The sequence below is a fragment of the Eriocheir sinensis genome, chromosome 56 (assembly GCF_024679095.1).
Source record: "Eriocheir sinensis breed Jianghai 21 chromosome 56, ASM2467909v1, whole genome shotgun sequence".
Classification (NCBI taxonomy): Eukaryota; Metazoa; Arthropoda; class Malacostraca; order Decapoda; family Varunidae; genus Eriocheir; species Eriocheir sinensis.
This window is the reverse complement of record NC_066564.1, coordinates 9639446-9780591: the sequence shown is the minus strand read 5'-3', so window position 1 is coordinate 9780591 and position 141146 is coordinate 9639446. Positions and strand designations below refer to the sequence as shown.

Genomic DNA, 141146 nt, shown 5'->3' with positions numbered 1-141146 from the left:
AGAGAGAGAGAGAGAGAGAGAGAGAATGGTTATTGCTACATGCTGGTAAAAACAAGAAGAAAAAAAATGGCTCGTGCTGTCCAGCGTAAAACATTGGCAAAGTTTCCCCCTTTTATAAATAGTGTCCAAAAAATCTATATATTGTAACCGTTTAAGCTTTTTTTTTATTTTATTATGCCGCTTGTTTCTTCACACATGGATCCTCCCTTGTCGTTCTGCTTACGACATGAACACTTTCAGGAGAGGAGTATTAAAGGCTTCCTTCAATCAAATCTGACCCCCCTCCTTTGGTTACCCTCATTGTCCTCTGTTTTCAGGAACGGTGCCAAAGGGCTTCTTGTATCTCTTATATTTAACAGGCCTCCTTTACTCTCTCTCTCTCTCTCTCTCTTCCATTTACCTATCTATGTATCCCTCATATATTTCTTTTGGTATATTTCAAGCATCCCTTCCTTACCTTTCTTCATTAGAATTTGTATTTACGTGCTATTTAGGATCGTCTACCTAATATAGTGTTCCGCTATCACACACACAAATTGTTGAAGAAACACATAAATTCATCACATAAAAACAGAAGACACAGAACAGTACAAAACAAGAATATAAAGCTTCCCCTACACCGCATCCCTTTGGAACAAATAGGACAGCAACTTGTCAAATGAAAAAAATAAATGAAGCAAACTAACCGAAATACTTCAAGGAAATGGAAATAACAAGGAGGGAGCGAGGCTTCAATCATAAATCAGACCAGGGTTATCCACCTCCACCACCACCACCACCACCATCCCAACCACCACCCGCACACCACATCCACCACCACCACCACCACCATCCCAGCCACCACCCGCACACCACCTCCACCACGATAACCTCAGACTCCCAGCATAGTGTGGAAGGAAGTGTGGAAGGCAAGGACAGGAAATTAAGACTGATGAGTGTTGATGGAAGGAGGGGACGGGCCAAGCGTTCTCTCCTGAGACTCTCCTGACGAAGGGAAACTGAGGGGAAAGTGAGGGGAGTGAGAGACGCAAGGAGAGAGGGCGAATATTATCCAAGGGGAGAGCAAGACGGAAGGGGAAAAAGAGAGAGAGAGAGAGAGAGAGAGAGAGAGAGAGAGAGAGAGAGAGAGAGAGAGAGAGAGAGAGAGAGAGAGAGAGAGAGAGAGAGAGAGAGAGAGAGAGAGAGAGAGAGAGAGAGAGAGAGAGAGAGAGAGAGAGAGAGAGAGAGAGAGAGAGAGAGAGAGAGAGAGAGAGAGAGAGAGAATATAAAAAAGAATGAGAAGGAAGTAGGAAGGAAGGAGGAACAGAGAGGAGCTAATTGGAGGGGAGGAAAGAGGGATGAAGGAAAAATGTGGGAAAAGTTGCTGCAGTGGAAAGAATATCAAGTAGTCAATGGAAAAGTGCATAGCGGCTAAAAATTGCACCAAAAAAAAATGAGAACAAAAATAGAAAATGTTTGAGGAATGACAACAGCGGGAAATTACTTAATAGCATCACTGAAAACGGGCAACGTCGAAATAACACGAAACACAAAGTAGTGGAAAGAGAAAAAAATATGTGACAAGATTATAGAGTAATGACACAGTGGAAGGAAAAAAATAAATGGAGGAGGAGGAGGAGGAGAGGAAGGAACAGGAGCAGGGTAGGGAGAAAGAAGAGTGGGATGGGAAAATCTGCCTTGATTAAAAAGTAGAGGGAAGGGCAGCGGCCAAGGCAAAGGAAACTCACCTGGGAAATCTCTTCTATTTACAGGTAATTAATTATCATCAAGGGGAACAACTCGACATTGACGCTGAGAGAGAGAGAGAGAGAGAGAGAGAGAGAGAGAGAGAGAGAGAGAGAGAGAGAGAGAGAGAGAGAGAGAGAGAGAGAGAGAGAGAGAGAGAGAGAGAGAGAGAGAGAGAGAGAGAGAGAGAGAGAGAGAGAGAGAGAGAGAGAGAGAGAGAGAGAGAGAGAGAGAGAGAGAGAGAGAGAGAGAGAGAGAGAGAGAGAGAGAGAGAGAGAGAGAAAAACACACACACACACACACACTCACTCACTCACACACACACACACTCACCCACACACACACCCACACACCCACACCCACACGAAAGTCTCGACGGCTGAGGCAGATAAACTGAAGTAAACTCTTTAAAAAAAAAAAAAGTAATGAAGACGGAAAAATAAAAATGATGCAAATTAAGTCAGAGAGGGAAGAGGGTGAGAATCATGAGACTTAACATTCCAAAAGATATATTAAAAGACACTCAGTAATACACTCTTGGTTTCCCTCTTCATCGTCATTCTTTTACTGTTTTTCTTTTTAATCTTTCTTCCTACTTCCCCTTCCTTACCCTTCTTTCTTCTCCTCCTTCCAATTATATCGCTTCCTTTGGCTCCTCTCTCCCCTTTGCTCCCTCCTGTTTTCCATTTGTCTTTCTCTTCAAATGATTTTCTTCCTTTTCCTCTTCCTCTTTCTTCTGGTTTTCTGACTTATCTTTCAACGTTTTTTTTGTCCTCTTCCTCACTATCCTTTCCTTCTCTTGATCTTCTTCCTCCTTCCCAATCACGTTTTCTTTCCTTTTCCTCCTTACTACTTTAATTACATTCTCTTTTCCTCCTTTTCTTTACTCTTCCTCTTCCTCTTCCTTCCTCTTCCTTACTCTTACTCTTCCTCTTCCTCTTCAGCAGAACACATTCGTCCCCTTGTGCGAGAAGCGAATTAACACTAATAAAAGCCCACCGTGGTTTAATAGCGAGATTAAACAATCAGTCAGTGAGAGAAAATTGTTTTACAGGTTAAAGAAAGAACAAAGCTCGCCCGAAAACATTAGACTTTATAATGATGCCAGGCGACGAGTAAAAAGACTAGTAGGTCAGGCAAAGCGTAGATATGAAGAAAATATTGCAGCCAACTGTAAAAATAATCCGAAATCTTTCTTCAGTTACATATACAACAGAAAGGCGATCAAAAGTGGTATTGGACCTTTAACAAACAGCGACGGTGCACTCGCTACCACCAACACCAGTACTATTGTAAATCTCGAGCATGCATTGCCTAATTTTGAAATAACAACCGATGAAGTCCTTAAAGCTCTCCATTCACTTAAAACAAATAGAAGTCCCGGACCTGACAAAGTATATCCTATACTGCTTAAAGAAACAAAGAGCGAAATACTCTCCTCCCTCACTACCGTATTCAATATGTCCTTGCGACAAGGCATCGTCCCTTCGGATTGGAAAAAGGCTAACATGACACCGATTTTTAAGAAAGGAGACAAAAAAATACCAGGTAACTACCAACCCATTAGTCTAACTTCAATTGTAGGTAAGCTACTCGATAGCATAATTAGAGACAAAATTGTGAGTTACCTCGAAAGCCACTCATTAATTGGGGATTCACAACATGGTTTCGGTAACAAAAGATCCTGCCTGTCAAACCTACTGACCTTTTATAACGATCTCGTCTCAATTTATGACGTAACCAAATCAGTGGACGTAGTCTATCTTGATTTCCAGAAAGCGTTTGATAAAGTCCCACATCATAAATTACTTTATAAATTAAAGCAAATAGGCATTGACGGTCAAATAAACCAATGGATCGCGAATTGGTTGAGCAACAGACAACAAAGAGTTGTGATTGACGGATTTAACTCAGAGTGGGCGCCGGTCACTAGTGGCGTCCCTCAGGGCTCGGTTCTTGGCCCAGTGCTCTTCATTATTTACATCAACGACGTGGATGTTGGACTCAATAATCGCATTAGTAAATTTGCAGACGACACAAAGATTGGTAACTCGGTTCTCACTGACGAAGACAGGAAAAGCCTCCAAGAGGATTTGCACAAAATTTCAGCTTGGTCGGATAGATGGGAGATGCCCTTTAACGTAGACAAGTGCCAGGTCCTTCAAGTTGGAACAAAAAATAAGAAGTTCGATTACGAGATACGCGGCGTTAAACTCACAAGTGTTCAATGCGTTAAGGACCTGTGGATTAAAATCGTGTCAAACCTCAAATTCTCACATCAATGCATCGATGCAGCAAATAAAGCGAACAGAATGTTGGGCCTCATTAAAAGAAACTTTTTATTCAAGAATAAAGATGTAATACTTCCGCTCTACAATAGTTTAGTCAGACCCCACTTGGAATATGCGGTACAGTTTTGGTCTCCCCACCATGCAAAGGACATTGCTAAACTAGAAGGTGTTCAACGTCGAGCAACAAAAATGATCCCTTCCTTGCGCAACAAATCCTACGAAGAAAGGCTTTCCACCCTTAACATGTTCTCTCTTGAGAAACGTCGCCTCCGAGGAAAACTGATCGAATGTTTTAAAATACTTAATGGTTTTACGAATGTAGACAGAACAAAATTGTTTATGATCGATGACACTTTGCAAACGAGGAACAATGGCACAAAACTCAAATGTAGACAAGTAAATTCAGACTGCACCAAATTTTTCTTCACCAACGTTGTAGTGCAAGAATGGAATAAGCTCCCACCATCAGTGGTCCAGTGTAACACGATTGACTCCTTTAAAAACAAGCTCGACCGTCACTTCCTTGAACTTAATATTAACTAGAGTAGAAAAGCAACGTTTTGGAGCCATCTGATTAATGTAAAATCACTTAGGTTTAAGGACAGACCACCTAGTCTGGACCATGGGGTCTGTGTGGTCTGATTTTCTATGTAAATCTATGTAAATATTTTTCCTCTTCCAACTCCCTCTGACCCCCTTCCTTCTCTCCCTTCTCTTCCTCCCTCTGTTCACTTCTTTTCATTTCCACGTTCGTCCTCAATCCCTTTTTCTTCCTCTTTTTCCTCCCTCTGATCTTCCTCCTCCTCCCTTCTTATTTCCTCATTTTCATTATCAATTATTTTTTTTCTTTTGCTTCCCTTTGCTTCTCCCCATTTTTTTTCTATTTTTCTCATCACTTCCCTTTTCTTAATCCTCTTCCTCTCTGTTTTTTCTTTTTCTCCTTTTTTAGTCTTATTTCCCTGGGCATCATCCTCTTCTTCCTTTTGGTCTTCTTCCTCCTCCTCTCTCCTGCTTTTACTTTCCTCTTCTTCCTTTCCTAATACTATACTCATACCTCTCCCGCTGGTTTTCCTCCTCCTGATCCTTCCCATTTTTCTTCATCTCTTCTTCCTCACTTTTATCTTCCTTCTCCTTCTCCTTTCCGTCTTTTTTTCTACTATTTCCCATCACATTTTCTTCCCCTTCCTTCACTCCTGAGTCTTTCTCGTCCTACTTCCTCCTCTCGATTCCGCGCCACACCGCAGCATTCTTCCTTTTTCTTATCCCAAAATTCTGTGAGTCATATTTTGGGTGTTAATTAGACCTGGGCAGGTGGAGAAATGAAGGAGGGAGGGGGGGGGAGGGAGGTTTGTTATCCAAGAGGCCACACCACTCCCTCCCTCCCACCCTCCTTCTCTCCCTCCCTCCCACTCTCCTTCCCTCCCTATGCGCCCGTCAGAGCTAAATTGATTTATGTTCCTGTTGTTAAGGTTGGTGGGGAGAAATAATTAAGAGGCGCGTGAGGAGAGCCTACCACAGCCTGGCTTCCTTTCGGCATTTAACGTGTTTATAAACCTTTTAAAGTCGGTAGTGCTCAGAGAGGAGTTTCTGGTCTAAAAGCATAAGAAGGAGGCCACACTAAAGTCTTAGGTCCTGAATTTTTTTTACCTAAGCCAGCATCCATTTACCTGCAGTTCATAAATAAGCTGAGTTCAGTGACTTAAATGTAATGTGAAAGTATGAGTCGATAGTATTGAAAGCCAGGGACGGAATTCTCCGACGCCTCCACCTATCATGTCAACATTTCCAAAAGCCAAAATGGAGATAGATTGGGCTTTCATGGGTGTTTTTCACGTTCATGGCACGGAAGAGGTGTGAAACTCTACCTGGTCATAAAAGTACCTCTGGAAATGCCCAAAACCTCTACGAAAACCCTGTCAAATGTGAGTGTGAAAGCGGGGAAGTGTTTGAGAATATGCTCCCAGGTTTCTAGTGGTAAGGCAGCGGAAGAGGACCTATTAGTGCCTCGGGTCCTAAAACTCAACGTGAGGAAGCGTGAATTCGCTTCTCGTTTATAGTTAAGCAGCATCGATCCACCTGCAATTTATACTGATGTCGATAATGTTGAAGGAAGGGTTTCTTGTATTAATGCAATAACTAAGACGCTGAAAAGCCTCAGATCCTTAAAAAAATATCGGAAGGTATAATGGTCAAAGGCAAGTGTAAATGTCTTTCTGTCTGTTTGTCTGCGTCTGTCTGGGGAGGAGGACAAGGAGGAGGAAGACCAGAGGGAGGAGAATGAGGAAGAAAAGGGATTGAGGATGAACATGAAAAGATAACCAAAAGTGAACAGATGGACGATGATGATGATGATGATGATGATGATTAGGAGGAGGAGGGTTAAAGGGAGGTGGAAGAGGAAGGAGAGGAAGGTGAGGAAGAAAATCCCCCAGCAGGAATGAGGAAAAAGGAGGAGAAAAGAATGTAATGGCAGTAAGGAGGAGAAGGAAAGAAAACTCTCTCTCTCTCTCTCTCTCTCTCTCTCTTGTAGCGATGGTCGGCCAGTGGATATTCTTTAATGCATTCTCCTGCCAGCAACTCCCTACTTAACCTTTTACAGTCACATTTTTACCTTTCCCCTCGCCCACGCATTCCATTTCCCTCTCTTATACCTCTTCCAGCGTCTCATATTCTCATAGTTTTCTTTTTCTCAGCTCGAATTTCCTTTTTCGTTCCTCGTTTTACTTTTTCATCCCTCTCTCCATCCATCCCTCTTCTCTCTCTCTGTCTCTCTCTCTCTCTCTCTCTCTCTCTCTCTCTCTCTCTCTCTCTCTCTCTCTCTCTCTCTCTCTCTCTCTCTCTCTCTCTCTCTCTCTCTCTCTCTCTCTCTCTCTCTCTCTCTCTGCCCGTAACCATCCTCCATTCTTGCTCTCGCTTCTTATATAAATTCCTACATGTTTTTAATAAGTTCCTGTTTCGGGTTGCATTCGTCTCCTCTTCCCTCCTTTCATTCCGTTATTACTTTCTATTCTACCAGTAAGCCTAGTCTTTCTCATCCTCTCCCATCTATTCTCTTCCTTTTTTCCACTTTTATATCATTATGTATGTTTTTCTCAGTTCGACTTGTCTTCATTCTCTTTCCCTTTCCTTCTTCTATCCTACCACCCGTCTCTGCCTCTCATCCTTTCCATCCTTTCTTCATCCTCACGCTTCTTAAACTCCCACAGTGTTCCTTCACTTTTTTTCTTCCCTCATCTATCTCCCTTCTTCCAACCACCCATCCTCTTACCCTCTCCCTGCTTCCATCCTCCCATCTTTCCGCTTCATATAGCCCCGCAGTTTCCTTCTCCCAGCTGGAATTTCCCTTTCTTTCCTCCTTGCACCGTCCTTCTTCCACCCCTCCAGCCGTCTCTACCTCACATCATCTTCACGCCATTGTCCACCATCCCATCCTTCCTTCCCTGCTGAAACTCCTCCATCCCCACGTGGCGGAGACAACCGACGCTTCCTAACTTTCTGGTCTCCTCAAAGACTGGCGGCGCCTCGCAACGGAGTGTCCTCGAGTTTGTGGCGGAAGTTGTCTCTTTGGTCAGTGACTACCTCGGGGGAAGAGAAAGTTGTAATACACAGACAAAACAACTCACCGCCGACTTAACATGGTAAATATGCCTTCAGGGATGCCACTCGAGGATCCAAGACTGCGAGAGAGAGAGAGAGAGAAGGGGAAGGAGGAGGCAAGTTTTAGCCGGATAAAGTAACGTGTCGGAGACACGTTACTTTATATAAACATATGTTACGCTCAATGTGGATAATTGCCTAATGTGAACATATATATATATATATATATATATATATATATATATATATATATATATATATATATATATATATATATATATATATATATATATATATATATATATATATATATATATATATATATATATATATATATATATATATATATATATATATATATTTTTTTTTTTTTTTTACAGCTAAGGAGACAGCTCAAGGGCGCAAAGAAAAAAAAAGAAAAAAGGCCCGCTACTCACTGCTCCCGAACAGAGGTTAAAGGAGTGTCCAAAATCAGAGGTTAATTTCGGGAGGAGAGGTGTCCTGATACCCTCCTCTTGAAAGAGTTCAAGTCGTAGGCAGGAGGAAATACAGATAACATAAGAACATAAGAACATAAGAACGCAGGAGTCTGCAAGAGGCCGGTAGGCCTGTACGAGGCAGCTCCTTTAACCCTAAGCTCCCGTGTATCTAACCCCACCTAATGTCGCTGTCCATGAATTTATCTAGTCTATTTTTGAATGTGACAATTGTATTGGCACTCACCACATGACTGCTAAGCCTATTCCACTCATCCACCACCCTATTAGTAAACCAATTTTTGCCTATGTCCCTGTTGAATCTGAATTTATCCAGTTTAAACCCGTTACTTCGTGTCCTACCCGGTTCTCTTACCAACAAAACCTTATGAATGTCTCCCTTATTAAAGCCCTTCATCCATTTATAAACCTCGATCATGTCTCCACGCACCCTTCGCCTTTCTAGAGAATGCAAGTTTAACTGTTTGAGTCTTTCCTCGTATGGCAAGTTTCTCAACCCCTGAATCATCTTAGTCATCCTCCTCTGCACCGATTCTAACATTTTGATATCCATTCTATAGTAGGGTGACCAGAACTGAACCGCATAGTCAAGATGAGGTCTAACTAATGCTAAATATAGTTTGAGGAAGACTTCGGGGCTTCTGTTGCTTACGCTCCTTGAAATAAATCCCAGTACCCTATTAGCTCGATTTCTAGCTTGAATGCATTGTGCCCTTGGACGGAGATCAGAGCTCACTAAGACCCTAAATCCCTCTCGCACCCAGACCTACTTATGAGAGTGTCATTTAAGCAATAGTTATGTGAGGGGTTGTTCCTACCTACACTCAGAATACTGCACTTCCCTACATTGAACTCCATCTGCCATTTATCCGCCCAGTCATATAATCTGTTGAGTTCACCTTGGAGAATACTAGCGTCCTGATCCGACTCAATTACTCTACCGATCTTGGTATCATCTGCAAATTTACTAACATCACTACTAATTCCTGTGTCTAAGTCATTGATATAAATAATAAACAAAAGTGGACCTAATACCGAACCTTGTGGGACCCCACTCGTAACACATCCCCAGTCAGATCTTTTACCATTGATTTGCACTCTTTGCTTCCTATTGCTAAGCCACGCCTTGACCCAGTTCAAAACTTTACCCTCTACTCCGTGAGCCTGTAATTTAAGCAACAGTCGTTGGTGAGGAACTTTGTCAAACGCTTTACTAAAATCAAGATAGATTACATCATAATTTTCATCTCTGTCAACCGCCTCAAATACTTTATTGTAGAAGGACAAGAGATTGGTGAGGCATGACCTACCTTTTGTGAACCCATGCTGCGAGTCGTGAATTAAGCTATGTTTCTCTAAATGCTCCCGAATGTTCCTGGCTATTATGGACTCCAGCATCTTCCCTATAACCGATGTTAAGCTAATTGGGCGATAGTTTGAAGCAACTGACCTGTCCCCCTTTTTAAAAATCGGCGTCACATTAGCTACTTTCCATAGGCTCGGCACATAGCCAGTATTTACCGACATCTTAAAGATGTCGGTTAGTGGGTCACTGATTATATCACCTAGCTCCTTTAATACCCTCGGAAATATCCCGTCAGGACCTGGCGACTTGTTCTTCTTAAGCTTATCTATCTCATCCTGAACTACTTGCCTGGTAATGATTATATCCCTCAATTTATCGCCATCCCCGCCCTCGTACACCTGAACTCTTTCCGGTATAGTCGTTCGATCCTCCTGTGTGAATACTGAAAGGAAGTAGTCGTTCAACAATGTGCTCATATTTTCGTAATTTTCTACTAGCTCCCCTGTGTTTGATTTCAGCGGTCCAATTTTCTCCCGTGTTTTTGTTCTATACATCTGAAAGAAGCCCTTAGGATTACTTTTCGCCTCATTTGCTACTTTGATCTCATAGTTCTTTTTTGCTATCCTGGTGTTTTTCTTAACTAATCTAGATAGTTCGACGTACCGGCCCCTGAGATGTGTTTCCCCATTCTTTATTTTCTGATAAATTCCCTTCTTTAACCCAATCTCGTGTTTTAGTCCACGAGTCATCCACTTAGGATCATTGTTTTGATGAAGGAAGATTGTTCCAGAGTTTACCTGCGTGAGGGATGAAAGAGTGAAGATGCTGGTTAACTCTTGCATATATATATATTATGTATATCATATATATTATATATATATATATATATATATATATATATATATATATATATATATATATATATATATATATAAACTTTCTTTCAGACGCGAAAGGAAGATCATTCATAACGTTGCTGGGAGCGCCTCGCCCCCACGTCTCGCAGGCCGTTAAAGGGGAGAGCCGAGTGATGGCGGCCGGGCCTCAAGCCTCTTATACAATGTAAAAGGAGTAATAACATGGAGAAAGGAAAAGCAAACGAGAAATGACCTGAATATAAACACAATATGGAGGATGGTATGTTAGTAGGTTCAAAGTCCTCGATAGAGTAAAATGCCCATGAATGTCACCAGTACCTTATATAGGATTACAGAACATTTGATTAAATATTGCTTTTGTAATTCAGGAATAAACTGAAACGAAGACGATCGCAGAGTGGCATTGTGTAGCTGTTGCGCTGCTCTGATTGCTGAAGGCACTCACGTAAACCTGTGAACATGCAATTCAAATGCATCCTCACGGGGCGGCACCGCATATGCAACACTGGACAGATTTCTTCATTACATTCTCCGATTGACTGCAGGTGGAAGTACATTTGCTATTTCGGGACACCCAACTGTTCGTCTGTTTCTCTGATTATCTGTCTGTCTCTTGCTGCCAATATTCCCTTGTCTGCTTTTGTCTGACTGTATGTCTGGCCTCCCCCTTCATACTTTGCCTATTTATTTCTCACCTTGTCTGGTTTTCTTTCTGTTGGTCTGTCTCTCAATTTGTCCATATGTATTTGTGATCGTCAGCCAGTACCTTCCCGGAGAGAGCTCTCTTTTGAACCCGGAGGATCTATGGGCACTGCTGAGACCTCATCCACGATAACCCACATACGCCTTGCCTCAAACACACACACACACACACACACACACACACACACACACAGGCGGTGGCTGAGTGATCAGTGGGTAATATAAGGGATCTGTTATAGCTTTGTAAAATACACTGTTGCAGCGAGCGGGTGAGGGCGTGGAGCGGCGCTGCGGGGCATCACTTTTCCCGGATAATAAACAGGCGGGTTGGTCTCCATTCGGCCGCCATTGTTGCCAGAGCTCGGCGGCGCCACTCAAGCTCGACTCCCTTATTAATTACATTTCATCAGCAGCCTGCATTCTCGCGGGGAGGAAGAACATTAATTATTGTCATTAGCATAAATTATCCCAGCGAGGTGAGGCGTACCTGCCTAACCCATCAGGAGTAATCAGGACCGGCGGGGCAACAGAGATGTAACCCACAGTGACACCCGGGCCTCCGCTCTCTCCCTCCCCTCAGCCACACGCCACAGCCATGCCTAACCTCCTCTCCCTTTCTCCTCCCCACGTAGCTTTCCCTTCCTACTTCCTCTCCTTTCCTTCGTCAGCCGTTCAAATGTCTCCCTTCCTCCCCATACGCGCCTTCTTTTTTTTCTCCCTCTTCGGCCCAAATCTCCAACCCCCCCACCCCCCCACTGCCCCCGCCGCCCCCCTCCCAGCAGGTGTTGTTGATGGGGCCGGGCACGGAACGCTCATGATTTTCAACTTAGAAATTAGTGAAGCGAAATTTATTAACATTTAATGCTCTTTTGATATGGGTAAAAAAATATTAAGGTTTTCATGAATAATGATTGGAAATTAACATTTGCAATACATGTGCAATGCAAGAGAATATTTAGAATAATATACTCTCCATATAAGATGAGAATTTAAAAAGAAAAATTCGTAAAAAAAAAAAAAATGTACCACGGTATAAAACAAAATCATGAAAATATCGAAGAGCTAAATCATCGGACCAAGCGAACACCTGAGAAGCTTATACGTAGATACGAACACACACACACACACACACACACACACACACACACACACACACACACACACACACACACACACACTCTCTCTCTCTCTCTCTCTCTCTCTCTCTCTCTCTCTCTCTCTCCCACCACAACCACCACAACCTGTACCCACCACCACAACACAGTCTGTCTATTACGGTAACGCAATATTGTGGTCCCACTTCTATTTGCATTGGGGAATAGCATTGTAATTCTCCCTCCCACCACCACTCGCGTCAATAAAGCCTGATTGGATTACACATAAGCACTGAGAGAGCGGGGCTGGAGGCCGAATCATCTCGAGGCTTCTTTGTGATCTCCTCTGAGAAAACTAAAGAGGATCAAAACCCGAGAACAAGGATCCTATAGGACGCCTTGAAGACACACACACACACACACACACACACACACACACACACACACACACACACACACACTGACACTAGCACAAAACCTAAAATAATCTAACGCTGTCTAACAATATTAAAACCACAATATCCAATTTATGAGTACAATTTGATGAAGGTCAATTGAAGCTCTACAAAAGTAAAGTGGATTCTAAAGCGTGGAAATAAAGCCAAATTCCTTTTAAACTTCCGCAGGCAACCTCATTTGCGTGAGTTATCTTCTATGGGACTTTGACGGTGGCAGTGAAGAGGATTCTCTCTCTCTCTCTCTCTCTCTCTCTCTCTCTCTCTCTCTCTCTCTCTCTCTCTCTCTCTCTCTCTCTCTCTCTCTCTCTCTCTCTCTCTCTCTCTCTCTCTCTCTCTCTCTCTCTCTGGGTCACGGAGTGTTTGCCATGTGCAATAAACAGATCAGGAGAAAAAGAAAAAAAAAAGTTCTTGCTGTGCGTGTTTTTTATGCGTGTGTACACGTGTGTGTGTGTGTGTGTGTGTGTGTGTGTGTGTGTGTGTGTGTGTGTGTGTGTGTGTGTTTTCTTCGCGTCTCATCCCCGTGCTGGAGGTACAGGCTGCAGCTACTCCATTTGGCGGCGTCCCCGGGCACAATGCAGTCATCGCGGGGGAGCACAGGGATAATACGCCCTCATTTGCCGAGGAGCGCACGGCCTCGAGCACCGTCAAGGCACCAAATAGACGAAAACGCCAACGAACCTTCATTGCGCCAACTGGGGGAATGTGCGAATCAGATGTACAGTTGCGATGCTGATTTTATCTCCTTTCGTTAAGTTGCTTGCAGGAAAAGATGACTGACAAGAAATTTTTCAAGTTATTTTGTTTGTTAAAAGAGGTGGTGGCCGAGTGATAAGCGTGCGGGCGTGGTGACCTCAAGGTTCGAGTCCCACCGATGCACGCTGACAGTTTTCAACCATCGCCGAGATCACCCGCATGCTGCGAATATCTTCAATCAACTCTAATTTCAGCGAATCCGTTCATGTGGAGCACCGGGCGGCAGGAACGGCCAAGCAAAAGTCGTATATCACGGCAGCAACTTTAAATAAAATTCGCCTGCGCCAGTAACGGGCTGGGGTCGCCCATGAACCCCTCAAGAGAGCCTACCGGCGGTATAGGCAGCACTAATATAAAAAGTGCGTTTATTATGCAATCAATTGTTATTATGGGGTTTCCTTCTTTCCTTAAGTCCAGTCGCGCACAGCCCACCAAGCTGTTCATCCTCACTTTCGGGCTGGTCGATAAACGGTACCTGGAGAAACCTGGGAAAGGTAAACTGTGGTAACCCGGGTGTCACACTGGCCCTTTGTCCCGGGGAAATGGATTCCTACTCACTACAGACTCCAGGGCCACTGCGACGGAAATGTGCACCAAGGCCACGCGCAGCTATAGTGTATGCCTCCAACTTTACGTTTAAGTAAATATGACAAAACCGGGCCAGAAAACAATTCTTCGGGTACTGAATTCTAGGAAATGCGTGCATAATATGTTGCTGCTCCGCGTCTTTATTTTCCGCTTATATCTCGCCGCTGGAGGTAGATTAATGATACGAGTCTGCCTCACGCTAATTATTTGGACGAATCTTATACTGGATATAAATTGATCTCGTTAGCAATAATTAACTATAAATTTTCATCTTTCATAAAATAAATGGTTCAATACAAGGTTGAATGTTTCCTAAAACCTGAAAAGCATGTCGCCACCAATTCATTTTCTTTATTAATTGCTAAAAGATCCAAAAGTCTCAGAATAACCACACCTGCCTCTCCTAGCTCTCAACCTCCCTCACTCTATCATCATCGCACCCTTCTCCACCCTTCCTCTCCCCATCACCCTATCCTCACCCTCAGTCATTCCTATCCTCCACCCAATAATACTCTCCTCCTCCTCTGTACCAAGCTATGCCTCCTCCCATCCCGTCACTCTCCGCCTCCATCTCTTTCCTCTCCCACCTTTCCTCCCGCCACTTCAAGTCTCGTGGCTTGAATCCTCATTATCCTTCTATTCTTCGCCTGAATATACTCCTCCGGGCGCCGCGCTGGGCCGTCGTCACAGGCCTTGAAAATGCTTATTGTGGAGTGGTGCTGAGGGGCCAAAGAGGTTTTCTTGGGACTGTGAGAGGTACTGGTTGACTGGGAGAAATGTTGGTTGATTGTGAGGCACCAGGGACGCGGCAGGAACTTGGAGATTGTGAGAGTTGCCAGGGTTGCGTGTGCTGGGCTGCTGGGTGATGGTGATGGTGGAGTGTGGGTGGTACTGGTGGGTGGCAGGAAAGGGGCGTGTGACAGATTAGGGTTGTGTGAGTTGTTGCGGGTTGTGAGGGGTAGGGTGAGGCTATTGTTGTGTCGTGTGTGTGTGTGTGTGTACATATTTTGTCTGATTCAGCTTACAAAGGGATGCATCCTTTTTTTTTCATCCGGAAGAGGTGTTTACACAAATCCTTCCCTTGAATCAATATGTGAAAGCTAAAGCCTCTTGTGTTATCTTCCTCCTTTCATTCCCTCGTTCATCTCACAAAAACAAGAAAGGGAGAAAGAGAGAAAAATAAAAATAAGATACGTTGTTTGGTACCATTGCACTGACAGCCTTTCAAAACAAGAGCGGATTGAAGGACGGACGCAAGGAAAGGCAAAACAGATAGAGACGAAATAGCGAAGTGGAGAAAGAGAGAGCCGAGAGAAAAGTGGTTGAGAATGAGGGTGGTGCGAGGAGCTGGGGAAAGAGACGAGTGGGAGGTAAGGGAATGAGGAAGGGAGGAAGGGAGAGAGGGAGGGAGGGAAGGGCAGGGAAAGTTGTAGAAACGGAAAGTGAGGAATATTGGGTGACAGAAATGGAAACAAAACAAGCAAATGTATATGTGAGGCTTTCCATCGTGCCGCATCGCTCTGTCTGCTATAGTGTGACGAGACAGGGTAAGGGCATGTAGGGGGGGGAGGGGGGGGGGGTAGGAAAGGCGAGGTATGGTGATGGGAGTGAACATAACCTTGACAGGGAAAATATCGTGGCCCTGAAAGAATAGGAAGGATAGTAAGATCATTATATGGTGATTAGGAGACAGGGCGGGGTGATGACAGGGAAAGTAACGTGGTTGAGGGCGGACCAGGGCAAGGAGAGGGTAGGATAAGTTGATGAGGGCGTGGCAGGGTGAGGGGAATAGGGCAAGGTTACTATAGGGCAGGGTGATGTGATGGAAGGGGAGATTCAGTTGTTGGCGGGGAGATCAGAGAGAAGGGAGGACAGGGTAGGGAAGCATGATCAAAGCAGGGAGAGGGAGATAGGGCAAGGATACTATAGAGCAGGGTGAGGAATGGAAATGGAGATTCAGTTGTTGGCGGGGAGATCAGAGAGAAGGGAGGACAGGGTAAGGACGTATGAACAAAGCAGGGTGAGGGAAATAGAGCAGGGGGAGGGTAGGAGAGTTTGATAAGGGCATGGCAGGGTAAGGAAATTAGGGCAAGGTTACTATAGGGCAGGGTGATGGGATGGAAAGGGAGATTCAGTTGTTGCTGGGGAGATCAGAGAGAAGGGAGGACAGGGTAAGGCATTCTGAACAAAGCAGGGTGAAGGAAACAGAGCAGGGGGACAGGGACCTGCTTTCCTCCTCTCCTTCCTGGCTCTCTTTGTGAACGTGGTCTGAGGGCGTGGGAAGCACCGCCGGACTTGTCGAGAGAAAAGACTAAATTTTCAGGCTGGAGGAGATAAATGGGCGTGCAAAGCTTTGCTCCAATACACTCCGGCTCAGAGAATTTCGTTGTTGTCTGGGCTCTGAGGATTAAGTGTACTTGATTGCGGGGCTTAATTTGAAGTTTTTGGATTATCTTGAGTCAAGTCATTACTTTGCTTACTTTTTGTTCAATTCCGAGTATATCTTTACAAGAGAATGATAAGACTAGACTGAGAGCATAATATCCAGGAGTAAGTTTAATTCATTCCAAAAACACCTGTTATTGCTGATTCGTTTATCTTATGGGAAGGATGTGTTTTCAATAATTAACCTCCCCAAAGTTCGCACAACTTCCACTATGAACTCTATTCACCGTTGCGTCTCGTGAAGAACATCGATTGATTTCTTTGTTTACTGCCAAAGTTTCTGAAGCCTGGAATGAATTTAGGGGCACTAATTTATACTCTACAGTTTATCTTCGTCTTTGTGAGTCTGGAGAGGAAGGGAGGACGGCTGCTGGTAGTATTCAGGGGCAAAGGCGTAATTTAGAATAAAGGGAATAAATAAAGGGACGAAGAATTGTAAGTTATGTTGTGACAGCAGAAATTGAACAGGGAAGGGAAGCATGGAGACAGACTGGAGATGTCGGCACAGGAGGGCAAATGAAAGAAATAACAAAGGAAAAGATAACAAGGAGGTTCATGCAGGTGCTAGAGAGATAGGAGAGCATAAGAAAGATACAGGTGACGGAAACGAGGGTGCTGATGATGATGTAGTTGGCAGAGGGGAAACAAGTGAGCACACGGGAAGGAGGTGGGACAGGAGTTTATGGCGCTGGTTAAGGAAAGAGACAGGAACACTGGGTGCGGGAGAGAGGCCGACAAGCGATGGTGATGCAGGGGATAGGGATGGAGGCCAGAGGGTGCACGCCAGGCATGTACACAAACAGGAAGAAACTTTCGTACAAAACAGAAAATTATACTGATCAAAAACCACTGGATTAACCAAGACAAAAGTTAAAGAAAAAAATAGTCAAGCTGTGAGTGATATGGAAGTCTTAAAAGCGATATCCGTGCAATAATTTAAGCTCCTCCAAGTCCTCTAACACTACATACCAACCATGTTTTCATAATTGATACTAAAGTTTGTATGCATCTGTGTAGTAGGGCATACCAAACCTCCGCAGTAATTTTACCTATATGGGGAAGAATAAATATATGCTGCCTATCCCTCTCATCGAGCTAAAGACCAACCCTTCCTGTGTGAAGAAACAATACTCCTTGGAACGAGCTGGCTATAGAGTGCTTAATTTCAACGCTTCCTGATCTGCGAAAGCCGTAGTTGTAGATATTCATCAAACTGCAAGCATTCATTGCCGCAAGGAAAATGAAACGGACATCGATCATAAATTCCTCGAATGTGGCAGATTAAAAGTATTGAACACAGATAGTCAGGGATGCCAAAGAATAGTGCTGAAAATTGTTAAGTCTGTAGCAAAAATGTAAGATATCCAAGTGCATTATTCATGTGTACGTAATTTATACATTTAGGAATATAAAAAAAATATATATAAATGACGAACGAGGGTGGTGGTAAACGAAACGGAAGGGGAAGCATTTTTATTTTGGCCAACAGGCGATTGAGAGTAGGATAGGAGTTAGGGAGAGGGAGGGTGTAAGGAGCAGTGATAGAATAAATGGAGGGAGAGGGAAGGGGGAGGGTACAGGAAGGGGGAAAGGGAAACTGGAGGGAGTGGTGCTCATGGGAAGGAGTAAGAGAGGGGGAGTAAAGTGCAGTAGGAGTAACGGACGGAGAAGAGGGAGTAGTTTTTTTAGTTTTTTTAACGTGAACACCTATACCGCCGGCAGGCTCTCTTGGGGGTCTGGATGGTACTCGGCTCCAGCCCGTCATGGCGCAGGCAAATGTTTATAGTGGCGCGGGGTAAGGAGAAATAGGACAAAAAGAAAAGTGCAATGGGAAGCAAATAGGAAGAGGGAAGGGAGGAAGGGGGAAAGCTTGGTATATGGGAAGGAATAAAGAAGAGAGAGGAAGAAGTAACGGAGAGGGAAGAGAGGTCAGGGTGGGAAAAGAGGAATAGGGCAAAAAAGGAAGGGCGCTGTAAAAAATAGGGAGTGGGAAGGGAGGACGGGGGAAAGCTTGGTATATTGGAAGGAATAAGGAAGGGAGAGGGAAGGCGGAGAGTGCAGAGAAGTAGTGTGTAGGGGCTGAGGGTGACGGGGAACAGCTGGGAAGGGAGACTGGACGGCCACAAACATAGGCTGGAGAGTTATTTGTCTTGTAGGGCATCACGCTAGGATAAACACGGCCTCCCTCTCTGTCAGCGGCCCCATGCCCTTTGTGTCTGTTCTCAGTCTTGTTAGAATCCCTATGATCCTTTACTTCTCCGCCTTCATTTGTTTTCTTGCTTCGCGGCCCGTACCATGCCTGTCCTTCTTATCAGACAGTTTCCTTGGACTGTAATTTTAGGATTTATTTCGCTCGCATTTCATAGCTCCCTCTCGCTCGTGTCTCCTCGATGGCAAGACAAACAGAATCCCATTGTGACCATTCCTCCGCCCCAGAGTGCAAATGGCAACCTTCCTTCACCGGGGAGGCACGAGAGGGGTCGCAGAAGCACCAGGAAGCACCGCGGCCAAGCACCAGCATGACAGGGAGCCGGAACACAAGCGCGGTTGGTTAAATCTCATAAAGGAGAGGTTGTTTGTCTGTGCGGCGGGGAGGAGCGAGCATCAACAGCCGACAAAAAAGGGTGGACGCTGGAAAACGACTCCAAACGTATGCAAGAGAAGTCAACCCTACACACACACACACACACACACACACACACACACACACACACACACACACACACACACACACACACACACACACACACACACACACACACACACACACACACACACACACACACACACACACACACACACCGAGACCCTTGCTCTATTTTTGTTCCCGTGTTGTTTTATTCTCAAAACAGAAACTTAAATTGCACTACTTGTTCTTTAACCGGCGTCATCAAGTGAGCGGCACACGCTGCGTCCAAACATTTCTTGGTTCAGTTTGAAAAGACCAGCGGAGACAGGGCGCCCTAACAGTCGGAACTTTAACACACACAATTCCGTCAACATCTTCGAGAATATACTGTTATCTATCTATACCTGACAGTGTCGCTACTGACTTACGTATGCCGGTAGAACGGCACGAACAGCGAGAAAACGAGCCACGCAGAAAGGTAGGTCGTTTGTGAGCCGCGAGTGGTGGGGGCCGGAGCCCCGAGGCCAAATTTCATATGCAAGTGTGTGACACACGACAGGTTTTGTGGCCCGACCCACGTCAGCTGCCGGCGCGAGGCCATTACGTTTTTTACCCTTGCGACCACGACCACCGCCTCTGCCGAACGTTGTAGCTCAGAGAATACTTTAGTCCCGCCACAGTGACTTTTCATTTCTTCGTTACAGCACCGCCGCAGCCGCTGCAACAGGACCAGCCCCTGCCCCATGTTCCAACAAGGCGGGCACCCCATGCGAGTATGACAAACCCGGCAAAACTATTTTTCGGAGGTACCAACACCATATCAACCATCACCACCACCAGTCAGAAGTCCTGTTTTGACTTTCCAAAACAACCTTCGTCTCTCGACTGTCCCTCAGTTTTGGTCATGTATACAGGCGTCTCTCAATGGTCCAAGTCTTGCATCTGCCGCTGGACAAAGCATTTCACATTTATCATCAGAGAATAAATTCTAAAATTAGTAATACCAGATGTGATATTTTTTTTATCAACATTGACATTTGTTTAATTTATCTGCAATTATACATTAGGCAATCTGGTAGTTTTAAACCAAATGTTTCTTTTAAAAGTCATATTAAGGTTTTCTCCATGCCGAGTGAGTCCTACGCTTCCAGCCTCCATCCATGATCTCTTTCTACAACTTTTCCTTTTCCTTTCGTTGTCAGCGTCTGTTTCTCCATTTCATTCTGGCTTCTTATCTTCCTTCTACTCAGTGCCCTTCCCCCGCTCCTCCAGTATTCTTTACCCTCTCCCCTTGCCCCCGAGCCTCCTTGTCTCTCTCGGTCAAGATTTTTCCTTCAAGGCTCGTTTCTTCTCCTCCCCAAGCGTTCTCCTTGCTCTCCCCAAAGCTTCCTCTCTTCCCTCTCCAAAACCTCTCTCCCCTCTCCCCGAGTTCTTTCCCCGTCGTCGACTCCTCTCACGGACTGCCTCTCTAACCTGATGAGCGACGGCGCTTTCATCTCTGTTTTCTCGCGCTCCTCATCACCTGTGAGTGCTCTGCTAACTGTGCCTTCAAAAGAAACACAACCCTCAGCTAATTCCTGGACCCCAAAAGATGTAGTGCGGAGGAAAGTTTAAGCTGCGTCGACTCAAAACTCCCAGTACTCTTCCGCCTCGCCGCTTTGTGTTCCAGTGTCGGCAACTCACCGCAAAGGAAGAAACAAATCTCCGCCGCGGTGCAAAGCCGAGGCGCCTCGAGGTAACTAAATGTTTGTCTTCCGCGGCAACATAACATGAAGGAGCGTCAACATTTCCGTCTTTCCCTCTCTTTCGTGCTGGCTACACTTTCCGCAAAAGAAAGAAAATGTAGACGAACGAAATACGTAGTGAACCCGGAGCTCAGATTTCCCAGCGGGGGCCGTGGAAATAGTGCGGCCGTGTGAGCGAGGTGGCGGGTGGGAACATTTAGCGAGGCATGCACAGTCCCCCTCATGGACGTTTGAAATAAGAAAGTGATGATAAAAGTACCCGACCAGAACGTATACGTCCTATCCTGTCCCCTATCGCTATCGAGGGATTGACTCAAGGACATGTACATATGTACGTGTCCCCAGGCATTTCTTTGTCAATATCAGTGAAGATGACAAGTTTGTGACGGACACAAACACTCTCTCTCTCTCTCTCTCTCTCTCTCTCTCTTTCGTAACACGGGTCTCTGGCTCTGTGTCGGCAGCGGGTAACATCTGCCGGCCTTGGGCGAGGGACAGAGTCAACACGAGCCTCAGACGCCTTGCATATGCAGCTTGCAATTGATGTTTGTCGAGTAAATCTCGCAATATGTGGGATGTCAACATTAACAATGCTTCATCAGTATGTGTTGTGATCATGGCAAAACATTTTGAGAACAACGTGAGCTTTTCAAGAAAAGAAATGTGCCAAAAGAGAGAGGCGCGAGGGGAAGCAAAGGGGCAGCAGGTGAACTAATTAACAACGTCGGCGCCAACACCCGGATGCACCGCCGCGGGGGAAAAGAAGAACAGGTGCGCGTTGCCAGGATTCTCGCTCCTTCGTCCGGGTGAGTCCAGGGCCATGACAGTGCCGGTGTTGGCTGCGAGGGGCGCGGGCGTTTGAGCGAGGAAAAAAATATGATAAGAGTAAGAGAATTATGAATGTAACGCAGCACCCTCCAAGGCACACACACACACACACACACACACACACACACACACACACACACACACACACACACACACACACACACACACACGTAAGGTAAAATGGGTAAGAGGGCAAGGGTGAGGACAGATGGAGGTGAGGAAAACTGTGTGTGGATGGGTAATGTTGGTAGGAGGGCAAGCGTTAGGACAGATGGATGGAGTTGGTTGGGTAAATTGGGTAGGAGGGCAAAATTGAGGACGATGGGGGTGAGGAAAACTGTGTCGTTGGGTAGGGGTGTGTGGGTGGGTAAGGCGGGTAGGAGGGCAAGCGTGAGGGCAGAGGGATGGAAGTGGTTAGATAAGGGGGGGAGGAGGGCAAGCGAGAGGGCAGATGGACGTGGGAAAAACAGTGCCGGCCTTCATCACCGCTTTCCCGCTGAGCTCCCGGGGCAAGAAATATCGGACAGGCAATTAGTACTCGCGTCGGCCGGGCGTCGGGGCACTAAAAAAAAAATCATGAACACGGAGCAGGTGACATGACGCGTCTTGTATGATTTTCTTTTTTAATTTCCTCTCGTTGTAAAACATGAACAAAAAATCTCGGAGCAGGACGATTCCACAACTAGGTCAAGAGAGCTGGGAATTATGGGCCTGAGTCCTCGTTGTAGCAAACTCTCTAAAGCTAATACCTGAGCTCCCTGCCCCCTTCTCATCTCTCTCTCTCTCTCTCTCTCTCTCTCTCTCTCTCTCTCTCTCTCTCTCTCTCTCTCTCTCTCTCTCTCTCTCTCTCTCTCTCTCTCATCGATACCCCCTCCATCATGTTTCTTTCGCCTTCACAGTCCTCGTCTCCAGTGTTCCTGACATATCATTTATAGTACTTTCCTGCTCCACCTCTCTCGTCTTCTTCGCTTCCTCATTCGTTACCTTTTTTTTCCCAGTCTTATTTTGCTTTCTCTTCATGCATTCCTCTCTTCTAATTTCCTCTTCTCTTCCTCCCACTTTTCATTCCTCTTATTCTTCCGTCTCCTACTCCTTTTTCGCTTAATCCTTTTTATTTTCCTTCTCTTCATTTTTCCTCCTCCACCTCCTCCTCCTCCTCTTTCTCTTTTTATTTCTCTTTGTCCTCCTCTTCCTCTTCCTCCTCCTCCTCCCTCACTTCCTACCCACTTTCCTCCGGAACCACCTTCTCCCAAAGTCATGTTTCTTCCCTCCACTTCGTCATCCTCTTTTTTCTTTACTCAAAACACGGACGATGTGACATGAATAAAGGTTAGCGTGTGAGAGGGGTGGAGGAGGTCACCCCGCTGCTCCTCCCCTCCCCTCCTCCACCGCCTCTTCTTACCCCGCCCCCTCACCCCAGACCGCCACCACCCTTGCAATGGCTGATAAAAGAAGCCGAGGACTGGATAATTACGGAAATTCAAATAACCTGAAGGGGAGAGGAAGAAAGAAGGATGGGAATGCTCGCGATTACAAGGAGTTAATTATAACCAGGAAAGGAAGGGAGGGAGAGGGTGAAGTAGGCGATGGAAACGGCGGTGGCACACGGCAGGAGGCCGGGGAGTGACGATGCCGGGCCGGGGGAGAGTCACTGTTGTGGAGGAAGAAAGGGAGGAAAAACATGAGCAACAACAGGAGAATCAACAGTAGCAAGACAGAGGGGAAAGATTGAAAATATTACATAAAAAAAAAAGATGATAAAAGTTCGTAACGCAAACAGGAATGAGAAGAACTAACACACACACACACACACACACACACACACACACACACACACACACTAAAAAGAAGCACCGGAAGCCACACACGGCTGTCGTCATGCACATCAGCGTTTCCATAATACAGGAGCGCGTCTGAGACATCTGGTGGCCTGCTCAGCGAGGAGAGGGGGGGAGGGGGGGGCATCGGCTGGGGGAGGCGTCAGGAGTGATGTAGAGCAGCCTTAATTAAACACTCAGCAGAGCCAGTGCCCCCCCGCCTGCCGCTAGGCCAGGACCGGGCAGTCCAGCACTAGAGAAAGGCGGCGCTGAACAAAAGCTTGAACGACTCGCTGAGGAAGGCTCGACAAACGAATGCACGAGCGGTGTAACAGGCTGCAATAATTGTCACACGCTGCTGCTGTTGTCGCTGCTACCACTACTATACTGCTGCTGCAACCACGACACTGCTTCTTCTACTATTATTAACGCCATTGGTGATAATATTGTCATTAATAAAAGTGATTATAGTAACAACACCAGAAGTATCAATAAAAATAATAAAGGAATAATAATAATAGTAGTAGTAGTAGTAGTAGTAGTAGTAGTAGTAGTTTTAATAGTAGTATTTCTACTTCAACTATTACTACTACTACTTTTTTTTTTTTTTTTTTTTTTTTTTTACATTGCAGCCTATTGCGCCGGTAGGCTTCTTCCAGGTGGATCCTGATGGTCGGCCCAGCCCGTTCTGGCGCAGGCAAGTGTTTATAGTGGCGCCATCTTGCATTGGCTCATGCTGCCCTCCCAGAGCTCATCTTTGATCCTAGAATCTAGAGTCCGGGTTGATAGGTGGTCTTCTGGACAGCCACTCGGCGGCGGCTGAAAAATCCCAGCTTGGTGGCACCGGGCGGGGATTGAACTCGCGTCCTCCTGAACACGAGGCCGTTACTTTGACGACTCAGCCACCGCCTCCCTACTACTACTACTACTACTAAAAATCGTGAAAGTTAAATTAACAGAATAATTAACTGATAATAATAAAAATATTAATGATGATGATAATAATAATAATAATAATAATAATAATAATAATAATAATAATAATAATAATAATAATAATAATAATGAAAATAAAAAAAAAACGATGAAAATACTAATAATAGGAAAAACAATGCTATACACAATAGCAATATTATTGATATTTTAACTGTTATTAATAATAAGATTAATGATAATAATGATAACAATCTGGCACAAAGCCCACCATTACATAGGCCGCCTACGCCTCCACGGGTCAAGGTACCCTCCCTCCCTGTCTCCCTCCCTCCCGGTTGTCCCTCACGATACTCTCTCTCTCACCTTTCCCGACCGTTCAGTTTCGGGTTTAATTAAGCTTCGGGGCGACACCTTCAACTGCACACACCACCTTACCTGCCCAACACAAGCCACCTCCCCCCCACCACTCTCTCTCTCTCTCTCTCTCTCTCTCTCTCTCTGTGTGTGTGTGTGTGTGTGTGTGTGTGTGTGTGTGCGTGTGTGTGTGTGTGTGTGTGTAAAGGGAGCATGATGCCATGATAGGTAAGGCACAGGTGAGCAAGGCAGACAGGCAGGTGCCGGGGCCTCGGGAATAGTGTGCTGGTGTGAGTAATGAGGGAGAGGGTGTGGCGCTGGCGTGTGGCAATGCCCGATAACGTAATGTATGCTTGCAGCTGAACAACCCAAGGGAGAGAGAGAGAGAGAGAGAGAGAGCGAGAGAGAGAGAGAGAGAGAGAGAGAGAGAGAGGCGGAGGAGGGGGAGCAGAGAAGTTAGCAGCCAGACTGACGTGATTGCTTAATAAACAGGAAAATATCGCATCAAATCAAATTCTGAAGCATTTGCCACACCCACACCCACACAGACATTCTCTCTCTCTCTCTCTCTCTCTCTCTCTCTCTCTCTCTCTCTCTCTCTCTCTCTCTCTCTCTCTCTCTCCACCATAATTATGCAACAGTGGGCAAATGATTCGTCGTGATAATCTGCCGAGGGAAAAATGATAAGGAGAACAGGAGCTACCGAGGAAGGGAAGAGAGGGGCGAGGGAAGGACGGAAGAGGACATGAATAAGAGATAGAGAGGGGAAAATATTATGAGTGGGAAAATGGGATGGATGGAGAGATACTAAATGTGTAGAGACGATAAGAGCGAAGGACAGAATGAGGTCAAACTGGAGGGAGAAGAGAAAGAAATAAAAAAAAAGGATGGATATGTGATAGTAACATGACATAGGACAAAGGTGGTGGAGGGAAAGGTGTAGAAATAGAAAAAAAAATTGTAAAGACGATAGAAATATGAGACCGGGATCAGTATTCTTAAACGTATATTGGGAACCCAGTACGACTATTTCCCGAGGTCACAGGGAAGATTAACCGGGTTTTAATGGGTGACTTTCCCGTTCAAGATGCAGAGGTCGTGTAAAACTATCAATGGGGTCACAAAACAGTCCATGAAAAGCCCAGCAAGACGATAGAAATATGAGACCGGGATCAGTATTCTTAAACGTATATCGGGAACCCAGTACGACTATTTTCCAAGGCCACAGGGAAGATTAACCGGGTTTTGATGGGTGACTTTCCCGTTCAAGATGCAGAGGTCGTGTAAAACTATCAATGGGATCACAGAACAGTCCATGAAAAGCCCAGCAAGATGATAGAAATAATACCTATATCGGGAACCCAGTACGACTATTTTTCAAGGGCACAGGGAAGATTAACCGGGTTTTAATGGGTGACTTTCCCGTTCAAGATGCAGAGGTCGTGTAAAACTATCAATGGGATCACAGAACAGTCCATGAAAAGCCCAGCAACTTCCACGAGAGGCTTTTCAAACACGCGAACTGAGGCGCCGAGACGTTTAAAAATACGGGTCAGGATGTAATGATGGAAGGAAGGAAGGGAGAATGGAGATAAATGACGAAGAGATGCTGTAACATGATATAGAAGGTGAAAATTAAGAAAAAACATGGAGGGTGAAGGGGTGGGGAGATAGAGACACGGCGAGAGACTATTAAAGTGTGGAAAAAGGTCAAATGAGAAGAACAGGTGAGATGGACAGCTAGAGAGAGGAGAAGGGGGCTTAAACTGTATAATGGAGGTGGGAAATAGAAGGATATCGGGAGGGAAAGAGACTGAGTGTCGTATTATGAAACATTTCGGCGCCATTACACCAAGACAGTACTACTAATAAAGTCCCTCACCAGCCTCATCAAAGACCAATCCAAACACTCATGGAATTTACTGATATGCGCCCAGGCAACACATATTTGACAAGGCTTTCGTAGGCGTTTTGTGGATTTCCAGGGATAGTATAATGACCCTAGTGGTAGTTTGACCCTTCTTCTGTACCCTGAACCCAAAGAGCACTCGTGAGAACCCAACTTATCTTCTTTTCGATCTTTGGAAGTAGTTGGTGTTAGAGGCGGAGGCGTCTGAGAATATCGACCTGAGAGGATATGAATGTGAGAGTTAATGATAGAAAGACAAAGAGGGATGGACGGATAATGCGATGGTAGGAGAGCGCGAGAACGTAGCAGTAGGAGATGAAAGTAGAGAAATATTGAAGAGAATATTAAGGGAGGAAAGGAGGAAAACTGCGATGGTGAGAAAGCGCGAGAACGTAGGAGTAGGAGATGGAAGTAGAGAAACATTGAGGAAAATATGAAGGGAGGAAAGGAGGAAAACTGCGATGATGAGAGAGCGCGAGAACGTAGGAGTAGAAAATGAAAGTAGAGAAATATTGAGGAAAATATGAAGGGAGGAAAGGAGGAAAACTGCGATGGTGAGAGAGCGAAAGAACGTAGGAGGAGATGAAAGTAGAGATATACTGAGGAAAAAATGAAGGGAGGAGAGGAGGAAAATGGAGAGGCAAGGATAAGCCGTGCATGGCGGGCGGCTGTAGCTCACGTGCGCCATCTAACGTCAGCATGAGGAAAGAGGCGTGGGGAGGGCGTGGCAGAGGGGCGAGAGGGAGAGAAGAGAAATATGTTGAGGGTGGAAGGAGGAATAAGATAAATATACAGAGGAGATAACTCAAACCCCATCTCTCTCTCTCTCTCTCTCTCTCTCTCTCTCTCTCTCTCTCTCTCTCTCTCTCTCTCTCTCTCTCTCTCTCTCTGTTTGTCTACTTAATCATAGTATTGTTCGTAATTTCTCTTTGGGGATCTGTTGCTCGTGTATTTTATCAGAAGCTAGAAATAAAATAATTCATGTAGCTGTTCACGTTAGCTTATCATTTTAGAGGAGTAGGAGTAGCAGAGGAGGAGGAGGAGGAGGAGGAGGAGGTGGAGGGAAAGGTCAGTGCACCGGGGTCACAACATCCTGATGCTTTACAAAAACGAACACTTTTGTTTATTCTTACCGGATGGATCCAATTCACTATATGAACACACACACACACACACACACACACACACACACACACACACACACACACACGCACGCACGCCCGCCCGCAGACACACATACACACACACACACAAAAAAAAAAAAAACACACTCACACCCAGTTTTTCAAATTTCCATGTCACGTTTCCCACCGTTCCACGCATGTTCTGCATCCCTCCCACTCATCTGTTTCCTCCTTCAGACGGGCCATCTTTTTACCTCTATGAACACATTAATTCTTTCCTTTTCCTTTTCCCCCCAAAAGTCTCCACGTTAGGTTTTTACTGTCCTTTATTTTATTTTACTTGTCCGCAAGTCTAGCTCCTCATACTTTTTTTCTCATATGTTGGTTCCTCCTCCCTGTTAGACTTTTCGTTTTAAAAATAACGTAAAGAGGAAGCCCAAGGGTGTCGAAACGTTACGCGAAAATACACGAAACAAAAGCACAAAGCATGAGGTGAGGCGGTCTGTTTTCTTTCGGTTGCTGACAAGAGAACGGCTGCTGTGGTGGTGTGGTGGTGGTGGTGGTGGTGACTTCAGAGGGGTGCCGCAGCATAAACAGCGGTGGGTAATTTCATGTGCATCAACCCCGAATACAAAGAGATAAATGACGCTCTGATCACGAAGAACAAACAAGGTAAATGCACCAAATTAGGACAGAATACAACACGCGATTAAATTCCAATGTAATTTTGTCACCATTCAGTTGGGAGCTTCGTCGGGAGTGGTGGTGGTGTTTATAGTGGCGGTGGTGGTGGTGTTGTTGGTGTTGTCGGTGTTTGGTGAGGTGTTAATGTTGGTATCAGGGTTGGTGTCGGTGATTGGGGTGGTGGTGGTGGTGGTTTGGTGTTTGTGGTGTTTGTATTCTGGGTAGTGTTAATGGTGGCGGCGGTGTTTGTTTTGACATTATTTATTCTATTAAACTTGTAAAACACTCACAGTTTCATACGTGCGCGAGCATACACACACACACACACACACACACACACACACAAGAACAGACGACTGGGAGCATGAAAAAAAAGTCCATGCTAGTTGTGTGTGTGTGTGTGTGTGTGTGTGTGTGTGTGTGTAATAATAGATACGTACACCGGCTAATGTACACATTCAGGTCACGTCATCACAAATTATGGCGCATTATCTGCTTATGTGCACGAAGGTTAATGTGTACATGAGCATCTTGGGAGCGTGTGTGTGTGTGTGTGTGTGTGTGTGTGTGTGTGTGTGTGTGTGTGTGTGTGTGTGTGTGTGTGTGTGTGTGTGTGTGTGTGTGTGTGTGTGAGGAAGGGATGCGGGGTAGACCTCAGCAGGGGTGCGGTGTCTGGTGTCTGGCTGACCGGACTTGTATGTCGGTAACACCCGCCAATTATACCGCAGGTCTGTCTGTCCGTTTTCTTTGTCTGTTTGCTTGTCTGTCTGTCTGTTTGTACGTCTAATACTGTCTGTTTATTTCGGTGTTTTTTTAAGTCTCTGTCTGTCTGTATCTGTCCATCTGTGTCTGTGCTTGTCTGTCGTTTTTGTATATTTTTTTGTCTGTGTATGCTCTCTCTCTCTCTCTCTCTCTCTCTCTCTCTCTCTCTCTCTCTCTCTCTCTCTCTCTCTCTCTCTCTCTCTCTCTCTCTCTCTCTTATCCCTACACCTACTCTCCTCGTTAACATCCACTCGTTATTTTTTCACCTCTTCCCAACACTCGCCCCTTTCCTGCTCCCTCAACCTCTGCAGTGGCGTGCGCTGCATTGTGAGAACAAACAAAAGTGAGGCACTAAACATTTACGGACGCAGAATACAGGTCAGTGGAACAATTTTCCCCTTATTTTCCGCAATTTGATATTCCGACAATAGTTCTTCGGTAAGCAGGCCAGCAGCAGAGAGGCTCCATTAGGTTTTGGGTAAATGGATAAGGTTTACCTTTCGAGAGAAAGTATTGTGGTAAAACAACTATTATCCGCAAGAATTTTATACTACGTAGAGAAAAATGGCCCTTACACATCTTGGGAATTGGCTTTAATTTTGCATTTATAGCCGGATCCTTGAAAATAGTTGAAAATACTTTGAGAACATGTAGTTAAATCAAGTTATAGTTCTAAGCAATTGTGTGGGTTCTGTTCCCTGACCGCACAGTGCGTACAATATGATAAAAGTTCATTATATTTGAACAAATGAGTTTGATTTGTTATACTGTTTGGCATCACTTACATATTATCAGTAATATGCATATCATTATAAATGAATATGATAACAAATAAAATTGAATCATTCATTTAGCACTATAAAACGTTTCATCACGGACACAAATAAATAATCAAGTACAAGAAGGAAATTACTGCATTTAGTTAGAAATACAGTTTGTGTAATAGATGAGTAATTCTGAATTTATACTTGAATCACGAGTTTATTGTAAAAAAAGATAAGTCTGCTGCTGGCAAGTACACCTGGCGAGGCGCGCGACAGAAGGCGCTACAATGACCTTTCAGACACTAAAATGTTGGCAGTTTTTACGTTTGGTCCTTCCTCCACTCTCTCCCTCTGTGTCTTCCCTCCCCCACTCTGTTGCCCCTGCAATAGGTCATCTCCCTTATCGTCAAGCCCTTTCTAATAATCCCTTTATCATCAGATATCCATCCCCTTACTATCCAATTAGCCGAGGAAGCATAACATCCATCCCCATTACCATCACACTTCACCCTCATCGCCACGCACGCCACGGGGCGCACCTACCGCTATCACCCTCGCCACCACCGCACAATTCATTTCTCATCACCTCGGGACAGTTAATTTCCTTAGTTCCCTTTCACGTAAACTCTCTCTCCCTTCACACCGTACCGCCTCCCAACGCCAAGCTATTCTCTGTTCTAATTTGTGGCCGCCCTCCTCGCCCCTCCATACCTGTACTACGCCTCCCGGCCACCCGCCAGCCATCAAGGCCTCGCATCACAGGTAGTATACTGGGACGCGTCTGCCCGCCGCCACAACGCCGCACTATCGATCCCCAGCGCGGCTAATCGCTGTACGGACCCGGCGTGTCCTGAGAAGCGTGTCAATGACGGGCCGGGTGCTTGCCTGCCTATGAATAAATTGCATGTTATGAATACAAATCCACGAGAGAAAGACTCAATGCACCGTGCCTCATCTGCCTCTCTGTCCTCCTCCTGTCGCCCATTCCGCCCCCCTCCCTATATTCCCTCCATTTTTAGCCCCTCACTCCGTCTCTTCCCTCCCCTTCCCTCCGTCTTTTCTTCCCTTTTCTTCCTCCACCCTTCCTCCTTTTTTACTCCTTCCCTCCGTCTTTTCTTCCCTTTTCTTCCACTAACCCGTCTTACTTTTCTACCTATTGCCCTCATTCTTTCTTCGTTCCCTTCCTTTACCTCCTCTTCTCTCTCTCTCTCTCTCTCTCTCTCTCTCTCTCTCTCTCTCTCTCTCTCTCTCTTCCACCCCTTTTTCTTCTCCTCCTTCTTGTCCCTAACGTCCTCACTCCTCCCCCATCCCTCTCCCCTGCACTGAGCTTCCTCGCGCTGTCGCTGCTGACGTTGCTGGGGTGAGGCGAGGTGAGGCGAGGTGAGGAAAAAATGATGAAAAATGATAAACAGAATGATGCTAGAGGGAGAGTATATTATAGCCATTTTCCCCTCCTTTGTAGGGTAGCGGGGAGACGTGTCTTGTTTTCTTCATTTTTATCTTGACCTGTGCCTGTCTAGATACACTGTGCAGAGGACGAGTAGCTCAGTAACGGTTTTCATCGTGTTCACTTTCCCTTCCCAAATATCACGAGCCCCATTTATTCATTAAGCTCCCCGCCTTTCATTCTCTCCTTTCATCAACGCACCCTCGACTCCCTTGCCCGGGCCGCCACCAACCTAACTAGGCCATCCCACTTCTTTTTAACTTATTCTCCAGTGTCTTTACCGCCCCCTTGTCTTCCCTCTCCTGCCCTAACCACTACTCCATTTACCTTCCCCTCACCATTCACGTTTTCAGACTTGTCACAAAAGCATGAAAAGAAAATACCGGATTGCTCGCGGCGGGACAAAAAAATCAAAGGGAATATCTTGAATGCGAAGGAAAGATAATGAGGATCCGAAAGCCACTTCTAGCTAGCCGTGTCTGTAAAGCATAAAGTACGGTAAACCTTTTTATGTCTTGGTTTACATCTTTTAAGACACTTGAGTCCACGCGAGGATCCAAGGCAGGCGGGAGAAAAAACGCGCCGCTACTCCTCCGCCCTAAGGTCACGCGGTACCTGCGACGGTGCACGACAGCAGGCCATTACACCCGGACCATAAAAAAAGGTGTATGGGGATGAAGAGGATGGTGATAACAACGATACTACTGCTACTACTACTACTATTACCACCACCACCACCACTACTACAACTACTACTATTACTTCTACTACTACTACTACTACTCTCTTCCTCCTCCTCCTCCTCTTCATTATCATCATCATCATACTTTTTCTTGTGTTCTTCCTCAACTATATTTTCTATTACCTTTTACTTTTCTTCTTTTTTCTTTCCTCTTCCTTTCACTGCAAAATAAACAACTAAGGGAAGAACCAAGTGGGGCGACGTAATACAGACATTGGCATATTAATTGTGGAGTCAAGTCAACTGGCAATACCTCCCGTCAACAGTATTATGCACTAAATCGATCAATTAATTTATTCTGCAATTACTCGAGAGTATCGATATCACACCTCTGCTGAAGACGGAGAATTCACACCAAGTAATTAGAAGGTCCAAACTAACGAAATGAATAGATATATCGATCTACCGATTCGAACAGAGCGATGTAGGTCAGACCTTTGTAGAAGCTTTCACTCGAATCGTGTCATCCGTCACTGGAACGATCTTCCTGTAGATTTAGCGCGAAAACAATCAACTCCTTTAAAAATGATATTGATACTTTTTCTCGGCATTGGTGAAGTGAATGCACCTGTGCCTGTATACAGTATACAGGTTATTCACTATGTCCCGCACGGAGCCTCATTGTGAGATAAGTTTTCCGTTGCCTGCTACTCTATATTTTCCTTTCTTTTCTTTTTGTTTCATTTTCTTTTCCTCTTTTCTTCTTCTTTTTCTTTTTCTTCTTCTTTGTCTCCTCCTCCTCCTCCTCCTCTTCATTCTCATCCTTCCTCGTGATGTTCCTCTCCTGAGGACCTGTTTTCGGGAGTTACGAGGCCTGCGTCGCTGTTACGCAGAGAAAAGCAGTGCGGCCTCCCCATCCAAGGCTGCAGGGCAAGAGTTTCTTCCTCCCCCTCCTCCTCCTCCTCCTCTTTCCCCCCTCTTCCTCCTCGAATTTCGCTTCTTAGCCTCTAACCCATCTTCTTCCACGTTCCTCCAGTTCCTTTTTCTTCCAATGCAAGGCTTCCTCTTCTTCATTCTCTAACTTGCAAGAGTGTTCTCTGCTAAACATGGAATTCAATTTATCCCCATTTATACGCTCATATTTTTACCTTCCCTATACAGCACACCCTATTCCCACTCCCATTCTGTCTGTCTTCCTTTATGTCTGTCTGTCTGTCTGCCTCTATGTATCTGTCTGTCTATCTCTCTCTCCCTCGATGGCAATCACTCCATTTGATTTCCTAGCTCACGGGATGCAGTCTTAGCTTAAACTTTGCCAAACTGAAACCTGCTAACTCTCTTGCTTCGATTTCTGAATTGCAACCCTTCAATAAACTTTGTCAAAGCGAAACCTTATAACTCCCGTATTTTCTCTCTCCTCTTTGTTCTTCTCCCTTCCTCCTGTTTTTTTTCCTCCTTCTCTATCTACGATTTCTACAAATGTACTTTCTTCTTCTTCTTCTTCTTTTTCGTCTTCATCTTTTCTTCTTCTATCTTTTTCTTCTTCTTCCTCTTCTTCATTTTTTTTGTTCTTGTTTTCTTCATTCTACAATTCCCCTTCCTCTCCTCTTCCTCCTCCTCCTCCTCCTCCTCCTCCTTCGATATTGAGATAACTTGCAGAAGTACTTCAGTGAAAACATTCATCATCACAACGACCGATACTTATTTTCCAAAGAAGTACATCGATCGCCTCCGCACGGATTACAGACAGTGCTTCAGTAATGTCTGCTTGTAACTGAAGTGACGACTGAATATGTTAAATTCATAAAACAACAAACTTTGTCAAAAGTCAGGAGACTCTCTTGCCGAGTCTTCCATGTTTCCGTGTTTTCTATTTTGCCTCCTGTGTACCTCCCACTCTTGCCGGGCTTCACTGTAGTATTGCAGCGTTGCCATGTTTCCAGTAGCCACTGAAACTTTACACAGCTTGAAGACAGTCCAATGTCATGTTTAAAAGCTGCATGATCCTCTGCTCCAGGCCCAAGCACGGTGGACATCAAACCATTTACCGTGGGATCATTTATCAATGCTGACTTGGTCTTTGTTTAAACACTTCTTCTCTCTATTTATTTTCATCCTTATTCCAGTGTTAGTAATATGAGATATTACTGTAACACTAGGCCTTGGAGGAAATATAGTAAACAAATAATTAAATACATCAAATGCAATGTATCAAAGAAATTGTTTTTTGTTGTTTTGTTTCCAGAACCACGTAAAAAATAGTTCTATAAACACACACACACACACACACACACACACACACACACACACACACACACACACACACACACACACAAGCACACATACCAGCCCCCCAAGGGTCGTATACATACCCAAAACCAATGACCCAGTGGCCTTCAAAACCCCTCCCTTCCCTTCTACCTTTCCTCCTCCTCTCCCTTCCCTCATCACTCCCTCCTTCCCCGTCTCATCATACCAATGCACCTCACCTTTAACGTCCATTCCACCTGTTCCTCCACTTTCCCTCTTATCTCTTGTCCAATAGACTTTCTCTCTCTCTCTCTCTCTCTCTCATTGAAGTTATATATTCCCTCATTATTGATTAGTCGGCGGTCGTTGCGAAGTTAATAGTCTGGAAAACACGTTGATCTGTGTAATTGAATTGTGGAACGAATAATTTTAGAAAGGAGTGGGTCTGTGGATGACGGAAGAGAGAGAGAGAGAGAGAGAGAGAGAGAGAGAGAGAGAGAGAGAGAGAGAGAGAGAGAGAGAGAGAGAGAGAGAGAGAGAGAGAGAGAGAGAGAGAGAGAGAGAGAAACTGACAGAAACAGACAGAAATAAAATATAAAATGTGTGGAGACAGAAGTGGAAAAAGGTGACTATTGATTAACAAATGAAAAAAAAAAACTAATGAAAAAAATAAGACGACTGAACGAAACAGAACACAGTGAAAAATTGTGATAAAAACATATGAAAAAAATGTAATGGAAGAGTAGTGAGCCGGAAGAGGAGAGGAGATAAAAGAAAAAGGAGGAAGAGGAGGAGGAGGAGGAGGAAGAGGAGGAGGAGGAGGAAGAAGAGGAGGAGGAGGACGACAACGACGACGGGAGGGACAAGGAAGCGGAGGAGAAGGAGAACGAGGAGGAGGATGAAGAAAAGGAGGGAGAACAGTCGATGGTCGGTCAATAAAAAAAGGACATGTTAAATGAAACAGAGTAAAAAAAAAAAAAAAAAAAAAGGAGCGTGTATTGATGTATAGAGTAATAGTAGCAGTAGTAGCAGCAGCAGTAGTAGTAGTAGTAGTAGTAGTAGTAGTAGTAGTAGTAGTAGTAGGTATTGTATTATTATTGTTATCATTATTATTATTATTACTATTATTATCACTATAACACACACACACACACACACACACACACACACACACACACACACACACACACACACACACATTTCTCCACCCTCCACCCCTGTGTACACACCTGCCCGGGGTAATTAAGACGAGGGAGCGCGGCAGTAAGCGGATAATAGCCTAATTAGACTATAATGACAACGGGCTCATTATTTTTTCACTTTATGCTAAGGAAAACACTATCATTCCCCTTCCTGTACTTTATCCTCCGTGATCCAGCCTGGTAATGAGCGCCGTGTTAGTTTCAGGGTTACTCGGGCCGGTGATGTGCTCATGATTTGCGGCTGATGGAAATACGAGGCACAATGTATAAGGGCTTGTGGTGTACTTGTAGCTCTTTTTAGGCATGAATTTGATTCTGCGTTCGTCGTAGAAGTTTAAAAGTCTCTGAATAGGAAATGAATCCCAGTTTTCATTATTTTTGTCGGAGAACGAACGAGAACGGGAGATAACATTTCCATGTGAAAAATCTGAAAGTTGTTGGAAGGCTTCTGAGTGTTTAATTTAATTTCTAAATGTCAGGCTATCCTACGAAAAAAAAAAACCGTACTTTTCTTGTTTCTTTTTCTAAGATGCGGGAAGTGGGGGAAGCTGCTGCATATATTTTTTCCACTTAAATCTTTCAAAATTCATTTTCCTGCCAGAGTAAAGAAGAAAATTAGTTTAGGCTGTATTAACCTAAATTAGCCCAAATGGAGGCTGATGAAGGATTTTAAGCACTTGAGGAGCCTTGAGTCCTGCATTGCCAGGATCAGAGACGCTGCGGGTCGGGCAGGGCTCGGGGCGGGGACGTCTTCTGCCATCAACTCAGGTCTGTCACAGTCACGGGACGGTGTCTTTATGCCACGATGGCCTTTGTTTCATCCACAAGATGGTATTTTGCTACTTTCTTATTTTTCTATGCCCAAAAGATATGTTTTCACATGTAGGCCTCCGACTCAGTCATAAAAGACAAGTTTTTATGCAAGCCATTGTTTCAGCTAATAAAGTTCTCGTTTTTCCCAAGCTATCTACTCGATTCTCCGAAAAAGATACTTAAACTACTGAAGTTGAACACCAGCCTCACTTTACATTATCTTTCTACATTACCTTGTGATCTTTTCATAAAAAAGACGTTGTTTTCTGCAGATTAGGTGGACAGCGAGAGCAAGGCAGAGAAAAGATCACCGAGACATTGTATTCTTATTGAGTAAAGTTATTATGAGATCAAAGAAAGGAATATAGCAAGCAAAATGTTTACGCGTGTTTTCTTATTCACCACGGCATGATCACGTACTGGCCTCGTGATCGCAAGCCAGTACCCTCCGGGGGAGAGATATGAAGCTCGTTAGCCGACACACACACACACACACACACACACACGAAAAAAACAACCTCCACCAATACCATCGTGTCGCAAAAGGTAGAAAATTCCCACCACAACACGCCCCCCTCAATATACTGCTAACAGCAACAACAACAGCTCAATATAGTCGACCATCACTGTATCTTGCACGACTTTCTTTCATCTCCCCTCCGCCGGATAATTACCACCGCCACCCCTGGCCCGCACCTCATCCACTACCACTGTGCTCCACCATTATCATTACGGTAACTTCGCCACCACCTGTCACTTTGCTTACCAATTCCAACCACCACAAACACCACGAAAGAAAAACAAATCTGCCACCACAATAATGATCAACCAAATCTACCAATAAACTTACTGTGCATTACTAATTTACCATCATCACCACCACCACCATCATCACCACAACTTGTCGTATATCACACCCACTGCAATAGTCCTCCTCCATCCATCAAATCATTATATCCACTACAACCATCTTCATAATCCACCTCAATCACCACCTCCTCCACTTACAATTACTATTAACATCATATTACTATCTCGACCATCATCGTCATTATCACCTCCACTTCCACCATTTCTGCGATATCCGAGTAGCAGGGTCTACAAGCAGGTCTCGTGTGCCATCAGGTCGGGGTGGTGGGCTTCAGGGTTGGCTCGCTAAATCCATGGCGCTGCCCGTCGCCGATAGCTATAGCATAAGCATTATCGCGAGACGGGAGGAGGTGACGGAGGCCGGCTGCCATTAGGAATTTCATTAGCATAGGCACCAATTAGGCAGTATCTAGCCCACTAATTACCCAATCTCCGACGATAATTGTCAGCTGGCAGCACACACAGATTGGCCAAGCACGTGACGGAAATCGATCTGCGCCGGCGGTGGAGGCGGGGCAAAGCGGCGGCGGGGCAGCGGGGTGGCGGGGCAAAGCAGCAAGGGAGGGCAGCGGGGCAAGTCGGGGTATCATTTATCCCACGTTAAATGAGACAAAAAAGCAAAAATAAATCACCATGCTGCTCAAAAGAAAAGAGAAATAAAAACAGACGCCAAAATGAATGCTCAAGTTACATTGGTGTCTTGATATTCTCCTCTTAGAAGGTGTTGAAGTCGTAGGAAGGAGGCAATACCGCAAAAGAAAGTCTGACAACATACAACCTAAGAGATTTCAGGACCCCGAGGCACAGGTGTTGTTGCAAACTTTGCGAATAGAAAAAAAAAGTAAATTCAAGGCCAAGTGGTGGTGGAAATAGTGATGCAAATTGTAGTGGAAGTGGTGGTAGTAGTGGTTGTGATGATGGTGGTGGTAGTGGTGGTGATGGTAGTGGTTGTAGACTTGATGGGGAGGTGGTAGGGGTGGTGACAGTAGCGGCTAGTGGTGGTCGTAGTGGCAGTGGTGGCGGCGGTAGTGGTGGTAGTTGTGGTGATAGTAGTGGCGATGGTGTGGTGAATTAGTGGTGTTGGTGGTGGTGGCGTTGTCAGTGCTGGCGGTGGAAGTGGAGATGGTGATACCAATGGAAATGGTGGTGTTTGTGGTGATGGTGGTGGTGATGATAATGATGGATATAGTGTTGTGGTGATGCTTCTGATTAAAGTGGTGTTGATGGAGGTGGTGGAGGTGATGATGGAAGTGTTGTTGGTGGTGGTGGAGATGGTGATGACGGTGGAAGTGGTGGTGGTGGAGAATCTCGCCTCCTCTGCCGTGGCCAAGACGATCAATATCGGAGGTTCGTGTCTTGCCTTGACGATGATGACTGACCTCCGCTGACGCCGCCTCGTCAGAGACGCGACGCTCAAAGATGAGAACGCCGAGTGTGCATTACACACATCCCTTGCATACTAAGATATTGACGTTTTAAATAAACAAGCATGATAATACGATATAGTTTGCATTATGAACAAAAAAATCATTTTTCTATACGAACACTGCGTGTGCATTATAAAATTTCTTTTGAAATAAAGAACATGCACGAACACTACGTATGTAATATTTTTTTTTCTCCAGATTGGCAGACCAAAGAAAATGCATCCTTCTTGAGGACAAAACTGACATGGGGCGCACGTTTGTATATCAGGTCACGTTTTGTTTACAGTAGGTGATGAAAAAAACATAGTCTTTGTTTTCTCGTCGAAGCTAAACCGGCGTGATGCGAGCAGAACACATTTTGGTTATGGAGGGAACAATATTAATTGAAAACCGAGCACACAAAAAAGAACCTCAAATTACATTTAGGTAAAATTATCTTACTCTTTCAGTTACTTAAATTCTCCCTCTACTAACAGCGCAAAAATATGTAAACTAAAATCGAACTCCATTTAAGAAAAAAAAATAACACACTGATAATAATGTTCAGAAAGATAACGTCAAAATATGGTATTTAGAAAAAAAAGGAGCAAATACAATAGATAAAAATGGAACACGTAAGAACACCGTCTCTTCAATAATCTATATACTGCTGAGCGCCTGCAGATCCTCACTGCCTGCAGGCAGACACACGTGTCTACTTTCATGATTGTCAAGAACATTTCCACAGTATCTGTTTTCAACAATAAGAATTTTCAGCGAGACGTATGCAGTGATCACTGAGAGGAAAGGAAGAGCAAATTTCTTAAGGAATACAGAAAGAGTCGGAAGAACGACTAAAAACAATACAGCCCTTTGGAAAATTACCAGTCCTCCTCCCTCTGTTACCCACTCCTCTTCCTCTTTAGGACGCTCATAAAAAAGCGTGGCAGATCTTCTTAAGTACAGACACAGTGGTGGAATTCTCCATTAGGGGGAAGAGGTAATTAAATAGAAAAAAAATAGACGGAAAAAAACGAAGCGTGCGCACGAGAGAGAGAGAGAGAGAGAGAGAGAGAGAGAGAGAGAGAGAGAGAGAGAGAGAGAGAGAGAGAGAGAGAGAGAGAGAGAGAGAGAGAGAGAGAGAGAGAGAGAGAGAGAGAGAGAGAGAGAGAGAGAGAGAGAGAGAGAGAGAGAGAGAGAGAGAGAGAGAGAGAGAGAGAGAGAGAGAGAGAGAGAGAGAGAGAGAGAGAGAGAGAGAGAGAGAGAGAGAGAGAGAGAGAGAGAGAGAGAGAGAGAGAGAGAGAGAGAGAGAGAGAGAGAGAGAGAGAGAGAGAGAGAGAGAGAGAGAGAGAGAGAGAGAGAGAGAGAGAGAGAGAGAGAGAGATTGAGGGGGAGGGGGGTGCGCAGCATCTGGTATCCTTTCCCAATCTCCCGCGGCTCCTCTCCATCTCTGTGTCTGTAAGTCTCGTTCGCTCTTCCAATCCTTCAGGGATAAAGCGAGGAGCAAACGGCAAGAACTGGCGCAGAGGAAGACCAAAATATTTAAGGAAAAGAGCGAAGATGTTTTACAAAAAATATATAAAAAGGCAAAGTTGTAATAAGAAATAGGACAAAACTTCAAGAAATGTATAACAAAGCAGACCATAAAAACGAGGCACTGATGAATGAGCTACTCCACACAGGTGTTGAAACTTTTGTAATTAACGTGCGTCGTATAAAAGTATAGTACGTAGAACAAACTTAACGAGGAGGAAATGTACTGCACAAACAATCACAAAATTTGGTAACGGTGAAGTAAAGCAGAATGAATGGTATGCATGACTGGAAATTCAACAAGCATAAATGAAACAGATAAAAAAAGGTGCCTAGAAAATAGACTTAAAAAAATAAGAAAAAAATGCAGAGTTGAGGTCACGATCACATGGGGGAGATATACGGAGCAAGATGGATGCATGAAAGAGGCGAGGAAAGAGAAGATTGAGGTGGTGAAAAGAAAAATGCACTTGAGGAAAGCGGTAGAGAAGGTAGAGCTGAGGTCAGGGGGAAGCAGAGAGGGAGCGGGGAGGGGAGGCTAAGATATATTTTGAGCAGGAAATTAAATTAAATGCTTCTGCAACACCTTGGCATGTGAGTGAAATAGATTGCATACACTATATCCTTCACCCTCTGCACTTTGCTTCTCCGTCTCTACCTTAATTTCCTCCTCCTCCTCCTCCTCCTCCTGTTCCTCCTGCGTCTATTTCGTTTTCTCATTCTCTTTTTCCTCCTTTTCTTTCTCCTGCTACTTCTCATCCATGCATCTTTTCTTCCTGTTTTGCCATAGCAAATATAATAAAAAGTCAAGCAGAGAGAATTTAGAGAGTATTACTTTCAAACGTAAACCTAACAGAGAGAAAACCCCTTTTTTTTTCTCCAGAGACATTAATAAGAAATATAATTTTGTGGAATTATCTGTATGAAAAAAACACTAATTCCCATTTACGCCTAGGTTAAAGGGGATCAAGAAGGGGGAGGAGGAGGAGGAGGAGGCAAGAGGCGGAGGCGAGGGTTGGCGGTGTTTGGGGGGGGGGGGAGAGAGAGAGAGAGAGAGAGAGAGAGAGAGAGAGAGAGAGAGAGAGAGAGAGAGAGAGAGAGAGAGAGAGAGAGAGAGAGAGAGAGAGAGAGAGAGAGAGAGAGAGAGAGAGAGAGACCCACTGGATGGTGACGCAATACGTGTAGTCCATTGGGAAATCTACTAGCAGTTTCTCTTGCCTCTGAACTCTCGAAATCTTGGTAATCCCTTATTATGTTACCGCACGACCGGCTCTCCTCCATCGCCGCCAATCAGTTCCCTTCGCACCAGCAGCGCACATCCTTCCATGACTCACACGCGTTCACTATCATGCCTCACAACCAGTTCCCTGAAGCCCTCTCGGATGTCCTTAATTTCTGGTAGTAGTGAGCTCCCTTTGCTCTGTCATGTTATATCCTTTTGATGCCTCAGTAAATTACCCTTTCCTCCGCTAAGTCACTAAATCCAGCCTTTTTGCTACCCTTTGCTACACGATCTCTTTCCCTCAAGGCCCTCAGTTACTATATGCCAGCCTCTCATATTAGTCGGGTGGTCTCTGCACAGTACTCAACAACCCAACAACCACTAACTTAACCACCACTAATTCAACTACCACTAACTCAACCACACCTAACTCAACCACTACTAACTTAACCACCACTTACTAAAATTCCACTAACTTAACCCCCACTACCTTAACCCCCACTAACTTAACCCACACTAACTTAACCCACACTAACTTAATCCACACTAACTTAACACACTCTAACTTAAACACCACTAACCTAACCACCAATAGCTTAACCCACACTGACTTAACCTAGCCTAACCTAACCTAACCTAACGTAAACTTAACCCAAATACTCAACCACTGGTAACTTAACCCTCACTAGCATGACCCCATTAGCTTAACTCCCGCTAACTTAACCCCAACTAACCACCACTAACTTAAACTCAGCATTTTTTTCTCCCTTCTTCTTAGCTGAATACTGAATATATTCCGGGGTTCCAGATTTTTGAACCGTATGTCAGTACTGGAACGATGCAGTGATTGCAAGCTAAACACACACACACACACACACACACACACACACACACACACACACACACACACACACACACACACACACACATCGCAACAGCCCTCTCATCGCTCTTCTCCGTGAACACGTAATGGCTTTGAGGAAAACAGTTATTGCGATGTGGGTAATTCGGGCAATTTAGGGGCACAAAAAGAACCTGATTACCTCAATATTCAAGAGATTAGATGATAAAAGGAAGGCGGAATGACGCGGGATATCTCATTTGCGGTGACAAGGAATACGGTGGCCAGGCGAGATGTCGTGTGGGTGTTGGCGGGGACGGGGTGGGGGGAAGACCGAGGGGCGGCTGAATAGATGGGGAGAATGGAGGGATAGGGAGCAGGCAGGGGTTTTGCCGCAAGGATGTGGGTCTGGGATGCTCTGGAGGAAGGCAGAACGGACTCGGCGAGGTTGAGACGGAAAGGGTGTAGGAAGGGGCCATCCAGGTAGAGGTGGTATGGTGGGACACTGTCAGGTGTTAGAAAGGAAGGGGGGCAGGAGGGAGGCGCCTTGGAAATAAGGAAGATTGAAGAAGTATGTAATGGATGGATGGAAGGGAGGGTAGCAGGGAGGTGAGCTGGCAGTGAGTGGAATAACAGGCACCTCATTCTAACGATTCAGGGCTTTTATGGTGTACGTCTCTCTCTCAGGGGTACTCATGCCGTCCAGGTGTTTTTAATTTAATCATGTCTATTTCATTTTTTTTTTTTTTTTTTTTTTTTTACGTCGCTGCCTGTTGCGCCGGTAGGCTTCTTCCAGGTGGGGCCTGATGGTCGGCCCAGCCCGTTCTGGCGCAGGCGAGTGTTTATAGTGGCGCCATCTTGCATTGGCTCATGCTGCCCCCCGGAACTCGTTCTTGATTCGGATTGCTCGGCTTCCTTGATCTGTCTTCAGGACAGCATGTGGGTAGTTTTAGCCACCGGCGGACTGAAAAAAAAAAGGAGAGCGTCCATCACGCGGTGAATGTCTATCTTTCATTGCCATACCCTGAATACGATACTTACAAAATAGTCATATAAAAGATATTCTCCTACTTTATGGATGAAAAGAAATAAGTTAAAGTAATTTGCTTTCATAACAGATAATATATTTTCTAGTGTCCTGACACAATTCGTGACTTAATTTTTCTTTTACCGAGTGTAAGAGATTGTCTCAAGAAACATCAAGCCTCACAGGAAGCTAAACAAATGCCAGGCTCACGGGAGAGTGTGTGAGCGGAGAAAGGGAGGCAGGGACGGTGTGGGAGGAAGAAAGGCGTGGGAGGCAGAGAAGAAAGGGGACCCAGGAGTAAGAGGCGTGCAACAATAATGGAGTGAAAGAGTACAAGAAAGAGCGACAAAGAGCACTATGACAACGGGTGTGTGTGTGTGTATGTATATGTGTGTGTGTGTGAGAGAGAGAGAGAGAGAGAGAGAGAGAGAGAGAGAGAGAGAGAGAGAGAGAGAGAGAGAGAGAGAGAGAGAGAGAGAGAGAGAGAGAGAGAGAGAGAGAGAGAGAGAGAGAGAGAGAGAGAGAGAGAGAGAGAGAGAGAGAGAGAGAGAGAGAGAGAGAGAGAGAGAGAGAGAGAGAGAGAGAGAGAGAGAGAGAGAGTTACATCATACAACAAAAACCATGGTGCTGAATTTCTCCAGGACATAAAAAAATGAAATAAAAACATAAGAAATATTCATCAGACATTACTCCACAAAATAAATGCTCGTGAGAAAAAAGAGCCATCATACCAAATATAAGAGGACAGCGTACAGACAAAAACATGCATATAGATGAAAAGATAAAATGTAGCGGGGCGGAGGGTGTTTTGGCGCGGCTTGCCACCTTGTCACACACCTTAATGAATACGGAATGTGGGCGGCGGCGGGAGGGCCATTATGAGGTTTTCTGGAGGCGTGAGAGACGGGACGGAGGAAGAGTCTCCGGTGTTATTTTCAATTTTCTCCGTGTTATTGGTCTACTTTTTGTTACGACGTGAGGAGAAAACATTTTTTTACAGAAAAAGGAGAAACTCAAAGGCAAAATAAAATAAAACAATCAAATCAAAAAAGCCAGGTGAGCACCGTTTCTATATAAAAAAAGAAAGAAATGAGTGGCCAGAAGAGAGGTCAGTTTCGGATGGAGAGGTGACGAAACCCCCCTCTTGAAAGAGTAAGACCGATATTCCGTTTCCGGCTTCACGCTTAGGGACCAGTTGGCAGAGTGCTACCCTCTACTTCCACGGGGTTTTGCAAATTCCCCATTGGAAACACCCTGACATGATAAGGGAGAGGCTTCTGATAAGAAAACAACCAGGAGGAATGAAAATGGTTAAAGGAGGAATAAAGGAAAAGGGAAGAAACATGGGTGACCAAAGAGAGAGTGAGGGTGAGGGGTGAGGAAGGGGGAGTGATGGAGTTGACACAAGCGGCGCGTACAGCGCATTAGAGAAGAGGAAGAGGAAAAGTTGAGAGGTGCAACAAAGTGAGAGGTTGAGCTATAGTGCGAGTTGGTGATGGCGGCAGGGAGGGAGGTAAACACAGGAAGATAAAAAAGGAAAGAGAGAGAGAGAGAGAGAGAGAGAGAGAGAGAGAGAGAGAGAGAGAGAGAGAGAGAGAGAGAGAGATAGATAGAGAGAGAGAGAGAGAGAGAGAGAGAGAGAGAGAGAGAGAGAGAGAGAGAGAGAGAGAGAGAGAGAGAGAGAGAGAGAGAGAGAGAGAGAGAGAGAGAGAGAGAGAGAGAGAGAGAGAGAGAGAGAGAGAGAGAGAGAGAGAGAGAGAGAGAGAGAGAGAGAGAGGAAAAAAGAAAGCAAATTGACTTCTTTAGACATGGGATGAAAAATGATGAACTGTAAGAGTGCAAAATATGATGCAAAATGCTGGAAAGGAATGAAAATGCAGAACAAATAACGCCGACAAATGAAAGGAGATAGCAACCACTAAAGAGTGCAAGGAAATAAAACATTGAAATAATACGAGACGAAGGAACGAAAAAAAAGTGACAAGAAAAACGCTTCCGTGGATACTAAAAAAGTTACGTTGGCTCGTAATTTATAGACAACTGAGGCTTTGAAATATTTAAAACTCGAGGAAATTTGAATACCAAAATAGCCGAGTAGAAAGATAGCGTTAGGATATAAATAACACACACACACACACACACACACACACACACACACACACACACACACACACACACACACACATGCGATGGGAATGTCCTTCAGTGGGTCTCAATCGTTCGTTCATCGTTATCAGAGTAATCCTCCCATTCCGTCTTCCTTACTCCACAAATTAAGTAAGTGAAGGAAAGCCTAATGTGACTTACGAGGCATTGGTTGCTGGGCGCTGGCTGGACGGACCAGTGGCCAGAGGGGCGGGTGAGACACACCTGGAACTACACACTTGATTAAGCACCTAGTTTCGATAAATTTAGGACGTGCTCGTGGGTGAAAATGATCCATTGTACACGAAAAGAATGGTGACGGCAATAACCATAATTCTCGGGCGCCAGTGGTGCAGTACAGAGAAGCAGCAGCGCGCTTGAGGGCGCCTGAAGGCGTCGCCGCGGAGCAGCAGACGGCGTCAGGCGGTGAGGCGGACGGTAAATCATCCCTTATGGAGCACTAATTTCCCAGGTGAGTTACACGGGCGACGCGAGCCAACATATATTTCGGGCGCCGTGATAGCCCATCGGAACCTCTTTGATATATGCAAGGATAACTCATTTTATTACACTCGTATTCCAGTTCTGGGTGACCCTGGTCCTCTGAGGTAGTGCGCGGCCCACCGGCAGGCGGGCGGCGCTCTGTTTATCTCCCGAGAAAAATGATTATGCCTGTTATTGCCTCCTCCACGGCGGACTGTTTGCCTCACGCCGCAAGGGACGGCTCCATCGTTTGTCTCTCGGATGAATCCTCGCCCCGCCGCGGCACCTGCGTCCCGTGAGTGTCAGTGGACGTGAACATCTTAACACATCTTCGTACTCTCGGCCTTCAAGACGCAGTGGGAGCAGCACGACAAAAACAACCTAAGTACCCAAACTGGGTGTTAAAAAAACACGATTTGACTAGCGATATAACGCAACGAGGATACTAAACTTGCAAGTCTGGCGTGCTGAGCCCTGGGTGGATTTCTTTGGTCATTAAAAAGAAAACAGGGTTATTTGGTTTCTTTGCATATTCCTCATCTTCATGTCTTTAATTTATCAAATCTAACATCTGATATGTCTTGCGCGCATCTAATTCTGTCACTTTAAATGTTTAAAGACTAGGTCATATGACCGCGGGCGTGGAGGGACATTTAAACAGCCTGTGTTCAGATATTCTTTCTCCCCTACTTGTGCGTGTCCCGCCCTCCGCTAAAGCAAGCTGGCAATTTTCCAGTCATCGTCGTGTGGCCTAAGACTAACCAAATGCTGTTCTGAAGACACCCTATCAACCTGAACTCTAGATTCTCTATATAAGAGGATTAAAGATGAGCTCCGGGGGGGCAGCATGAGTCAAGTAAGATGGCGCCACTAAAAACATTTGCCTGCGCCATAACGGACTGGGGCCGACCACCAGGCCACACCAAGAAAACTTACCGGCGCCATTGGCGAAATGTAAAAAAAATACTGCATGTTTTCCAGGAGAAAACCCCCTCGTTTTACTGGCCTGTATACACTAAGCCTTTTCTTAAGGCAGAGAGAACCCTCGAGGCTCATAAGGAGCGTGGGTTATCAGGCGGCGGGGGAGAACTTGGCCTAAACGCCCCGGCAGCTGCGGCCCCGTGATGGATGGTTCCTTACGGCGTCGTCCTTGCCCTCGCTAGGCCCCACAAAACTTTTTTTTAATTGAACAAAAGCTACATGAAGGTCTGTATGTTTGTTGGGAAATACACACACACACACACACACACACACACACACACACACACACACACACACACACACACACACACACACACACACACACACACACACACACACACACACACACACACACACACACACACACACACACACACACACACACACACACACACACACACACACACACACACACACACACACACACACACACACACACACACACACACACACACATGAAAATACTATGCTGCATCAACGCCGCCCTTTCTTCTTCCCCCCTTCCATCTTTGTAAGGCCACCAACCAACATTCCATTGCAGGTAACGACATGGTTCATTCTCGGAAGCATTCTCGCGTTCTGGAGAAATACAGCAGAAGCAATTTCTGTCGACTGACGGCCAGCAAGAAACATTAGCATGGTTATTAACGGACTCGATACGGCCGTCTCGACGCCAGCTCATTGAAATGCACCCACGGCTTACTATCTTTTTGTCAAGCCTTTTTAAGGTAGAGACTCACAAGATCTGAGGAAAACTGGACAATATTGCTCTCAGCGAGGAGAAATATCTGGATGCAGCCACTGGGAATATGTGAAGCGTGAGAGTGAGCCAAGCTACCAATATTGTTGCTACTAATACTATTGCTTCTAGTTGTACAATTACTACCACTATTGTTGATGCTGATACTACTATTACTACTACTACAACTACCAATAATAATAATAATAATAATAATAATAATAATAATAATAATAATAATAATAATAATAATAATAATAAAATAATAATAATATACTACTACTACAACTACTACTGCCAACAACAGCATAAGTGTCACTATATCTGCTACTACTACTGTTTCATTACTAACACCACGGTTACCTCCAATTCCTCCCTTCCTTTATTATTTTCTCTCTCCCCAATTTTTATATCTCTCCATCACACATTCTTGCTCCATGCCTCTCTTTCTCCAGTCTTTCGTTCCTGCTTTCCTTCTTTCCGCACTTCATCTTTCCCTCCCTTCTCTTTTCCTTTCTTCCTCTTCACTCTCCCTCTGCCCTCCTTTATCTGTTCTTCCTTCCATCTTTTCCGCTCTACCTTTCCTCCTCGTTCCCTTTCTCCTCTTTTCCTTCTCCCTCCTCCCTCCCTCCCTCGGCCCTTCCACACCTCGTCGCCAGCTGGAGGTTCCCACATTACCGGGACACTCTGAAGCCATTGTCTGGACGATGTTTGCGGCTCAAGGTTATTCAGCAATGGAGAAGAATCAACGTAATCCCGTTTATGTGGCCCTCTTTATATCCAAATTCTTGATTCCCCCCACGTGCCACGTTACTTGCTCCCTCTTCTTTTCTTCTCCTCCATTTCCTCCTCCTCCTCCTGCTTCTAATCCCCCTCCTTCTCCTTACAATGCCCTTCATTTCTCATTCCTACTTTTCCTCCTACTTTCCTCTTTTTCCTTTTTCTTTTAGTTTCATTTTATGGGCAATCGGCGTGAAGCCCACCAAACTGTTCCTCCTCCATTTAGGGCTGTTGGGAAATGGGTAGCTGGAGAAACCGTCATCCAACACACCGCTACATTCTCCTCCATCTCTCAGCCATACCTGCCCTCGCCTCTCATACACACACGACCCTTTTACCTCTCACTTTCAAAACCCTAAACACATGCCTTTCTAAATCGTTTGAGCTACACTCTGCCGTCGCCAGAGCTACACGGCCCATCCCTCGCCGCTGTTACACTTTCCCAACTCACTCAATTCTTGCCTATCGGCTCCAGACATGGCCTCCCAGAACTTCTACAGCTACACAGTTATCAATACCTCCACCCCTCAGTGGCCTTTACCTGCACACGCCCACTCACCTTTCACTCCCACACGCCACCCGACTATCCTTCCTTCACCTTCCTCTATTTCGCTGCATGTATTGTATATCCACGTCACATCTACCACTTCAAAGCGTCTGTCACGCACGCCACATGTCTACCACGCTCATTACATAACCTGATTCTACATACCTGCTGTGACGTTAGCTCACTTCGCTACATGCAACCCTGCCTAAGCTGTGTTGTTACAAAACGACTGTCATGCACATCTCGCCTTGCCAGACTCAACCAGCAGAAGCACATGGTAAGACATCATCCTCAACTTTTACACGCCAGTTCACCCCACCTCAACAACTATAGTCATCATCATCATCATCATCACATCAACTTCATCATCATCATCATCATCATCTTCACCCATTACTTGCCTACTGCACAATTAGAGTCTTTCCCAGTGTTTTCCATCTCTGTGCAGAGTCAGTCTACTTCATCTTGCCCGGCAAATGCTTTAATTGAAACTTTCTACTTCATGCTAACCTTGCCAGTCGCCCTGCACGTCATGCTAGCCTGTCAGTCTCCTGGAGTTTCCCTCACGTAGCCTTTCGCGGCCTGCTTCGCCCCCGATGACTTCCCTTTATGTATTGCGGCTAAGTGAATTGTCTGTCATAGCTTATCGATGCCATTTCCTCCTCAAACATGACAATTGTCACTTTTGTGAGGAAATGTTGTGTTTGCACGAGAACCAAATTAGAAAGAATGCTGTTTAAAAGACGATGCGTTACTGCTTATCAGATTTTCGTGGCCAGGGAACGGTATTATGTTGTTAAATATGCTTTCGACAGCCTTTGAAACAAGAACGAATGGCTGCTGACGTGGTCACCTCGCGTGACTTCTCTACTTGGGAGGACGAGGTCGATAAAGACTGAGGAACTGTGCCGCCGCGAGACATTACAGCCGGATTACGTAGCGAATGACAACAACGCCATAGAAAGAGCATCAGGCGAAAATATATGAGAAAAACAGAGTCGATTCCTCCTTTCCACGACCTGAATAAGTAAATGGCAGCCTGAAAACGGAGAAATGTTTTTACTAAGCAGACAATAGCAATGACTGCAGGAAAACCATCAGGCGAGAATAAGTAAGAAAACAGACATGATAAATCTTCCCTTCACGATCTCATCAATAAATTGACTACCTGAGACACGGAAGACAATTAGCACATGATTGACTCACCAGTGGCCCGCCTGACTGATTCACGGAAGGGTTAATAACGGCAAATGACGATCAGCTGACTGACGAGTGACTAATGAACGTGTTTAAGGGAATAAGTAAATTGACTGGCGAATAATGAAGACATAAAATTTTGACGAAATGGAGAGAATAAATTTATGAGCTGCTAACGATGGATTTAAAGACAAAACATTAAAAAACTTAGCAACATACTGAAGACTATATTGCCTAGTCCTTTTCAAACTCTCTCATCCAATTCATAAAAACAAAACATCATCGCCTTCCTTAACCCGTCCGCTGCGATTGGCACGGATTTGGCCTTCCTCGGTAGCCTGGTAACATTATACTCCCAGGTCTTTCTCTGCCTCTGTAGTGGATAGTGGAGTGTTTCCCATGTGGTATTGGTATGCTGCATATCCCCTCCCATGGTGCAGGACTTTACATTTTTCTTCATTGAATTGTAACAGCCACTTTTAGCTCCATTCCAGTAGCTTGGTGAGGTATAACTGTAGGAAATCCGCATTCAAGGGGTTAAACGGGTAAGACGTACAAAACTCGTTCTACAAGTCCTCCGATTTACCACAACGAGTGCAAGAACTCATCGTGACTCCAGCTGATGAAGCGCACTCTAAATACAGCGACGGGTGAAAACAACGAGCGATGAGGAGAAGAAACTCGGGTCAGGAACATCGCTACCTAGATAACTTAAGCCATAGTTTAGCCCGATGGAAGAGGCCAACGAACATTAAGACGGAGATACATATTCCGGCGAGGGACCAACTCACAACCGGAGGCAAGCCACACTCAGGGAATAACGACAACGATCCCAGCCAGGTTCCACCATCCTAACTTCTGCTTGAGGCCATAATTTATCCTGTCTCACCGTCGGGACTTGAAGCCAACTTGTGAGCTAACTTTGACCTCAACTACCCTTACCTCTGCTCCGTCCCCCCCCCCCCCCTCTCTCTCTCTCTCTCTCTCTCTCCTTCCACACAGGCTATTACTTATTGCTGAAGAGGCACTTTTTCGGAAGTAACTAATCCGAAACTGCTGTCTGAAGCGCGGAACATGTATAGATCTAAGAAGCATGAAGATGACTTAGGCGGAAAGGGAAAGAGGAAGGAATGGAGGTAGAAAATTATCGAAAGAATGATTTATAGGATTAAGGAATGCAGGAGTATTGCGAGGAAAGATGGAAAAGAGGAGGGCAGGAATATAGGACGGAATGAGGCGTTAAAAGAGAGAAGTTGATGGAATAAAACAGTTAGGGGAGAGAGAGAGAGAGAGAGAGAGAGAGAGAGAGAGAGAGAGAGAGAGAGAGAGAGAGAGAGAGAGAGAGAGAGAGAGAGAGAGAGAGAGAATCTTACAAGAAAACGAACCAATGAATGAAGGACAGATAAAAGGAAAATAAGGAAAAAAGAAAGAAAGGAAGTTAATGAACGGAGGTAAGAAGAATGGATTAAAGATAAAAAAGGCAAGAGAATGAAAAAAAAAAAAGAAAACTACAAGCAAATAGACAAAAAAAAATAACGATGCAAAAAAATAAAAAAAATATGAAAAATGAGGTTAAGTGAAAAAGGAAGAAGAGACAGGTAATGAGATAAAGGAGTAAATGAGAGTACAACATCAGCAATACTCATATACTTTGAAAAGGAGGTCGAGGAGGGCGAATAGGAAAAAGTGGATTATACTTACAGGAACGACAAAGCCCGCGTGTGTGTGTGTGTGTGTGTGTGTGTGTGTGTGTGTGTGTGTGTGTGTGTGTGTGTGTGTGTGTGTGTGTGTGTGTGTGTGTGTGTGTGTGTGTGTGTGTGTGTGTGTGTGTGTGTGTGTGTTATTCTCTAAATTTTACTCCTTACACTCATCACACGTACATTTTTGCCCCCACTTTGTCTGTTCTTTCCTCCACCCTCATCTGTACCCCTTTCCTCACATTTAGTGCTATTTTTTTTATCTTTCTTTCCCTCCCACTTTTGTCATTACACTTAGTTCTACTTTGTTATTCTTACACCCTCAGTTTTGTCACCATTTTTAAGTTTGTTTTGTTAACCCAATTTTCTTTATTTCTTATTATTTTCTCTCCTCACTATGATGGCCTCCGCTCCTTATATTTCTGGACACTAATGCTGAACAAGCCCACCGCCATAACGTTTTCGCTTTGCATCTGTCACTTTGCTGCCACTCGACTCCCGTCAGCTGTCACGTTTTAAAAGGCTCAACCTTCAAAGTCTGAACTGATGATGATAACTAGAACGAGGACGTGATGGAGTTAGAAAATAAACGAATCAGTGATAAGCATACACACACACACACACACACACACACACACACACACACACACACACACTACAATATGTAATTCTCCAATAAAGTAGAAGGCTATCTGCAATGCATGGTTCCACAAGTTTCAGAGTCCCTTGGGGTCAAGAATATCTTCCCTCCCCTTTAATGACCCGTACAGAGGACAACTATCAATACAAACAATTCATCAATAAATAAAAAGGGAACCGCCATGAAAAACCGAGTAACATATACTGTACTTATATCTATTAATTCCTCACTTAACCCTATACACCTTTCACCTCGTCCACCTGTACTCCAATCATTCTTAGGCTTACCTGTCACCTGGTCACCTCCTCGCCACGCCGACGTCCTGGCCTTCACGACGATGAGGACGAGGATTGCGCAAGTCTATGACACTCAAAAAAAAGATAAAATAGATCACTGACGGCTGACACACATACTCCCACTCGCCGCTGTGTTTACATTCCGGGGCAGTGTTGCCATCGGAAAATTTTCAGTCCCGCTTGATTCACCCTAAGAATTTGCTAGACCAGGGCCCCAAATCGCTAGAATCTAAGTACTACTATAATTATACCCTCCAAAAATGCCTAATAAGACATTTTCACTATAATGTACATTATTTCATCGAAACAGACTAATTACGCATCATACGTCTCATACAAGTTAATAAAAACGCAGATAGAAGGGGCGAGGGAGGGAAGGGGCAGTATTACCCGGTGCCGGTCTATTATCTTCTGCAGTTTTGCCAATAGAATATCTTGAGATTCAAGAAATTTTTTTTAGATAATTTTCTTATATATATATATATTATGAGACAGAATCTCTAGAAATTCGCCAAGGAGCTTTTTGAACCCCCGGGCCAAGCCACAGGGCTCAAGTTAGATTCGATATGGCGGGAAAATCTCAAGAATGGCACCACTGCTTCGCTCAGTGATGCCTCAACCACGTCACAGTTCACGTCAGCTCTCGACCAATCACGAGCCATCTTTTCGTCCCAAGTCCGCCCTTGTGATCAGAGGGTTTGCTAATTCATAAGATTATTATGAATATGACATTTTTCTGAATATCCGTCATGTAATTTCGATGTATCGCGGATGTTCAAAATAACTTAGTCTTACAAGAACATTTGTAAAGACAAGCAAGTCACGTGGGAGAACGGTTTCCATGGTAACGAAAACGTGAAAATCATCTGTAGGGACAACTGTATTAAACACACTTCCGCTCTCTCTCTCTCTCTCTCTCTCTCTCTCTCTCTCTCTCTCTCTCTCTCACACACACACTGTACAATAGTATATCCTCACACTAATACAGTACATGCATATTACATGAAAACGTACTGTATGTAATTTACCATCAGTCAGTCAGTCAATAGGGCAAACGCCTCACCCACCTTACGACATGGCGGCACCCTTCCCATCCTAAGTACCGCGGTATTCTAATGGCGATCATAAATAAATCAAAATGGAGTCGGGGTCATATTATGCGTAAGTCAGTTGGCCACAAGTGACAAAATAACAAATTAGAAACTGTAGAGGATAGAGCTGACATATAATCAAGTGGAAAGATCAAACCCGAGTTTTTGCTGGAGCAGGATAGAGTGCACTAACATCAGAGAGAGATGAAGAGCATTGGGGAAGACTTTTGTCCTATAGTGAACTCGTAATGCTTGATAATGATTAGCAAGCTAGAATACACTAACATCAGACAGAGAGGTGGAGAACCATGGTGAAAGGCCTTTGTTTTGAAGCATATTACTAATGGCCGATAGTGGTTGTGAAGTGTTGGGAGGATTGGGGAATAGACTGGTGAAAATGAGAAATGTCTAGCAGTGGAGTTGGTGATCGGTTTGCGGTTGTGGGTCGAATTTCCCTCATCTCTGGTTTCACAGCTCTTGTCAAAACGCTGTAAAACATGAACGCCAGTCCGAGCTATTGTTGTATAAAACATTTATTTTATTGCCAACTGTAAATACAAAGTAAAGTCAAAACCTAGCGCCCATTCTCATTTAACGGCTAATAATGTGTGACGTGCTTTATGACACAGTAATAAGTGTGGTATTCATTTATGTGGTGATGAGGTGGTGGCGGGAGTGGTGGTGGAAGTGGTGGTAGAGGTAGTGGTGATAACAGTGGTAAAAGTGGTGGGAATGGAGGAAGCGGCGGTGGTAATTGCGTCCCAAGTGTGTGTGTGTGTGTGTGTGTGTGTGTGTGTGTGTGTGTGTGTGTGTGTGTGTGTGTCATTCATTCAACACGGTCTGATCACGTGCTGGACTCGTGGTCGACAGTTGGCCTAGCTTTAAAGAGTCTGGAGCCGCAAAGTGACGGATGTATGTGTTCAACGCCTGGATAAGACACCCACGCATCAGGGAGACGGGACACAACTCGACATTCATCCAGTGCCGTAATTTTCTATAATCTCAAGCTTAATTCTATAATCTTAAAATATATCTTGATAACACTGAGTTTTGAGTCGTAACATTTCCCATTTTTTGGCTTGGAGAATTTGCTGTTGCCACACGGAGAAAACAGCAAGCGACATGACTTTGTGGCAGTATTTTTAATCGTGTACTCTTCCACGGCTTCGAATACCGAAAACTACACTCATTAGCGAGGCTTGGTTACATGCGACGTGGAGCTGTTATGCAGGGAGTGACCTCTCTACATTATCATGACAAATTTGAATCTCCATTAACTAACATCACCATATCATTACGAGGGACACTGCAGCACCCCGGCCACCCTATAAGGCACCCCTACCGCTGATTGGACCTGCATCATTCATTCACACACACACACACACACACACACACACACACACACACACACACACACACACACATTATATACAAGATAAACACGCTTCGATAATGTCTGTGTGAAATAAGGAATGACGGGCAGGGAGAGTGACCACTGTACACATCCCTACACGATAAAGGACAACACACACACACACACACACACACACACACACACACATACACAGCATTAATATGTACGTACGTTGTCTCCTGTTGTAAGTCCCCTAGAGCAGTGATTTAGTGCCCTGCTGTTTTCCTGATGTCGAGCTCTTTCAACAGAGGGAACAGTATTTAGTTTGGCTCACTAGGTCTTTGTGGGAAGCATTTTTAGGTATTTTTGGCATGCATTTTTTATGTAATTCTCTGCACAAAATGGCTGTAACATTCATATTTCTGTGAACTCGCTCAACACGCTAAATACCATTTTTGCATCAGACTTAATTTTCTTTTCTCTTTCACATTTATTTCCTTCAGTAAGTCATCTTTCATCTTGCGTCTTCTTACTTTGTTTCTTCCTCCTTTCTCTTATCCCTCCATGTCATTCTCTTCAGTATACCACCCACTCTCTTACGGGTCATTATCTGTTGCTTTCCCTTCCCTGTTATGTGTATATTTCCCACGTCATTCCCTTCATGAAGTTCCTGCCCTCCTACGTCTGCTCACATGTTCCTTTCTTCTTCCTCTTAACTTTCCCACGGCGTTCTAGTAAATCACCTTTCCACTCACGTTTTCTTACTAATTCCCTTTTCCTACCTGATACCTCTCCTCCTCAGTCGCACCTCCCTTACCTGTAGCTCTTGATCGCCTCTATGTCTTATCGGGTTATTCAGAACACTTGATGAAACCACAGCAGGGCAATAAAAGTTGAGGCCCGGAGGATTGGACTGGCGAGGGAAAGAACATGTCAATCCAGGTCTGTGTGATCCATGATGGTGATGGTGATGGCGACGACGATGCTGGTGCGATAGTGTTTATGATAACGATGATGACAAAAGGCTATTGGATGTCGTGAATATTATTGTGTGTAATGAATATATCTATCTGCGTATATTTAAGTTATTAAGATGTTTACTCATGTTATTTTTTCAGTCAACCCATGTATAATATAATAGCACATTTAAAGTCCTCAACGCATTCTTGTCCTGTTAAGTAAATGTGTTGCGTGCTGGAAAAAAAATCGTCATCTGAACTCTTTTTTCCATTTTAAAGTTTGGTGTGCTTAGTGTGTGTTGAGGCTCATCCGGGTCATGCTCTCCCTGAAAACTCACTGGAATCACTCCCGCGAGACTCCGAGCGGCGAGACTCCGCTATAAACGTGGCCTTGACTGTCTGCCTCGTGTACTGCCGCCGTGGCCCCGACCCTGGCCCGATCTTTAGGGCTTTTCATTATGCAAAGCAGATGTACAAAGTTTTCTGCCGTATTTATCTGGCGGAGAGCGACGGATTAAGGTTGTGATGAGACGCGTTGGTTAAGGCGGCACAGGACGAGACTATGTGTGTGTGTGTGTGTGTGTGTGTGTGTGTGTGTGTGTGTGTGTGTGTGTGTGTGTGTGTGTGTGTGTGTGTGTGTGTGTGTGTGTGTGTTTTGGGGGTGAGGAAGGATGAGGGAGGAGAGATACTCTTTGTGTGTTGAGAAAAGGGTTCCTGTGTGTGTGTGTGTGTGTGTGTGTGTGTGTGTGTGTGTGTGTGTGTGTGTGTGTGTGTGTGTGTGTGTGTGTTGAGAAAAAAGGTTCGACCATGTTGGGGAGTTGAGGGAGTGATGTCTTGTTTTCATACTAAAGAAGGGGATCATGTGTGTGTGTGTGTGTGTGTGTGTGTGTGTGTGTGTGTGTGTGTGTGTAATCCATAAGCAGAATAAAGATTATTTATACATGCATACATGCAAAAGAAGCAAGTTATACGGAAGGATTTGCGGGAGTATCCAGATGGGATGGGTTTCACATTATTAATTTTATCTTTTTATATTTCCTGGTAATCCTATGGGTTGTGTAGGTTATGTCCTGTTTTGCACTACAAGCACCACCTTGCTCAGCGACCCCAACCAATCCTGCCACACTCCGTCCGGTACTGCTGGTTAATCATGCAACAAATTCTGCGGAATGTCACATAAGCTGCGGCCCTTTCTCGGCTCTCTCGCCCCTGTCCCTCACAATTCTTCCCGTGAGACTGCGACAGAAAAATAAAACATAGAAAAGGACGAATATGGTCTTGTCAATACCACCGCCTGTCTCGGCGAGAACTGAGAAACACAACTTAATTGCATATGGGAGAGGGAAATGGTAGCAGCTAAACAGTATATGGGTTTACATAGGCCAACGGTTTGACGTCATAATAAAGCTAGACCAGAGGAAGAAAACATTTACTGACAATAAACCAACAGCACCCTTGCTCCCCAGCCATGCCTCTCCACCCCTACCCTAGCACTCACTGACCCCTCCCTAACACCCGGCCCCCCTCCCTGACTCCCAGCCACACCGTGGAGCCTAATGGTCGAATGGCGTGACCCGGATCCCTAAGGCGACCCGGAACACGGGCCAGATATACTGGCTGCCTGTATGAATCCACTCAGGAGACAGGGATGCGCTGGTTAATGACAGCAGCGAGCAGACAAGGCCACGAACTCACCTCTCTCCACCTGCCTCACCGACACTGAAACCTTTCATCCTCAAAAAACACAGCTGAATGTTTTCCTACCGTCCTCGACCACCACCTCCTCAACTCACGTCCTCTTTCTAATCTCCGGGAGCAGCCGTGCCAAGAATATCTTAATTACCCTCACTCATCACGCGGGATACTAATGTGCCGCGTCGTCTGCCGGAATATAAACAAGTCCGGCTGACACGAGCACGTGATATCATGTGTGTGACTCACCTGATCACGTGCTGGACACGTAATCGCCAGTCTGGACCTTACCGAATAGAGCTTTCGAGCTCATTACCCGATCTATGGACACCGGTCTATGGATCCCGCTGGAACCTTTACCCCCCATCCCCGTCGTTGAAGGGAATCTCTTTGTTAGTGAAAAAGTAATCTCACCTGAGGGGGGCTCGAACATCAGCCTGCCAGACTGGAGCCTGACATGGCAGAGCTTCAGTCCGCTGCACCACAAGAGCGGTGTGTGTGTGTGTGTGTGTGTGTGTGTGTGTGTGTGTGTGTGTGTGTGTGTGTGTGTGTGTCATGATAATTTTACTCATTGCTTTCTCATCCATTTCTTCTTTTTCTTCCTCTTCCCTCCTCTCCCCTCTACCCTTTCCTTCTCCTTCACAACCTTCTCGTCCTCCTCCAGACGGTGCTGCGGCAGACAAACTGCTACCAGAGAGGCGAGGTGAAAAAGAAATCATACGGTTCCGTCTCATTTCCCGATCCAACACCTCATCATCCAGGGGCAGGGCGGAGGGTGCGGTCCAGTCGTTTATCAAGATGTGGCCTTAAATCGCCATGTTTGGGCGTTATCAATCTGGATCTCGTGTGTTTAGGTGATGGCTGTAGTTTTCCCTTTGTGCCGAGGGGAGAGCTGACAGGGGTGAAATATTGCCTTCACACACTGCACCCTGGACCGAGACCCGTGAGGAAAAGCAGGAGGAGGAGGAGGAGGAGGAGGAGGAGGAAAAGGAGAAAAGGAATTGAGGTAGGAAAAGGAGGAAATTATTTGCCTGATAAGAATTGCTGTAAAAAAAAGACTTCAAGAAAAGAGAATGACACTATAACCTGAGTATGATGAACGGCATAATGGAACAGGGCAGGGAACAGAAAGCCTGCTGACCCATTATAAGAGAAGGAATGACGTAGTGAGAAAAAAAACAGAGAAAAATATAAAGGAGGATGATAAATAAATGTTGTTTACAGCAGAACATATAAAAAAGGTATATTGAATGGTAGATAAAGCTTTAAAAAGATAAGTAATTAATTCGGAGTGCTGTTACCCTCCTGCACCACGAGGCTCACGAATTAGAAGGGCTCAACCTGCATGCAGTAACCCTCTTTTGAAATCTATGTGTGTGTGTGTGTGTGTGTGTGTGTGAGAGAGAGAGAGAGAGAGAGAGAGAGAGAGAGAGAGAGAGAGAGAGAGAGAGAGAGAGATAGAGAGAGAGAGAGAGAGAGAGAGAGAGAGAGAGAGAGAGAGAGAGAGAGAGAGAGAGAGAGAGAGAGAGAGAGAGAGAGAGAGAGAGAGAGAGAGAGAGAGAGAGAGAGAGAGAGAGAGAGAGGTGGAAGACGAAATGAAATCCGTAATTATGGAAAAGTCACAGTTTTGAAAATAAAAATAGATAAATAAAACCGTTATAAAAAGCTAATCTTAGAGAAACCTCACTAACGATGCTTATGAGAAAAGTAAAAGGAGAGGATAAAAAGACAGGAGGAGCTGCAGAGATATAAGAGGATGAAGAAAATAATTAAGATGAAGGCGGAAAGTTGAATCTTAAGGGCTGGAAAATGATAGCAAAAGAGGTGCAACAAAGAAAAGGGAAACGTAGACTGCAAAACACGAGAGAAAAATGTGAGCCTTGTTAGGAGAAAAGAATCTCTTCTGGAAAACTGAAACTGTAAACGTGGGTGGTTAAGAGAGAGAGAGAGAGAGAGAGAGAGAGAGAGAGAGAGAGAGAGAGAGAGAGAGAGAGAGAGAGAGAGAGAGAGAGAGAGAGAGAGAGAGAGAGAGAGAGAGAGAGAGAGAGAGAGAGAGAGAGAGAGAGAGAGAGAGAGAGAGAGAGAGAGAGAGAGAGAGAGGCTAACAACAGTGACCATGGATGCGCAGGTAGAAAATCGTTTTCTCTTAACCAATAATTCGGCGCCTTTTAATATTATGAGGGTGGAATTTTTATCGCTTTAAGTTGATAATATTAACTACGTATTCTTTCGTCTACCAAACTGCGCCTCCGTGTTTAAGAGGTTAGCACGCTTACCTACAAATTCGCGGACGTTGTTTCGAATCCCACGCCCGAGTAGTCGTTGTGCATTTCACCCAACTGTTTACCCTTCCTTTCGTGCTGGTCGTTAATGGGTGCTCGGAAACCTGAGGAAGGTAACTGCAATAACCCGATGTCACACTGGGCCGAGGCCATTCGACATTTCCCACCCCAGGATGTCACAAAGATAAGCACCGAGGCCACGCGCAGCTTTAGCTTATACCCTCCAGTTTACGTTTCTAATAGTGCATTTGTGAAAATAAAATTCTTCTTTTTACTAAAGCTAGTTAAATTTCTGAGGTTTCCGAGGGATTGAAAGAGATAAAAGGAATGAACCTGACAGAATGGACAGGATGAAGTGGTAAGCAAAATAATGACCACATTTATCAGTTCTGTAGTTTATCAATTTATGTCGTTACCGCTTCGTAACGTAATCACGAGAAAAACTGTCATTAACAAGACAGTGAGGCGCCAAGAAGACGCGGCACCAACCAGCTGTTGCAGACTGTAACTAAAAGGGCCGTTTATATTTTTTCCGCTATATTGTCAATAACTCCTTGCCTATTACGCCCGCTACAGTAATCAAGTTGGCCCCCCTCCACACACCGCCACCTCGCATCGAGTCCCTCCAATTTTCGTCCAATATATCACTTATTAATGGAAATGATTGCAGGCGACTAGATTTAAATAGGTGGCTGGTATTAACATTTTTTTAATTACTGGCCTAAGCACTACCATTGTGCCTACATTACCGAGCTAATACCTTTGTTTCGGGCCTGAGCTACGGGGTCGCCGTGGTGGTTTTTATTTGTTGTTGTTGTATAAACAAAAGTCTAAAAGAAGTATAAACAAACGAAGCATAAACAAAACACCCTGTTCATGTGCTATAACGTTGCCTTATACGGAAAATATTATATATATATATATATATATATATATATATATATATATATATATATATATATATATATATATATATATATATTTATATATATATATATATATATATATATATATATATATATATATATATATATATATATATATATATATATATATATATATATATCTCATCATGGCTAGCTAGTCCATCATACGGTCACTCACTTATTGAGTCTTTCGTTCAATTGTTCATTCTCTCTCTCTCTCTCTCTCTCTCTCTCTCTCTCTCTCTCTCGAGTCTTTAGCAAGTATACACGTAATCTCCTCCTCCTCCTCTTCCTCCACCTACTCGTATTCCCCTTCCTAAAGCCCTTTCCAGTCCCCAGCCCCCGTCCCTGACAGCCCAGGTCCAGAGCAGGTCAACAACGGGTCATGGCATGATTGGCGTGTGTGTGAGCATGGCAAATATGTTTACCCGGCGGTTCCTGTCCCCCATCAGGTTGGGGAAAGCGGACGACCATGCGGGGGAGGAGGGGGCACACGGGCGGGGATGAGGGGGCAGCCCGGCTGGTAGAGGAAGGGAAAGGTAAGTGGGATTGGAGGTGGAAAACAAAGTGACATAAGCAAATCTTTCACGATTCTGCATTAATGTTTACTTATACGTCTTACGTTATGTTCTTACTTTGTTAACTTCTTTGTCTTTTCTTTATTATGGCAAACTGACATATCAAAAGCTCTATTGGTAATCCGTGTTCGATACTGTATTTATGTTCAGCGGAAGCGCTTCCTTCCAAGGCCTTGTTCATTCTCTCCTTATCTTTGCATTCAAACTAATCCTGGTGCTCTGGAAATAGTTCAATCACGTTTCAGCATTCCGATGATGGACTGGTAAAACAGTGCTGCTTTCAGCGAAGAGAATGACACGCCATACATATATGAAAACAATATACCTTCACCTCTATGAACACACGAGCCGGCATCGAGATGAAAAAGCACCTCTACTCCACTGTTAAAGGATCACCAAGCGGGGAATAGCTTCCCTCTTTCTACTCTATTATCTCATTCCAATCTTTCTGCCTCCCTACCTCTTTCCTTCCCCTCCTTCCTCTAACAGGCATGAGTTACCGCCTCCTGCCAATTTTATCCCTGGCCGGAAGTTTCTGGGCCACTGAGCGTCCGGGAAAGATAGTTATTGTTTCGGAGGACTATCGTAGCTCATAATTTCGTAACAGAATAAGGGCTCGTGGCAATAAAGTGAGCACGCAATATATTATATGAAATCACTGGCTCTGCGGTGGTTGGGTACTGTACCGAGTTTAAAGGAAAGGAGGTACGAAGAACAGAAACAGAAGACAGAGGTCAGGAATAAATAAATAAGATAGCAAAACAAAATGCAGAAAAATAGGTTGAGGAGCTGAGATGAAATGAGGGTAAAGTTAGGAAGGAGAGACGAGAAAAGGATGCAAGGAAGGACTGATGCAGGTAGAGGCTATTAGAGTAAGGAAGAACAGGAGGAAACAAGAAAAGGATCAGGAGTTGAGGTGGAGAGATCAAGACAGGGAAGCACAGTGGAAGGAGGAGACTAAAGAGGTGATAATTAGTAATGAAGAGAATACGCGAGCGAATATTAGATGAACAATTTTTAATCATGTTTTAAAAATGAAAAGACTGTGAAGGAGGAAAGGAAGATATAGTTAAGGAAATGACGGATGAAGGAAAGAGAGATCATGATGAAATGCAGAATAAAAAACAAACAGAAAATATGGAAAAATGATAAAAATAAACAAAAGTAGGAAAATGACGGGGGGAGACAAATAATAGATAGGAGAGAAAAGACCAATGTGTAGAAAATGAAAAATGTAGGAGATATACGGAGACTGGAAAGCATATTCAGGCCGTGCTGTTTGGCTAGAGGGAGAAAGTGATATGGATGAAGGGGAATGTGGGCGTTATGCCTTCCGGAGGAGGAAAACGGAAGACAGGAAAAGATAGAAGAAAGAAGGGATAAGAGAAGAGAGAGAGAGAGAGAGAGAGAGAGAGAGAGAGAGAGAGAGAGAGAGAGAGAGAGAGAGAGAGAGAGAGAGAGAGAGAGAGACACACACACACACACACACACACACACACACACACACACACACACACACACACACACACACACACACACACACACACACACACACCTCTCCATAGCGTAGTAGACACCACCTCTGCTTGTCACCCGACAGGCTGAGGTTCCTGTCACACTCAAACCACTGAAGGTTTTCCGCTCATAGGAGATGTTACTATCTCCCTTTGAGGAAGAGAGCAAGGGGTGTGTGGTGCGTGAGGTCCCTGCACTATCTATATATCGGTTCTTTGAGCTCAAAACAAAACCCTTACCGGCTGGTGAGCACGAGCTCTGCACGTGTTCACGCTGGTGAATGACACATGGATAAAAAAAAATTAAAAAATGTTTACAAACACATTACTTCAACATTAAAGTCGCTTAACAATACTGAAGAACAATTTTAAATGAATCTCAACGAAGAGATTGTTTTATAATATATCATTAAAATATAAAATTTCTCAATCAATCTATCTATTCATCTATCCATCCATCCATCTATCTACGTATTTCTAAACATCGATCTCTCTATATCAATTCGTTCGTGGTTAGCAGGAGGAGCCTGCGAGGCACCGCGTGTCCTCATAATATCTAATCGAGGCTGCCAACTGTACTGAATATTCATGTGGATTATTGGACACTGAACTCTTCCTCTATTTTGCATACACTGACTGGCTGGGCCAGCGCTTTGTTTTTATTGGACAGCCGATGATGAAAAATAAAATACACATACATACATTATTTTTTTTCAGTCGATTTCGATGATGATCCGCAATGAAGCTACCGGAGCCCGACCCATACGACGGAAGAGTTTTGGTCTGTCCACTCTGTACCGTATAGTGATGATAGATGACTCTTTAGGAACACACGGATGAAAGCTAGGCCCGAGAACAATTAGTGCCAATATTGAAAAAAAGCATTTTTGAGATAGGCCTATCAGGGAAGATAGATCCAAAAGTTGAGAAAAATACACAGCAAAATTATTATTGAATTCATATGTTACATTGAAAAAAGAAAACTTTTGATAACGATATACGAAATAAAATAAAAATATATAAATTTATTAGTTATTAAAATATGTCAAATACGATGTTTATAAAAAAAAAAAAAAAAAATATATATATATATATATATATATATCTTTATATATATATATATATATATATATATATATATATATATATATATATATAGAGAGAGAGAGAGAGAGAGAGAGAGAGAGAGAGAGAGAGAGAGAGAGAGAGAGAGAGAGAGAGAGAGAGAGAGAGAGAGAGAGAGAGAGAGAGAGAGAGAGAGAGAGAGAGAGAGAGAGAGAGAGAGAGAGAGAGAGAGAGAGAGAGGAGACCTTGAGTTGAGTTACTGGCTGCCTGCTGGCAACCTGTAAGATTATCTCGCGCGTCAGTTATCACATGTAGAAGGCAGATGAAAATATCAATTTGAGCACACCAATCACTATGAAGTTATGAACATACAAAGCACATATGAATGTGACCTCAAACGTCGAAGTTCTTTTGACCTCTCATCTTTGTCTTGGCGAGAAACAACGCGATCCCAAAAAAGGAGAGTGTGACGTCATGAATGTGTCTCATTCGCCCTTGTTTCACGAGAAGGTGCGGAGAATCGAGGCTGAAGCGTGAACAAAAGAAACGAGTGCAGCGCCAAGCGAGGCTTCCTGCGGGGTCATGGAGGACTGAGCGGTATTCACTCCCTCATCCTTCAGCTGTTTGGTGAGTGTGCAGGTTCTTGTAAATTTCGAGGTGATGAATTGTCTATAAGTGACGTTCAAATTATTTTGACAATCTCCTCAGTTTCAGGTGGTGTGTGATTTCTCAAAGATGGCTTCTGCAAGTTTAGCTCTGATTTTGGTCGTCGTGGGGCAGGTATGTTATTGCGTATTTTTTACTGCTGATAGTGATTGGGTTATAGTTGGTGTAAGGACATTATATTTGTGATTTTCTTCCCCAGGTTGCGTCTCAGGGGTACGACACTCACGCGCCGTACGTCCCGCAGATCGTTGTTCCAGTCACAGTAACGGTGAGCAGTACTTGGGTTTTCCCCTTGGCTGGTAGGGTTTTGTGTATGTGAAATAACTGAAATAGCTTAAATTTCAATCCAATAATATTACTGTTAACTTAAACTCCATTACATGTGCAGGACACGGTTACTACAACTCAAAGCGTCCGTGTTCCTGTAACTTCTGATGTGTGGGTAAGCACAGTAACACAGTACACTGTCACGGCGACCCAGCTAACTACTCACTGGGGCTTTAATCCGACGTACCCAGACACGGTGACTTCGGTCATTACAATTACAAACACACCGGTAATGTGCTTTTTACTTTGTTAATCCTTTTAGTTTATATATTACCCGATTATCTGACTACCATACGGCTTTAATATACATGCGTGACACATGCATAAACTTATATTTACTTAATATTCATTAGCTTGTATGCGCAATATTCATTATCAACTTTTGTCCATCAGGTCTCAATCATCCGCCACACTGCCGGAGTGAATCCAGTCAGATCAGTTACATCAATCTTCACATCTTTCGTGACTGAAACGGAAAGAAAGGACTTGTTCCACAGCATTACCCACATAGATATCCATCACGAGGTACTAAACTTCCATATTTTTGTCTAGTGCATAAATCGGACATGATTTTTTTGTCTAGTGCATAAATCAGACATGTTGGTTAAAGTAGAAGTTTTTAGTTTTCCCAGCTTAAAACTTTTTAGCACAACTATTAACATAAATTTTCCCAGATCGAGACTGTCCCGGTGTCGTCCGTTCAGACCCTGTACCAGCGCATCACCTCCACCACCCTGTACCTCACCACTGTGACGCTCACCTCCACCACTCGCGGATATGGTCATTGATGAATTCCGTATCTTGCTCAATGTATTGTATCCTAACAATTTGACTGCATTAAAATAACTATACTACATAACTCTTTTATTCCTGTATGAAATCTTTTACCTTGTATTGCTTTAGTTATTTAATATTACATACGTACGTTTGTCCACACTGAAAATGCACTTTGGTAAAATTGGGTAGGTAAAATTGGGTAAGTGCACTAAGAAAACTTCGCTGAAATGTCCACACCAGCGACCACTCTGACTGGTTGTGTAAAATTTAGTTTAAATTTCACTAGGCAAAGCGAACTAATAAATGTCTTATGGTTAAAATAAGATAATTCTGAGTTTCAATTAAGGCTTGTCCACCGTACCGAACATTCTCTCGAGCATTGTCTCTCAGATTGCACGAGTCCGGTAAAATCTTAGTTTAAATGAGGGCAGATTTGATACTGGGTAGCTATAATTGTGCTAAGCCAATGAACAAAATACGGGGACGGGAACTCTTTGGATTGCCCGTTGAAATTTGGAAGTCAACAATGATTGGCTTATCTAGTTATCAGTAATAGTGTGGACAGGCTAATTTTAAAGGTTGATTATTTATTTTCGATGTGTTTGGCCGGTCTCCAAATTATTGAGATACCAACTGTAGTACCCTACCCTCAGACACCAGACTCCGGCCCACCTTGGTCAATAAATCCAAAAACAATTTTTTTGTGGATTTGTAAAGGACTACGTCGTTAGGACATCTTTATCAATAGTAATTCCATCTCCGGGCGTTATTCATTATTCACTTTTTAATGTCTCTTTGCTGCTGGGATCTCCACATCTACGTTTGCTTCATTCTGAGGCCGGATGTTTGATCTATATAGTTTACACTTGAAATTTTCCCTACTAAGTGCAGTTTATTTCAAAATTTTATTGGTGGTTGAGAGTTAGGGTTAAGATTTCTCTTATGCATGTTCCTTACCTGAATTCATTTAGAATCCAAAACTGGTATGCATCCCTTGACTTTTTGATAATGAAAAATAACGAAAACTTTCCTAAAATTTTAGGGGGGCTTCTTGGTGCAGTGGTTAGCACACGCGGCTCACAACCGAAAGAGCCCGAGTTCGATTCCCGGGCGGAGTGGTAAAATTTGGGAGGCTTTTCCGATACCCTACGCCCCTGTTCACCCAGCAGTGAATGGGTACCAGGTATTAATCGGGGGTTGTGTCCCGTCTTCTGGGATCTGTTCCCTTCTATAATTCCTTCCCCTCCTGTCGCTCTCCGGCATATGACCACAGATGTTGCACCGACTAAACGAAACTTTACTTTTCCTAAAATTTTAATTAAATAAGTTGCATTTAGAGTAACAGGGACAAAACTCTGTTTAAAGAAATTTGTATTTTCCCCCTCATGTTGAGCTCATTTAATTATAATGTTCAAATGTTTACGTATAACAGAACACATGGGGACCTGCTGTTCAAATCGTAAGATCCTACAGCATCTGTTGTACAAGTGGTTGGTTCCATACAAGCAAGTTAATAATATATCAGACAGCACTAAGTGGCCTAATGACATCTAATCACGACGCCAAATAATAATGATTCTATTGAGAGCAGGCAGGAGCGGCGGGGTGTGGCTGGCAGCCGAGACGGTTGTACTGATTGTCGTAATAATGATCCATCTTTGCAGACAAACTGAGGAAATTTGTCTCAGTTCACACATAAAATGACATGATCAGTTTCTATGTATATTAACGCTTTTGGAGCGATTTCCCCTCAACAGAGAAAAGTGCAGGAATGAACATGAAAGTAGTGTAAGGTAATGACGATACATGGATGTTGGCCTTGAAATTGGTCACTTAATGGAATTCTAAATGCGATTGCGAGACAAATAAATACTTATCCATATTCAGATGGACTATTGTTCCATTATTAAAGTGAGGAAGAAAATGGGAAGATCCCGATAATTTCTCGAAGCAGAAAAACACTCCAAACGATCTAAAAGCCAATTTCATACCCGAAAGAGTGAATGAGGGAATAAGGCATAAAAATATAGAAGATAACTTGGGAGGGTTAGCAGGAGGAGGGGGGGGGGGGGTGACGGTAGCGAGGAAGGTTAAGACAGGGGCTGGCTGCAGCCTTTTCGTCAGTCGATACGAAGCCGCTGTGAGGATCACATTTAATCCAGCCTGTTGAAAGTTTATTGCACCGGTTCCATTTATTCTACAATGAGGGTTTGCGTACTTATAGTATTGGCCTTGGTCCACTCTCTACAGTGTGTTTATGGGATGGTAAGATTTTACTTACAAGTTTAAAAAGTTTGAGTTCAGGCAATATTTTTTCCAAATAGGATGGCGGACGCATAAGTAAATCCTAATGTTTTATTTCTCAGGCTCCGTACGGTGCTGCGGGTCGGCCTTCCGGGTCTACTGGTGGTGCGTCTTCTGGTGGGCAGGGTGGAAGCACTACATCCGGGTCTGGAGCTGGATCTCGAGGGCCAGCTGGGTCATTCCCTGCGCCAGGCACTCAGCAGGGCACAGGCGCTTTCACGGGGAATGCAGGAGCTCCCCGTCCCGCTGGAGGTAGCGGGTCACTTCCCGGTGTTGCGACAGGTACTCAAACGACAGGTCAACAGGGCATCCCATCTCCAGGAACACCTGGCTCCTTCGCAGGGTTTGCTGGAGGATCTCCCCGCCCCGCCGGTGCCGGGTCAAGCTCGGGTGCACTGGGTGGTGGTTTTGCAGGATTCGGGGGGTCTGGTGGTCAGGACAGTTTTCAAACGGGCGCTGGTGGATCTTTTGCCACAAGGGTTCTTCAACAGCAAGCAACTCCTACAGTGACTCAAACGGTGACTGTCGACGTATTCACTACACTCACTGACACTGTTTTAAACAGCGTTGGGGTTACTCTGACGCAATTCGTATTGGAGACTGCAACACGGCCTTTAGAACAGGTGAGTAATCATAATTTAGTGAGTTATAATTTAGCTGATGTTAAAATTTTAGTTTTAATTTATAATTTGGGGTTCTAATTTACAATGTGCATTCCCCTGGAATGTTAACTTCTATAATCTTGGAACAGGTTGTCGTCACACCTGTTGATGACAGGGTTGCAGTGTCTACAACTGTAGTCCACCGCCCAGAATATGTAACTGTTACCGAAACTAAATCTGACTTCCGCCTTGTGATTGGAACTTCAGTCTCGCACGTGACTATTACTCACACTTCCTACGCAATCACCCACGTTCCTTTCACAATTACCGCAACGGAAACGTAAGTGATGAATATCCTGAATTCTTGTTTAGAAACTGGAAAGGGAACTTTATTTTATAAAATATCCCTAAAATCTTTGTTAATCATTGTGCCCAATTTATCTTGCATACGGAACCCGAAGTTCATTGTTGTACCTAACCTATATCATTGTTAAAATCACTAACCTATATCTTTCCTCATTGTACCTAACCTATATCTTTCCTCATTGTACCTAACCTATATCTTTCCTCATTGTACCTAACCTATATCTTTCCTCATTGTACCTAACCTATATCTTTCCTCATTGTACCTAACCTATATCATTGTTAAAATCATTGTGCCTAATTTATCTTGCATACGGAACCCTAAATTCATTGTTGTACCTAACCTGTATCATTGTTAAAATCATTGTGCCTAATTTATCTTGCATACGGAACCCTAAATTCATTGTTGTACCTAACCTATATATTCATTGTTGTACCTAACCTGTATCTTTCCTCAGTGTCCAGATCACGTCTCCAATGGTAAGGACCGTCATCAGAACTCGGGAACAGTTGGTGACAGACTACCGCACCCTTTTCAACACCGTTTACGTCCACGGAGGCTATTTCTAATTCTCCTTTGAAAGAATATGTAAAAAATATATAAACTATAGCTTAATAAATATTTACCATAATGTTTTAAAGTTTCATTTTCTTGCTTTAAATTAACTTGCACAGCTTATCATTCCTATACATAGGATTTCCTATACATAAGAGTTAGTGACTTAAGTGTTGATAAATTTTAGACCAAATATAGAAATTAGTGTGAAGAACTTCGAACAAGAGTAAGCTCCTCCGGAGCTAGACAAACTTCAATAGGTGAATCGTACGCTAGACATACTGTCAACATTTTACACTGAAAGATATATCCAACTAGACAAACTTAAATAGGTGAATCGTACACTATAGACGAACTGTCTAACATTTTACACAAGTGAAAGATATATCTAACATTTTACACGAGAAATATATCTGCATTAGTATGAAACACTCGCTTGTCAGGTTAGTATGAAACACTAGCTTGTCCTGTAAGATGTGTCCTATGTTAAGGTTATAAAGTGTTGGCACTAGATTTTTAAGTTGTCTGAATTTTAAGTTGGTACTTTATTTGATCCTCGAGATTACCGCACACGCAACTAGCCCTATGCGCCCCCGTAGAAATAGACTACGAATTAGCGGGCATGGCAGTCAGCACACCGCCCTCCCATTCATCAGTTCGAGCTGTCAAACTGGCACCTGCATGGTAAAACCGGGAGTTCACACCGATCCCGTGCTCCGGGGTAATGGGTTATTTCCCGCCTCAAGCTCGAGGTCTGTTGCGACTGAGATCTCAAACTTATGCCCTCAACTTTCTTACATTTAAGTATGATTGAGCTTGTTCACAAACTGCCATTTCTAGATTAAAAGGATTTTTGCCTCCACTTTCCTCACCTTACGCTCACTCTTCTCAACTTCCGCTGGAACGAATATTAGACATGCTTACTGCTCTATTGAAGTTGCTAACAGTTATATTACTCCCGCGTCCCTAATGTATGACTTAATAATCGATGTCCAAATTCTAGAATAGTTAAGCAGCACGAGTTTTTTTTCTTTTCCTTTTAAACTCTGGAAAATCATCTTCCTTCGTCTGTATTTCTAAATTCTTACGACTTGAATGTTCATGAAAAGTAGTATCAGGATACCCCTTTAATCGAATCTGACACCCTTTTGACTGCTAATTAACTCTGCGTGAGCAACGCTAAACGAGCCTTCTTTTTTGCCCCTGAATTGCCTCCACACAGGATTACCGTTGGGTTACTTGCTTAGCTGTAAACCAATCTGCCTCGCTGCCACGAATGGGACTACACTAACACAAAGCCACACCATTGCTTTGGAACTGTGCGACGTCGAGATGAGTTATATGAAATGACAACTGTCTAGTCATCAGTAGAGGTACACGACTACCTACCATTACTACACTAATCAGGAAACTAAAGGTTGTAGTTTACTAACGTTGACACCGGAATTGGTGAAAAAATAGTACAAACCAGAGCACAGTGGAGGAGGTTCATAAACAAGAGCGACCTCATCTTAAATAATGATGAAAAAAAGACGGGTAAACAAATGCAACCCGTGACACCCTAACCGTGGACCAGTGGCTGAAGGGATTTATGGTTTGGTGCGGATCAGTGTGTTTAGCTCTGCAACATGATCGCTTGGCCCAAAAACCTCTTTGGTGCCATTTCATGTCACATTTTCACTCGAGTTCTGCTATTGGAACATCAAAACTGGATGGCAGATATAAATAAGCTGAAGTTCTGAATCCAGTGGCAACTGTTTTGTAGCCCAATAACGTGTACTTCATTAATTTTAAAATAGCAGAATCTAACATTGGTGTAATCTGAATTTCAACATACCATAAACTTTTACTGATTTTATAATTCGATCCATGTTTTATATTTCATCCAACCGCATGACCGACGATATGTCTTTGAATGAGCTATGATGTCAAGAAGGGTTTGCGGACGTGAATGAAGGGCTGCCGAACCAATGAAGCTTAAATATTTAAGTTAATGACTCAATCAGTTTTTTTTTTTAACAAATCGCTTGGTCAGGGTGATGTATATAGTTGTCTAAAATGCAAAGATGGAAATATTATTGCAAATGATTCCTTACGATCGTAAATTATTATTATTTTTTTGTTAGTGAAAGAGACAGTGAGGGGGGAGGGGGTACTGGTAATGGAACACAGAGCAGCGGTGATTAGCATTGGCAACTAGATAAAGTTCGTCCCACTTTCAAGAAAACGGTTGGACCTTTTATTGGAATATTTAATTTCAAGATAGGAAGAGGTGAGAGACCTTCATATATTCGAGGTGCAAGACAAAAATAAAAGCTACGTTTTTGGGAAATAATATCGTAACGAACAATCGTATCGGTACCGAGATTTTGACAGTGTATTTCCACACACTTTGAAGGGTATCGCCAACCGAATAAAGGCACTTGTCCCTATACCAAGAGGGTAAGTCATCAGTGTCAGGCAAAGATACGAACACAACTACCAGAGGCCCCGCCCACCTTGTTCCTTCTCCCCCTCCATCCTCCTCTCTCCTTCTCCCTCTCTCTCTCTCTCTCTCTCTCTGGAAGAAGATACTATACAATAATAATTTTTTTTTCAATTAAGGCATGCTTGATGTGATACTGGGACTTTAATTTTGAGCATAGTGATACATCTGACATGTGAGAGTAGGATGAGGTGGTAAATGATGACCTACATTGATGGTAGAACGATGACTACCATGATTGTTGCCAGACTTTCTGTCACAGCCGAGGTGTGGGAAGGTGCGGCGATCACGACGCTTTGAGGACGACTACTGGACAACGGATAATATCCATGAAAGTGTCGATCCTCTCGGTATTAACCTTGACTGTGACAGTGATGATGATGGGGATTTAGTGTTAAGTTGTGAAAGAGATTAAAGTCTTGATTCTTCTTGTTTTGTATCCTTAGTAAACAAGAGTGTCTTGCCATCACTATATTATAAAATAAAATTAATAATATCATAACCCAATGTCCCCATCCACCACCTCAGTGATTCACTTTTAGTACTACCTCAAACATTTTATACCTTCGCAATTCTTCCCGTTACCATACTTTCACTCTTCCTGACAATAAAATTAATAGCACCACTATAATTTGGCGATAAGAGCACCATTACTTTTATCAGTCCTACGAAAACGTACCATAAACCACCAAACCACTACGCTACCAATAGTTACGGAGGTAATTAGGCTATATAAGTAACACACGTACCCTCACTCTTCAACTTTAAAGGAGGCCTGCTATCATTATTAGAGTATATAATATAACTACACTATGCATTTCATTCATTATAGTTACGAAGCTACATGAGAGAGAGAGAGAGAGAGAGAGAGAGAGAGAGAGAGAGAGAGAGAGAGAGAGAGAGAGAGAGAGAGAGAGAGATATTAAGGGAGAAGGGAGGAGGCGGAGGATGAGAGGAGAGGAACACAAGGTGGCGGAGGTAGTGTTGTGTTCGTATTTTTTTGACACTGATGACTTTACCCTCTTGGTATAGGGACAAGTGCCTTTATTCTCTACTTGTGGCGGTTGGCGATACCCTTCAAAATTAAGGCAGTGTGAAATACACATCGCAAAAAATCTCACCGATACGATTGTTCGTTACGATATTATTTAATTACATATAAGTCATAGTAGAGTCGTATCTATAAAATTTGCTTAAAGTGGTCATCCTTCAATTTACACAATTTGTAGCATTTACGTGTTGATGATCAAATCTATATTCCTGTTTGTAGCACACGTCTACTTGACAAAATCTTACTCCATAGATCCAGCGTTATTTTTTTTTTTTTTGTCTGAGGAAATCCAAGTCTAGGCCAAACACTAAAATCGAACGCGCCGCTCGTCCTGCGAGGCTATCTGTTGGATCCCTCAACCGATCCCCGCAGTGTCTTCCGAGAGCTTCAACAGAGAAGGTGGGGTTTCTAGTGCCATAGTTAACATAAGAACATAAGAACGCAGGAGTCTGCAAGAGGCCGGTAGGCCTGTACGAGGCAGCTCCTTTGACCCTAAGCTCCCGTGTATCTAACCCCACCTAATATCGCTGTCCATGAATTTATCTAGTCTATTTTTGAATGTGACAATTGTATTAGCACTCGCCACATGACTAAGCCTATTCCACTAAGCCTATTCCACTCATCCACCACCCTGTTAGTAAACCAATTTTTGCCTATGTCCCTGTTGAATCTGAATTTATCCAGTTTAAACCAGTTACTTCGTGTCCTACCCGGTTCTCTTACCAACAAAACCTTATGAATGTCTCCCTTATTAAAGCCCTTCATCCATTTATAAACCTCGATCATGTCTCCACGCACCCTTCGCCTTTCTAGAGAATGCAAGTTTAACTGTTTGAGTCTTTCCTCGTATGGCAAGTTTCTCAACCCCTGAATCATCTTAGTCATCCTCCTCTGCACCGATCATCCTCCTCTGCACCGTAGTTGTGTTGTGTACATGTGGTTGTGCGTGGCTTTGGTTGTTTCTGTAATCAATCTTTCATTCCAGGAGGAGTATATACCGCCGAGATGGTTAATGTATTTGCAGCAGTGCTTCTTGCCTTCGTGACCCAGGTAGGTGTATCATGTAATCTCTAGTAGTTACGTGAATCTCCCTTATACTTCATTTAATTTAATGGCTAATATTGAACGTGGTTCTTGTATTTCAGGCTGCAAGCCAGGGGTATGACACTCATGTCCCATACGTGCAAGCTCAGGTTGTTCCTGTCACTGTTACGGTGAGTTACCTTCTTAATTCTGAGCCTTGTGTCAAAATTTTTATTTGAATTACTGCTATCGCCTAAATTAATGGATGTACTAGTGTCAATTACTAAGAGTCTCATGGTTACTGGGATTGTTTTTAATGTTGGAGAAAACTATATTAAGAGGACTAAGTAACATTATATTGCAGAAACTATATATTGCAGAAACTATTAAGAGAACTAAGTAAAATTATATTGCAGGAAACTATTACGGGGACTCAAACTATTCGAGTTCCAGTAACTTCTGATGTCTGGGTTAGTGATATTGTCACTTCACCAGTCTATGCCACTCAACTGGTGACTGAGTACTCCTGGGTCCCCGTTGACAGTGTTACTAGAACAACGCTGATGACTGTCACTACCACGCCGGTAACTACGAATGTTCACTGTATTCTGCAATTAAGTTTTATTGGTACCATTGAGTGTGTAGTGATGGAAGTAGCTATTTTCAGTATTCATTCATATGAACTGTTATAGATTGACTTTTATACCCTCTCTACAGGTGTCCATGGTCAGTCAAACAAGTTACGTAAACCCCACACGGACGGTTGTCTCCGTTCACACTATTTTCTTAACTGAAACTGCAAGGAAGGATCTATACCACACGGTCACGCATGTTGCTCTTCATCACGAGGTACGATAGCCCAATTATCTTCAGATTACTCATTATGCTTCATATTATATAAATTTCTTCCAATTTCAGATATCTTAATACGTGAATTTCTTCAATTTCAGATAGAAACTGTTCCAGTGTCATCGGTCCAAACGCTAGTACAGCGTATCACAACCACTACACTCAGCATCAGAACTGTGATTGTCACTTCTACCACAAGAGGATATCATTGAAGATGGGGTGAAATATTCATATTAATGTAATGAATTAAGAAGCAATTATATTATTAAAAAACTGCGTAGTTTTCTAGTTTCCCAGTAATTTGTAACTATGTAGGTCTGGAGTGCTCTACGAAGAAAGTATAGTGGACAAACACTCAATTAGATTACAGATTAACCTCAATTAGATTACAGATTGACCCCATGAACTCCATTAGGTAAACTATTTAGGTAAACTATTTATGCTCGCGGAGCATAAACGGTTTGTTCGGCTGTACTGGTGTGTATATGCTCTGTCTTGTTTGGTAAGGGGAGGCGGTGGCTGAGTCGTCAAAGTAACGGCCTCGTGTTCAGGAGGACGCGAGTTAAATCCCCGCCCGGTGCCACCAAGCTGGGATTTTTCAGCCGCCGCCGAGTGGCTTAAAACTACCCACATGCTGTCCAGAAGACCACCTATCAACCCGGACTCTAGGTTCTAGGATCAAAGATGAGCTCTGGGAGGGCAGCATGAGCCAATGCAAGATGGCGCCACTATAAACACTCGCCTGCGCCAGAACGGGCTGGGCCGACCATCAGGACCTACCGGAGAGAAACCTTGGACCGACCATCAGGATCCACCGGGAAGAAGCCTACCGGCGCAATAGGCTGCAACGTAAAAAAAAAGCTGTACCCACATGCTCTGTCTTGTTTGGTAAGCTGTACCCACATGCTCTGTCTTGTTTGGTAAGCTGTACCCACATGCTCTGTCTTGTTTGGTAAGCTGTACCCACATGCTCTGTCTTGTTTGGTAAGCTGTACCCACGAACACTATCCTTTATTTTTTTTTTTAACTTACATTACTAAATTCTTTAAAGGAGGATAATTAATATGCACTGAATTTATACATGCCTTGATAGTCCTCTTATGCACATGTAGGTTATTTTTATAAACACTAATCTTTTAGTCAATGGTTCTAGATTCTAAGACTTACTTATGGGACGTGGTTTTTGTGAATGAGGTATAAGACTGGCGATTAAAGTGAGAGGTATAAGACTGGTGATTAGAGATAGTTGAGATACAATAGTCATTTGAACTTTCTCATTCACATGCACTAGCTGGCCGCAGGTCAGGGTGTCTTGGTGTACTATATCACTATTGTGTGGTATGCGTTTTCCGTATAATTCTCTCTGTATATATACAAAGTAAGGGATCGGTTTGAATTAAGCGTGTTGAGCTAGTGGTATGTCTAGCCCGGAAGGGCAGGATGAGCAGCTGGGTTAGCTGCATAACGACCACCAGCGCCGGGATTCGAAACCAGGCCCGGGGATCCATAGTTGGGCGCGCGAATCAGCTGACTACGGAGACTCTTCTGGTGTCAAACTTGAACTGGCAATTACAGTGGTAAATGCTAGAAGACCTCTTAGTACATACTAAATATTAGATAAATGAGTAATATAACAAACTTAAGATATCCCTTGGTGACTGGTGGGATATCTTGGTGAGTGCCCACAACAAAGACTACAAAACTCTTTAGTAGTTCATTTACTTTCCAACGTATGCAGCCTTGCTCATTTACTTTCAAACTTATGCAGCCTTGCCTTTCCGTAACATCCAAGGGTGACTGACAGCTACACAGACAGCTGTTTCCAGTGGCAAAAAAACAGACGAGTCTATATTACGGTGAGAGCATGTTTTGAGTGGTTTCAATAGCTGGAGGCAAATACCTGCAATATTTACTGCCTCCCCCGCCACTTCCTTCACCAACGCCAAGACCTCCATATACGACCCTCAGCACCACTGCAACCACTACCTTCAATGCGGTTATAATTAGCATTAACTATTACCAACTGAAGCACAATATACACAGTTCCAAGCTTGTCATCACCATATGCCATCATTAATATCCCATCTACTATCACCATGGCTGCTATCCTCTCTAACTTCCCATACGCACCATAACTTTTTATTTTATTTCGCCACATCATAGTCATTACAAGCACCATTATAGGCACTACCCTCCCCCGGCTATCACCACTGTTAATACTATAACCACCAATAAGTCAGGCAACACAATAATCAAAATCACCGCTCACAATAGTCTACATGAATGTCGTAAAAATAATCACTACTAGAATCATTACTACCTCTTCTATCAAATTACTATTTGCCAGTTTCTATTATCTTTCAATAGCATTACCACTAAATTGTTGATTTGTTTTGGCTTTTTTTTAATTTTTCTTACACCAGAAAAGGCGGCCAAGGGACAATGGAAACAGAAAAAAGGCCATGAAACGACTATTCAACGGCAACAAAATAATGGAATAACAGCTACACAGTTCATTATTTGAGGATTTCATTAAATAGGTAGAAAAGTACCTTCCACAGTTTATCTTACAATAACAGAAGTTAGTGTTCCGATGTTTTGAGAAATACCGAAACAGCGAATCATCTGACGTCAGCACTGGATAGTCCATGAATCTGATAACTGTTTGGCAATTAAAGTGTTTGAAAAGCTGAGATGGAAAGGTGGAAAATTGGTAGGTGAAGAGAGGGGCTAGGCGGTTAGGGAGAGGGAGGAGAAGGAGGAGGGGTGGGGCACGCTGCGCAGACCGGGGTAAGGGGGGGAACGAGGTGCCGTCAGGGTTGGATGGAGGAACGTCACCATTCAACACTTGCCTCTCCAGCTCTGCAATTGAGGAGCAGTAGGAGACGGTTGATGTTCGCTGTGAGTATTATATCTCGTGTTCAATTATGTGTTTGATACTGCAGGATGTGATCAATTGTTATAGGGAATTTGTTGTCTGTCTTTTCCTTTGCAGATGGGTTGTGACCAGTTATTGTGCGCTCTCGCTGCACTTATTTCAGTTAGTGTTGTACATGGACAAAGATACCAGGTTAGTCTAGTGATGTTTTTTTTTTTTTTAGTAAAATGTATTGGTATATACGCTTCATTAATGCCCAATGACATTCCTTTCCGACTTTATTCTTCAGGTTCCCTATGGCTTAAGGGGATTCTCCCGGTTCCAAGGAGCACAGTCAGCACAGGAGAGTCAACAGGGCGCCGGTGATGTGTTCATATTGGGTAATATGAACGAGAACTTGGAATTTCAGAGTTCCTCCTCGAATCGGCTATCTGATGATACCAGTCGACCAATAGACTTTCAAAGCACGGTCGGTGATGCTGGACAATTCACTGGGTCTTTCCCAGGAACAACGCAGCAGTCCAACGCTGCTCAATTCTCTGGTCCTTTCGCAGGATCAGTGCCTCAGTCCAATCTCTTTGGTGCACAAAGACCATTCTTTCAGAGACAAACTGGTCTAGAGTCCCAGAGTGGGAATTTCCAAGCGCAATTTCTTGGTGACTCGAGACCTTCAGGTCGGTTTACCACCGGTCCAGTCTTTCAGTCACTTGGCTCGGCGTCTTCTGGATCAAGAAAGATTATTGAAGCTCGCCCTGATGTCACGCTAACCCGCACTGTCACCTTAGACAGGTTTGTTACCACAACAGATGTTGCATTCGTGGAGCAGCCCCGCACTGCCACCATCTTCAGCTTCCTCACGCATACGGCTGTGACCACTGTGGTAAGTTGTCAGTAGAGTATTTTGCAACTTGTCACTGCGGAATAATAATCTAAAAGTTGTCCCTGTAATTAATGATCCATTCCGCTAAGTCTTGATATGCTTCTGGCAAGCCCGTACATGAAAAAAAATCTATAGTTTAATCATAGTGCTTTTTACTTTCATGAACAGGTTCTTCCCACCCCCGTGGATCGTAACGTAGTAGTCAGCACGGCGGTGGTTACACGCGCTCCGCTTACTGTCACCGTGACGGACGTCAGATCTGAATTCCAGTACGTCACTCGCACGGAGCTACGATACGTCACCCTGACGCATACATCCTACAGTTTCACCCAGGACACCCTTCTCACTACAGTCACTAGAGTGTGAGTTATTTTCTATAGTTAACTGTTAAATATTTTAAATTATTCCTTCGTACCACCACTCATTAATTTTCTTACCCAGGCAAACCATCTCTACAACGGTGACCCGAACTGATATCAACACAGTCACCACAACGTTTACGGAGAATCGCACCGTCATTTCCACGGTCTTCCCGTCCTATTACTAAATCCCTTTTGTATTGATGTGAAATATATAACTACTGTTTTCGATAGTATTCTGCTCTATCCTTATGACCTGATGTCATCCATACATGGTAGGTAGCTTAGTATGTTAGTCATGTAGTAAGGCACAGCATGTTCCTTACAAAGTTAAACACCGTTATAGATTATAGTTAAGCCTAAGCTTCTTAACATTAAAAGCCCAATAAATACTATCTTAATGCTACTTCTTTTATGCCCCTCGGAGAAAATCACCACTGAAGTGGGATACACAAATATTTGTTAAACTGACCCTCACGCTCTCCCTCCACCTGCAAGGATAGCCCGAAGCAGAGTTAATGTGTTTGAGCCATGGCTCATTGTGGTTGCATGAAGTTTTCTCAGCTCCAGACGATTCACATTGTTGTTTACCAACACAATCCTGTTGTCCAACACAATCCTAATTAGAGAACCATGTATCAATGTTTGACTGGACTCCACTTTGTTTTACGCTTAACCCTAATGCTATGCACGCTCGATCGAAATCAGAGAATGAGGGTATGACTTAACGTTGTTCACCTATGGAAAGCTGGCAAGTCCGCTGTGGACATAGGGAAGCTTGGAAACTCCGGCAGTCCTTTTAGCTTGTCCAGTAGGGAAAAAAATCGGTAGTAAAGTGATTAGGACAGTCTGAATTAAGCACAGCAAGCCAATCCCTAAGTGAATAATGGCACCAGGTAAAGCACACGCGGCTGAGGCCCGAGCACGTGATCCCACAATGTCAGCGGCCACAGGCGGACAGTTTTCATGTTGACGGGCTCACAGCTTGTCCCCGCGAACAAAACGGAAAAATGCCCTTGGTGGAGGTCTAATTTCAACATGCACTGCCCGGTAGTACGTCGCTGCCAGACAATCTGACACCTTTATATAATTTCGTTCCATTTTTTTTTTCACGCACATAGTAACAATATCCAACACAGAGCTAGATTCTTCAGCTCCTTCCTGTTACGCATAGTTGTGCAGCAAACGGCCTTACCGAAGAAAACCGCGGGTTTGACAGGCCCGGGCTATAAGACTGCCGTTTGAACGAAAATACGTGTGCGCCCTCGGACTTTACCCGGTAAATGAGAGAGAGAGAGAGAGAGAGAGAGAGAGAGAGAGAGAGAGAGAGAGAGAGAGAGAGAGATTATTGAGATCTATCTGTCTGTCTTTGTCTCTGTGTCTGTCTGTCTGTGTCTCTGTGTATGTCTGTCTGTGTCTGTCTGTATCTACTATATACAGCATACAATTTTCTCAAAAGGTTATTGACACGTGTGCAGCCTTAACCTAATCCTAATTGATAATCAAGAGTGGCAATGTACAAAAGTTTAAGTTGCTACATCCTTAATGTTACTGTTACTATATATACTATATATATTTTACTTAAATATATTTCCCGTAAGTGTTATTTCTCACATGTTTTTGATATCTTTTGTTTTTTTACATTTGTTCATCATTTCATTTATATTCCCGTGTTGGAACATCCAAATTATCTGACTACTGACACAGTGTATGTTGGAGTTTCTGTACTGCCAGAGCGAGGGACATTCCATCATGTAGTGGTTCAAGGTGTGGCAGCGAGGCTCTTCACACAACTTAGTTAGTGTCTTGGTCTGTGCAGGCAACCCCAATCTCCTAGTAATACTTGTACCCAAGTCGTAAGCGTGTACAGAGCGACTCTTTCCACTTGCTGGTTTTACCCGGCGGGCCCTGCCCTGCCTTTCACCGGGCAAGTCCGCGTGCACTTTATATTCTCGTCCATACGGCAGTGTCTGGCTCAGTCGTCCACTCCAGCTTGCAGCAGCTCCGATCTATGTTTGATACTGATCACCGCACTGTCACCATACTATATAGACGACAGTTCATAAAAACACCATAACGCTGGAATGTTAATGTCTCCATTTTAACCCTTACTTTAGTGGCTTTTTCTAATTTCCCGTCTATGTTGGCTGCAGAATGTATTTCCTGTTTAATCCCACCGACACCTACGTTTTGTATATCCTCCGAGATTGTCTGGTATGCTGCTGCTTTTGTTCTCTTTTGACATGACCATTTTCACGTTCCACAGACAACGGCGTTCCCGATAAAGGTTTATCAAATTAAGAATCGTACAACTTAACCAGTCATTTTTGCTGGGAGATGTAGACCCTGGACAATCACGCAAAGTCATTTGCGATATTGACGAATGGACAAATTGTTTACTGCACCAATCCAATTCAGTAGTGACCATTTCCATTGTACATAAAATTTCTAGCTTTCTCATACATTTGAGTATCACTTCAGTAACTAGTGCTCAGTTGGCTTTTACGAATACTTCGCGTGCACGGGTGAGCTAACGTATCAAAAGGCCGAGCTACTAAAGGTTCAGGCACGTGACTAATCAATGAAGTCACGATGTCCAACAAATAATCTGAATAACAGGCAAAACAGGAGCTGGGAGGACAGCTTATATGGAATGAATGCATATGACCCATGTTGCCTAGATGGAGGACACTTACCACAGCTGGAATTTCATGGAAAATGCTCCATCCCCAACAACAATCTGCATGGAAATGCACCATCCGTTTAATATATCTAGCAGCATGAATACCAGTTACATCGAGAGTACTATATAATAAACTACGTAGGAACGTTCATCCTCTGCGGATCAGTAGCATGAATAACAGTTACATCGAGAGTACTATATAATAAACTACGTAGGAACGTGCATCCTCTGCGGATCAGTAGCATGAATAACAGTTACATCGAGAAGACTATATAATAAACTACGTAGGAACGTGCATCATCTGCGGATCAGTCAGTGGATAGAAGCTAGAATACCGGCATTATTTGAAACAGAAAGAAAAGCTAGAATGTGTAATGGTACAAGTAACGTGGTAAACCAGTAATTATAATGTAACCAAGTCTCCGATCACTTTAATTGTAACGCATTGTGATAAGAGTAAATTGCAACTCGAAAACACTGGTTTAGATTGGAATTGTGTAGATTGAATTAAATATGGTTTGTTAACATCAAGCTGGGGTGTAAACGGGAAAAAAAAAATCAGTGATAAATCATGATTTATTTAAATTGCTCATTCTCTTAGAACAAAATATTATATATTAAGCGTATCCTCCGTGGACGTAGACAGTGTGGGCGACAGTGCGATAGTCCGTAACACCGTGGACAGAAGTTTGGATGACCGTTTTCACCATTGGGGAGGTCACGCGAACACTGGAAAGGATAAGGGCTCAGCCAAGACACGAGTTAAAATGCCGAATATATAAAGTAAACATTAAAAATTTCAATAATGTGCTGGTTCGAGCTACACGTAATGGAGTAAGACAGTTGAAAAATACATGCGCAAGAACACTTACGTTTGGGTAGCAGTGATAGTGTAGGGGACATGCGTAATAGCGTAAGAAGTGTGGGTAAGCGTGACGTAATTGATCGACGTCCGGACAACTACACGGAAGTGTGAGTAAGTTTCAGTTATCGTAACGAACATTGGGCTAGCAATCACAGTAGTCTCGAGATCCATCAAGTCATTCACAGGGGTGGGAACAACCTGGGAAAGTGAAACCATGTAAAATTCCCTGGAAAATACCCATAAATTTAAGAGAAACCGAAAGAAATTAAACAAAATGCTTAGACCTAAGAAACAAGTTAAAAAATTGAGACAAGTTAAAAAATTGAGAAAACTTAGTTGTTAAATTATATCCATATTAAAAATTATATCCATAAACAGAAGTAGAAAATACTCACGACGCGGGTTAGTTGTGTAGTGGTGAGTAAAGTGAAGTGAGTCTGGGTGACTGGCACGCTGTGCAAGACCAAATCTGTTAAAGTTACGAAACTGTCGATGGTAGAAGTCTGAGTGACAGTGGGGGTGATTGGCTTAGTGATAACACTCCTGGCGAACTGGGCATCAAAACCAGCACCCTGGAAGCCGGCTTGGGCATTGAAGACCTGACCGGTGAGGGATCCACCAGCGACAGGTGTTTGACTATCCACGAAGGATGGAACCAGCTGTAGTGGCAACATACCAGCACTTTGAGGTCTAGAGGAAACTAAACCGGGAAATCCCTCAACCAACTGGCCTTGAGAGTTGAGTGACAAGCCACCAACGAAGGGACCATCACCAGTTGGAGCAAACTGGCCTGGAGCGGCGTTAGGAATATTTAGGAAAGACCCATCACTGCCCGGCTGGTTTGGGAGATTGCCATCAAAGCCCGGCTGGTTAAAATTAGCAACAAAGATGGGTTGAAGTTGACCTTGAAGGGGTTGACGAATAGATCCCGTGTTATCGAAGTTGTATCCCTGAAATAAATTAAAAAACCTTGAACAAATTAAAACATTAAAAACTTTAAGATTACTAGTTAAAAGCTAAAAAAGGTATGAATTATTAAAGGTATGAGTAGTATTAAGATTATAGCGATTGCTTAAGGTAAGAATCAAGCTAAAAAGGTATGAATAGTATCAAGATTATAGCGATTGCTTAAGGTGCTAAAAAGGTACGAATTGCTAAATGTATGAATAGTATTAAGATTATAGCGATTGCTTAGATTATAGCGATTGCTTAAGGTAAGAATAAAGCTAAAAAGGTATGAATTGCTAGAGGTACGAATAGTATTAAAACTATAACGATAGCTTAAGGTAAGAATCATTGACTAGAAAAGTTTCCAAGCAGTACTTACGCCTTGGGAACAAGCGAGATGAGCCAGAGTCAGCCCGAAGAACACAGCCACAAAATGCATCTGAAACATAACCGATAATTTACATTGGAACCGTAACCACATTTTAACATTCACATATAAAACATTCACAAAGACCAATACTTAACCTTGTAATTAAAGATATGATGACCCCTCTCCGATATAAGACTTCTTGCTAGCTGGTCTGAATGAGAAGTGGCCCCGTTCCCTCCGCTTGCCCCGTGCTCACTTCTTCTACCCCCGCTCCTTGCCCCTCCAGCTGCCTCGTACGGCTGGCAACTCGGGTCATAAACACATAGTTCAGACTCCGATTACTACCAACTAATTAACTCAGAAAACAAGCTTACTAAAGCCCAAAATACACTGCCGAATTTTGCTTCACGAATGTGCACGAATATGCATGTCATCCTGTGTCGTGGACAAAGTTCGGCATTTTTCTTACCTGTTCTTGGCCATTCGGGGACATGTCTGCGTCCACTGCGCGACTTTTGACAGTTGGTCACGACCGCCACGAAAGTTTCATGTTGCATGAAAAATTCGCGGCCGTTCGCCGAATGTGCGCGAATGCTAAATGGACGCCGAATTGTCGCCGAAATGTCGCCGACATGTCCCGGACAATTTGGCGTCCAATTCGCGGTGTTCGGGGAATTGTCGCCGAATTTTGACCGTTGAAATTTTAATTTTGTTGGCGAATTTGTCGCCGACATGACGCCGACTATTCGGGGACATGTCTCCGACATGTCGCCGAATGGCGAAGACTATTCGGGGACATGTCCCTGAATATTCGGCGAACATTCGGCGAATTAATCAAGACACGGCAATTGGGTCGCGGTGGGAGGTGTACTGTACACGGGGGTCTATCTATCTACACTATCTATCTACCTATCTATCTATCTATCTGTCTGTCTGTCTATCTATCTATATATCTTTATCTATATCTATCTATCTATCTATATATATCTATATATATCTATATCTATCTATCTATCTATCTATCTATCTATCTATCTATCTATCTATCTATCTATCTATCTATATCTATATCTATATCTATATATATCTATATATATATATATATATATATATATTGTTATATATATATATACACACACAGAGAGAGAGAGAGAGAGAGAGAGAGAGAGAGAGAGAGAGAGAGAGAGAGAGAGAGAGAGAGAGAGAGAGAGAGAGAGAGAGAGAGAGAGAGAAGCAGACCTTGAGTTGAGTTACTGGCTGCCTGCTGGCAACCTGTAAGATTATCTCGCGCGTCAGTTATCACATGTAGAAGGCAGATGAAAATATCAGTTTGAGCACACCAATCACTATGAGGTTATGAACATACAAAGCATATATGAATGTGACCTCAAACGTCGAAGTTCTTTTGACCTCTCATCTTTGTCTTGGCGAGAAACAACGCGATCCCAAAAAAGGAGAGTGTGACGTCATGAATGTGTCTCATTCGCCCTTGTTTCACGAGAAGGTGCGGAGAATCGAGGCTGAAGCGTGAACAAAAGAAACGAGTGCAGCGCCAAGCGAGGCTTCCTGCGGGGTCATGGAGGACTGAGCGGTATTCACTCCCTCATCCTTCAGCTGTTTGGTGAGTGTGTAGGTTCTTGTAAATTTCGAGGTGATGAATTGTCTATATGTGAAGTTCAAATTATTTTGACAATCTCCTCAGTTTCAGGTGGTGTGTGATTTCTCAAAGATGGCTTCTGAAATTTTAGCTCTGATTTTGGTCGTCGTAGGGCAGGTATGTTATTCCGTATTATTTACTGCTGATAGTGATTGGGTTATGGTTGGTGTAAGGACATTATATTTGTGATTTTCTTCCCCAGGTTGCGTCTCAGGGGTACGACACTCACGCGCCGTACGTCCCGCAGATCGTTGTTCCAGTCACAGTAACGGTGAGCAGTACTTGCGTTTTCCCCTTGACTGGTAGGGTTTTGTGTATGTGAAATAACTAAAATAGCTTAAATTTTAATCCAATAATATTACTTAACTCCATTACATGTGCAGGACACGGTTACTACAACTCAAACCGTCCGTGTTCCTGTAACTTCTGATGTGTGGGTAAGCACAGTAACACAGTACACTGTCACGGCGACCCAGCTAACTACTCACTGGGGCTTTAATCCGACGCACCCAGACACGGTGACTTCGGTCATTACAATTACAAACACACCGGTAATGTGCTTTTTACTTTGTTAATCCTTGTAGTTTACATATTACGCGATTACCTGACTACCATACGGCTTTAATATACATGCATGACCCATGCATAAACTTTATATTTACTTAATATTCATTAACTTGTATGTGCATATTAACTTTTGTCCATTAGGTCTCAATCATCCGCCACACTGCCGGAGTGAATCCAGTCCGATCAGTTACATCAATCTTCACATCTTTCGTGACTGAAACGGAAAGAAAGGACTTGTTCCACAGCATTACCCACATAGATATCCATCACGAGGTACTAAACTTCCGATGTTATTTTTGTCTAGTGCATAAATACGATAAGTTGGTTGAAGTAGTTAGTTTTCCGAGCTTAAAACTTTTTAGCACAACTATTAACATAAATTTTCCCAGATCGAGACTGTCCCGGTGTCGTCCGTTCAGACCCTGTACCAGCGCATCACTTCCACCACCCTGTACCTCACCACTGTGACGCTCACCTCCACTACTCGCGGATATGGTCATTGATGAATTCCGTATCTTGCTCAATGTATTGTATCCTAACTATTTGACTGCATTAAAATAACTATACTACACAACTCTTTTATTCCTGTATGAAATCTTATTCCTGTATGAAATCTTTTACCTTGTATTGCTTTAGTTATTTAATATTACATACGTACGTTTGTCCACACTGAAAATGCAGTTGGTAAAATTGGGTAAATGCACTAAGACAACTTTTTAATGCACTAAGACTACTTTTTTTTAATTTCAACGCCAGCGACCGTTTGTCCACACTGAAAATGCACTTGGTAAAATTGGGTAGGTAAAATTGGGTAAATGCACTAAGAAAACTTCGCTGAAATGTCCACACCAGCGACCAATGACTCTGACTGGTTGTGTAAAATTTAGTTTAAATTTCACTAGGCAATGCGAACTAATAAATGTCTTCTGGTTAAATTAAGATAATTCTGAGTTTTAATTAAGGCTTGTCCACCGTACCGAACATTCTCTCGAGCATTGTCTCTCAGATTGCACGAGTCCGGTAAAATCTTAGTTTAAATGAGGGCAGATTTGATACTGGATAGCTAGAATTGTGCTAAGCCAATGAACAAAATACGGGGACGGGAACTCTTTGGATTGCCCGTTGAAATTTGGAAGTCAACAATGATGGGCTTATCTAGTTATCAGTAATAGTGTGGACAGGCCAATTTTAAAGGTTGATTATTTAATTTCCCTGTCTTTGGCCGGTCTCCAAATTATTGAGATACCAACTGTAGTACCCTACCCTCAGACACCAGACTCCGGCCCACCTTGGTCAATAAATCCAAAAACAATTTTTTTGTGGATTTGTAAATGACTACGTCGTTAGGACATCTTTATCAATAGTAATTCCATCTCCGGGCGTTATTCATTATTCACTTTTTAATGTCTCTTTGCTGCTGGGATCTCCACATCTACGTTTGCTTCATTCTGAGGCCGGATGTTTGATCTATATAGTTTACACTTGAATTTTTCCCTACTAAGTGCAGTTTATTTCAAAATTTTATTGGTGGTTGAGAGTTAGGGTTAAGATTTCTCTTATGCATGTTCCTTACCTGAATTCATTTAGAATCCAAAACTGGTATGCATCCCTTGACTTTTTGATAATGAAAAATAACGAAAACTTTCCTAAAATTTTAGGGGGGCTTCTTGGTGCAGTGGTTAGCACACGCGGCTCACAACCGAAAGAGCCCGAGTTCGATTCCCGGGCGGAGTGGTAAAATTTGGGCGGCTATTCCGATACCTTACGCCCCTGTTCACCCAGCAGTGAATGGGTACCAGGTATTAATCGGGGGTTGTGTCCCGTCTTCTGGGATCTGTTCCCTTCTATAATTCCTTCCCCTCCTGTCGCTCTCCGGCATATGACCACAGATGTTGCACCGACTAAACGAAACTTTACTTTTCCTAAAATTTTAATTAAATAAGTTGCATTTAGAGTAACAGGGACAAAACTCTGTTTAAAGAAATTTGTATTTTCCCCCTCATGTTGAGCTCATTTAATTATAATGTTCAAATGTTTACGTATAACAGAACACATGGGGACCTGCTGTTCAAATCGTAAGATCCTACAGCATCTGTTGTACAAGTGGTTGGTTCCATACAAGCAAGTTAATAATATATCAGACAGCACTAAGTGGCCTAATGACATCTAATCACGACGCCAAATAATAATGATTCTATTGAGAGCAGGCAGGAGCGGCGAGGTGTGGCTGGCAGCCGAGACGGTTGTACTGATTGTCGTAATAATGATCCATCTTTGCAGACAAACTGAGGAAATTTGTCTCAGTTCACACATAAAATGACATGATCAGTTTCTATGTATATTAACGCTTTTGGAGCGATTTCCCCTCAACAGAGAAAAGTGCAGGAATGAACATGAAAGTAGTGTAAGGTAATGACGATACATGGATGTTGGCCTTGAAATTGGTCACTTAATGGAATTCTAAATGCGATTGCGAGACAAATAAATACTTATCCATATTCAGATGGACTATTGTTCCATTATTAAAGTGAGGAAGAAAATGGGAAGATCCCGATAATTTCTCGAAGCAGAAAAACACTCCAAACGATCTAAAAGCCAATTTCATACCCGAAAGAGTGAATGAGGGAATAAGGCATAAAAATATAGAAGATAACTGGGGAGGGTTAGCAGGAGGAGGGTGACGGTAGCGAGGAAGGTTAAGACAGGGGCTGGCTGCAGCCTTTTCGTCAGTCGATACGAAGCCGCTGTGAGGATCACATTTAATCCAACCTGTTGAAAGTTTATTGCACCGGTTCCATTTATTCTACAATGAGGGTTTGCGTACTTATGGTATTGGCCTTGGTCCACTCTCTACAGTGTGTTTATGGGATGGTAAGATTTTACTTACAAGTTTAAAAAGTTTGAGTTCACGCAATATTTTATCCAAATAGGATGGCGGACGCATAAGTAAATCCTAATGTTTTATTTCTCAGGCTCCGTACGGTGCTGCGGGTCGGCCTTCCGGGTCTACTGGTGGTGCGTCTTCTGGTGGGCAGGGTGGAAGCACTACATCCGGGTCTGGAGCTGGATCTCGAGGGCCAGCTGGGTCATTCCCTGCGCCAGGCACTCAGCAGGGCACAGGCGCTTTCACGGGGAATGCAGGAGCTCCCCGTCCCGCTGGAGGTAGCGGGTCACTTCCCGGTGTTGCGACAGGTACTCAAACGACAGGTCAACAGGGCATCCCATCTCCAGGAACACCTGGCTCCTTCGCAGGGTTTGCTGGAGGATCTCCCCGCCCCGCCGGTGCCGGGTCAAGCTCGGGTGCACTGGGTGGTGGTTTTGCAGGATTCGGGGGGTCTGGTGGTCAGGACAGTTTTCAAACGGGCGCTGGTGGATCTTTTGCCACAAGGGTTCTTCAACAGCAAGCAACTCCTACAGTGACTCAAACGGTGACTGTCGACGTATTCACTACACTCACTGACACTGTTTTAAACAGCGTTGGGGTTACTCTGACGCAATTCGTATTGGAGACTGCAACACGGCCTTTAGAACAGGTGAGTAATCATAATTTAGTGAGTTATAATTTAGCTGATGTTAAAATTTTAGTTAATTTATAATTTGGGGTTCTAATTTACAGTTCTAATTTACAATGTGCATTCCCCTGGAATGTTAACTTCTATAATCTTGGAACAGGTTGTCGTCACGCCTGTTGATGACAGGGTTGCAGTGTCTACAACTGTAGTCCACCGCCCAGAATATGTAACTGTTACCGAAACTAAATCTGACTTCCGCCTTGTGATTGGAACTTCAGTCTCGCACGTGACGATTACTCACACTTCCTACGCAATCACCCATGTTCCTTTCACAATTACCGCAACGGAAACGTAAGTGATGAATATCCTGAATTCTTGTTTAGAAACTGGAAAGGGAACTTTATTTTATAAAATATCCCTAAAATAATTGTTAATCATTGTGCCCAATTTATCTTGCATACGGAACCCTAAATTCATTGTTGTACCTAACCTATATCATTGTTAAAATCATTGTGCCTAATTTATCTTGCATACGGAACCCTAAATTCATTGTTGTACCTAACCCTAAATTCATTGTTGTACCTAACCTATATCTCTCCTCAGTGTCCAGATCACGTCTCCAATGGAACCCTAAATTCATTGTTGTACCCAACCTGTGTCTTTCCTCAGTGTTCAGATTACGTCTCCAATGGTAAGGACCGTCATCAGAACTCGGGAACAGTTGGTGACCGACTACCGCACCCTTTTCAACACCGTTTACGTCCACGGAGGCTATTTCTAATTCTCCTTTGAAAGAATATGTAAAAAAATATTAAAACTATAGCTTAATAAATATTTACCATAATGTTTAAAGTTTCATTTTCTTGCTTTAAATTAACTTGCACAGCTTATCATTCCTATACATAGGATTTCCTATACATAGGAATTATTGACTTACGTGTTGATAAATTTTAGACCAAATATAGAAATTAGTAAGTGTGAAGAACTTCGAACAAAAGTAAGCTCCTCCGGAGCTAGACAAACTTAAATAGGTGACTCGTACGCTAGACATACTGTCAACATTTTACAATGAAAGATATATCCAACTAGACAAACTTAAATGTGAATCATACACAATAGACAAACTGTCAACATCTTACACAAGTGAAAGATATATGAAAGATATATATAACATTTTACACGAAAGATATATCCGTGCCTTAGTATGAAACACTCGCTTGTCAGGTTAGTATGAAACACTCGCTTGTCCTGTTAAGATATGTCCTATGTTAAGGTTATAAAGTGTTGGCACTAGATTTTTAAGTTGTCTGAATTTTAAGTTGGTACTTTATTTGATCCTCGAGATTACCGCACACGCAACTAGCCCTATGCGCCCCCGTAGAAATAGACTACGAATTAGCGGGCATGGCAGTCAGCACACCGCCCTCCCATTCATCAGTTCGAGCTGTCAAACTGGCACCTGCATGGTAAAACCGAGAGTTCACACCGATCCCGTGCTCCGGGGTAATGGGTTATTTCCCGCCTCAAGCTCGAGGTCTGTTGCGACTGAGATCTCTAAACTTATGCCCTCAACTTTCTTACATTTAAGTATGACTGAGCTTGTTCACAAACTGCCATTTCTAGATTAAAAGGATTTTTGCCTCCACTTTCCTCACCTTAACGCTCACTCTTCTCAACTTCCGTTGGAACGAATATTAGACATGCTTACTGCTCTATTGAAGTTGCTAACAACAGTTATATTACTCCCGCGTCCCTAATGTATGACTTAATAATCGATGTCCAAATTCTAGAATAGTTAAGCAGCACGAGTTTTTTTTCTTTTCCTTTTAAACTCTGGAAAATCATCTTCCTTCGTCTGTATTTCTAAATTCTTACGACTTGAATGTTCATGAAAAGTAGTATCAGGATACCCCTTTAATCGAATCTGACACCCTTTTGACTGCTAATTAACTCTGCGTGAGCAACGCTAAACGAGCCTTCTTTTTTGTCCCTGAATTGCCTCCACACAGGATTACCGTTGGGTTACTTGCTTAGCTGTAAACCAATCTGCCTCGCTGCCACGAATGGGACTACACTAACACAAAGCCACACCATTGCTTTGGAACTGTGCGACGTCGAGATGAGTTATATGAAATGACAACTGTCTAGTCATCAGTAGAGGTACACGACTACCTACCATTACTACACTAATCAGGAAACTAAAGGTTGTAGTTTACTAACGTTGACACCGGAATTGGTGAAAAAATAGTACAAACCAGAGCACAGTGGAGGAGGTTCATAAACAAGAGCGACCTCATCTTAAATAATGATGAAAAAAAGACGGGTAAACAAATGCAACCCGTGACACCCTAACCGTGGACCAGTGGCTGAAGGGATTTATGGTTTGGTGCGGATCAGTGTGTTCAGCTCTGCAACATGATCGCTTGGCCCAAAAACCTCTTTGGTGCCATTTCATGTCACATTTTCACTCGAGTTCTGCTATTGGAACATCAAAACTGGATGGCAGATATAAATAAGCTGAAGTTCTGAATCCAGTGGCAACTGTTTTGTAGCCCAATAACGTGTACTTCAGTAATTTTAAAATAGCAGAATCTAACATTGGTGTAATCTGAATTTCAACATACCATAAACTTTTACTGATTTTATAATTCGATCCATGTTTTATATTTCATCCAACCGCATGACCGACGATATGTCCTTGAATGAGCTATGATGTCAAGAAGGGGATGCGGACGTGAATGAAGGGCTGCCGAACCAATGAAGCTTAAATATTTAAGTTAATGACTCAATCAGTTTTTTTTTTAACAAATCGCTTGGTCAGGATGATGTATATAGTTGTCTAAAATGCAAAGATGGAAATATTATTGCAAATGATTCCTTACGATCGTAAATTATTATTATTTTTTTGTTAGTGAAAGAGACAGTGAGGGTGGAGGTGTTACTGTTAATGGAACACAGGGCAGCGGTGATTAGCATTGGCAACTAGATAAAGTTCGTCCCACTTTCAAGAAAACGGTTGGACCTTTTATTGGAATATTTAATTTCAAGATAGGAAGAGGTGAGAGACCTTCATATATTCGAGGTGCAAGACAAAAATAAAAGCTACTAATTACATATAAGTCACAGTAGAGTCGTGTTTATAAAATTTGCTTAAAGTGGTCATCCTTCAATGTACACAATTTGTAGCATTTACGTGTTGATGATCAAATCTATATTCCTGTTTGTAGCACACGTCTACTTGACAAAATTTTACTCCATAGATCCAGCGTTATTTTTTTTTTTTTTTTTGTCTGAGGAGATCCAAGTCTAGGCCAAACACTAAAATCGAACGCGCCGCTCGTCCTGCGAGGCTATCTGTTGGATCCCTCAACCGATCCCCGCAGTGTCTACCGAGAGCTTCAACAGAGAAGGTGGGGTTTCTAGTGCCATAGTTGTGTACATGTGGTTGTGCGTGGCTTTGGTTGTTTCTGTAATCAATCTTTCATTCCAGGAGGAGTATAGACCGCCGAGATGGTTAATGTATTTGCAGCAGTGCTTCTTGCCTTCGTGACCCAGGTAGGTGTATCATGTAATCTCTAGTAGTTACGTGAATCTCCCTTGTACATCATTTAATTTAATGGCTAATATTGAACGTGGTTCTTGTATTTCAGGCTGCAAGCCAGGGGTATGACACTCATGTCCCATACGTGCAAGCTCAGGTTGTTCCTGTCACTGTTACGGTGAGTTACTTAATTCTGAGACTTACGTCAAAAAATTTATTTTAATGTTTGAATTACTGCTATCGCCTAAATTAATGGGTGTACTAGTGTCAATTACTAAGAGTCTCATGGTTACTGGGACTGTTTTTAATGTTTGAGAAAACTATATTAAGAGAACTAAGTAATATTATATTGCAGGAAACTATTACGGGGACTCAAACTATTCGAGTTCCAGTAACTTCTGATGTCTGGGTTAGTGAAATTGTCACTTCACCAGTCTATGCCACTCAACTGGTGACTGAGTACTCCTGGGTCCCCGTTGACAGTGTTACTAGAACAACGCTGATGACTGTCACTACCACGCCGGTAACTACGAATGTTCACTGTATTCTGCAATTAAGTTTTATTGCTACCATTGAGTGTATGTCGTGATGGAGGTAGCTATTTTCAGTATTCATTCATATGAACTGTTATTGATTGACTTTTATACCCACTCTACAGGTGTCCATGGTCAGTCAAACAAGTTACGTAAACCCCACACGGACGGTTGTCTCCGTTCACACTATTTTCTCAACTGAAACTGCAAGGAAGGATCTATACCACACGGTCACGCATGTTGCTCTTCATCACGAGGTACGATAGCCCAATTATCTTCAGACTACTCTTTATGCTTCATATTATATACGTGAATTTCTTCCAATTTCAGATATCTTAATACGTGAATTTCTTCAATTTCAGATAGAAACTGTTCCAGTGTCATCGGTCCAAACGCTAGTACAGCGTATCACAACCACTACACTCAGTATCAGAACTGTGATTGTCACTTCTACCACAAGAGGATATCATTGAAGATGGGGTGAAATATTCATATTAATGTAATGAATTAAGAAGCAATTATATTATTAAAAAACTGCGTAGTTTTCTAGTTTCCCAAGTTTCCCAGTAATTTGTAAGTATGTAGGTCTGGAGTGCTCTACGAAGAAAGTATAGTGGACAAAAACTCCATTAGATTACAGATTAACCCCATGAACTCCATTAGGTAAACTATGAACCCCAGTTACGTAATAGCTCGCAGAGCATAAACGGTTTGTCCGGCTGTACTGATGTGTATATGCTGTCTCGTTTGGTAAGCTGTACCCACGAGAACGCTATCCTGTAAATTTTTTTTTAACGCACACTACTAAATTAAGCCTAGGCTGCTTTAAATTAAAAACCCAATAAATACTAAATTAAGCCTAGGCTGCTTTATATTAAAAGCCCAATAAATACTATCTTAATGCTACTTCTTTTATGCCCCTCGGAGCAAATCACCACTGAAGTGGGATACACAAATATTTGTCTGTTAGACTGACCCTCGCGCTCTACCTCCACCTGCAAGGATAGCCCGAAGCGGAGTTAATCTCGCGCTCTCCCTTCACCACTAAGGCTTGCCCGAAGCAAGGATAACCCGAAGCAGAGTTAATGTATTTGAGCCATCGTGGTGGCATAAATTTTCCTCCGCTCCAGACGATTCACAGATGTTTACCAACACAATCCTGTTGTCCAACACAATCCTGTTGTCCAACACAATCCTGTTGTCCAACACAATCCTGTTGTCCAACACAATCCTGTTGTCCAACACAATCCTGTTGTCCAACACAATCCTGTTGTCCAACACAATCCTGTTGTCCAACACAATCCTGTTGTCCAACACAATCCTGTTGTCCAACACAATCCTGTTGTCCAACACAATCCTAATTAGAGAACCATGTATCAATGTTTGACTGGACTCCACTTTGTTTTACGCTTAACCCTAATGCTATGCACGCTCGATCGAAATCAGAGAATGAGGGTATGACTTAACGTTGTTCACCTACTCTGGAAAGCTGGCAAGTCCGCTGTGGACATAGGGAAGCTTGGAAACTCCGGCAGTCCTTTTAGCTTGTCCAGTAGGGAAAAAAATCGGTAGTAAAGTGATTAGGACAGTCTGAATTAAGCACAGCAAGCCAATCCCTAAGTGAATAATGGCACCAGGTAAAGCACACGCGGCTGAGGCCCGAGCACGTGATCCCACAATGTCAGCGGCCACAGGCGGACAGTTTTCATGTTGACGGGCTCACAGCTTGTCCCCGCGAACAAAACGGAAAAATGCCCTTGGTGGAGATCTAATTTCAACATGCACTGCCCGGTAGTACGTCGCTGCCAGACAATCGGACACCTTTATATAATTTCGTTCCATTTTTTTTTTCACGCACATAGTAACAATATCCAACACAGAGCTAGATTCTTCAGCTCCTTCCTGTTACGCATAGTTGTGCAGCAAACGGCCTTACCGAAGAAAACCGCGGGTTTGACAGGCCCGGGCTATAAGACTGCCGTTTGAACGAAAATACGTGTGCGCCCTCGGACTTTACCCGGTAAATGAGAGAGAGAGAGAGAGAGAGAGAGAGAGAGAGAGAGAGAGAGAGAGAGAGAGAGAGAGAGAGAGAGAGAGAGAGAGAGAGAGAGAGAGAGAGAGAGAGAGAGAGAGAGAGAATTATTGAGTATCTGTCTGTCTTTGTCTCTGTGTCTGTCTGTCTGTCTGTCTGTGTCTCTGTGTATGTCTGTCTGTGTCTGTCTGTATCTACTATATACAGCATACAATTTTCTCAAAAGGTTATTGACACGTGTGCAGCCTTAACCTAATCCTAATTGATAATCAAGAGTGGCAATGTACAAAAGTATAAGTTGCTACATCCTTAATGTTACTGTTACTATATATACTATATATATTTTACTTAAATATATTTCCCGTAAGTGTTATTTCTCACATGTTTTTGATATCTTTTGTTTTTTTACATTTGTTCATCATTTCATTTATATTCCCGTGTTGGAACATCCAAATTATCTGACTACTGACACAGTGTATGTTGGAGTTTCTGTACTGCCAGAGCGAGGGACATTCCATCATGTATGGTTCAAGGTGTGGCAGCGAGGCTCTTCACACAACTTAGTTAGTGTCTTGGTCTGTGCAGGCAACCCCAATCTCCTAGTAATACTTGTACCCAAGTCGTAAGCGTGTACAGAGCGACTCTTTCCACTTGCTGGTTTTACCCGGCGGGCCCTGCCCTGCCTTTCACCGGGCAAGTCCGCGTGCACTTTGTATTCTCGTCCATACGGCAGTGTCTGGCTCAGTCGTCCACTCCAGCTTGCAGCAGCTCCGATCTATGTTTGATACTGATCACCGCACTGTCACCATACTATATAGACAGTTCATAAAAACACCATAACGCTGGAATGTTAATGTCTCCATTTTAACCCTTACTTTAGTGGCTTTTTCTAATTTCCCGTCTATGTTGGCTGCAGAATGTATTTCCTGTTTAATCCCACCGACACCTACGTTTTGTATATCCTCTGAGATTGTCTGGTATGCTGCTGCTTTTGTTCTCTTTTGACATGACCATTTTCACGTTCCACAGACAACGGTGTTCCCGATAAAGGTTTATCAAATTAAGAATCGTACAACTTAACCAGTCATTTTTGCTGGGAGATGTAGACCCTGGACAATCACGCAAAGTCATTTGCGATATTGACGAATGGACAAAGTGTTTACTGCACCAATCCAATTCAGTAGTGACCATATCCATTGTACATTAAATTTCTAGCTTACTCATACATTTGAGTATCACTTGAGGAGTAACTAGTGCTCAGTTGGCTTTTACGAATACTTCGCGTGCACGGGTGAGCTAACGTATCAAAAGGCCGAGCTACTAAGGGTTCAGGCACGTGACTAATCAATGAAGTCACGATGTCCAACAAATAATCTGAATAACAGGAGCTGGGAGGACAGCTTATATGGAATGAATGCGTATGACCCATGATTGCCTAGATGGAGGACACTTACCACAGCTGGAATTTCATGGAAAATGCTCCATCCTCAACAACAATCTGCATGGAAATGCACCATCCGTTTAATATATCTGGCAGCATGAATACCAGTTACATCGAGAGTACTATATAATAAACTACGTAGGAACGTGCATCCTCTGCGGATCAGTCAGTGGATAAAAGCTAGAATACCGGCATTATTTGAAACATAAATAAAGAAAAACTAGAATGTGTAATGGTACAAGTAACGTGGTTAACCATTCTTCTAACGTGGTAAACCAGTAATTATAATGTAACCAAGTCTCCGATCACTTTAATTGTAACGCATTGTGATAAGAGTAAATTCTAACTCGAAAACACTGGCTTAGATTGGAATGTATGTGTATATTGAATTAAATATGGTTTGTTTAACATCAAGCTGGGGTGTAAACGGGAAAAAAATTCAGTGATAAATCATGATTTATTTAAATTACTCATTCTCTTAGAACAAAAGATTATATTAAGCGTATCCTCCGTGGACGTAGACAGTGTGGGCGACAGTGCGATAGTCCGTAACACCGTGGACAGAAGTTTGGATGACCGTTTTCACCATTGGGGAGGTCACGCGAACACTGGAAAGGATAAGGGCTCAGCCAAGACACTAGTTAAAATGCCGAATATATAAAGTAAACATTAAAAATTTCAATAATGTGCTGGTTCGAGCTACACGTTCAGTAATGGAGTAAGACAGTTGAAAAATACATGCGCAAAAACACTTACGTTTGGGTAGCAGTGATAGTGTAGGGGACATGCGTAATAGCGTAAGAAGTGTGGGTAAGCGTGACGTAATTGATCGACGTCCGGACAACTACACGGAAGTGTGAGTAAGTTTCAGTTATCGTAACGAACGTTGGGCTAGCAATCACAGTAGTCTCGAGATCCATCCAGTCATTCACAGGGGTGGGAACAACCTGGGAAAGTGAAACCATGTAAAATTCCCTGGAAAATGCCTATAAATTTAAGAGAAACCGAAAGAAACGAAAAACAATGCATAGACCTAAGAAACAAGTTAAAAAATTGAGAAAACTTAGTTATGTTAAATTATATCCATATTAAAAATTATATCCATAAACAACTATAAAATACTCACGACGCGGGTTAGTTGTGTAGTGGTGAGTAAAGTGAAGTGAGTCTGGGTGACTGGCACGCTGTGCAAGACCAAATCTGTTAAAGTTTGGAAACTGTCGATGGTAGAAGTCTGAGTGACAGTGGGGGTGATTGGCTTAGTGATAACACTCCTGGCGAACTGGGCATCAAAACCAGCACCCTGGAAGCCGGCTTGGGCATTGAAGACCTGACCGGTGAGGGATCCACCAGCGACAGGTGTTTGACTATCCACGAAGGATGGAACCAGCTGTAGTGGCAACATACCAGCACTTTGAGGTCTAGAGGAAACTAAACCGGGAAATCCCTCAACCAACTGGCCACCAACGAAGGGACCATCACCAGTTTGAGCAAACTGGCCTGGAGCGAAGTTAGGGAAGCCACCAACGAAAGGACCATCACCAGTTTGAGCAAACTGGCCTGGAGCGGCGTTAGGAATATTTAGGAAAGACCCATCACTGCCCGGCTGGTTTGGGAGATTCCCATCAAAGCCCGGTTGGTTAAAATTCGCAACAAAGAAGGGTTGAAGTTGACGTTGACCTTGAAAGGGTTGACGAATAGATCCCGTGTTAGCGAAGTTGTATCCCTGAAATAAATTAAAAAACCTTGAACAAATTAAAACATTAAAAACTTTAAGATTACTAGTTAAAAGCTAAAAAAGATATGAATTACTAAAGGTATGAATATTATTAAGATAATAGCGATTGCTTAAGGTAAGAATAAAGCTAAAAAAGGGTATGAATATTATTAAGATAATAGCGATTGCTTAAGGTAAGAATAAAGCTAAAAAAAGGTATGAAATGCTAAAGGTACGAACAGTATTAAAACTAAAACGATAGCTTAAGGTAAGAATCATTGACTAGAGAAGTTTCCAAGCAGTACTTACGCCTTGGGAACAAGCGAAATGAGCCAGAGTCAGCCCGAAGAGCACAGCCACAACATGCATCTGAAACATAACCGATAACTTACATTGGAACCGTAACCACACTTTAACATTCACATAAAACATTCACAAAGACCAATACTTCACCTTGTAATTTAAGATATGACGACCCCTCTCCGATATAAGACTTCTTGCTAGCTGGTCTGGATGAGAAGTGGCCCCGTTCCCTCCGCTTGCCCCGTGCTCACCTCTTCTACCCCCGCTCCTTGCCCCTCCAGCTGCCTCGTACGGCTGGCAGCTCGGGTCGTAAACACATAGTTCAAACTCCGATTACTACCAACTAATTAACTCAGAAAACAAGCTTACTAAAGCCCAAAATACACTGCTGAATTTTGCTTCACGAATGTGCACGAATATGCAAGTCATCGTGTGTCGTGGACAAGTTCGGCATTTTTCTTACCTGTTCTTGGCCATTCGGGGACATGTCTGCGTCCACTGCGCGACTTTTGACAGTTGGTCACGATCGCCACGAAAGTTTCATGTTGCATGAAAAATTCGCGGCCGTTCGCCGAATGTGCGCGAATGCTAAATGGACGCCGAATTGTTCCCGAAATGTCGCCGACATGTCCCGGACAATTTGGCGTCCAATTCGCGGTGTTCGGGGAATTGTCGCCGAATTTTGACCGTTGAAATTTTAATTTTGTTGGCGAATTTGTCGCCGACATGTCGCCGACTATTCGGGGACATGTCTCCGACATATTTATATATATATATATATATATATATATATATATATATATATATATATATATATATATATATATATATATATATATATATATATATATATATATATATATATATATATATATATATATATATATATATATATATATATATATATATATATATATATATATACACACACAGAGAGAGAGAGAGAGAGAGAGAGAGAGAGAGAGAGAGAGAGAGAGAGAGAGAGAGAGAGAGAGAGAGAGAGAGAGAGAGAGAGAGAGAGAGAGAGAGAGAGAGAGAGAGAGAGAGAGAGAGATATAGATAGATGAAGCTTAAAACCTTCAACTTTAGCACAATCTTCTGTAAGCCCTGTTTAAAAAAGAAGAGAGAGAGAGAGAGAGAGAGAGAGAGAGAGAGAGAGAGAGAGAGAGAGAGAGAGAGAGAGAGAGAGAGAGAGAGAGAGAGAGAGAGAGAAAGGAGACCTTGAGTTGAGTTACTGGCTGCCTGCTGGCAACCTGTAAGATTATCTCGCGCGTCAGTTATCACATGTAGAAGGCAGATGAAAATATCAGTTTGAGCACACCAATCACTATGTAGTTATGAACATACAAAACATATATGAATGTGACCTCAAACGTCGAAGTTCTTTTGACCTCTCATCTTTGTCTTGGCGAGAAACAACGCGATCCCAAAAAAGGAGAGTGTGACGTCATGAATGTGTCTCATTCGCCCTTGTTTCACGAGAAGGTGCGGAGAATCGAGGCTGAAGCGTGAACAAAAGAAACGAGTGCAGCGCCAAGCGAGGCTTCCTGCGGGGTCATGGAGGACTGAGCGGTATTCACTCCCTCATCCTTCAGCTGTTTGGTGAGTGTGCAGGTTCTTGTAAATTTCGAGCTGATGAATTGTCTATATGTGACGTTCAAATTATTTTGACAATCTCCTCAGTTTCAGGTGGTGTGTGAATTCTCAAAGATGGTTTCTGCAATTTTAGCTCTGATTTTGGTCGTCGTGGGGCAGGTATGTTATTGCGTATTTTTTACTGCTGATAGTGATTGGGTTATAGTTGGTGTAAGGACATTATATTTGTGATTTTCTTCCCCAGGTTGCGTCTCAGGGGTACGACACTCACGCGCCGTACGTCCCGCAGATCGTTGTTCCAGTCACAGTAACGGTGAGCAGTACTTGGGTTTTCCCCTTGGCTGGTAGGGTTTTGTGTATGTGAAATAACTGAAATATTACATGTGCAGGACACGGGTACTGCCAATAATATTACTGTTAACTTAAACTCCATTACATGTGCAGGACACGGTTACTACAACTCAAACCGTCCGTGTTCCTGTAACTTCTGATGTGTGGGTAAGCACAGTGACACAGTACACTGTCACGGCGACCCAGCTAACTACTCACTGGGGCTTTAATCCGACGCGCCCAGACACGGTGACTTCGGTCATTACAATTACAAACACACCGGTAATGTGCTTTTTACTTTGTGTTAATCCTTGTCGTTTACATATTACCCGATTATCTGACTACCATACTGCTTTAATATACATGCATGACCTTGCAAAAACTTTATATTTACTTAATGAATATTTATATTTACTTAATGAATATTTATATTTACTTAATATAATATTAACTTTTATGTGCATATTAACTTTTGTCCATCAGGTCTCAATTATCCGCCACACTGCCGGAGTGAATCCAGTCCGATCAGTTACATCAATCTTCACATCTTTCGTGACTGAAACGGAAAGAAAGGACTTGTTCCACAGCATTACCCACATAGATATCCATCACGAGGTACTAAACTTCCGATGTTATTTTTGTCTAGTGCATAAATCGGACAAGTTGGTTAAAGTAGTTAGTTTTCCCAGCTTAAAACTTTTTAGCACAACTATTAACATAAATTTTCCCAGATCGAGACTGTCCCGGTGTCGTCCGTTCAGACCCTGTACCAGCGCATCACCTCCACCACCCTGTACCTCACCACTGTGACGCTCACCTCCACCACTCGCGGATATGGTCATTGATGAATTCCGTATCTTGCTCAATGTATTGTATCCTAACTATTTGACTGCATTAAAATAACTATACTACATAACTCTTTTATTCCTGTATGAAATCTTATTCCTGTATGAAATCTTTTACCTTGTATTGCTTTAGTTATTTAATATTACATACGTACGTTTGTCCACACTGAAAATGCAGTAGGTAAAATTGGGTACGTAAAATTGGGTAAATGCACTAAATTTGAGATCCACTAAGACTACTTTGAATTGTCAACGCCAGCGACAGTTTGTCGACACTGAAAACGCAGTTGGTAAAATTGGGTAGGTAAAATTAGGTAGGTAAAATTGGGTAGGTAAAATTGGGTAAATGCACTAAGAAAACTTTGCTGAAATGTCCACACCAGCGACCATTGACTCTGACTGGTTGTGTAAAATTTATTTTAAATTTCGCTAAGCAATGCGAACTAATAAATGTCTTATGGTTATTAAAGTAAGATATAATTCGGAGTTTTAATTAAGGCTTCTCAACCGTACCGAGCATTCTCGCAGATTGCACGAGTCCAGTAATATCTTAGTTTAAATGAGGGCAGATTTGATACTGGGTAGCTACAATTGTGCTAAGCCAATGAACATAACTACGGGCACGGGGAACTCCTTTTGCCCGTTGAAGTTGGGTTTGCCCGTTGAAATTTGAAAGTCAACAATGATGGGCTTATCTAGTTATCAGTAATAGTGTGGACAGGCCAATTTTAAAGGTTGATTATTTAATTTTCCTGTCTTTGGCCGGTCTCCAAATTATTGAGATACCAACTGTAGTACCCTACCCTCAGACACCAGACTCCGGCCCACCTTGGTCAATAAATCCAAAAACAATTTTTTTGTGGATTTGTAAAGGACTACGTCGTTAGGACATCTTTATCAATAGTAATTCCATCTCCGGGCGTTATCCATTATTCACTTTTTAATGTCTCTTTGCTGCTGGGATCTCCACATCTACGTTTGCTTCATTCTGAGGCCGGATGTTTGATCTATATAGTTTACACTTGAATTTTTCCCTACTAAGTGCAGTTTATTTCAAAATTTTATTGGTGGTTGAGAGTTAGGGTTAAGATTTCTCTTATGTATGTTCCTTACCTGAATTCATTTAGTATCCAAAACTGGTATGCATCCCTTGACTTTTTGATAATGAAAAATAACGAAAACTTTCCAAAAATTTACGGGGGCTTCGTGGTGCAGTGGTTAGCACAATTGGCTCACAACCGAAAGAGCCCGAGTTCGATTCCCGGGCGGAGTGGTATAATTTGGGCGGCTTTTCCGATACCCTACGCCCCTGTTCACCCAGCAGTGAATGAGTACCAGGTATTAATCGGGGGTTGTGTCCCGTCTTCTGGGATCTGTTCCCTTCTCCTATAATTCCTTCCCCTCCTGTCGCTCTCCGGCATATGACCACAGATGTTGCACCGGCTAAACGAAACTTTACTTTTCCTATAATTTTAATTAAAGAAGTTGCATTTAGAGTAACAGGGACAAAACTCTGTTTAAAGAAATTTGTATTTTCCCCCTCATGTTGAGCTCATTTAATTATAATGTTCAAATGTTTACGTATAACAGAACACATGGGGACCTGCTGTTCAAACCGTAAGATCCTACAGCATCTGTTGTACAAGTGGTTGGTTCCATACAAGCAAGTTAATAATATATCAGACAGCACTAAGTGGCCTAATGACATCTAATCACGACGCCAAATAATAATGATTCTATTGAGAGCAGGCAGGAGCGGCAGGGTGTGGCTGGCAGCCGAGACGGTTGTACTGATTGTCGTAATAATGATCCATCTTTGCAGACAAACTGAGGAAATTTGTCTCAGTTCACACATAAAATGACATGATCAGTTTCTATGTATATTAACGCTAGTAGTAACAAATGCACGGAAGTGGGGGTTGCCTCTGCGGAGGGGACTGGAAGTGGGGGTTGGGGGGGTCAGCGGGGGGGTTACGGAAGAGGGGGTATCTGGACCCCCCACCCCCACACCCATCTCTTTTACCTTTTCACCCCCCCCCCCCTTACCCCCCTCTCGGACTAGCGTACGGAAGCGAGAGGGTGACGGGAGTAGGGGTGCCCAGCAGGGAGGGGGGTGGGGGGTGACGGGAGAAGGGGTGCTTGAAGGGTTAAGATAAGATCTTGGACCCTCGAATGACCACGAGAGGGGGGTCAGCGGAGGGTGCTTGAAGGGTTAAGATAAGATCTTGGACCCTCGAATGACCACGAGAGGGGGGTCAGCGGAGGGTACTTGAAGAGTTAAGATAAGATCGTGAGCTCGAGTGACCACAAGATTATAATCACAGAAAAAGGTTAAAGACATTAGGTTAATGACCAGGCTGGAATATGTCCCGCGCACCTGTTCCCGGTGTCTTATCTTTCTTCCCATAGGCGCGCATACACACACACACACGCACACACACACACACGCACACACACACACACACACACACACACACACGCACACACACACACACACACACACACACACACACACACACACACACACACACACACACACACATACACTCACACAAGTTAAGATCGAGATCTCGAATGACCCCAAGATTACAATCACGGAAAAAGGTTAAAGACATTAGGTTAATGACCAGGCTGGAATATGTCCCGCGCACCTGTTCCCGGCGTCTTATCTTTCCCTCCTTCTTCCCACTGACGCGCATACACACACACACACACACACACACACACACACACACACACACACACACACACACACACACACACACACACACTCACACATCTGGTCTTACGAGATAAAATCGCGGAAAAAATGGATCGATGACATCTCCATGTATCTGAGGCCACGCCTATTGAAGTCTTAATGATTCAAGTCATTACAATAAACCTCAGGTTATTAAGGACTGACCCGAGGAACACACATGCTTGCGCGCACACGCACATGCATACACACACACACACACACACACACACACACACACACACGTGCGCACACACACACACACACACACACACACACACACACACACACACACACACACACACACACACATCTGTTCATGCGAGATAAAAATCACGGAAAAAAATGTTTCGATGACATCTCCATGTATCTGAGGCTACGCCTTCTGGTCTTCGGAAGCCTTAATGATTCAAGTCATTACAATAAACCTCGGGTCATTAAGGACTGACCTGAGGAACACGCCCATGCGCACACACACACACACACACACACACACACACACACACACACACACACACACACACACACACACACACACACACACACACACACACATGTACAAACGAACACACAATGTCGAAGGGTATTTATGGGCGTCAAGCCAACGAGCACTTCACAGGCTCTCAAGGCGGTCTCGGGTCAAGAGGTCTCCTGTTCTTGTTTCCCGTAAACATGAGGACCCCTGTACACACCTGTATCAAATGTTCATGGTGTAATAATTACTTCCCGTTGTCCGCACTCGCAGCTCATAGGGCGGCCTGCCTTCCAGAGGGCCTTGGGACTGGATCGAAAGATATATCTACTAGAAACAATGGTAAGTACTTAAATGTTTGCGTTACTTTATATGATTGACATAAAAAACAGTAGCAGATGTGGATGACGGGAGGGGGGTAGAGAGCTGGGCAGCATGGTCAATATCGACTTTAGTCTTTCTATCTTTTTTCAGAAGAGACGTCGTCGACTAGCTCTGATCGATCAGATGTCGGTTTCTCTCAACCAGGCCCCAGCGATATTGGAAGTTGTTCTCCACGGGCGGGTCTCAGTGACGAAGCCAGTCAAAACCAAAGGTAGGTCAAAACCTAATATCTTCTGAAATGCAATATTGTTAAAATGTGTTTTACAAGAGACACATTTTCCATATTGTATTTTAAGTGTCACAGTAAAATATGTGCGGGGTAGAGGGGTTCAAAAAATTTCATTTGTGTTTCGTATTCCTTAAGGACTATCTCCGAAGAAGGCGGGTCTGGTAGGCTCAGCCATTGGCCCTCCTCTTCAGCGATCGGTAGTGGACGAAAACGAAAACAAGCGAATACAGGAACAAACGGTAAGTTTCTACGTTTTTTATTGCGCACACGTCTGTTCTAAGGAAAAAATTGTAATTTCACTATTTCTCTCTAATATTATTTTACCTTTCTTCAGACACCTGCAGGAAAAAGCAAGCCCGTCGTGAGGGATTCTCCCATCCAAACAGTTCTCCACAGCCAGGACCCAGCGGTTATAACCCGGGACGGCCGACAACAACACCCTCACCAACACCCGGTGAAATAAGCCAACATTTCAACGGGGCCTTAACAACGATCGACGTGCCCGTCCCACCAGCAGACAACGGCGACATTGCATCATATTTCAACAACAACACTGACCGTCTTCGCGAGGCAGTAGAGTCTGTATTCCAAGGCTGCCAGCAGGTTAGACCTCCTTCTTTTAAAGTGTACGTTGACATGCATCTGCGTTTAGTCAGAGAAGACCCCGACGGTGGAGTTCAATATAGAGATATGTATATGAGAATTCATATGCAGGTAATTAGCTATGACGATATAGATTCATATGTACGTGAACTATCCGAATATTTTGTTAATCGGTTTGAACATGACATGTCAGACGAAGAGGGCAGTGGATTTACGTTAGATGAAATAGTTAGCGTAAAATTTTCCTTCTCTCTTATAATGCTGCACAATAGTATTGGAGAGTATGTGCCCTATCCTAAGGGTGTTCCAGGGAAAACACAAGTTCTCAACCCTTCGGGACCCACGGACTGTGTTTTCCAAGTTCTAACAGCTTATCGCTATCTAAAGTCAAGAAATGTAGTTCCATCGGGCAGGCAATGGGAGAATGCTTGCTTGGCCTCTATTAATACGGGTAACATTCCAACCCCGGTATCCTGGGAAGACCTCGGTCGGCTTGAAAGATTAAACAACATAAGTATTCGCGTTTACTGTCTAGACAACGTTGAAGACAAAAAAGGCGAACTAACTCTAGTCAGAAAGGGGCTCAAAGATCAAGAAGTTGTTCATTGTCTGTTGTTGGGGAACAGACACCTAGCTCTTATCCAAGACTTTGACGCATACATGAACCTGTCTACCTGCCAACGTCGCGGGAAAAAAATGTTTTGCGATATCTGCCTGTGCGCCTGTGAGAACAAGACAACGCTTGCTGAACATGTGCTAATTTGCCCAACGATGATCACAAGACTAAGATTCCCACCCGCGGGTTCTACTGTGAAATTTATTAATCATGCTAAGGCATATGAGCCATCTTATTTAGCATTCTATGACTTTGAGAGTATTCTCGTACAGCCTTCTTCGAATGTGTCTGGATGTGTAAAGAGACATCACTTTGCCATAGCGTATGCTTACATTATAGTGAATAGAAACGGAGAAACAGTACAAAGCGGATCCTATTGTGGAAGTAATGCTGTAAACCATTTTATTCATACAATGCAGTGTGCCTGGAAAAAGTTGAAATTTTCTAAAGGCTACAATAAAATCAACATGACCGATGAAGATACGACACGTCACAATGAGCAAACTCACTGTCTTCTCTGCAAACAGGGTTTTTTAAAAGGTAAAGGAGTAAAACATCATGATCATGAAAAATCAGGAAACAATTACATTGGAGCTTATTGTAATATATGCAACCTCCAAATGAATAAATCATAAATTGCAGCTCATTCTCATTGCACATAATGCTAATTACGACATATCGTTAATCCTGCGTGAATTAACGATACCTGACTTGAAAATCAAACTAAGACCAAAACGTTCAGTTCACAAATACCATGAAGTCATCATAAATGACTTGAGATTTATTGACTCGTATGCCTTTATGTCTGGTTCGCTCGCGGCTTTAGCGAACCAATTCATCAGTAATGGGAACGAACCCATATGCACACAACAGATGTTGAAAGATGTGCCAGCACCTGCGTTGCCATTATTGATCAAGGGAAAGCAGGTGTTTTGTTATGACTATATGGATTCGATGGAACGACTTTCTGAGACACGTCTTCCATCCCGCGAAGATTTTTTCAATTCGCTTCAAGAAGCAGAACTTTCCGAAAGTGATTATAAACATGCTCAGAATGTTTGGAAAGTAGCTGGGTGTCAGAGCCTGAAGGACTATTTGTTGCTTTATGTAAAAGTGGATGTTGGTCTTCTATGTGATGTCTTCCTAGAGTGGAGAGGTATTTTGAAAACCCAGTGGAGGTTGGATATTGTAAATTATGTTAGCCTGCCAGGATTTGCCTATGACTCCTTTCTGCTAAAAACACAGCAGGAATTAGAGGTGCTTAGTAGCCCAGACATATATCATTGCATTCAAACAAATGTGCGTGGGGGCTACACAAGTGTTGTGCGTCGTTTTGAACGCGCCAATAACATCTACACGAACCCTCAGTTTAATCCAAAACATGATAGAAGCACTTTCCTGTCATATCTTGACTTCAACAGTCTTTATCCCACTGTAATGCAAGAGAAGTTGCCATGTGGGGATATGAGAAAACTAGATGAGACAGAAATGCAGTCGTTTTTGAGCGGGGGCTTGGTCAATCAAGCAACCGATGGCGATTTTGGATATCTCATTCTGTGCGATACTGAGGCTGTCTCACGTGAAGTCGTTGAGAAAACGGATGACCTCCCACTGATCATCAGAAGACACAATATCACCAACAGAGATATATCGTCAGTCACACGCGAATGGTATGAAGAAGAAAACCGTCCAGCACCGTGTAAGAACATAAAACTGATTGGAACACATGCTGCTCAAGAGAAAATGCTATTTGCTCTGCCCCTCCTTAAACTACTTATTCGACTAGGCCTGGTTGTTAAAAAAGTGCATGCTATTTATACGTTTAAGCAAAAGCACTTTCTTGCGGACTTCATTCAGGATAACATAGAAGCCCGCAAAAGCGCTACTTGCCCTATCAAGAAAAATGCAATCAAGTGTATTTCAAACAGCATTTTTGGTCGATTCCTGATGAACGTGGCCAAATATAGTGAAGACATAGATATTGTCACCAACCGCGAAAAGTTTTTGAAGCTGGCCCGAAGTCCTTACTTTAAACGCGTTGTACCTCTCAATGATGGTCATGTAGTTGTAACTCGCCATAGGAAATATTCACGGGTGAATCATCCAAACTACATTGGCTACTACATCCTAGAGCTGTCCAAGCTGCGACTATATGATTTCTATTACAATGTGTTGAAGGCTCATTACGGAGATCGGGCGAAACTAGTGTATTGCGACACTGATTCCTTAATAACAGAAATTGAAACTCCTGATCTATTAACAGAGTACTCGCAGGAACCCTTCAAAAGCTATATAGACACAAGTAACTTTAGCCCCTCACATTCCTTGTACAGCACAGACAACAAAGGAAAGCTTGGATTTCTCAAGTCTGAAGTGGGGGAAAGAACCATCTCAGAATTTGAAGATGTAAAACCAAAGTGCTACTCCATCCTCTTGGCAGACGGTGACCGGTTGAGTTTAGCTAAGGGCGTTCCAAAGTTCATAAAGAAGAAAATTGCTCATCAGCGATACAAAGACGCCCTATTCCAGAAGCAAACATTTACCTTTGACTATCAGGGATTCACAGTGCGCAATGGACGAATGAGTACAGTAAAATATCCCAAGAGAGGGATATCTGTAGTTGAGGACAAAAGATACTACATTAGCACCTTGGAGTCGCGATCTTACGGTCATCCCGATAATTCTATAGGGATAGAGGAGGAAGAGCAGGAGGAGGAGGTAGCCCAGATCATGACACTGTCAAACGAAGAAAATTTGGAGGAAGGCGATGAAAGAGGCATAACAGAAGCGAGACTAGCCGAGGTAATGGGTGGGCAAGAGATCGGTGAAATGGGAGAACTAGAAGAAGAAACCTATGAATTGTGGGGAGAACGGGATGTGCTGGCCGAGCAATATTTTCCCTTGATAAAACGGGTAGAGGCGGATGATGACATGTTAATGCAAGCCGCGGAACAGGAAGAAATAAATCAAATGCTCTCATCATCCCCCCTTGAATATATGCTAGTAGATACAGACTTTTCAGAATAAATTGTAGTTGTTTATAAGATAGGGACTGGTGTGAATGTTGTATATACTGTTTATAGTGTAAGAATTTGCCTGCTATTTTTATGTTAAATATAAAATATATGTAAATATATTCTGTATATAGGACTAATGTTGGAGCCTATGATATTATAAAATTGCACATGATGAATCTGGAATCATAATTTGACCAAATTCCAATAAACATTGAGTTTGTTTGACTTGTTTATATGACCTTTATAAAAAAAAATAAAAAAAAAACGGATGAAAAAAACACAATAATTGTCTTAAAATTTATTCGATTTGTGGAAACATGAATAAAACGCTTTTAGGTTTCGATCCGGCTCATGCATAAAAGACTGCCCGCCAAATCAGGCGGGCGGCGGCGGTAGCGAGAAGTGCGGCGACAGGATGCGACAGGATTGCTCGGGGCGGGGGCGGGGCGGGGCGGGGGCAGCACGGGGTAGTGGCGGTGACGAGTGAGGACCTGTGAGTGGAGCCAGACCTCTGATTTAAGCATGGTATACAACCACCCCACCCCCCGATAAAGGAACTAGAAAATTATTTATGCTTAGAATAGCTTCATGGAATGTAATACAATTCAATATGAAAAAATCAATAAGTCAATACTTTCTTTTTATGAACACGTGTTAAATGTTTGATGACATACGGGCATTATAAACTTGCTGTAAGCGAATCGCATCACGTGTTCATCATTCCTCGAATATTCGGTCTTGGAAAACTCCATACATATTTTTTCAAGAGTTTCTCTTACACCCAAGTGCGAAACATTGTAGGCAAAGTACATGGCATAAGCCCCGCACACATCGCTTCGCGTGCTTTGAAGTCGAAATGCATTTTTATACATACTGAGCTCGGGGTAATCAATATATTTGAAATGATCAGAGTATAATTTTGGATCGAGAGCATAACTATCTAGGAACACTGCCATGCCCGGTTCATAGTAGAGACAAATCCAGTGTCCCATTTCTCTTTTAGAATAACTTGGTAGCGTATTGACGATGCACACTATAGGTTTTCTATATCGAGGTATAGAGTTTACCTCGTCTGCCAATAACACGCCTAAAAACAAGGCTTGCTTTCCTATGTGTCCCCTCAATCCTCTTTCAATCTCCATGTTGTTCATCGCACAGCCGCTTCAAGCGCGCACATCACACTGCAGCCGTCTTTCAGAATTAACTGTTATTATACCCACTGTTTCGCCAAACAGTATCAACAGACGGTTCTCGTTTTCTACCTTGCTTAGATTCAAGCTAAGTCTAATCCCCCCATTCATTTCAACGGGCAAATTATCATTCAAGTTTTCAGCACGCAAATCAAATGTGCAAATCATTGCCCCCTTGCCGAAAATATCCTTTCCGATTAAATGGTCTTTGTGAAAACCAAGTGCATCCAAAGTACGATGGTAGAGCTCAGCATAGTCATGAGGAAATTTACTAGGAATATTATACATGGTTCTACCATTAACACTTAAGCTTATTTGACTTATATCGCCATGGCTCAAATACAATGGATTTAGCGTATAGTCGCCAGAATGAGCTTCCATGCTCGTTAAAATAAGCGAGAGTTTTTCCGGAATAACATTACCCCACGGTTGATCATACGTTCCTGAGGTTTGGTCTTTGGCTAGCACATAGGTTTTCAAGAGGGTTTTGGTAAATGTCGATTTCAAAAGATTCCCTGTGGCGAGAGACGCGTTCAAAGCATGAAGTGCATTAGGATAAGGAAACAGTCGCGTATAAAGCAGCTTGGCTGAATCTATATGCAGACGAATGTTATCGCCAGTTGGAGAATTTAGCAGCCATGCATTACTAGATAGTTCCATTCGGAGTCTAACCGAAATACCATCGAGCAAGTAACTGTCTAAAGAACTTATATCCAGAAGAAGCGGGGTACAGAGTTGTATACCGTGAGTCTTAACCCGCTTCATAATGGTCTTGTGTTGCGCGCTGGCATTGTCAAAGTATTCTGCTGTTACTTTGGAAATAAAACCGTTCTCTGGGATGGTAATATTAGCATTGGATCCAATTGTATTCAATTTGTTGGGCGACAAAGTATTCAGCATTTTAACGTATGACGTGTACCCATAAAGTACATTATTGTCAACAGCTACATCTCCCAAAAAACATTGCACTGATTTGAATAGGCTGTGCGCGGTATTATTTGCAAATTCAACGTGTTGAGCGTCTTCGAGAGGAGTAGTATTGTCTGGCTTAGTTAAGCGTAAAGAGGTGTGCAACACCAATTTCCCCAAATCAATAAAACTGCCAAGTGTTCCAGGAATGAGAAATTCTATATATCTATCGGATAATTTCATATTGAATCCGAGGTTAGTAGGTAAAACATCAACATCATAACGGGAGGCAATCTTTGTTTCCAATAATCTCATTTTGTTAGGGCGGGGAAACAATTCACTGACACCGGCGGCATATTGCCCCAGGGGAGAACGCGGGTTCCCGACACCAACCGCGCTGGTGATGCTCGCCATACTGCTCTTAGTTCAACAATGATTACAACTCGGTAAAGATGTCCTTTTTATAACACCTTTTCCTCCCGACTCGCTTGATTTTCTTTTTCCCGCTTCCTCTAGTCAATTTCATTGCAGCTTGCTTTAAGGAATTAATTCCATGCTTTTTTATAGAGCTTCTCAAGTTGCTTCCGTGTGAAATATCATCTAGAACATTGTTTCCAAATGTTCGAGCTGAAGGCACAATAACATTTTTCACTAGGAAAGGGAAAGCTCTTTTAGCGAGTCCAGCTAAAACCGAGAATAAACCCCCGCCTCTGTGATAGCTTGGTTCATAAGAAAGTGTGACTATATCATCAATACCACTCCCTCGGGATGATATCTGTTTGCCATTCGAAAACAGGGTATGATATTCTGCTACGGAAGGAGGGATGAATGTAACCCGCATGGTGGCGGCGAGGAGACTGTCTTTTCAAATGGACAACATTCCTATTAATACAGCAAAATGTACTCAAAGATTCAACGCGATCGGATATGAAGTAAACATGTAACAGGGTATCCTTCTTCGAAATGCATAGGACGACCTTTTTGATCTGTGAGTTTAATAGAAATCGAATCAATTACTTTGGATTTAAGGGACTTATATATAGTTGGATGCACGCCTTTTGTTAGACCTCCGGAGAGCGAAAAGGCATCAAGAATATTTACATTTTTCCCTGCATACCTAGAGGGATTGACAAGGTCAGTGTAAATGAGAACACACTGTACGTCACCATTTCTCAACAGAGGGGCATGACCATGTAGCGGAACAAGAACGGTTTATTTTTGTTCTTCATGTGTGCCCAAGGAAGAAAACACAGCATAACCTAAGTTGGGGACAAAACCGAGAACCTGGGCCAGTCGCGTATCAAAGGAAAGCTTAATAAATACAACTTGTGGATGATAACCATTGTAGCAGAACAAAGTTAAATGATCATTTGTTGAGCTAAATGCAAGAACCTCTCTAGAATACGCTAGTAAATGGTAGTTGTATCCATCGACCATCTCCTTTATCAATGTCGTTATTATACCGTTAACACACATCAGCAAATACCCAGTGTCATTATACAAGATATTAGCATTAATAGCCTCTGACAGTGTGCGTCTTTCAATAGCTTCTGAATCTGGCGTTGGTCTTATACCACATTCAAGGTGTATACTACACTCTGGTTCACCCGGTTTAACAATGTAATACCGACGGGGAAGCAACACGTTCAGTAGACCGACTTCATATTCCACGTCCTTGTCTAATGTTAGAGTTTGTATATTATTAGTAAAGCTAGTGCTGGAATTGGGGTAAATTTCCCCATCCGCAATGCTGGTAACATATATATGATGTGACTCCATTTAGAGCAAGCAAGACACTAGCAAAAATATTATAATTATTTCATTATATAGAGGTAGACATGACGAGATGCCAATTACATATTGAAGGTAAATCATACTAAACATCATTACATTGTTATTTATTGACATATTTTACATTTAGTGATGTACATAATTATTGGGAAATTGTCTGGAGCTATAGTTATTCAGGACCCACGTCGACTACAGCACCGTCCCGTTTTCTTTTCCATTCGTCAGCCACAGCGTCGTCCTCTGTATCCACCAGTTTTCCTGTTTCGCTCGGGAGACACAGATAGAGTTAATTTTGTTTCAGGCTCATCGCAGGTCCACCATCTGTCCAGGATGACGCACGATATATTATGCAGTTGGAGTTCAGCCGCAGCCTCTTGGAGTTGCGGTTGGTAGTCAGCTTTCCACAACACGTAAAGAATTCCAGCGCTTGCAATATTGTAGGGGAAGACGACACTTGTAATGTTGCTTTTAATCACCCATTCTACCAGTTTTGTAATGGACTCGTTAAACCAGCGGAGGCGGTTATCATAACTGTCTTCCTTTACCCCACGAATGAAATTTTGATCTCTTGACGTCTGAAGATATCCTTGGTTTATAGGGTTATTTTCCAGTTCGCGGCCAGGAGCATATTGGGTTAGGATACACGCCACATAAGGAAGATTTTCACTCGGAGGATAGCGAATATGCAGACTACCGGGAATACCACGATCTTCCCAGCGACACCTGTTCAGTTGATAGATCGGGCTTCTTTCGCGGTAGAGATTACTGTGCGGGTATAATCCATGTAGGCGTCCAGTAAACCCCCTCTTTTCGTAGCAGGAACTGCAGTTGAGGGAAGAAACGATGATGGTCTTGTTGTTGCGGTAGATGTCATCGCCAGGAGAACCGTCTTTGTAGTTGAACACGTAGGCGTCCGACATGGTGTCCTCTGGTATACTGGTGATTGATGAATAGTACCGCTTCAGCTGATGGCGAGGGACGAGTAGCGAACCATCGTCCCATCTGCTCTCTCTTATAAGCCCGCTCGGGGCACCACCGTGTCCGAGCGTGTTCGTCCTCGCCTCCGGCATTTCTCTCTCCATGACGTCGCCGCCCCCTCTGTATAAGTCGCGCGTCCAACGCGGTTCAGTATCTACAACGTCCATGATTCTGTTTCTTTCTTGAATCACAATGTAGGACTACGCTAGCACATTGGAAAAGCGGATTTAATATGGGTCCCATCTGTAAGTTGCCAACGATGGTTGTTTGGTGAAACCAGATCCCTGAATCTTTTGCCGCACGCGCGTATTTTTTATTTCGCTAGGTAATACACCCGTGGCGTCAATGATGTGTTTTATATCAGCAATGTCAGCAATCGTTGGTTTTTGACTTGCATTAGAGAGTAAATTCAACATGTACAGGATATTGGAGGATCGAACAGAAGACAATAGGTTGCCTCGGCTATCCCATTTTACGATGGGATTGTCTTTATTCGTTCTAGCATCATATTGACGTATGGCACGTCGATACTTTTAACATACAGAGGTATTAAATTACTTATTTCAGGATTGGAGGATATCTTGTTCTCCCTAATCCCTGTGACTCTAAGTTCCACGGGTGGTAGTTTTGTGGTTTTGTATACACCAGATCGCGATATTTTCTTTTTTTTGTAACTTTTCTTTCTTACAGAGCGAGACGACGGGTTCAATCTTGTAGGAGTGCTTGGCCTTGCACCATGGGACGACACGACAGGACCGCTGCTGCTTGCTGGCACATGTTCAGAGACCGGCATATGATCGGGATGGGTCGACTGCGGGTTGAAACACGATTGGCCGTTGACCCCCGGACTCGTGGAGTTGGCGCATTTAGGCTTAATACCCGTTAAAACACGCTCAGCGGTAGACTCAGGAACAAGATAATACGTGCGCATTATCCAAATAATTTTCCGATCAAGGAAGCGGCAATAGGTAATATAGCAGCTAATATATTACCGCCCCGTCTCGATGTCAATATGTCTTTTCTTATGGAGAGGAGTTTTCTTTCTAGCTATGGCACGTATGTCTTCCCGATAGTTACGTAATTTCTTGATAACTTTGCTATTGAGGGTGAGGTGCTTCTTTAACAAATTGGAAAATATTTCAGATATACAGTTCAATTGTTCTCGAGCTGCTTGCTTAATAGCACGGTTTCTATCTTTTACTTTTAATTTCTTCAAAAGTAAGACAAAGTTTTTGTGTGCACTGAGGAGTGGTGTCTTTTTACGCATTTTCTACAATATCATTAGCGTCAATCCAGCTGTTGAATGAAGTAGGGTATCCCAACCACGATACGAAATACTGCTTTTTTCCTTTATTTTTTCGTGAACGCAGTATTTTAATATCGTATGTCTCAGGCAGAGCGCTTAAGACGAGCTCTGGCGTGTAGAATATCCCTGTATTGGTTCTCCAGACAAATCTTCTAAGAGATAAGTTCTTGGGCGATTCTTGTGTTTAATTGATTTTATGCGAAAGAGCTCGTGAGTATTTTGCTGCGTGTATCCTTTATGGAATACAGAGGAACGAGCACTTCCAACAAGGCGAACTATTTCCCCAACTGCCAGTCGAGAACTGATGGAAGACGCTGGTTGCTTCGGGTTTTTATACATTGCGTGGAATTGCCGTTTGATTGCAGATGGGTCTTTTAAGTTATGAATATCAATGGGAGTTTGTTTGTTCTTCAGTCCAGAATGGGGCGAGCGGTTGTAGGCACTGACCATGTTTTGCAGCTGATCAATATATCTTGAAGAATTTTGAGACATGATGAACTTTTAGATGCGTGCTTTAAGTGTACGAATGGCCCGCTCTGCCAAGGCTGCTTTGATCTTACTTGAGTACACACTGTACAGCTTAATGCCCCGGGAACATAAATAGTTTCTTACTTTTCGATTCCAGAATTCTGTGCCCAAGTCGGTGTTTAATCTTCGTAAGCCTTCAGAATCTTTATTTTCCACCACTTGTTTAAAGGCCACGAGCATAGTATTTGCGTCTTTATTCCGACACGGGACAACTTGCATATATCTAGAAAACACGTCTATGCATACTAACAAGTAGCCTATGTTATTATTTTCCTTTCTTATATGTCTCACGTCTGCTAAATCGGCAGCCATGATTACTTTGGGTTTTGAGGCTATTATCTTTTGCCGGGGAATTTTTTTAGTCTGTAGCTTATGCAATGTATATGTTTTATTGCTTCTCAAAAAGTTGAATGCGTCATCACGTGTTATTGCCGGATTTATACTTTTTGCTTTCTCCCATAATTTCGCCTGAGCTTAAACCATAGGGTTCGTTATGTTGGGAGTATAGTGTGTGTAAGAGTTCCTTCTTCCTGGAGTTCACCATTGGAATAAGCGTTCACCTGGGGGTTCTCCAACAATGTTTGAGCGAAACTGTAGGGACTCAGGAGTATTTATACCCAAATCAACAAGAAGATATCCATAAGGACGTGAATATACAGCATATTTATATATATCTACAAACTGGTTTGCCTTCTCTTTCCCGAATATTTGTCTGCCCAGAGTGTGAATTTGAGATAAATCGCGCTGTCTTAACAAGAGGAAATGAGAACAGTTCAGGCTAATATTCCTTGCATGCTTTCCACCCATATATAGATTTTGAGTGATAAATATGCATGAAATATTGTTGTGCCGTCCGCGAGTAAAAGCATCAACCACAATTTTGTTCCTTACAGCATCAATGAAAATATCGTCAAGTACATACAATGTCCCTCTCTGATCAAACGTATCCTCGTTGGCAATTGGATCAATTATTTCAGACGACACTATAACTTTAGGTCCTATTTCTTTATTTCTTTGAAGAGGATGAGACGTTAAGCCACATATGACAATTTTTTTGAACTTTTCATGATACTTCAGAATAAGCTGCTGTACAAGTTCCGATTTTCCAGAGTTGCTATATCCTGCAACTATTATGCGCGCAGGATATTGGAAAAAATCGAGAAGGTTCTCTGAATATGTCTCAGTCATAGCGGAAACTCTATTAATGATGGTAATTATTAAAGTATGATGCTTATATAGCACAGAATATGTGTGTGTGTGTGTGTGTGTGTGTGTGTGTGTGTGTGTGTGTGTGTGTGTGTGTGTATACAACAAGAAGAACAACAACAACAACAATAGCAATTACCCTCACTTTGTGCATGCCCCCCACTTCCGTCACCCCCCCGCTGACGGCCCTCTGACCGTCTTACCCCCACTCCCGTCGCCCCCCCCGCTGACCACCCTTTCTTCCGTCACCTCCCCCCGCTGACCGACCTACCCCCGCTGACCGACCTACCCCCCCCCCGTAGGGGGGAGGGGTTGGTGAAAAGGTAAAATAGATGGAGGTAGGGGGGGGGGTCTAGATACCCCCTCTTCCGTAACCCCCCCGCTGACCCCCCCAACCCCCACTTCCAGTCCCCCCCGCAGAGGCAACCCCCACTTCCGTACATTTGTTACTACTAACGCTTTTGGAGCGATTTCCCCTCAACAGAGAAAAGTGCAGGAATGAACATGAAAGTAGTGTAAGGTAATGACGATACATGGATGTTGGCCTTGAAATTGGTCACTTAATGGAATTCTAAACTGCGATTGCGAGACAAATAAATACTTACCCATATTCAGATGGACTATTGTTCCATTATTAAAGTGAGGAAGAAAATGGGAAGATCCCGATAATTTCTCGAAGCAGAAAAACACTCCAAACGATCTAAAAGCCAATTTCATACCCGAAAGAGTGAATGAGGGAATAAGGCATAAAAATAAAGAAGATAACTTGGGAGGGTTAGGAGGAGGGGGGGGGGGTGACGGTAGCGAGGAAGGTTAAGACAGGGGCTGGCTGCAGCCTTTTCGTCAGTCGATCCGAAGCCGCTGTGAGGATCATATTTAATCCACCCTGTTGAAAGTTGATTGCACTGGTTCCATTTATTCTACAATGAGGGTGTGCGTACTTATGGTATTGGCCTTGGTCCACTCTCTACAGTGTGCTTATGGGATGGTAAGATTTTACTTATAAGTTTAAAAAGTTTGAGTTCATGCAATATTTTTTTCCAAATAAGATGGCGGACGCATAAGTAAATCCTAATGTTTTATTTCTCAGGCTCCGTACGGTGCTGCGGGTCGGCCTTCCGGGTCTTCTGGTGGTGCGTCTTCTGGTGGGCAGGGTGGAAGTACCACATCCGGGTCTGGAGCTGGATCTCTAGGGCCAGCTGGGTCATTCCCTGCGCCAGGCACTCAGCAGGGCAGCCTCTCCGGTGCGGGCACAGGCGCTTTCACGGGGAATGCAGGAGCTCCCCGTCCCGCTGGAGGTAGCGGGTCACTTCCCGGTGTTGCGACAGGTACTCAAACGACGGGTCAACAGGGCATCCCATCTCCAGGAACACTTGGTTCCTTCGCAGGGTTTGCTGGAGGATCTCCCCGCCCCGCCGGTGCCGGGTCAAGCTCGGGTGCACTGGGTGGTGGTTTTGCAGGATTCGGGGGGTCTGGTGGTCAGGACAGTTTTCAGACGGGCGCTGGTGGGTCTTTTGCCACAAGGGTTCTTCAACAGCAAGCAACTCCTACAGTGACTCAAACGGTGACTGTCGACGTATTCACTACACTCACTGACACTGTTTTAAACAGCGTTGGGGTTACTTTGACGCAATTCGTATTGGAGACTGCAACACGGCCTTTAGAACAGGTGAGTAATTATAATTTAGGACCGGTGGGTAATTTAGGACCGGTGGGTAATTTAGATGCTGCTAAAGTTTAGGGTTTTATTTTACAATGTACATTCTCGAATGTTAACTTCTATAATCTTGCGACAGGTTGTCGCCACACCTGTTGATGACAGGGTTGCAGTGTCTACAACTGTAGTCCACCGCCCAGAATATGTAACCGTTACCGAAACTAAATCTGACTTCCGCCTTGTGATCAGAACTTCAGTCTCGCACGTGACGGTAACTCACACCTCCTACGCAATCACCCACGTTCCTTTCACAATTACCGCAACGGAAACGTAAGTGACTAATATCCTAATGTTTAGAGGAAAGAACTTCGTTGTTTAAAATATCCCTAAAATCACTGTGCACAATTTATCTTGCATACGGAACCCTAAATTCATTGCTGTACATAACCTATATCGTTGTTAAAATCATTGTGCACAATTTATCTTGAATACGGAACCCTAAATTCATTATTGTACCTAAACTATATCTTTCCTCAGTGTCCAGATCACGTCTCCAATGGTAAGGACCGTCGTCAGAACTCAGGAACAGTTGGTGACCGACTACCGCACCCTTTTCAACACAGTTTACGTCCACGGAGGTTATTTCTAATTCTCTTTTGATGTAAAGAATATATAATCAATAGCATAATAAATATTTGCCATAATGTTTTACCTTTTCTTGCTTTAAATTAACTTGCACAGCTTAACATTCCTATACATGGGAATTAGTAATTAAGTGTTGATAAATCTTTGACCAAATATAGAAATTAGTAAGTGTGAAGAAAACTTCGAACGAAAGTAAGCTCCTCCGGAACTAGACAAACTTAACTAGGTGAATCCTTACACTATAAACTGTCATATTTTACACAGGTAAGATATATCAAACTAGACAAACTTAAATAGGTGAATCGTGCGCTATAGACAAACTCACATTTTACACAAGTGAGATATATCAAACTAGACAAACTTAAATAGGTGAAAAGTACGCTATAGACAAACTGTCACATTTTACACAAGTGAGATATATATAGACAAACTGTCACATTTTACACGTCATTTTACACAAGTGAGATATATAGACAAACTGTCACATTTTACACAAGTGAGATCTATCCAACTAGCCAAACTTAAATAGGTGAATCTTACACTATAGACAAACTCACATTTTACACAAGTGAGATATATCAAACTAGACAAACTTAAATAGGTGAATCGTACGCTATAGACAAACTCACATTTTACACAAGTGAGATATATCAAACTAGACAAACTTAAATAGGTGAATCGTACGCTATAGACAAACTGTCACATTTTACACAAGTGAGATATATCAAACTAGACACTTAAATAGGTGAATCGTACGCTATAGACAAACTGTCACATTTTACACAAGTGAGATATATAGACAAACTGTCACATTTTACACAAGTAAGATATATCAAACTAAGACAACCTTAAATAGGTGAATCTTACACTATAGACACTGTCACATTTTACACTAGTGAAAGATATATCTAACTAGACAAACTTAAATAGGTGAATCGTACGCTATATAGACAAACTGTCACATTTTACACAAGTGAAAGATATATCTAACTAAAACTTAAATAGGTGAATCGTACGCTATAAACAAACCGTCACATTTTACACAATGAAAGATCTATCCAACTAAAACTTAAATAGGTGAATCATACACTAGACAAACTGTCAACATTTTACACAAGTGAAAGATATATATAACATTTTACACGAAAGATATATCCGTGCTTTAGTATGAAACACTCGCTTGTCCTGTAAGATATGTCCTATGTTAAGGTTATAAAGTGTTGGCACTAGATTTTTAAGTTGTCTGAATTTTAAGTTGGTACTTTACTTGATCCTCGAGATTACCGCACACGCAACTAGCCCTATGCGCCCCCGTAGAAATAGACTACGAATTAGCGGGCATGGCAGTCAGCACACCGCCCTCCCATTCATCAGTTCGAGCTGTCAAACTGGCACCTGCATGGTAAAACCGGGAGTTCACACCGATCCCGTGCTCCGGGGTAATGGGTTATTTCCCGCCTCAAGCTCGAGGTCTGTTGCGACTGAGATGAACCTTGAACAGCTTAAACGTATGCCCTCAACTTTCTTACATTTAAGTATGACTGAGCTTGTTCACAAACGGCCATTTCTAGATTAAAAGGATTTTTGCCTCCACTTTCCTCACCTTACGCTCACTCTTCTCAACTTCCGTTGGAACGAATATTAGACATGCTTACTGCTCTATTGAAGTTACTAACAACAGTGTTGTATCACTCCCGCGTCCCTAATGTATGACTTAATAATCGATGTCCAAATTCTAGAATAGTTAAGCAGCACCCTGAGTTTTTTTTTTCTTTTCCTTTTAAACTCTGGAAAATCATCTTCCTTCGTCTGTATTTCTAAATTCTTAGACTTGAATGTTCATGAAAAGTAGTATCAGGATACCCCTTTAATCGAATCTGACACCCTTTTGACTGCTAATTAACTCTGCGTGAGCAACGCTAAACGAGCCTTCTTTTTTGCCCCTGAATTGCCTCCACACAGGATTACCGTTGGGTTACTTGCTTAGCTGTAAACCAATCTGCCTCGCTGCCACGAATGGGACTACACTAACACAAAGCCACACCATTGCTTTGGAACTGTGCGACGTCGAGATGAGTTATATGAAATGACAACTGTCTAGTCATCAGTAGAGGTACACGACTACCTACCATTACAACACTAATCAGGAAACTAAAGGTTGTAGTTTACTAACGTTGACACCGGAATTGGTGAAAAAATAGTACAAACCAGAGCACAGTGGAGGAGGTTCATAAACAAGAGCGACCTCATCTTAAATAATGATGAAAAAAAGACGGGTAAACAAATGCAACCCGTGACACCCTAACCGTGGACCAGTGGCTGAAGGGATTTATGGTTTGGTGCGGATCAGTGTGTTTAGCTCTGCAACATGATCGCTTGGCCCAAAAACCTCTTTGGTGCCATTTCATGTCACATTTTCACTCGAGTTCTGCTATTGGAACATCAAAACTGGATGGCAGATATAAATAAGCTGAAGTTCTGAATCCAGTGGCAACTGTTTTGTAGCCCAATAACGTGTACTTCAGTAATTTAAAAATAGCAGAATCTAACATTGGTGTAATCTGAATTTCAACATACCATAAACTTTTACTTATTTTATAATTCGATCCATGTTTTATATTCCATCCAACCGCATGACCGACGATATGTCTTTGAATGAGCTATGATATCAAGAAGGGTTTGCGGACGTGAATGAAGGGTTGCCGAACCAATGAAGTTTAAATATTTAAGTTAAAGACTCAATCAGTTTTTTTTTTTAACAAATCGCTTGGTCAGGGTGATGTATATAGTTGTCTAAAATGCAGAGATGGAAATATTATTGCAAATGATTCCTTACGATCGTAAATTATTATTATTTTTTTGTTAGTGAAAGAGACAGTGAGGGTGGAGGTGTTACTGTTAATGGAACACAGAGCAGCGGTGATTAGCATTGGCAACTAGATAGTTCGTCCCACTTTCAAGAAAACGGTTGGACCTTTTATTGGAATATTTAATTTCAAGATAGGAAGAGGTGAGAGACCTTCATATATTCGAGGTGCAAGACAAAAATAAAAACTACTAATTACATATAAGTCACAGTAGAGTCGTATCTATAAAATTTGCTTAAAGTGGTCATCCTTCAATGTACACAATTTGTAGCATTTACGTGTTGATGATCAAATCTATATTCCTGTTTGTAGCACACGTCTACTTGACAAAATCTTACTCCATAGATCCAGCGTTATTTTTTTTTTTTTTTTTGTCTGAGGAGATCCAAGTCTAGGCCAAACACTAAAATCGAACGCGCCGCTCGTCCTGCGAGGCTATCTGTTGGATCCCTCAACCGATCCCCGCAGTGTCTACCGAGAGCTTCAACAGAGAAGGTGGGGTTTCTAGTGCCATAGTTGTGTACATGTGGTAGTGTGTGGCTTTGGTTGTTTCTGTAATCAATCTTTCATTCCAGGAGGAGTATATACCGCCGAGATGGTTAATGTATTTGCAGCAGTGCTTCTTGCCTTCGTGACCCAGGTAGGTGTATCATGTAATCTCTAGTAGTTACGTGAATCTCCCTTATACTTCATTTAATTTAATGGCTAATATTGAACGTGGTTCTTGTATTTCAGGCTGCAAGCCAGGGGTATGACACTCATGTCCCATACGTGCAAACTCAGGTTGTTCCTGTCACTGTTACGGTGAGTTACTTAATTCTGAGACTTACGTCAAAAAATTTATTTTAATGTTTGAATTACTGCTATCGCCTAAATTAATGGGTGTACTAGTGTCAATTACTAAGAGTCTCATGGTTACTGGGACTGTTTTTAATGTTTGAGAAAACTATATTAAGAGAACTAAGTAATATTATATTGCAGGAAACTATTACGGGGACTCAAACTATTCGAGTTCCAGTAACTTCTGATGTCTGGGTTAGTGAAATTGTCACTTCACCAGTCTATGCCACTCAACTGGTGACTGAGTACTCCTGGGTCCCCGTTGACAGTGTTACTAGAACCACGGTGATGACCGTCACTACCACGCCGGTAACTACGAATGTTCACTGTATTCTGCAATTAAGTTTTATTGCTACCATTGAGTGTATGTAGTGATGGAGGAAGCTATTTTCAGTATTCATTCATATGAACTGTTATTGATTGACTTTTATACACACTCTACAGGTGTCCATGGTCAGTCAAACAAGTTACGTAAACCCCACACGGACGGTTGTCTCAGTTCACACTATTTTCTCAACTGAAACTGCAAGGAAGGATCTATACCACACGGTCACGCATGTTGCTCTTCATCACGAGGTACGATAGCCCAATTATCTTCAGACTACTCTTTATGCTTCATATTATATACGTGAATTTCTTCCAATTTCAGATATCTTAATACGTGAATTTCTTCAATTTCAGATAGTAACTGTTCCAGTGTCATCGGTCCAAACGCTAGTACAACGTATCACAACCACTACACTCAGCATCAGAACTGTGCTTGTCACTTCTACCACAAGAGGATATCATTGAAGATGGGGTGAAATATTCATATTAATGTAATGAGTTAAGAAGCAATTATATTATTAAAAAACTGCGTAGTTTTCTAGTTTCCCGGTAATTTGTAACTATGTAGGTCTGGAGTGCTCTACGAAGAAAGTATAGTGGACAAACTCAAAATTAGATTACAGATTAACCCCATGAACTCCATTAGGTAAGCTATGGGCCCCAGTTACGTAATAGCTCGCAGAGCATAAACTCTTTGTTCGGCTGTACTGATGTGTATATGCTGTCTCGTTTGGTAAGCTGTACCCACGAGAACGCTATCCTGTAATTTTTTTTTTAACGCACACTACTAAATTAAACCTAGGCTGCTTTATATTAAAAGCCCAATAAATACTATCTTAATGCTACTTCTTTTATGCCCCTCGGAGCAAATCACCACTGAAGTGGGATACACAAATATTTCTGTTAAACTGACCCTCGCGCTCTACCTCCACCTGCAAGGATACTCCGAAGCGGAGTTAATCTCGTGCTCTTCCTCCACCTATAAGGCTTGCCCGAAGCAAGGATAACCCGAAGCAGAGTTAATGTGTTTGAGCCATCGTGGTGGCATAAAGTTTTCTCCGCTCTAGACGATTCACATTGTTGTTTACCAACACAATCCTTAAACACAATTCTGTTGTCCAACACAATCCTAATTACAGAACCATGTATCTGTGTTTGACTGGACTCCACTTTGTTTTACGCTTAACCCTAATGCTATGCACGCTCGATCGAAATCAGAGAATGAGGGTATGACTTAACGTTGTTCGCCTACTCTGGAAAGCTGGCAAGTCCGCTGTGGACATAGAGAGGCTTGGAAACTCCGGCAGTCCTTTTAGCTTGTCCAGTAGGGAAAAAAATCGGTAGTGAAGAGATTAGGACAGTCTGAATTAAGCACAGCAAGCCAATCCTTAAGTGAATAATGGCACCAGGTAAAGCGCACGCGGCTGAGGCCCGAGCACGTGATCCCACAATGTCCGCGGCCACAGGCGGACAGTTTTCATGTTGACGGGCTCACAGCTTGTCCCCGCGAACAAAACGGAAAAATGCCCTTGGTGGAGGTCTAATTTCAACATGCACTGCCCGGTAGTACGTCGCTGCCAGACAATCGGACACCTTTATATAATTTCGTTCCATTTTTTTTTTCACGCACATAGTAACAATATCCAACACAGAGCTAGATTCTTCAGCTCCTTCCTGTTACGCATAGTTGTGCAGCAAACGGCCTTACCGAAGAAAACCGCGGGTTTGACAGGCCCGGGCTATAAGACGCTGCCGTTTGAACGAAAATACGTGTGCGCCCTCGGACTTTACCCGGTAAATGGCGGAGAGAGAGAGAGAGAGAGAGAGAGAGAGAGAGAGAGAGAGAGAGAGAGAGAGATTATTGAGATCTATCTGTCTGTCTTGGTCTCTGTGTCTGTCTGTCTGTCTGTCTTTGTCTCTGTGTCTGTCTGTCTGTGTCTGTCTGTATCTACTATATACAGCATACAATTTTCTCAAAAGGTTATTGACACGTGTGCAGCCTTAACCTAATCCTAATTGATAATCAAGAGTGGCAATGTACAAAAGTATAAGTTGCTACATCCTTAATGTTACTGTTACTATATATACTATATATATTTTACTTAAATATATTTCCCGTAAGTGTTATTTCTCACATGTTTTTGATATCTTTTGTGTTTTTTTACATTTGTTCATCATTTCATTTATATTCCCGTGTTGGAACATCCAAATTATCTGACTATTGACACAGTGTATGTTGGAGTTTCTGTACTGCCAGAGCGAGGGACATTCCATCATGTAGTGGTTCAAGGTGTGGCAGCGAGGCTCTTCACACAACTTAGTTAGTGTCTTGGTCTGTGCATGCAACCCCAATCTCCTAGTAATACTTGTACCCAAGTCGTAAGCGTGTACAGCGCGACTCTTTCCACTTGCTGGTTTTACCCGGCGGGCCCTGCCCTGCCTTTCACCGGGCAAGTCCGCGTGCACTTTGTATTCTCGTCCATACGGCAGTGTCTGGCTCAGTCGTCCACTCCAGCTTGCAGCAGCTCCGATCTATGTTTGATACTGATCACCGCACTGTCACCATACTATATAGACGACAGTTCATAAAAACACCATAACGCTGGAATGTTAACGTCTCCATTTTAACCCTTGCTTTAGTGGCTTTTTCTAATTTCCCGTCTATGTTGGCTGCAGAATGTATTTCCTGTTTAATCCCACCGACACCTACGTTTTGTATATCCTCTGAGATTGTCTGGTATGCTGCTGCTTTTGTTCTCTTTTGACATGACCAATTTCACGTTCCACAGACAACGGTGTTCCCGATAAAGGTTTATCAAATTAAGAATCTTACAACTTAACCAGTCATTTTTGCTGGGAGATGTAGACCCTGGACAATCACGCAAAGTCATTTGCGATACTGACAATGGACAAAGTGTTTACTGCACCAATCCAATTCAGTAGTGACCATATCCATTGTACATTAAATTTCTAGCTTATACATTTGAGTATCACTTGAGGAGTAACTAGTGCTCAGTTGGCTTTTACGAATACTTGGCTTTTACGAATACTTCGCGTGCACGGGAGAGCTAACGTATCAAAAGGCCGAGCTACTAAGGGTTCAGGCACGTGACTAATCAATGAAGTCACGATGTCCAACAAATAATCTGAATAACAGTTAAGACAGGAGCTGGGAGGACAGCTTATATGGAATGAATGCGTATGACCCATGATTGCCTAGATGGAGGACACTTACCACAGCTGGAATTTCATGGAAAATGCTCCGTCCCCAACAACAATCTGCATGGAAATGCACCATCCGTTTAATATATCTGGCAGCATGAATACCAGTTACATCGAGAGTACTATATAATAAACTACGTAGGAACGTGCATTCTCTGCGGATCAGTCAGTGGATAAAAGCTAGAATACCGGCTTTATTTGTAACTGAAATAAAGAAAAACTAGAATGTGTAATGGTACAAGTAACGTGGTTAACCATTCTTCTAACGTGGTAAACCAGTAATTATAATGTAACCAAGTCTCCGGTCACTTAAAATAATTGTAACGCATTAGGATAAGAGTAAATTCTAACTCGAAAACACTGGTTTAGATCGGAATTAGGTGTAGATTGAATTAAATAAGTAATTAGGTGTAGATTGAATTAAGTAATTAGGTGTAAATTGAATTAAATATGGCTTGGTAACATCAAGCTGGGGTATAAATTAAAAAAAAATTCAGTGATAAATTATGAATAAATTATGATTTATTTAAATTGCTCATTCTCTTGGAACAAAATGTTATATATTAAGCGTATCCTCCGTGGACGTAGACAGTGTGGGCGACAGTGCGATAGTCCGTAACACCGTGGACAGAAGTTTGGATGACCGTTTTCACCATTGGGGAGGTCACGCGAACACTGGAAAGGATAAGGGCTCAGCCAAGACAAGAGTTAAAATGCCGAATATATAAAGTAAACATTAAAAATTTCAATAATGTGCTGGTTCGAGCTACACGTTCAGTAATGGAGTAAGACAGTTGAAAAATACATGCGCAAAAACACTTACGTTTGGGTAGCAGTGATAGTGTAGGGGACATGCGTAATAGCGTAAGAAGTGTGGGTAAGCGTGACGTAATTGATCGACGTCCGGACAACTACACGGAAGTGTGAGTAAGTTTCAGTTATCGTAACGAACATTGGGCTAGCAATCACAGTGGTCTCGAGATCCATCAAGTCATTCACAGGGGTGGGAACAACCTGGGAAAGTGAAACCATGTAAAATTCCCTGGAAAATACCCATAAATTTAAGAGAAACCGAAAGAAACGAAAAACAATGCATAGACCTAAGAAACAAGTTAAAAAATTGAGAAAACTTGGTTATGTTAAATTATATCCATATTAAAAATTATATCCATAAACAGAAGTATAAAATACTCACGACGCGGGTTAGTTGTGTAGTAGTGAGTAAAGTGAAGTGAGTCTGGGTGACTGGCACGCTGTGCAAGACCAAATCTGTTAAAGTTTGGAAACTGTCGATTGTAGAAGTCTGAGTGACAGTTGGGGTGATTGGCTTAGTGATTACACTCCTGGCGAACTGGGCATCAAAACCAGCACCCTGGAAGCCGGCTTGGGCATTGAAGACCTGACCGGTGAGGGATCCACCAGCGACAGGTGTTTGACTATCCACGAAGGACGGAACCAGCTGTAGTGGCAACATACCAGCACTTTGAGGTCTAGAGGAAACTAAACCGGGAAATCCCTCAACCAACTGGCCTTGAGAGTTGAGTGACAAGCCACCAACGAAGGGACCATCACCAGTTGGAGCAAACTGGCCTGGAGCGAAGTTAGGGAAGCCACCAACGAAGGGACCATCACCAGTTGGAGCAAACTGGCCTGGAGCGGCGTTAGGAATATTTAGGAAAGACCCATCACTGCCCGGCTGGTTTGGGAGATTGCCATCAAAGCCCGGTTGGTTAAAATTCGCAACAAAGATGGGTTGAAGTTGACCTTGAAGGGGTTGACGAATAGATCCCGTGTTATCGAAATTGTATCTCTGAAATAAATTAAAATATTAAAAAAACCTTGAACAAATACAACATTAAAAACTCAAGATTACTAGTTAAAGCTAAAGAGGTATTAATTGCTAAAGAGGTATGAGTAGTATTAAGATTATAGCGATTACTTAAAGTAAGAATCATTGACTACAAGAGTTTCCAAGCAGTACTTACGCCTTGGGAACAAGCGAAATGAGCCAGAGTCAGCCCGAAGAGCACAGCCACAAAATGCATCTGAAACATAACCGATAACTTACATTGGAACCGTAACCACATTTTAACATCCACATAAAACATTCACAAAGACCAATACTTCACCTTGTAATTTAAGATATGATGACCCCTCTCCGATATAAGAGTTCTTGCTAGCTGGTCTGGATGAGAAGTGGCCCCGTTCCCTCCGCTTGCCCCGTGCTCACCTCTTCTACCCCCGCTCCTTGCCCCTCCAGCTGCCTCGTACGGCTGGCAGCTCGGGTCATAAACACATAGTTCAGACTCCGATTACTACCAACTAATTAACTCAGAAAACAAGCTTACTAAAGCCCCAAATACACTGCCGAATTTTGCTTCACGAATGTGCACGAATATGCAAGTCATCCTGTGTCGTGGACAAAGTTCGGCATCTTTCTTACCTGTTCTTGGCCATTCGGGGACATGTCTGCGTCCACTGCGCGACTTTTGACAGTTGGTCACGACCGCCACGAAAGTTTCATGTTGCATGAAAAATTCGCGGCCGTTCGCTGAATGTGCGCGAATGCTAAGTGGACGCCGAATTGTCGCCGACATGTCCCAGACAATTCGGCGTCCAATTCGCGGTGTTCGGCGAATTGTCGCCGAATTTTGACCGTTGAAATTTTAATGTTGTTGGCGAATTTGTCGCCGACATATCGCCGACTATTCGGGGACATGTCTCCGACATGTCGCCGAATGGCCAAGACTATTCGGGGACATGTCCCCGAATATTTGGCGAACATTCGGCGAATTAATCAAGACACGGCAATCGGGTCGCGGTGGGAGGTGTACTGTACACGGGGGTCTATCTATCTACAAAATCTATCTACCTATCTATCTATCTATCTATCTGTCTGTCTGTCTGTCTGTCTGTCTGTCTGTCTATCTATATATCTATATCTATCTATCTATCTATCTATATCTATCTATATCTATCTATATCTATCTATCTATCTATCTATCTATCTATCTATATCTATATCTATCTATCTATATCTATATCTATCTATCTATCTATCTATCTATCTATCTATCTATCTATCTATCTATCTATCTATCTATCTATCTATCTATATATATATATATATATATATATATATATATATATATATATATATATATATATATATATATATATATATATGGAATAAAATAATATAATAATAAATAGTAAACAAGAAAATATGAAAAACAAGAAGAATCATGAATTTATAAAATAGGTATGAAACTAACATTTTCATTTATTTGATAATTTATTTATTATTCATTACTTTATTTATTTCTTAATATCATTATTCTACCATTATTTAACCTTTGTTTCATTTTTCAGTTATTTAAATTCATTTCTTCTTTCAGTTACTGGTTTGTTTATTAATATTACGTAAACATTCATTGATTCTAAAATATTTATAGGAGAGCAAAACAAAAACAAGTCTCATTTATACATTTTATTACACATACTAATTAACATATTATCGCACACGGTATTTACTCGCCCACAAGTTGCGAGAGACGAGGTGGGCTCTTCAGCTGCCGGTGAAGAAGTGTGTTGCACCCCGGATTTCCGTGCTATTATATGTCACATGGGCATCAGATAATCAGCTGTCAGAAATTTCGGCACTGTCGGGGAATTGTCCCCAACATGTCGCCGACACTTCGGGGACATAGGAAGATAATTCGAAGACTTGTCGACAATTATTCCGCGACAAAAAAGCCGTTAGAATTTCAGATTTTGAACTCGGCGACATGTCTCCGAATTGTCCCCGAATTATCTTGAGCATTCGCCGACATGTCGCCGAATGGTCACAAACTGTAAGAATCTTGGTCATGTCGGCGAACTGGTCGCCCAATTTTTTCACGAACTGATTCGGCGACAAGTTCGTGGCTAAAATTCGGCAGTGTATTTGGGGCTTAACACTGTGTTTGTTGATTAACATAATTTTGGTTTGATAAACATCAAGTACCACTGAAGAAGACGTTGATACTAAAGAGCCGCGCCTCGTCGACACCGATTCGACTGATCAAAACAAATTAGCCGAGCATCCTTACTTCGTCAGGTACGTACTTACATACTCCAAAATAACAAAAGTGCTGGGCAGAGTCCATATAAAACTTCTCATGTAAGCTACGATAATAAAAGTAAAATATAATAATGTTAAGGGATCAATATTAAATGGTTTTGTGACGGTTTTCCACTTCTTAGTGAAGCACCTGAACACATTCTCTAATGAAGGAAAATAAATAATGTGATATATCTACATTCATCAAGTTTAATGTTCTCCCCATGGAAACAATAATCATTTGCACAAGGGTTTACTAAACTGTTATAAAACGATTTTCAAAACTAAAGTAGACATTGGACATTTATTTGTACACGAGCTACTACAACAGTAATTACAAATGAAGGCAGAGTGATTGAAAACTAAGCAAAAATCAATTGTTGCCTGTAAATATGGGCTTGGCAGATGAGAGTTTGTGAAATATGGATATGGAAGGTGATCAGAGAAGAACGGAGGAATAAGTGAAATTAAAGAAGAATATTCAAAAGGCGCCAATGGCAAAGCAAGAAAATAGGGAGTCGGAGGAAATGGAAAACAAACACATAAGAATAACTGGGAGAATGTGGAAGTGAAAGTATATACGAGAGGGAGGATAAACACGGGGACAAGAAAAGAGAAAGAGAGGGAATGAATGATGATAAACCTCAAAGAATATATTCTTATCATGTACTCTCTCTCTCTCTCTCTCTCTCTCTCTCTCTCTCTCTCTCTCTCTCTCTCTCTCTCTCTCTCTCTCTCTCTCTCTCTCTCACACACACACACACACACACACACACACACACACATGATGCTGGATTGTTTTGCATATCTTCAACCTCAATAAGAGTTCGTTTGAGTTCAGCTTATGTGTATCCCTGACGATTCAGTCACATCTTTTATTGAATACGTTTGCGGGTTATGTGACACCCGTCTAACTCAAAACACCTTTCTATTACAAACAAATTTATTCGTCTAACAAGCAAGGTGCAGGGCCACTTAGAAAGACAGCTCTTACTCGTATTCCCAGGCGGAGCAGTTTCTAATAATCACATAGTTGCGCTATTGCCAGATAATTTATTGCACTTTAACTTTCTCTTGCAGCATAACGATGAAAATGTGTTCAAATGAGTCTTGAGTGATCCACCAGAACGAAAACCGAAACAAGTCACTTCATTGAACGCTAAAGTTTATGTACTACTTTACAAAGTAAAACTGTTATTGATGTCAATTTTTATAAAATCACCTGATCATAGTACTTCGGTACTAACAACGAAGCCACATCCGGATTACATTCTCCAACAGAACCTATAAAGGAGGGTCGACGGCAACTCCTGCAGCATTGTCTATTGGTGTTTCGTCACGCGGCGAGGTGGGTTGCTATACAACGGGAATGGTTTCGGTATTTTGCTTGAGGGTCTCTCGTATTATCAGTTAAATCTTTCCAGATGGAAGTATCCGTTGTGGGTGTGGTTATCCTCCTGTCGGCGCTTTTGGGGGTAAGTGTTAGTGTGAAGTATGTCTTAAATGGTAGTGAATATATATATTTGCCAGTGAATAAACATGTCTTCTTAAATGTATTATCTTTCAGGGCCGTGTGTGTTCACAAGACCTAAAGTATGAAACTCACTTCCCCTACGTCCAACCTGGTGTCAGGACCTTGACAGTCACGGATACAGTGAGTAGTGATTGCACTGATTTACTCGCTTATTAATATGACGCTGAACGTTGTGTGAAATGTAGTATTTCCGCAGGTAACCAGGACGCACACTGTGCGTCAGGTAGTAACTTCTGGGGTGGTTGACGAAGACATGGTGACAAGCACGGTAGTTGTGACTTCTCTCGGCACCAGCTATGCTTTTACTCCTTTGAATGACGACACGGTGACCTCCGTAGTCACTGCCACTGCTACGCCGGTTTGTTCGAATTCTATTAGTTTTAGAACTTTGACTGTATTTAACGCTAGGCATTTTTAAGTCTTGCTTAAGTTAAGGGTTGGAAATTTAAGGACTAGTTAGTCTGTTTACAGGTTCAGGTGGTGACACGCACCGTAGTAACCCACCCAGTGCGAACATTTACGTCTGTGTTCTCCACCTTCACGACCACAACGGAGACTGCTGATTTCGTTTATTCTGTGACCAGTGAGGCCACGCAGCAGTCGGTAAGTAGGTTGGTCTAGTGACTTATAACTTCCTAGGTGCTTGTACATGTATTTTTATTGTTTCTTTATTCCAGGTTCTTGTTGTGCCAGTATACGAGACGAGGGTGTTGCAGCAGACTGTCGTTACCACTAATACGCTAGTCTCCACTTTAACCACAACATTAAGCAAATATGGATATGCATAGCTACGAAGTTAATTCTTTAATAATTGAGCTTGTAGTTCCCAGTCTTGATCCCGTAAATCTTTTGTTAAATAAATGTTTGAGCTTAATAATTGCGCGTACTTCCCAGTCTTGATCCCGTAAATCTTTTGTTAAATAAATGTTTGAGCTAGTCAACGTAATTTTATATAACCTTGTCTGTAAAATGTACTTTATAAGCTAGAGAGTTCGGATTACTAAACCATAGTTTTCTCAAACTCTAAGGTGCTCTTAAAACCCGAAGAGACTTCTGTACACTTGTGTTGCAGTGCCAGACACTTTATAGTTTAGCAATTAAATGGTCTCCGGCAGGGAGTTTAGCAATTAAATTCTCCGGCAGGGGTGTATGATGAATTGTCCGTAGTTACCGACGTAAGCAATGACACCGCTTCGACATATGCCTGATTGGGGTGAGTGCTTGTTGGTTGGTTGGTTGGTTTTCGGCAGATTTACCAGAGAAAGATCAGTGTTTAGTATTTGGCTCATAGCATGCTTAGTCTCATGTGAATAGTAGTGTATTCCCTTGTGTACTCCCTTGTTTTATCTTTTATCTTTTTTTTTTTTTTAGGATTACCATAGTAATTGAAGATTAGGAGATTAGGACCCCGCCAAGTTAATAACCCTGCTTCGCTGAAGGCGTTCCGTGCGCATGCGAGTAATGTACATAGAACGTACTCCCTAGTTGTGTGTTCGTCATCCATGGGTTATCTAAAAATTATAAACTGAAGGGGAGTGTGTATGTGTGTACAATCTACTATACTATGGTCTGATCACACTCAACTCGCAATCCAAGGCCATGTGCCCTCCCTAAATGAGTACTGCAGCTAGTTTGTTGCTCCACTTTTTTTCCACCTGTGGTGCCGGTAGGCATGCTTAGAGGGTCATGATTGTATGGCCCAGCCCGTTGTAGCGCAGGTAAGTATTTATAGTGGCGCCATCTTGCATTGGCTCGTGCTGCCCCCAGGAGCTCATCTTTGATTTTAGAATCGAGTCCGGGTTGTTAGGTGGTCTTCTGGACAGCATGTGGGGAAGTCTTAGCACACTCGGCGGTGACTGAAAAATCCCGACTGAAAAATCCCAGCTGAATGACTTAACTTTTTTGTTTCCAGCCGTTGTTCTCACTTTATTTAGGCTTCTCGGAGCACAATCATTCAGTCCAGCAAGAAGGAAAGCCATTACGGGAAGCAGCGATAGCAGTCTGGCAAGCTGTGACTCCAGGCGGGCAGTCTGGCAAGTTTTGACTCCAGGCGGGCGGTGTGTATATTGAAGTTTTGCCTTTATAACGGCACCGCACACAAAAAGGGTTGAATAAATATCTCGGCTGTTGATGGCTCATTGTAACATATGCTTACTGAACTTTTTTTTTTCCTATTCATGTTGGGAAACCCTAGTTGTAATGCAGCTTACGGCTGCACCCGACCCACCCTTAACTTACGAGGTTAGTTACGGACTCTTAGCGTTTTGAGAATTGCGTTGAAGGCATTACGAGGTCGTAGGTGTGACGTCGGACCTCGTAAGAGTTTCGAGAATCTACCCCCTGGAGACGGATCTTTGAGAACGGTTGAAGCCTCACTCCCACACACAGCCTGAAGCGGGGACACAACCCCTAATTGACACCCGGGATCCATTCACTGCTGGGTGTACGTACATAAGGGTGCGGATTAAAGGAAACTGCCCATACGTCTCCACTCTTCCCGTGAATCGAGTCCGGGACACCTCATTTGTGAAGCAAGCGTGCTAAACTACTGCACTAAAGGATTCCATTGTTTTGTGTGTGCAGAGGATAAGTGGGCTTTGAAAGTGTACTTTAGTGAATCTGAGTGTCTTTCACAACAAAATAATACCATTATTATTATTATTATTATTATTATTATTATTATTATTATTATTATTAGTAGTAGTAGTAGTAGTAGTAGTAGCATCAATAATAATAATAATAATAATAATAATAATAATAATAATAATAATTTATTACTACTACTACTACTATATTAATGACATATTCAGTTCTGCCTGCTCGCAATGCTGTACACGCAATTTTCAATTATTTTTCAACTTTCTATGCCAGGTGTCCTGATATTCTATTTTATTGGCAGCTGAGTGGGGAACTGCTGAATTGGCTGTGAACAGAATATCGCCCTACGGACCCGAACCTACCTGAGGTTGTTATCATACAACATATTTTCCAAAACTGAAAAGCGAAGGAGATGCACGAAAATCATATTTATTATTGCGACTCTTTTAATAAAGTGACAACTATAGACATGACTGATACCATGCAGGGTTCTGGGGTGCCGGGGCTCATCAATAGGCGCTCCGACGCTGGGTCCTGTACCTGGCCGTGAAACTATTACTGAACCTGTGATCCTCAGACCGAAGCTTGTTTGGCAAGGTGGAAGATACTATTAATTACCTCAAACAGCCCCGACTCATTACTCGTTTATTTGAACACCTGAATATATATTTAAGTCCCATTTTTTCTGGATGATATCGGAATCAACTAAACATAAAAATCCCCAGTGTGTAACACGCAAAGGTTTTCTGCCCGATCTTTAATTATCCCCCTTCAAGGCTAGGGGGAGGCAGGAGGAGGGGTTGAAGTGCGGAAGGTCAGGTGGGCAGCAAGCAGCCAAATACGGCCAGTTCGCTCGTGGCATCCGTTGGAAGGAGACGTTGTTCTGATCTGTAAGGTATGATGAATTTTTTATTCTAGTGATGTTGACAGTGTGGAGTATATGGTCTTTGTTTGTTGGAGCCAGCTTGTGATTTCTTGAATACGTGGTATTTCGTTTACAGATGAATTCTGTGTGGCTTGTTTTGGTGTTGGTTTCCTGGCAACTAGGATGCTACAGAGCGGTGAGTGCTTGATGTGGAAGATGTTATTCTTACTTGGCTATATTTAGCGTAGATATACTTTGTAACTGATAATTATTTAAAGTTTCTTTTTTATTGATACATGGCTTTAGAGTAATGCCATAGATTCTATGCCATAAATTTTAATACAATATTTCAGCCTGAAATTTTGTTATTTCAGGCTCAATACAGTCAGACTGGTTCACAAACTGGTAATGCAGCTGGGACTAACGCGTTTACTGGATCTTCGCCATCGTTTAACGGTGCTCCACAACAAGGGGCTGCCGGTGCGGGTGTCCCAGGTTCATTCGTTAGCGGCTCTGGGCAAGCAGGGGCTTTCCGTCCTGGTGGGCAATCGCAGCAGCAGCAGCAGCAACAGCAGCAGCAGCAGCAACGACGTCAGCAGCAAGGTGTCCCTGCGTTCCCCACACTCAGCGGAGCTACTCGGCCTGGAGTGGGCGGCGATCAGTTCCCCGTCCCTGATCAGTTTGGAGGTTTCCCAGGCGCCAGGGGACCATTCTCTACATCAGTCGTTCAAGCTCAAGCCACTCCCACTCTTACTTTTACAGTTACTAACAACGTTTTCATAACACTGACGGACCTTGTTCTGAACAGTGTTGGTGTAACTCAAACCCAGTTTGTCGCGCAAACGACCACAGTTCCAACTCAGCAGGTACAGTAATTGCAAATAGGTATTTTGAATAATCACTTAGGATTTACATCCCCAATGGATGATATTGTTTTAAATATTATTTTCAGGTCGTGACAACCCCTGTAGATGACATAGTGGTTCTCGCTACGACTGTAGTTCAACGCCCGGAGTATGTCACCGTCACCGAAACAAAGTCTGACTTCAGACTGACTATAAGGACTTCAGTTACTCATGTGACCATCACCCACACGTCTTATGCCATCACCAACGTCCCGTTCACCATCACTGCCACGGAAGTGTAAGTACTGATCGCTTGCCTTTATAAGAACATGCCCATCCATATTTACCAATTTAGTAAGTGGACTAAACTAATAATTCTCCCTATTTTCAGAGTAACTATCACTTCGCCTGTTGTACGGACTGTGGTCAACACGCAGGTGTCCACGGTTACGGACTACCGCACAGTCGCAAATACTGTATTCGTCCACGGTTACAATTAAACCAAAGAAACTGTTACCTGTACATTAAGGTTAAAAGGTAATAAAATCATTTCTAAGTATCTTTTCTTCTGAATCCTTTCATATATTTCCTAATATGTAATTCCATGAATCATTTAGTGTCTGCGAATGGCAAGGGATTTGGAATGAAAATACTATTAAGATGTCCGTGTTAAAGTATTAAAAGGGATTTAGAAGGAAAATACTAGTGAAATGTCCTTAAAGTATTAAGTTTAGAAGAAAATATTAGTCAGATGATTAGTTTTCTTTACTAAAAGGACTTTAAGAATCTTAAAGTATAGCTCACATTTGCCAAAATAAAGGCTAAATCAATATTACGAGCCTTAGACGGGTAAATATGCTATGAAGGACTTTAAACTCATAGGGCACCTTATTATACATTCTAAAGGTGAGTAATTTTGCCATTCATTACGGAAGAATGCATCTTGTGTACTAGTTAAATGTTGCGAAGGACTACAAATAGAACTACGGGATCGAATTAATTTTTATAAACTGAAGTCTTGCGAAGTTCTGAAGTCTACATTGATTAGAGAGTGGGCAACTCTTAGGTTTTCAATGATTTTCTTAAATTTAATAAATCCTGGTCCCATAGAATATCTTAATAAAGGTTGTGGTGGTTCCAAGAAAGAGGCTATTGTTATACTCGGTTGAGTTGTTTTTGGCTTCCCGTCTGTCCCTTTTAGCAAGTACAACCATCGTGCGACATTTTTGCCAGTAGTTTTAGCTGCTGGGAAATGACTTGTAGTAATGGCAGTGCAGTTGGTGATGAAGGCGAGGGTGTTTGATCAGTTGGACAATATTATCACCGCTCGCCAGCATTCTCCCTCTCACGGAAGATGAAACTCGCGCAACAGAAACCCTCGCAAACTCGGACCAGCCGTCCAATTGATGTATACATTCACATACAGAAACGGTCTCTTGATATTCAGGTGAACCGATAGGCAGCACTAAGACTAAAGACAAGAGGCAAACAAGTTTCATGTCCTGTATGCAAATAGGTGATACATGGACACATTGCGACCACCTGAAGCGGAATGTGAGATAGGAACTACAAGGAGCAGCGAAGAACAGGTGAGCGATGGGGCCGGGGAGGCACTTGAAACTTTACGGATACAGGAAATGAGAATATATAAAAGGTGATAAGGAATATACGAGTTCATGGATAATAATGACAGGAGTGGCAGGTTCTGTTGGGTTCATAAATGACTGAACTGCAGATTGCTCTCTCTCTCTCTCTCTCTCTCTCTCTCTCTCTCTCTCTCTCTCTCTCTCTCTCTCTCTCTCTCTCTCTCTCTCTCTCTCTCTCTCTCTCGGTGTATCAGTATATTAAATCAAATAAAACTAACTCGCACAACAAAATCAACAGGAAAAAACGAATATATCAAACTTTCAACAAGTACAAAACGTGTAAAAAAGAAGACACGTAGGCATACAGGGGAAATTAAGCATTCATTATAATTCTTTAGTGTTTTTTCTTTCCCTCTTCAAGCGGTTCGCCCTCCCTTTATCCCACCCAAATTTCCCTCTCCCTTTAATTCCTTTCTTATCTCTCCCCTTTCCCCCTCTTTCTATGTCTCCTCATCACCCAAATCCCGCTATCCATTTGCTCTGTTCTCTCCCCTCTTCTATTTAGGGATACACAACGGCATAAGGAGATTACAAGAGGCTAGTCGGCCTACACTGGTAACTCCTAGGCACGGATTATTTACCAACTTCCCTCCCCTCGCTAAGTATATCTAACCTCCATTAAAAACTTTCTAATGTCTCTTTTTTTTCCCTCTCTCTCATCCTTACCTTTACCCAAACCTCCCTGTCCCTCTCATGCTCCCACCCTACCTCCCTGTCTCCCCCGTTCCTCGTAGACTTTCCGCCTCTCGTCGTGTCTCCCTCGAGGTAGGAGAATGTCGAGACAGCCGTGCCACGTCCTGCCGCCGCCTCCACCCTGGACCCCCAACTTTGGCTTATTAGATTTCTCCCAGCCGGCCACAGTTTTATTGCGACCGTAATGCGATTCTCGGTACGGATAAAAATTTGTTTCCTTTCACCGACCCGACCCTGGAAAATGTGCATGAAGATTTTTTTTTTTGGTTTAGTTTCCTTTCTCGTTTTCTGTCTCTCTTCCTCCTTTTCTCGCTCTGCATGGTTGTCTGATACTTTGTTCATTTGCCTGATTCTTTTCTCTTTGTTTGTTGGCTGTCTGTGTCCGTATGTTTATTTGTTTCCATCTGCCGCTCTCTCTCTCTCTCTCTCTCTCTCTCTCTCTCTCTCTCTCTCTCTCTCTCTCAGCAATTTTTTTTATATCTAGACATCCTATTCATGGAAAGAAAACCAAAACGTCTTGACAAACTGAATTATTATTAAGATATATCTACCTTGACTTATTGAAAAGAAACATTGCGCCAAAATGTATGAGATGAAAATCAAATATGTATGCTGTTTTGGCAAGGGGGTGCGGGAGTCATATTAAACAAGGGGAAAATGTAACGAAAAATACAGAGACATGAATAAGGGCGGACGGACTCAATGAAAATGGTACCCCCTACTGTGCCATAGAGGGGAGCACCAGTACTCCACTCTACACACCTGTGAGCACTAACCTGACCCTCCCCAAACAAGATGATTAATATAACACTCTACACACCTGTGAGCACTAACCTGACCCTCCCCAAACAAGATGATTAATATAACACTCTACACACCTGTATGCACTAACCTGACCCTCCCCAAACAAGATGATTAATATAACACTCTACACACCTGTATGCACTAACCTGACCCTCCCCAAACAAGATGATTAATATAACACTCTACACACCTGTATGCACTAACCTGACCCTCCCCAAACAAGATGATTAATATAACACTCTACACACCTGTATGCACTAACCTGACCCTCCCCAAACAAGATGATTAATATAACTCAAAGTAACTTGCTCACATCTCTGAGGATGTAGT

The 141146-nt window shown here is 43.0% G+C and overlaps 13 protein-coding genes across 18 annotated transcripts; 11 read left to right on the top strand and 2 right to left on the bottom strand.

Annotated features, from left to right (window-relative positions):
• The first annotated feature begins 64802 nt into the window (after positions 1-64802).
• Positions 64803-65997, top strand: LOC126984275 (uncharacterized). Its single transcript, XM_050837898.1, has 5 exons — positions 64803-64925; positions 65011-65079; positions 65200-65367; positions 65532-65663; positions 65813-65997. The coding sequence occupies exons 1-5, from the start codon at positions 64881-64883 to the stop codon at positions 65924-65926; spliced, it is 528 nt and encodes a 175-aa protein (XP_050693855.1). The 5' UTR covers positions 64803-64880; the 3' UTR covers positions 65927-65997.
• Positions 65998-68014: 2017 nt separating this feature from the next.
• LOC126984271 (uncharacterized) lies at positions 68015-69816 on the top strand. Its single transcript, XM_050837892.1, has 4 exons — positions 68015-68180; positions 68282-68842; positions 68971-69161; positions 69643-69816. Exons 1-4 carry the CDS (start codon positions 68118-68120, stop codon positions 69752-69754), a joined length of 927 nt encoding a protein of 308 aa, XP_050693849.1. The 5' UTR covers positions 68015-68117; the 3' UTR covers positions 69755-69816.
• A 4445-nt stretch (positions 69817-74261) lies between these two features.
• LOC126984277 (uncharacterized) lies at positions 74262-75424 on the top strand. The gene is made up of 5 exons (XM_050837901.1): positions 74262-74326; positions 74422-74490; positions 74716-74883; positions 75017-75148; positions 75250-75424. Exons 1-5 carry the CDS (start codon positions 74282-74284, stop codon positions 75358-75360), a joined length of 525 nt encoding a protein of 174 aa, XP_050693858.1. The 5' UTR covers positions 74262-74281; the 3' UTR covers positions 75361-75424.
• Positions 75425-77962: 2538 nt separating this feature from the next.
• Positions 77963-79494, top strand: LOC126984268 (uncharacterized). Its single transcript, XM_050837887.1, has 4 exons — positions 77963-78049; positions 78316-78906; positions 79075-79268; positions 79348-79494. Exons 1-4 carry the CDS (start codon positions 77972-77974, stop codon positions 79451-79453), a joined length of 969 nt encoding a protein of 322 aa, XP_050693844.1. The 5' UTR covers positions 77963-77971; the 3' UTR covers positions 79454-79494.
• A 3016-nt stretch (positions 79495-82510) lies between these two features.
• Positions 82511-99687, bottom strand: LOC126984269 (uncharacterized). Of its 3 annotated transcripts, none has more exons than XM_050837888.1 (5): positions 99585-99687; positions 99441-99500; positions 98541-99140; positions 82821-83011; positions 82511-82677 (listed from the first exon to the last, which is right to left on the bottom strand). In XM_050837888.1, exons 2-5 carry the CDS (start codon positions 99498-99500, stop codon positions 82566-82568), a joined length of 963 nt encoding a protein of 320 aa, XP_050693845.1. In that variant the 5' UTR covers positions 99585-99687; the 3' UTR covers positions 82511-82565. The 3 variants fall into 3 exon arrangements, with proteins under 3 accessions (XP_050693845.1, XP_050693846.1, XP_050693847.1); XM_050837889.1 differs by lacking the exons at positions 98541-99140; positions 99441-99500; positions 99585-99687 and adding exons at positions 83209-83763; positions 84141-84200; positions 84287-84384; XM_050837890.1 differs by lacking the exons at positions 98541-99140; positions 99585-99687 and adding an exon at positions 83209-83763 and having other exon boundaries at positions 99441-99477.
• Positions 85807-102276, top strand: LOC126984274 (uncharacterized). Of its 3 annotated transcripts, none has more exons than XM_050837895.1 (5): positions 85807-85905; positions 85991-86059; positions 86172-86339; positions 86497-86628; positions 86745-86929. In XM_050837895.1, exons 1-5 carry the CDS (start codon positions 85861-85863, stop codon positions 86856-86858), a joined length of 528 nt encoding a protein of 175 aa, XP_050693852.1. In that variant the 5' UTR covers positions 85807-85860; the 3' UTR covers positions 86859-86929. The 3 variants fall into 3 exon arrangements, with proteins under 3 accessions (XP_050693852.1, XP_050693854.1, XP_050693853.1); XM_050837897.1 differs by lacking the exons at positions 85991-86059; positions 86172-86339; positions 86497-86628; positions 86745-86929 and adding exons at positions 101275-101343; positions 101475-101642; positions 101844-101975; positions 102092-102276 and having other exon boundaries at positions 85810-85905; XM_050837896.1 differs by lacking the exons at positions 85807-85905; positions 85991-86059; positions 86172-86339; positions 86497-86628; positions 86745-86929 and adding exons at positions 101118-101189; positions 101275-101343; positions 101475-101642; positions 101844-101975; positions 102092-102276.
• Positions 89059-90711, top strand: LOC126984272 (uncharacterized). Of its 2 annotated transcripts, none has more exons than XM_050837893.1 (4): positions 89059-89226; positions 89328-89888; positions 90028-90218; positions 90537-90711. In XM_050837893.1, the coding sequence occupies exons 1-4, from the start codon at positions 89164-89166 to the stop codon at positions 90646-90648; spliced, it is 927 nt and encodes a 308-aa protein (XP_050693850.1). In that variant the 5' UTR covers positions 89059-89163; the 3' UTR covers positions 90649-90711. The 2 variants fall into 2 exon arrangements, with proteins under 2 accessions (XP_050693850.1, XP_050693851.1); XM_050837894.1 differs by lacking the exon at positions 90537-90711 and adding an exon at positions 90471-90524.
• On the top strand, positions 93326-94478 carry LOC126984276 (uncharacterized). Its single transcript, XM_050837900.1, has 5 exons — positions 93326-93422; positions 93518-93586; positions 93764-93931; positions 94067-94198; positions 94304-94478. Exons 1-5 carry the CDS (start codon positions 93378-93380, stop codon positions 94412-94414), a joined length of 525 nt encoding a protein of 174 aa, XP_050693857.1. The 5' UTR covers positions 93326-93377; the 3' UTR covers positions 94415-94478.
• A 16737-nt stretch (positions 102277-119013) lies between the features above and the next one.
• On the top strand, positions 119014-120532 carry LOC126984270 (uncharacterized). Its single transcript, XM_050837891.1, has 4 exons — positions 119014-119159; positions 119262-119840; positions 119968-120158; positions 120366-120532. Exons 1-4 carry the CDS (start codon positions 119097-119099, stop codon positions 120475-120477), a joined length of 945 nt encoding a protein of 314 aa, XP_050693848.1. The 5' UTR covers positions 119014-119096; the 3' UTR covers positions 120478-120532.
• Positions 120533-123915: 3383 nt separating this feature from the next.
• On the top strand, positions 123916-125036 carry LOC126984278 (uncharacterized). The gene is made up of 5 exons (XM_050837902.1): positions 123916-123980; positions 124076-124144; positions 124322-124489; positions 124625-124756; positions 124862-125036. The coding sequence occupies exons 1-5, from the start codon at positions 123936-123938 to the stop codon at positions 124970-124972; spliced, it is 525 nt and encodes a 174-aa protein (XP_050693859.1). The 5' UTR covers positions 123916-123935; the 3' UTR covers positions 124973-125036.
• A 3185-nt stretch (positions 125037-128221) lies between these two features.
• LOC126984266 (uncharacterized) lies at positions 128222-129774 on the bottom strand. Its single transcript, XM_050837886.1, has 4 exons — positions 129715-129774; positions 128925-129539; positions 128553-128743; positions 128222-128404 (listed from the first exon to the last, which is right to left on the bottom strand). The coding sequence occupies exons 1-4, from the start codon at positions 129772-129774 to the stop codon at positions 128293-128295; spliced, it is 978 nt and encodes a 325-aa protein (XP_050693843.1). The 3' UTR covers positions 128222-128292.
• Positions 129775-133147: 3373 nt separating this feature from the next.
• On the top strand, positions 133148-134306 carry LOC126984107 (uncharacterized). The gene is made up of 5 exons (XM_050837496.1): positions 133148-133306; positions 133399-133485; positions 133562-133723; positions 133837-133968; positions 134043-134306. Exons 1-5 carry the CDS (start codon positions 133256-133258, stop codon positions 134151-134153), a joined length of 543 nt encoding a protein of 180 aa, XP_050693453.1. The 5' UTR covers positions 133148-133255; the 3' UTR covers positions 134154-134306.
• A 2448-nt stretch (positions 134307-136754) lies between these two features.
• LOC126984265 (uncharacterized) lies at positions 136755-138228 on the top strand. Its single transcript, XM_050837885.1, has 5 exons — positions 136755-136858; positions 136965-137024; positions 137203-137694; positions 137781-137971; positions 138065-138228. The coding sequence occupies exons 2-5, from the start codon at positions 136965-136967 to the stop codon at positions 138171-138173; spliced, it is 852 nt and encodes a 283-aa protein (XP_050693842.1). The 5' UTR covers positions 136755-136858; the 3' UTR covers positions 138174-138228.
• Positions 138229-141146: the final 2918 nt, after the last annotated feature.

Bases quoted from the DNA above. Each gene is read 5' to 3' on its own strand.
- LOC126984107 (XM_050837496.1), top strand. From the start codon at position 133,256: ATGGAAGTATCCGTTGTGGGTGTGGTTATCCTCCTGTCGGCGCTTTTG. The intron at 133,486-133,561 runs GTGAGTAGTGAT...GTATTTCCGCAG, and splicing joins CCTTGACAGTCACGGATACA to GTAACCAGGACGCACACTGT. The intron at 133,724-133,836 runs GTTTGTTCGAAT...GTCTGTTTACAG, and splicing joins TCACTGCCACTGCTACGCCG to GTTCAGGTGGTGACACGCAC.
- LOC126984276 (XM_050837900.1), top strand. From the start codon at position 93,378: ATGGTTAATGTATTTGCAGCAGTGCTTCTTGCCTTCGTGACCCAG. The intron at 93,587-93,763 runs GTGAGTTACTTA...ATTATATTGCAG, and splicing joins TTGTTCCTGTCACTGTTACG to GAAACTATTACGGGGACTCA. The intron at 93,932-94,066 runs GTAACTACGAAT...CCCACTCTACAG, and splicing joins TGACTGTCACTACCACGCCG to GTGTCCATGGTCAGTCAAAC.
- LOC126984278 (XM_050837902.1), top strand. From the start codon at position 123,936: ATGGTTAATGTATTTGCAGCAGTGCTTCTTGCCTTCGTGACCCAG. The intron at 124,145-124,321 runs GTGAGTTACTTA...ATTATATTGCAG, and splicing joins TTGTTCCTGTCACTGTTACG to GAAACTATTACGGGGACTCA. The intron at 124,757-124,861 runs GTACGATAGCCC...CTTCAATTTCAG, and splicing joins ATGTTGCTCTTCATCACGAG to ATAGTAACTGTTCCAGTGTC.
- LOC126984271 (XM_050837892.1), top strand. From the start codon at position 68,118: ATGAGGGTTTGCGTACTTATAGTATTGGCCTTGGTCCACTCTCTACAG. The intron at 68,181-68,281 runs GTAAGATTTTAC...TTTATTTCTCAG, and splicing joins TACAGTGTGTTTATGGGATG to GCTCCGTACGGTGCTGCGGG. The intron at 69,162-69,642 runs GTAAGTGATGAA...ATCTTTCCTCAG, and splicing joins ACAATTACCGCAACGGAAAC to TGTCCAGATCACGTCTCCAA.
- LOC126984277 (XM_050837901.1), top strand. From the start codon at position 74,282: ATGGTTAATGTATTTGCAGCAGTGCTTCTTGCCTTCGTGACCCAG. The intron at 74,491-74,715 runs GTGAGTTACCTT...ATTATATTGCAG, and splicing joins TTGTTCCTGTCACTGTTACG to GAAACTATTACGGGGACTCA. The intron at 75,149-75,249 runs GTACGATAGCCC...CTTCAATTTCAG, and splicing joins ATGTTGCTCTTCATCACGAG to ATAGAAACTGTTCCAGTGTC.
- LOC126984270 (XM_050837891.1), top strand. From the start codon at position 119,097: ATGAGGGTGTGCGTACTTATGGTATTGGCCTTGGTCCACTCTCTACAG. The intron at 119,160-119,261 runs GTAAGATTTTAC...TTTATTTCTCAG, and splicing joins TACAGTGTGCTTATGGGATG to GCTCCGTACGGTGCTGCGGG. The intron at 119,841-119,967 runs GTGAGTAATTAT...ATCTTGCGACAG, and splicing joins CAACACGGCCTTTAGAACAG to GTTGTCGCCACACCTGTTGA.
- LOC126984272 (XM_050837893.1), top strand. From the start codon at position 89,164: ATGAGGGTTTGCGTACTTATGGTATTGGCCTTGGTCCACTCTCTACAG. The intron at 89,227-89,327 runs GTAAGATTTTAC...TTTATTTCTCAG, and splicing joins TACAGTGTGTTTATGGGATG to GCTCCGTACGGTGCTGCGGG. The intron at 90,219-90,536 runs GTAAGTGATGAA...GTCTTTCCTCAG, and splicing joins ACAATTACCGCAACGGAAAC to TGTTCAGATTACGTCTCCAA.
- LOC126984274 (XM_050837897.1), top strand. From the start codon at position 85,861: ATGGCTTCTGAAATTTTAGCTCTGATTTTGGTCGTCGTAGGGCAG. The intron at 85,906-101,274 runs GTATGTTATTCC...TTTCTTCCCCAG, and splicing joins TTTTGGTCGTCGTAGGGCAG to GTTGCGTCTCAGGGGTACGA. The intron at 101,976-102,091 runs GTACTAAACTTC...AAATTTTCCCAG, and splicing joins ACATAGATATCCATCACGAG to ATCGAGACTGTCCCGGTGTC.
- LOC126984275 (XM_050837898.1), top strand. From the start codon at position 64,881: ATGGCTTCTGCAAGTTTAGCTCTGATTTTGGTCGTCGTGGGGCAG. The intron at 65,080-65,199 runs GTGAGCAGTACT...TTACATGTGCAG, and splicing joins TTGTTCCAGTCACAGTAACG to GACACGGTTACTACAACTCA. The intron at 65,664-65,812 runs GTACTAAACTTC...AAATTTTCCCAG, and splicing joins ACATAGATATCCATCACGAG to ATCGAGACTGTCCCGGTGTC.
- LOC126984269 (XM_050837888.1), bottom strand. From the start codon at position 99,500: ATGCATGTTGTGGCTGTGCTCTTCGGGCTGACTCTGGCTCATTTCGCT. The intron at 99,141-99,440 runs GTAAGTACTGCT...AATTTATTTCAG, and splicing joins ATTTCGCTTGTTCCCAAGGC to GGATACAACTTCGCTAACAC. The intron at 83,012-98,540 runs GTGAGTATTTTA...TCACTTTCCCAG, and splicing joins CTACACAACTAACCCGCGTC to GTTGTTCCCACCCCTGTGAA.
- LOC126984268 (XM_050837887.1), top strand. From the start codon at position 77,972: ATGGAGGAACGTCACCATTCAACACTTGCCTCTCCAGCTCTGCAATTG. The intron at 78,050-78,315 runs GTGAGTATTATA...TTTATTCTTCAG, and splicing joins GGAGACGGTTGATGTTCGCT to GTTCCCTATGGCTTAAGGGG. The intron at 78,907-79,074 runs GTAAGTTGTCAG...TTTCATGAACAG, and splicing joins ATACGGCTGTGACCACTGTG to GTTCTTCCCACCCCCGTGGA.
- LOC126984266 (XM_050837886.1), bottom strand. From the start codon at position 129,774: ATGCATTTTGTGGCTGTGCTCTTCGGGCTGACTCTGGCTCATTTCGCT. The intron at 129,540-129,714 runs GTAAGTACTGCT...AATTTATTTCAG, and splicing joins ATTTCGCTTGTTCCCAAGGC to AGATACAATTTCGATAACAC. The intron at 128,744-128,924 runs GTGAGTATTTTA...TCACTTTCCCAG, and splicing joins CTACACAACTAACCCGCGTC to GTTGTTCCCACCCCTGTGAA.
- LOC126984265 (XM_050837885.1), top strand. From the start codon at position 136,965: ATGAATTCTGTGTGGCTTGTTTTGGTGTTGGTTTCCTGGCAACTAGGA. The intron at 137,025-137,202 runs GTGAGTGCTTGA...TTGTTATTTCAG, and splicing joins AACTAGGATGCTACAGAGCG to GCTCAATACAGTCAGACTGG. The intron at 137,972-138,064 runs GTAAGTACTGAT...CCCTATTTTCAG, and splicing joins ACCATCACTGCCACGGAAGT to AGTAACTATCACTTCGCCTG.